This window comes from Excalfactoria chinensis, chromosome 15 (assembly GCF_039878825.1).
Source record: "Excalfactoria chinensis isolate bCotChi1 chromosome 15, bCotChi1.hap2, whole genome shotgun sequence".
Classification (NCBI taxonomy): domain Eukaryota; kingdom Metazoa; phylum Chordata; class Aves; order Galliformes; family Phasianidae; genus Excalfactoria; species Excalfactoria chinensis.
Genome location: NC_092839.1, coordinates 11,149,971 through 11,271,866, shown reverse-complemented (window position 1 = coordinate 11,271,866; position 121,896 = coordinate 11,149,971). Strand labels below are relative to the sequence as shown.

Below are 121,896 nucleotides of genomic sequence, written 5' to 3'. Positions count from 1 at the left end.
CCCACCAAAAATAACCCACAGCCACGGAGACGGAACGCGGCACTTCAGGGGCTGCCCTCCTCGCAACGCACCCGCGGGCAGTGCCCACGCGTGACCCCTTCCCGCGGGCCGGGGCCGCTCCAAGGGTGGGTGGGTGGGTGGGTGGGTAGGGGGTCCGGCCCCGCGCAGCCTCCGCGGGCGCGCAAGGAGTGGCTTAGGGCCACGCTGCCTCCTGAGTGGCTGCCGGCCGTGGCTCCCGAACCATCCCTGGGGAGGAGTTATGATAATCCTATTGCCATTAAGGGCGTCTGGGCAGAGAAAAAAACCCGAGTGACCATTAGCGCGGGGGTTTAGTCCGCCAGCAGCCTTCATGCCTGCCAACTGAGCTCCGTCCGGGGGGCAGCTCCTCTTCCCCAGCGCCGACGTGGATTTACCGCCCGTGGGGGGGGGCTGAGCTCTCGTCTGCCTTCGGTACCGCACACCTGGGTTGGACGCTGGACGCCATGTTGTGGAAACTGGCAGATAACGTCAAGTACGAGGAGGACTGTGAGGTGAGAGGAGCGGGGAGGGGACGCCGGGGGTCGGGTTGGCGGTGCGGGGCAGCGCCGCGTTGTGCGGCTGCGGGGCTCTCCCCGCTCGGTGGCGGCTGTACGCGTCCCTCCGCCAGACGGAGTCCCTCCGCTCCCCGAGCCTTTTCCTTTTGCTTTTTGCTTCGTTTAGGATTTCTGTTTTATTATTATTATTATTTTCTCCACTAAAATTTCTGGACGTTAAAATAAAAGGGGCATCCCCAATTGTGAGGAGCCGGAGGCAGCGCTTTGCGGCACGGGGGTTTGCCCCCATACAGTGAGTCGGAGCGGTAGAAGTGGAGACGACGGAGCAGCCCCGAGCGCCGCAGCTGTCGGAGCGCTCCGGGAGAACGAGCGCAGGGAAAACCACATTGCAGCCTTCCCGCAGCTCCGCGGGGTGATCCTGGGCTGGAATCTCAGTCTGCCCGGTTCTGCCGGTCGTCTTCTGCCTGCTCGGCTGCAGCAGATTAGCTTGAGTCCCCGCTTCACGCTCCATTGGGACCCTATTCACCTCCTATTAACCAGCGCTGTTACTTTAACGACCGTGAAGCCTGAAACTGCTAAATCTCAGGATTTCATGTAGCCGTTTAGGCTTTGACTGCTGAGGATTGAAGCGGGGGTTGGGGGAGAGAAACGCGTCCCGTTTCGACCGCGCTCAGAAGCCGTCGGGGAGCGCCGTGCCGTGCTGTGAATGGAGCCCTTCCTCGGGGCGCGGAGCCGCCTCTGCTGCGGGCAATGCGGGTCTGGGTGGAAGCTTGACGGTGCCTTTAATTGTTATTATTTTCGTTAATGGTTGTTCCGAGTTGTTGATAGGTTCTTGGAAGTGTAGGGGTTACTGCAGAGTGTGATGAAACTGGTGGGAGTTGGTTCTTAAGCTCTTTCCTGGAAGCTGGGCTGATTTCCTACGAAATACCCGCAAATAGAGAAAGGGCAGCTCCCCCTCTCCTCATCCCCCCTCCCTCCCACATTGTCCCCCGGCGCCTGCTGCCAGCGACCCCGCAGCCCCTGACCGCCACCTCTTCTTCCTCCCCCTTCCGTGTGATTTCCAGGACCGCCACGATGGGAGCAGCAACGGAAACCCGCGGCTCCCGCACCTCTCGGCGGTCAGCCAGCACCTGTACAGCCCGGCCCCGCCGCTCTCCCACTCCGGAGCCTCCGACTTCCAGCCTCCTTACTTCCCCCCCCCTTACCAGCCGCTGCCTTACTCCCAGTCCAGCGACCCCTACTCGCACCTCGGGGACCCGTTCTCCATCAACCCGCTGCACCAGCCGCCGCCGCCGCCCCCCAGCCAGCAGCAGAGCGCTTGGCCCAACCGCCAGAGCCAGGAGCCCGCCGGCCTCCCCCCGCACGGCCGCCCCGGCCTCGTCCCGCACCTCTCGGCGCTGGAAAGCGGCTCGGCCGGCGGCCGGCGGGAAACGTTCCGGCGCTCCGACCTCTTGTTGCCCCACGGGCACGGCCTGGATGCCTCGGCGCTGGCCGACAACCTGGGGCTCCACGACATGGCCCATCAGATAGAGGATGTACAGGTAACCGCCCCTCACCCCCGGGCCCCGCAGCCTGCGGATGCTCGAGCGCTCAGCCCAGCTTCGCAGCCCCATCCTCGGAGTGAAAGTCGCTTTTTCTCTCCTCCCGGCCCTCAATGGGTCGGGGGGGGCTTCGCGACACCCCCCAGCTCGTTCCTCCTCACGTCTCGAGATGGAAAACTTTTTCTCGTTTCTCTTTGCAGAACGTGGAAGACCAACATTTATTAATGCACGACCAGACGGTGATTAGAAAAGGTGAGTTCGGCGGCACGCCGCTCGCTTTCCCTTCTCAATAATCAGAGCTGGGTGGCGCACGGACGCCCCGTGATCTCCCGGAGCGGAGCTGGGGGTGGTTCTGCGCTCTCTGCATTCGGCGCTGCCCCCGGACCGGAGGTGGCGTTGGGAACAGCCCCGGGGCCACCCGTCCCCACCTGTCGGTGGTCGTTCCTTGGCTGTGTCACCCCGGGTATACGGCGGGGCTGTGTGCGGTGCTGCCCCGTGCGTGGGTCAGGCGGTGCGGGGTGGCCGCAGTCCTGCAACTGCTACCGGCGAGCTCAGCTCGGTGGTGCCCCCTTTTTCTTTGTTTTTTTTTTTTCCCTTTAATCCCCTCGTTTCCCTCATTCGTCGTCAGCCCGGTGCCACCAGCCTGCTCAGCTTTACCTTAATCGAAGTGCTTTTGCAGCCGGGGAGTGAGAGCAGCAGTGACTCAGTGCAGGAGTTTAGTGTGAGGCTTTGGGTAGTTTGGTTGGGTTTGTTTTGTTTTTTTTTTTTTCTTTTGTTTTTAAACAAATTCGTGCTCACAAAAAAAAAAAAAAAAAAAAAAAAAAAAGCCGGTGGAGGTTTTGCTTTGAAGACTTCAAACGAGCACCGAGCTGAGGAAAAGCAGAAGTGCCGGGCAGGGCACTGATTGCTGCCTTCAGCTCATGGGAGAGCGATTTCGCTGTCAGATGGAGCGCGGCCGATTCCTTCCCATCAGGGACCGCGGCCCTTTAACCCCTTAGGGGTGGTGGGTCAGCGCAGGGGGCGAGTTCCGATCTATGTTGTATTGGCCCTGTTCACCTGAGCGTTTCAGCTACGCACGGCCATGTTTTGCTTTCAGTTCTCCTTTGGGTTTAATCCCCCCACTACTCCCTGCTATGAATCTGGGGGGGTTCAATTCCAGAGGCATTTCCTTGTGTGTGTGTGGGGGGTGGAGAATGAGCCCGGTGGAGCCCTTCCCTTGCCCTGGCTGAAGGATGCTGGCACAGCCTGCAGCTGGATCGGCTTCTTAGAAGAAAGGATTTGCGAACTCACACACTGCTTTGTAGCTTTTTGGGATAGGACTTTATGTGTCTTTTAGTTATTTCTTTTAAGACGAGTTCCCTCAGCAGCTCCTTGCACTGGAACATGGCAAACCACAGCCCCATTCAGCAGTTCAGTGCAGAACGAAATCACTCTCCCGCTCTCCCCCCGCACAAAGCAGACCTGCTTGCTGCTTCTTTCTCCGGTTTTAAAACACCCACTGCTGTCTTCCTCCTGCAGGTCCCATTTCCTTAACAAAGAACAGCGCTCTGAGCCTCCCCTGCCAGAAGGATGGACTGATCGGGGTGGTCATAAACCCCAATGAAGTGTTCTGCTCCGTGCCGGGCCGGCTGTCCCTCCTCAGCTCCACGTCGAAGTACAAGGTGACGGTGGCGGAGGTGCAGAGGCGGCTGTCGCCCCCGGAGTGTCTCAATGCTTCTCTGCTGGGAGGTGTGCTCCGAAGGTACCAGCCAATATTTGTTCACTTTCATAAAGTAGTATTATTTTCTCCTATGTGCGCGTTGTGAGATTGCAGCCAGATGAGAACAATGAGGAGCTCAAAGCCCTTTATCAGACTTCAGTTTTTTAAGAAGCCCAGCAGTGCTGAATCCTAATGGGCTTTGGAAATCTGCTTTGCTCTTGTGCCTTGTGTGGGGAGCAGTGCCACTCACAGCCCTGACAGCAGCGCTCCTCCTCTGCGTAACAGCAGATTTCGTGTCTAAAGCTGCTGGTGGAGCTTTCCTGTTCCTGTCCCAAACCATCTCCCATGGAACCGTTTTTGGATTAAATCTCACGATCTTGTTTTGTCTTTACAAAGATGCTCCATCTGTCTGGGATGTTGTTTTGTTCTGTTATATTTTTAACACAATTTGGCTTCTGACCGTCCTGTTTCAGCAGCGCTTTTTGACACGTTTTCATTTTGACCTCTGCTGTGTTTCATCCTGGCTGGTTTGTAGCAAAGCGTTTAAAAGCAGGTCGTTGGGAAAGAGCCTGCTTTGATCTTACCCCCAGTAGAGCCCTATTGAATGTCAGTAACTGGAATTTCTCATCTTTATTTAAAAAAAAGCCTCTTGAAGATAAATAAGACTTTTTTTTTTTCCTAATTACAGAGCCAAATCTAAAAATGGTGGCAGATCATTAAGGGAAAAGCTGGATAAAATTGGTTTGAACCTCCCAGCTGGTAGAAGGAAAGCTGCAAATGTGACACTATTGACATCTTTGGTGGAAGGTCAGTCCTGAAAATGTCTTACAAATAAACATTCTTTCCCTCACGCACAGCTTTTATCCTCCTAGACAAAAGCACGGGAATGCCAGCAACTCTGTGGACTTCTTGGGGGGGGGGGTGTTTATTTATGAGTGAGTGCAATGGGGGCAATGCAACAACTGCTGTGCTGCCTTGGGCTGTGCTCCCCTCTGCCCCCAGTCCACCCACTGGTGCAGGGCTGTACGCCCCCACCACAGGGCAGGGTGCTGCAGGGAGATGCCATAACTCCCGTGTACGTGCCAGGCTCTGCAGAACGCCCCGTCTGTCCAGTCTGTGCTCCCTGTTTGGGGTTTTGTCTGAGGGTGTGTGCAGGGAAGGCAAAAGGGATGAAACTGGGTTTGGGTTCCCCTCTGGGAAACTGGAGAGATGTGGGGAAGCAACTCCCGTGCCTGGCCCTCCCTCAGCAGTGTCCTCAGAAGCTTTGCTAATAAACGCAGGCATATAAAGTGAGATTTATAGCTTCTGGCTTCCTGGTGGGAAACTGGAGCCCCTTTAATCTGCAGCATGTTATGTGGACCCTCTTGGTTAAGCTGAGTTGAAGGGTGTGTATATATGGATGTGTGTGGCTGTGGGTTGTGTTTGTTGAAAGCAGCTCCCGGTGGTGGTACAACTTAAAGGGGAGTGGAAGCAGTAACTGAAACATGAAGAATGGTCCAGCAGTGCCTCGCTGCTATTTCGCTGCTGCACAAGCTTGAGTAATACAGCAGCTTCCATTGAAAACACTTGGAATTTGGATTTGAGAGCTTCTGTCTGTATGCGCGCACACACACAGGCATTGCATGGAGCACCACTCTGTGCCAATCCATTCTTTTTCTAAGCCTGATAAAATAACCGGAATGGAAAAGAAAAAGCTGAGTTATCTCCCCCTTTGGAAGGTAGTTATTACAAAGCAGAGCTAGAAGTGCACTAAAGGGAAAAATCTCTGAGGCTGGTGGAGCCGAGTTTTGTGTTTTCTTACATATCAGTGGGAAATCTGTTGTAGAACAAATTCCAGTCTTTGCTCTGCAGAGAATCTGCATAGAGACAAAAGCAAAGCTTTTCTTTCCAGTAAGAAGGCGAGGGAGTTCTATTTTGTAGCTGTCATCACGTCGGTTTTTCTTTCTTGATGGAAATTTACAAAGAAACGCTGATAATTGCTGATCTGAGGATGGTAATGAATGGTATGGTGAAAAAAATAGAAGTGTTCCTTTCTAAACAGGAATAACACTTCAAGAGTTCGCCCTGCTTTAATTTTCCTGATCTCCCACCAATAAATAGACAGTACAACATCTGTAATGATCTCTCCCTGCTGCAGGTGAAGCTGTGCACCTTGCTCGTGACTTTGGGTACGTGTGTGAGACGGAGTTCCCCTCCAAGGCTGTGGCTGAGTACCTGACCCGGCCGCACATGGGCCGCAACGAGATGGCCAACAGGAAGAACATGCTGCTGGCTGCCAAGTGAGTGCAGGGCTGGGGGGTGACTCAGGAAAATACATCCTGAGGTGTGACAGGGCTGAGTGCCTGGGGGCAGGTGTGGCTGGGGAGGCTGGGAGTGGAGGGCTGACCTGCCTCCATGGAGCTGCTGGTGGGCATGGGATGAGGGCAGGGGTAGCTCAGCCACGGGTCCTGGCTGCTGTCAGCAGATCATGGGACTCCAGGAACCAGAAGCTGTGAATGGTCCCATTTCACTGTTGGAGCTGAAGATGTTCAGTGACGGGCAGCATTCAGCAGATGGGAAAAGTTCTTTACTTAAATTCTTAAAAAATCTTGGGGAACAGTGGAGGGAAGGGTGAAGGGAAACGCTCTGTTAGAGCTCCTCTGCAAGACACCTGTATCTGCATGACCCACCTGCTGAGCAGGGCCCTGGCAGGCAGCACCTGTTACTCTTGTTTTAAACCAGGGTCTGGAGCACTCTCTGTCTGCTGCCCATGCTCGGGTTTAACCAAGCCTTCTCTTCTGGTTTGAGATGTTCTGTGTGGGGTTGGTGCAGTTCCTTGCTTTTGAAAGCAGAGGTTCCGTGCAGAGCATCTGAGAAAAGTCTGTTTAACTGATGAGAAGAATTGCCCTAGTTGTGTGCTCAGGTTAAGCAAGCAAAATCCTGTGCAGAGGTTCCACACTCCACCTGTTGTTGATTTAATCTGGCCTTCCCTGAAAAAGAGACTGCTTTTACAAGATTGTGTTTCTTAGAAATAGATTATCTCTTTCCTATAGCTTGAACTTTATGCTTTCTACTGAGCACTAATCCTTTGGCTCCTCAGTATTATTATTGGCATTGCTATTAACACCAGTAACAGTCCTCTTTTGGAAGATGTTTGCGATTGAGAAATTCTGATAAAGTGATGATATTGTGAAGATTGCTCATCTCATGTGAAATCACAGCAAGGGGACAGATTTACAAGCAGCAAACAACATATGTTGGAGCGTTATTAACCATTCGTGTTTTGCCAGGCATATGTGTTTGTGTTTGCAGGATCAGGGCCCGGGTCCCTATTAAACAGAGCATATACGCATAATATGCACAACTAGATTGAATCTCCTGTTCAGCTGCTTCAGTCTTCTTAAATCACTGGGCTGCAGCTGCACAAGTTCTCACAGCATCTGGCCCTAAATCCATGCTCTGCCTTAAATCCAGAGCGAAGGCTGCAGAGCTCAGCTAGCAGCGGTGGGGTGGTGTTCAGCAGAGTGGATACGTGTTGGTGTGACACAGATCAAGCAGCAGGCCTGTCACGAACCGTGAACTTAAGGAATAAGCTTAAATTTAGGTTGTGAAGAACACCGTTATCTTGCTGTAATGGATTTCTGAAACTCAGTTCCTCCGTAGCTGCCAAATAGTTTACTTAGACTTGGTTGTTTCATTTGCTGTAGCATAAATTCGCACCATGGTGTAAAGCGTGCTCGCTTTGTGTCTTGCAGGCAGATCTGTAAGGAATTCACAGACCTCCTCACTCAGGACAGAACTCCGCTGGGAAACACGAGACCCAGTCCCATCCTGGACCCTGGCATCCAGGGCTGTTTGACTCATTTTAGCCTGATCACACATGGCTTTGGGAGCGCTGCCATCTGTGCTGCCATGACATCCGTCCAGAACTACCTAAATGAAGCATTAAAAATAGCAGACAAAACATACATGAACACTGGCGACCAGAGCCCTGCAGAATCCAACAAAACCATGGATAAAATGGACAAGCACAGGAAGTAAAGGAGAAAAAAAACACGACAGACTTTAGACTCTTCCTCCTTAACGCAGACTGGGAGCCTCTTGCCGGGGGGAACGTAGCAATTTGGGTACTTTTTTTTTTCTTCTTTATTAAGAAAGGAGGGAAAAGGAAACGAGAACAACAAAATCATTTGGGATCTTCACTCCTCCTGGATCCGGGAGACAAGTCTTTCCAAAAGCTGCAGTGTCCCTTCTGTGTGGAAGCAGTGACCTGAAGATAAGTACTTGGTACCCGCGTGTTGCCATCCTTTGCTGTACAAGTGGTGCTAGAAGGGTTTCTGATGGAAATATACGAAGGGATGAAATATGTAGATTGCTTTCCCACATCTCGGTATCTGGTGGCGACTGGCTTCGTGTGTAGTTCTTAAGAGACAGATTTGACATGGGGTGGTTATTTGTTATCAGATAAATTTTCAGGGTTTTATTCTCTCTTAATACAACAGCAACAGTAAAGCAGTATTAAACAATGCTACACAGATTTATGTACATTAAAATTTTTTATGAACACCTGGAAATAGATTATTCTTTGTTCTTTTTTTTTTTTCCCTTTATCCCTTTATTTTCAGATTGCCATAAGAGAGTGCTAAAATCCTGGTGGATAAAGTTATCTGATGGCATCGAACATACTTGTTTGTATGGAAACATTCAGGCTTTTAAACAGTGCAGTAACGTTGGCTGCAGTTGAAATTATCTCGGTATTTTTTTAATGGGGAACAGGACAAAATGAAAACGCTTTTAGAAAGTTCATGTTCTGTGTCTGAGGGTATTGCAGCTTTATCCACATATTTATATTGTCTTTTTTTTGTAACTGGGGGGGGGGGAACTTGGGGAAAAATAAGCACATAACTTCTTGGGTTTTTTTTTTGCCTCGTAAGGCCGAAAACTAATTTCCAGGGAGGCTTTATGTGTATTAAGGGAAGCTTCGTGTTGAATGTAAATAGTAATTTATGTGTAATTTAATCGGATTTGTAAATAATGGTGAACTTTTTAATACTTTTTTTTTTTTTTTTTATAAATGGGTTTTCAGATTTTAATTTTTGGTAAGTATTCCGAAGGTAATGGGTAAGCTAAACATATCTTTAGGTTTATGCACAGGTATGTTATACAGGGTATTTAAGACTTGGGTTTTTTTTTTTTAATATCGCGATTCTTGCCACTGAAAATGGAATCTAATCTGAGGTGTGTGTTCACAAAGCAGCACCTTTGTGCATCATCCACCCGACAGCTGACTAGACATGCAAAACGAGTGTGTGAGTTCGTGTGTATGTGAATAATGGAGGTTCTGAACTATCTTTGCATATTTGTAAATGTTCCCGCTATAATTCTGATGTATATGATAACCATATAATAAAAACTATTCTGGATAGAGGCATGGAACGTTTTGTTAACTGAAAACAGTTTGGTCTTCTTTCTATACTTGGGGAACGCGGGGCGAGTAGTACTAGAGGACATTGTGTATTGAGTCATAATTGCAGCACTTTGTTCAGATTAACAGAACAGAAATACGGAGCTGTTTGCCAGTAAAACTAATGGTTTCAATTAAACATGCTATGCATCTCCAAGAATCTTTTTTTTTTCACCCCCCCCCTCTTCCTAAGATGTCATGATCATGCTTGCTGCCTATTTAAATAGAGCACAAACTGCAATCTAAACTGCAAGGCTTCCTCTAAATAAAAAGCAATCCCCGCAGCTTTGCCTTCCAGTGAATCTGCCTTTATTGGAATAATTTGTCTCTCTAATGATAAATATTTGCAAAATCCTGGCATGTGAAACGCGATAGATGTGCCATCTGGTTCCAGTGCTGTAAGGAATTTTGCAGAAAGTCCTCAAAGTGGTGAGGCTGCATCTGAGGCACTCGCTGTCACAGATGCAATGCAGCCAAATAAAGCTTCCTGAAGGGGAACTTGTATGGCAGAGCTTCCTGAAACAGGAGCAATGCCAGCTTTGCCTTTATGCTGCCCCTGGAATTTCAGCACCTGATGGATGCAGCTGTTGTGGGGATGGAGCAAACGTTACAAATGATGGCACTGGACAAAACAGCAAGAGAATGCGGTTCAGATAGCAGCAGTGTGGTGTGTTTTTCACAGATGTGGAGAATAAGCAACAGATAGAACCAGAAGTTTCAGAAGTTGTAAGTTTTTCCTTATTCTTGCTATTTTAGCTCTGAAATGTAAAGGCAGAATGTATACAGGGTGAAGGAAGGAGGGGAAGCTCAAAGAAAGAAACCAATGTGCTGTGAGCTGGGGTAAAGCCTGCATTGTGGTTTGAGTTGCAACTCAGCTTTCCTGCTTGAGAGCTGTGAAACTCCTATCCATGTTGCTTGGGCCTGTTGTAACACTGGAAGAATGAGCATTTTGGTCATCTGTAAACAAATGTACACTAACATCTATCTGTATTTCACCAGTTCTCTGTGTTGTGTATTTACACACAAATATGCTAGGTATGGTGAGAGCTGAAGGACAATTCCTCGTCAGAGAATGTGACGCCAGCTTGATTTTCCCCCATTTTTGTACTGTTTGACTGCTTATCCAGTGCATACAGTAAGATTTGAGCTGCCAGACAATGGAATCTCTTGCTTTTTATTAGTGCACAAAACCAGGCTCTGAAAATAATTGCCCCTTGGGACAGGAAATAAGGATCTTTCCATTTATTCCTGCATGCATTCAAACAAAGCCAGTCAATTGTCTAATGTACTGACTCGGGTTCTATTTATATGTTTGGAACACCAGAAATGTTGAGTTTCCATTACCTTAATGCTTTTCCTCTACTGTATGTTTTAGATGGTACATTACTGTGAGGCTCAGCTACCTCATCTGCTCTGCAGGCACATGAAAGAAGTGTCTTCTGCTCCGTTCGCTGAGGAGAACAGTTAAACTGACCTGAACTTGTCTGGCAGCTGAAATGATTTAAGGAACATGTGATAGGTTGGTAACTTCTGGGGGAGGCTGAAAAGTCGTTACCTGAACGCAGGGGTTGGTTTGTTTCTTTATCCCTCTTCAAACTTTCTCATAGTACTGCTTTTATGCCGTAGTGCTCTTCTGAGATAGCAAGTCAAAATGCACCGTTTTAAGCATTAACACTGCCAATGTAGGTGCTAATATCAGCCTCAGCTCCTGAAATCGTTTGACCTGATGGCTGCCTCACTTTCATTTGAAGATTTTTTTTCATGGCCTCGGACAGGAATGATAATGCAAAGCTATTAATATGTAAGAAGACAAGGGAAGCGTGGGTCTGACTTGCTGCAATATCCTGCTGTGTAGATTAGTTGCCATTTTTTTCCCCCTGCATGTGATGTTAGCACGTGTTGCAGATGGAACCATGCAGATGAGAATTTACTCCTAGTCCTGGGCTGCAGCCAGCTGCATTGTGCCTTTGCAAACTGCAATATCTAAACCAGTTGTGGTCTCATGACATTTCTGTGATACACAGCTGACGCTGCTTTTCCCTAATGTCACGTTATCCACAGAGCTGCATGGATGACCATCTCTGTGCTGGAACTATGCTGGAACCATTTGCTGCATTCTCTTTCATTTTCACTTTCACAGAGTTATATAAATAAGATTTCTCCTGGTTTCTCATGCCATTTTTATTGGATGTTGTTGCTCATCTTAATGTGGGTCTTCCTGCTTTTTTCCATGGGCCATTATTGTGTAAGGTCTGCCCACAATAGCCTGTTTTTCTTCTGTGCTGGCTGAACAACTGTTTAACCCACTGCTGAAGCCCAGGCTCCCAGGCTGTGATTGGTGTGTGGCACATTCTCTGAATATTCCCCTTGACTTCTATTTTTCCCCATGATTTTTAATTCAAACTATGTACCAACACTCATTTTCTATGTCGTGAAACTAAAAGTTCCTGCTTGCTAATAGGGCAGAAAGTTCAGAGATCTACAGTGAACAAAACAATAGAATGAAGCTTTTAGCTGGACTTCAGAGTTTATATTTCCAGGTCAAACCACCACCAGCTAAGGAAAAATAGCAGTGTAAGGTGTCTTCACACAGCGTGTCTGTCAGTGAACAGTGGAGTTCTTCAGCTGGTCAATGTAATCCAAAAGTGATTCCTAATTAATTGAAAGAGCTTATCAGTAGAAACAGAAAGTAGTTTAAAATGATGCTGCATCCCTTTTACAGACAGGGTTGTTAAACAGAGAAGGGATAGGTTCCTACCAACCCCAAGGAGGAAGAAACGGAAGAAAACCACAAGCCATGCAAGGCTTTGAGGCATACTGAGTGAAATGCATTACTTTGCCTCTTGTAAGATACTAAGATGCTCTTTCTTTAGTGCCAGGCTGTTGCACCTCTGCTTGTGGAGACCTGAAACAGCTGAAAGGGTTGAAGGAAAAGGCCTGCACCTATCAGCCTTGCTGCCAGGGCTGCAGCTGTGGTCTAGCCTTCAGCCTCTGCTCCCTTCTCTACTGGGGGACAGTGGGGCAAAGGCTGAGCAAAGCCTTGGTGCATCCTGGGTGCTGCTGGAACTGAGCTGTGTGCTGCATGGGGAGCACAAGCAGCTGGGATGGAGGTGTGCATGGTTTTGGCTATGCAAGAGAAACGATAATTAACCTCCAGCACAGGGGCAGGGCAGGTAGCTGGGGCCAGTAATTTTCTCCAGCCTGTGCTGCAAAATTTACCTGAGCTCATTTGTCAGGCTTTGAATCCTTAAATCCATAACTCCAATTAATTAGGAATCTCTAATTACCCCAAAATGGCACTCTGTATTTAAGGCTGAGGTGTGGGGAAATCCAGAGAAAGAAAACATGAGAGAAGCTGGAGGATATTTAGAGCTGGAGATGCCAGAAAATGTGCATTTTCAGAGCTCAAGGTACACATAGGTGCAAAGGAAGCCCTGTGGCTCTACGTGTCAGTGGGACTGGAAGCAGGTACTGAGCTGCTAGAAGCCACTGTCTGATATTTGGATATCCATCCTTGGGTGTCTTACAAGTTCCCTTTTTTCAGCAATGACACCAAACCTCTCAGCAGGAGGTTCCTGCATCAGAGAGGTGTAACGAAGCAACCTTTAGGACTTAAGTCCAACTGTATTATCTGTTCCAGAAGCAGACTGGATGGGGCTCTAGCTCTTTACACCTTTAAACCAGAAACCCCAGGGGGGATATTATTGAAAACAATGGTGCAGACTGGTCCTGGCCCTGCCCTTGTAAGAGGAAAAAGCCCTTTCACAGGTGAGGTCTTATTATATTAAGTTAAAAATGTATAGCTTTTAACTAGGTTGTAACGTGGTAGAAGCTTTACCTCTTTGCCTTCCTGCAGAGGTTACTGTTTTTCCAGACCTCACATGTGAGACCAGTTAAAGCAGGTTTAGCAATTAGGCTGAGAGGTCACCTGATTAAGTGAGGGGCATCAGCAGGGTTTGGGGCTGATTGACTTCAGTTGGGCCGCAGCTAACAGCCTGAAATGTTTCTTTACCAGTTCTGCTCCTTCTCTTGGACAAACCAGCACCAGCATTTCAGCAAAGGTAATGCTTCTCCTCAGTATGTGCTGTGTGTTTGGTGATGGGGTGTTGTACATCTGTATGTGTATGGGATTGCTGTGGTGATGTTAAGGGAGGAGAAAAATTATGCATGTTTCTATACAAATGGGAGGGTCTCCTCTTCAGGGCCTCCAGTCTTATTTTCTAGCTCCAATAGCATGAAGTCTTTGTGTTGCCCTGGCAAATAAAAGCTGTAGTTAGTGGCTTTGGTGGAAGATAGAAGAGAATAAGATCCAGATAAGGCTGTTTTGAGGTGTTCCCCTGTAGAGAGTTTCCAGGGGTTCATTGCAGAAAAACTGCTGGTCCAGAGGAGAAAACTACTATAGACATTAACAAAGATGACTGTAAAACTGATCCTTACTTAAGACTTCTGAGGACTTGAATGCTTGATGTTGGCATTAGGGAGCAATAGCACTGCAGCTAAAATGCTGTTTGCTGGAAAGGTATGGGGTAATCGATTGCATCTGGAAGGCAGAGATGAGAACGAGTTGCCAGGTGCTCGTTAACAGGAGGGTTTGAGGGTGGCAGAATTTCTCTCATGTAACTCAAGCTGTGAAGGGAGAAGAGAAAAAAAAAAGGCAACCATAATCAGCTGTGTGGATTGCTTCTAACAGTACTGGCTGGGCTATTGAGGGTATGGCCGATATTCTCCTTCACCATTTTCCTGTGAGTCTGAATCTTTTCACCTGGGAAGTGCCTTGTGATGTGCGGGGATGCTCTGAACCTGCGGTGGGGACCTCAGCTTTACCCTGTGCTCATGACCAGGCCATCCTGAGGCACCCATGGGTGCTGACTCACGGCGGCGGGGCCACCTACCGGAGCAGCACCGGGCCTGCGGCAGCACCTGGCTCACTATGGAGGTCTCGCAGCCAGTGCTGAGCAGGCCCTGGCCTGTTTGGGCTGGGAGATCTAACGAGATCACAGCCGGGGCCGGGGGTGATATGGCCGCGAGCCATCATCTTACATAAAACCAGACATTTGCATAATGTGTTTTACAAGATTAAAACTGAGGAAACTTTTTTTTTTTTTTTCTTTTTGCATAAAAGGGAAGAAAATAGGTGAAAGAGCTCTACAGAATGGGGTATCGGAAGCCTGGGGCTCCCAGAATGACAGTGTCAGTATCTGGGTTTGAAGTGATTTGAGGGGTGACAGTCTAAAGGAGGAATCTGCTGTGGTACGTGTGCTTGGAAGAAAGAAAACCCCAGAGATGGAGGGGTGCTCACAAAGTGGGTACCAGGCTGATGACCTGGAAACGCATCCCTCAGAATGAGTGCTTTCTCCAGCTTGCTGGCATGCTAGAGGAAACCCTCCTTCTGCAGCAGCTTGTCGAGTCATAAACCCAAGACATTCTTGCTTTACCTAATTACTGTGAGTGACTCGGATGCTAATGAAAAGGTCAATAAATGGTGCATGTTCCCCAGAAACACATCTTACTTACAGGCTTGGCCAGTGCTGGCTTGCTGTGAGTGAGTGGATTTCAGGCAAAGGCTGCCCTATGCAGAAGGCTGCTGAGGACTTGTTGCAGGGCTGAACTCACCTCCTGCACATAAGGGCTAATCCTGCAAGGGTTCTTTAGTGGAAAAATAGATGGAGGTGAAGGGAGAATTACTGGGGAACTATAAATCTTGATGCATTAGGAAGCGTTAACTCGTGCTTGTGAAAGTCTGATAAATGTCCCAGAGTGTAGCTGTAGCCATGCACACTGTTAGCCATAGCTGCAGCATCCAAAGGGAGCACAGCAGGCAAATTTGTGCTTCAAAATGCCCCTCTTGGATGGCAGCATACCTGCTTCCCCACAGACATGAAGTATGGGTGGGTAAGCCCCTGGGCAATGCTTGGGCAGGTGTCCAGCTCCCTCATTGGGAATGAGGATGGCTTGTCACAATGAGTTACGTCCCAGGGTACCTATGGTCAGCTCAGGCATATACTTAGGCCACTACAAGCCACCTAAATAAATAGCAGTAAATTATTTTTGTGCTCTGCAGATCAAGAGGGTGTACTTATTTCTGTCTTAAGCGCTTATATCTAAACAGATAAATGGCTTCTCACCACAGGAAAGCTGTGAGGGGTGTGAATGATCTTGGGGTGCAAAGTGCCATGGGTAGGGGATCTACACTTTGAGCGTAGCATGCCCAATATAAAGTGATTGTATTGGTCTGGTGAGAAAATATAATAAAAATGCAGAATGTTTTATCTCCTCCCCTTCTTCCTCTCCATTCCTTCACATCTCTTACAAAATAAACCCCACAGTTGTGGATGTGGGGCAAACATGCTGCTTTAGTACTAGTGTGTGAACTTAAAAATGGGGGGGGCGAATACACAAGCATACTGAAAGAGAGGAGTGCGTGCTCCATATCTGTGCTAAATATGGGTTATTTAAGTATATGCCTTCTGCTCCTTTTCCCCAGGGTTTATATCCCTATCTTTTACAATGTATGCCTGCGCAGGTCCAGAAGGAGTTGTAGGATCACGCTGCCATTTTCAGGACACAAGAAAAGCTGAATCCTCTTGTGGTTCCTACAGTTCCCTCAGCCCGACATACAGCCTGGATCAGTGTGTGCTTAGGGGGTATCAACAAGCCTTCTATTCTGGGGGAAACATGGAAATGCTTGTGTGATGTGCTGGTGCCAGGATGTTGTGGAATAGTCTCTCTCAGGACTTTAATAAGCCACATTACAATAACGAGTCAAGCAAACCAGTCTGTGCTGCTGCTGGGTGTGAGAGCTGAGTCCTGCAGCTGGTGACTTGATGTCTGGCTGCTGAAAATCTCTCAGGTGACTCTTGTCTTCTGCAATTATTTTTGAGACTTGAAAGACCGTCGTATGCATGCAGCTTTGGGTCAGTGTTTCGAATGATTTGTATACAGCAACAGTTCTGATTTCCAGTGTGTCCAAAAGAGCAGTTTAAAGAAAAGAAGGTAATTGTGTTACCCCAGACTCCTTCCATCAGGGTTAAAATCTGCAGTTATTGGGGCAGGTAGGAAATTGCATCCGTGGGGAGGGAAGAAGCTGATGGTAAAATGCACAACTGCTCTTGGCCACACCAACCTGCGGTGTGACCCCAGCAGGGCTGTTGAAAGAGGGGAGGGAAGGCTTCCGTGGTGTTTCCAGCATGCAAGGAGCATGTGAGCAGTTACGGTGAGTCACTGCTGAGCTAAAACAGTGCCTAGCGATGCCGCTGGGTTGAACCATTTTGTAAGCCTGTATAGTACAGACGTTATTCTTCCTGTTACTTCTCTTGGCAGCACTAACATGTTGTGACAGTGATGTTGCTGGCTCCTGCTATTAATCCAGCCTTCTCGGAGATGTAAAAATCACACTGTATCTGGGGCGAGATGGGCAGCCAGATTAATCCTCGTGTTATAGTTAGCTTTTCTGAGTCATGTCATAATACGATAGCTTTTGTGTGCAAGGGTTATAAATTGGGTGTGATATGACTGGGAGCTCCTTTTCCATTGCAACCCAGTGCTGGACCACATCACCTTCTTATACAAGAGGGTCATTTGTCTCAGAACACCTCTGATTTTTCCATGCAGTCATGAATTTTTGATCCATGCTTCAACTTCCTTCATCATCAGTGCAGCCCTTATCCTACCCTTAGCATTTCTGCAGTTACTAAAGCAGAGCTGCTCCTCCTGAGAGAAGTAAACTGGGTGAAATGCTGGCTGTGTGTGCTAAGGGGTGGAAGCTGCCTCATTTTTCCTCCCCAGCACTGATGGAGCCAGGATACCATGCTCTCTCAACCACACCGTCCTGAGCTCAGTTTAATTCCCCACCTTTGTTGGGAGGAAGTGGCCATATGTGAAGCAGGCAGGTGTCTTGCTTCCTCTCCTTGAAGCACCAATGAAGTTTCTCATGTGCCACAACAGTGAGCTCGTTAACGAAGACCCCCCATGAGATCTACAGATGTGGGCTATGGGCTGCCTTGCACAGATTGCTCCGCATATGATTATTTCCCACCCCTCCATCAGAACAGCCACACTATCTGTGTGAGCTCCTCTTCCAGGGTTGAGATCAGAGGCACTGAGCGGGCTTTGCCGTAGTCCTGTGTGTGTGTGCAGCCTGACCCTCGCAGAGAAAAGAGGTGTTTTTAATAGTTTTCAGCTGCTCATATACTACTGTTTCCCTTTCAGTTTGAGAGACTTCTTCATTGGAGAGACCCTAGCTTTGTTTGTGGCTTCTCAAAATCTGCCTTTTGCTCACGTTATTGGCAGGCCGCAGCTCACCTCAGGGCACAGCAGGCCTGTCAGCAGCGCTGGGGGTGCCTCGCAGGGACAGTGTGTCCAAATGTGATGTAAAAGGCCAACAGAAACAGCCCCACAGGTGCTGAGGTCGGGGAGGAGGTGCTGTGGATGCTGCAGCAGGTATTGATTGCCCTGCGGGCACTATGCTAGAGTATATGGGCATGAGAGGAGGCTGCACCCTCCTGTGCCCCTTGGGTGGTGGTTTGAGGCTGAGGATGAAGCAGTGGAGTCTACCCTGGCAAGCAGGTGGGAGTGAGATGAGTGTTGGTTTGGTGGTTTTGCTTTGCTTTTTCACCATCTGAATCTGTTTTAATTGATTTTGGGAAAATTAATATATTGCCGAGTCCGTTTGCCTGTGGTGGTAATGGATGTGGGCTCTCCCTGTGCTTATCCTGACCCCTGGGCCATAAATGAGAGGCCCAAGCGTGGCTGTGGGACTGCGGCCTGGGTCAGCCCGCACACCTCTCCTGGTGCTGCTCTGGCCCATCCCTCACGCCATGTCATTCTTTCTTTTCATCACAGTCTTCTGTTCCATCACAAACCTGGTTCAGCAGAACCTCACCAGCTCTGTTCTAGTCAGTCAGGTGGGCCTGATCTGGTGCTCTGGCCTCTCTGGGGTTACAAGGCCTACAAAGGCTGTGTAACTTCAGATTTTTATTTGTACCGTAAGCAGCCAAATTAAATATTTTTCAGTAGTGAAAACGTTATGCTTAAAAATACTAATGCTACGTAGGAGCCTTGTGTGAGCTTATGATGGCTTCATATGGCTAAATCTGCGTAGGGCTGATGCATGCTGCACCCCCAGCTCTGTGAGCGCAGGTCTGAATACTTGGGTACGTGGTTAAGATGTGCATAAAACTCCTTCCCCAGTGCTTGGTTTTACTGTAACTGCCAAAGCCACTTGACTCAAGCAGTTGTGAGAGGCATTCCAGAAATCTAATGCTTAATATTTCACTGTGGATTTTTGGCTTCAAAGTGATTTTGTTATGTCCCTAGAGCCTGGTTAAATCCTTAGTTATAATGATTGCACACTGAAGGGTGCTGTTACATAGAAATGCTGTCCCATAATGGCTTCGTTGCTGTGGAAAATCCGATGTTATTTGGTCATTCGCTATGAGTTCCCTAAGCCATCAAGACATTTGCCTCAAGGCTATAAACACAAAGCTACAGGCAAAACCCTCTGGACATAATGAGTGGGCATTTATGCAGAACTAAAAACTGGAACAGCTGAGCAGTAGATCTATGAATAGCAAGCATGCCTCGAAGCACAAAAGACATCATTCTGGAATAAAGGGGTTTATAATGGTTCTGACATCTTGTATGTCAAGATCATGCTACGTTGTTGTAACTTTTTTTTTTCATGTTTGTTTGTTTGAACCATGTTCCTTAAGTAAGGCTTGAGTAATTAAAGGGTGTGAAGGAAACCCTGTAGCTTTACTAAGAATAAAAATTGGGCAACTGACACTTCTGGCAAGATCCATCATTTTGATCATGCTTGCTAGGGAACAAGCTTATTGCTCCTGTGCTGTTTGCATCCCTGGTTCCACCCTTCACGACTTCTTAAGAGTATCTCCTTGTATAAGTAGCTCTAAGAGACTTTATTCTAATATTAGCTGAGAAATGTCTTCGGATGGAAACGGAAGGGTTGGGCAAACCTTAAACTGCATACAGGGTCAGGGAGTCAGGCAATACAGAGGAGGGTAATAAAATTCAGTGATTGGGATCAACAGGGTGCTGGAGGAGCTTAATGTTGGGAAATGTGCTGCAGTGAGGTTGCAAGCACTTGCAATCGTTTATATGCACTTCTAACTACATGGCAAGAACAAGATGGAAAGGGACGTATGACAGTTACACCAGAAGCATATAGAGAACTCACAATAGAAATTAGTACAGGAGCTGGGACGTGAAATTAGCTTAGAGGGAAAAAGACAGGGGAAAAGGAATGTAAGAATACACAAAGATGATGAATTCAGGTTCTGTGTGTCTGTATCCATACGTGTCTGGTCAGTTTATGAGAAATTATTGACTTCCAGGACAGTTTTAATATTTATTTTTGCTATGTTTTCAGCCCTCTTGCCATCATGTTGGGCTGGGGAAAGGATGGGGAGAATGTACAAGTTCAAACAAGTTTTGCAATCCTTGCAAAGTAGCTTGGACCTTGCAAAACCATAGGTTGTAGAGATGAGCAAAGCCCAGATACTGTGAAGTTCCTACAGGGAAACATGGCCAAGGGATTAGGTGCTAATCTCTGACCTGAGAAGATGTGATGAATGTCTACAGTGCAGACAGTACTGCAGCACAGAGATACCTGAGCTGGTTGTGACTGGTTTATTTGGCAGGATAACCTAGCTCTGTGTTTTGTGGTATGGGAAGCAAGTGTCTTTTCCACCAGTGGAAGTTAACCCATGCAGAGATCGATGCTAGAGAGTCCAAAAAGCAGAATGTACTTTAGCAAAAAATGATAGGCTATGATGTAACTGTATGCTGCATTTCCTTGTGTCCAAGCTTCTTGGCCACAAGCAAATTGTCCTTTTGACGTGTACGCTTAGCAGTTGAAAACATGGTATCGTGCACACTTTGCATGCTTACCCAAAGAGAGGCACTACAAGATGTTCAGATATGGAAGGACATTGCTAAGGTGGCTTATAAAGGCAAGGGGATTAATTTAGTTATCTCTCCATCTTCTTCCTCACAGCTCTGAGTGGCAGCTCTTATTGCCTGGGAACTGACTCATGTGGCCCAGTCAGGAGGATGACAGCTCTGCACTACCGGTAAGTGACAGCTCTGTAGTCACTCTTGAGAGACTAATTGATAGAGCAGCATGGAAGAGCAGGGATGGAACTGTTTGTAACAAGCTGAACTGAAGGCAAGGATTTATTCTGGTCAAAGTGCTATCTGCTGCTGTTGTACGTGGTATCAGAAATGTGTCCCAGTAACCCACTGCACTGAATATTCCTGCTGCAACAAGTATGTCACTGTAGTCATGGAGTTGAATTTTGTTCTGCTGTATGTGTACCAGCTGTATTTCAAGTCAAGTTTTGTTGTTTTGTTCCCCTCTCCTCTTCCCCCAAGCATCTTTTACTACTGCATATTTTACCAGTATTTCTCATTCTCTTTTCCTCCCCCTGCCCCCACTACCAGTTCTGCTTACGTTTCTCTCTCCACTGCTAGAACAGCACCTGTGATGGTGCATGGCTCTCTCTGCTGCCTTTCACTCCTCTTTGGGAAGGAGTCTGGCTTGGACTGAGTCCAGAAGCTTTGTGTGTGTGGTGGTTCTTTTTATTTTATTGAGTGAAGAATTTATGACTGAGGGTTTGGTGGAGAAGATGCGATCTGGCAAAGGAGGGCCTTGGCTGATGGGGGACTGAAGTCTGTTCTAGTTACTTGTGTCTTCCATCTTTTTGTTTGACTGGAGATGTAGATTTAACAGCCAAAAATATATGTTTGGCTTCAAAGGGGGGGGGGAAAAGAGCATTAAAATACCTGTATTTTTGTGTACAGGGAAGTAAATGCTAAAACAGGATACATACAGCACTAGCAGAACTAGAAAGACTGAGGTTCACATGTGCCAGGGGCTCTTCCTCTTTCCCTGTTGATATCCTAGCACAAAGAAGAGAGCAAGACTGGTAGGCATCTCATGCTCCATCACTAGGGGCCTTTAAGAGCAACTGAGGAAAATGGCAGAATACAAGGAAATCCCTTCATGTTTGTGTATGGAGAAGGGAGACTGATGTCTGGTCTCCAGTCCCACATTTACTCCTGGTTTATCTTGACTTCCTGACACCTGACTCTACTTTTGCTCCTTCACGTGAGTTTGACTGTAAGTGCCCCCTACAAGTTGCTGTCTTAATTTCTTGGAAAGGCAGGATTGCTGCTTTCTAGCGAAAGGAAACTCTTCCAAGTAGTCAGAGATTACTCCTGCTCACAAAACAATTCCCTTATCAACTCTCTCGTGTACAAACTGCATAATAACAACACAGCCTGCACAGCGCTGCGAGCTTATTTGCTTTGTGATTTGTGGTCGGATCATTGCATTTCAGCATTTACTGATGAAAGGAAATTACTAACAAGACGCTGGTATTTACATTAATTGTGGCTTTGGGGAGATAGTCCAAAGAAAATTATGTTAAAGCCAGTTATTATGTGTCTCCTTAACAATTAGAACGGAAGTTGAAGTTTATAAAGCGAAAGTCGATTTCAATTGAATTTTAGCTGCTGCTTGATATTTTCCCTTTCTAAGGGTTAGGAGGGGGAAAGGGCTTTCAGCAGCAACCTGGTGTTGTGTTTGGTTGGGTTTTATTTTTGCATCCATCTTTGAAAACAACATGAAGCACTTAGCTTGAAGCAGCATGTGTGCTAGTGCAAGAAAAACTTATTTACTTCCACTGAGCAGGATCAGTCTTTGCTTCCATGGAGGCCTTGTGGTGTGGGTCAGCTTTCACAAGACATGTACTAAATGGCAGGGTTTCCTCCGTTGAAGACAACAGTTTTCATTGTTCTTGTTTCACCTCGGTGCAATCTTGCGCAGCTCTGTAGGTTAAACAAATTTGGCACCTATTACTCAGAAGTATACCAAGCACTTTTCATGCATGTTCTGCTGGATCGTCTTGTGAGAGTCCTGAGAGCAAACTTCCACTTCAGTTTGAACTATTTCTGGACGCAGATTTAATGCCTTTTATAATGTTTGATGCATGATGAAAAGTAATTTAAGGTTTCTTGAGATGATTCATTTGCCAGCATAGTAGATCCAAGAAGCAAACACAGATGTGAGATTTAAATTCTCCTTTGGCATGAAATGCTGCCAGGACTCTTCATGCTATAAACCACAAACTGTACCCAGTGGAGATGAGTAACACACTTTTTATTTCTTTAAGTGTCGTCTGATTGGGTACCTTCAGACCTCCCAGATGATTGGGGGTATAAATATAAACACACCTTGTTCTTTCACTAGGTGTTGGTGTTGCTTGTATGTCCCCTCTAATGCTGGAATTTGTCTCATCAAAACTCTCTGCGTCCACCCAGGCTTCTTGTAGAGGTTTCCTTCATAGGGGAGAAATACAGGCACTTCTGAAGTATGATTCATCTGACCTTCTGTCAGCATCTATTTTAGGAATCTGTCTGAAGCCAGGCAGAATTAAATCCTTCCCCCAAAATTCTTTGGTAAGAAGGGGGATTTTGGATGCTGTGGGCTGGAGTTCTCAACTCTCTTTCCTTGAATGACCCCATTACCAGACATTACCTTTACGTCACTGCACAAGTCATGAGCAGATCCAGGCACAGGAATGTGTGTTCTGGCACGAGGCAGGCATGTGGATGTGCTCATGTTGGTCTTGCTTTGGGGTTATTCTGCTCATCCTCTACTTGCCCAAGTCAGAGTGGACAGCGCTGTTTGATATGTGTCTGACCATCAAAAGGCTGCAAGACTAAAAGTGTAACTGGTTTTAATTATTTAGGTGTAATTTAAATCTTCATGTTTATAGGATAATTGTTTCTTTTTTAATATAATTTAAATTTTGCAATACAAGAAACAGGCCTGAACCTGTGAATGGAGTGTTGGAAACTGTCTAAGAAGATTAAGGTCTCTTAATTGATTTCACGTAAACAGGTGTGACTGAATTCATCAGAAGAAAGTTAAGACTAAACATATTCTTCTAATTATGCAAAAATTGCTAGAGTGGGCGCTCAGTTGAGCAATTGCCTTCCCTTTCCAAGTGGGATCAGTTCTCAACTGTACATCAAATGGGAAGATTGTCATTTCCGAAGCAAGTGAACCAGCGTGTCACGTGCTTTTATTATGACAGCCTGCTTTGCTCGTAGATACATTTGCAGTCGTGGATTTGGCAAGGGGACATGGGAATGTCCCTTGTGAGCTGTGCTGTGTCTAATGGTGTGGGAGGACAGGTGTCAAGGCAGGGCTGTGTCCTTTTCTCAACTTCAGGAATCGGCATTTATGAAAATCTCATTTAGGGAGCTGAAGGACTAACTCTGAAATGTCATTTGCTCTTAATGTTTTCTTGAATGACCTAAGTTGTTATTTTCTTGTTTAAACTTAACTGTAGGTTTGGAGATGCATAACATGGTTACAGGACATCCTTTGTGTTGTGTTTCAAAATAGCAAGTGGAGTATATAACTCTTTATGCAGCCAACAAACATGCTTATTTGTTCTGCTTACGCTGCACTCTTTGCCTCTTGTCTTTCCTAATCTTCTATCTCGAGAGAATGAGAAAGAATTGATGTGTTGACCATAGCTGTAGACAGGCTAAAAGCTCTGTTTTCGAGATGTTCATCTCAAAGACCACCTGGGTGTGACAGTAAATTGCGTGACAAGACACAAGTATCACAGCGCAGCATCATGAAGGCCCTGCAATTACTCAGTGGTGCTCCTAACAAAACCATTTGCTGATGAAACAGTTCTTTGAGTCTCTAAATTGAAGGATGACTAGTACTTAAGGTGTGTTTTCAGAGACAAATTTGCACACAGATGGTGATCTAAAATTAGTTTAGTTACTTAAACCACTGTTTTGTAATAGCGAAGATACAGTCTGCAACACTGCAAATTAATTTAGAAAATCGTACCCCACTTGTATTAGGTTTTCTTTAAGTCTGAGAACTAAATGCAGACGTCTATCAACCTGCAGCAATTGGTGGTGACTTGGCACCCTGATCGTGTGTTTTACTCAAGTTAAAGTGAACAGCTACAGAGTAGTAAGGAACATGGTGTTAATAGCTGTGCTGTATTAAAAACAAAACGAAAGTTGAACTGAATCTCTACAGAATGTTTGGAAATAATCTTCAGAGGGCAGATATGCAGTTTTATATTTATTAGTCAAAATATCCACCGTCCATCCAGGCTTTTAGCTCAGTTTTTGAAGACAAACATTCTCCAAAATCTGAGTCTTATTCTCAAAGGATCGTAGCAAGAAAATCGGTGTCAGAGTTCTGAAAAGATGTGATGGCTGCACTGGCTCACCTGTTGAAGGTGAACTGATGTTATGCTGTTGCCAAAAGAAAAAGCTGAAGTTGATAAACACCAGTCTGCAATAAGAAAGGAGTGGTTTTTTTTTTTTTCTTAATACCTGCTGCAAGCACTTAAATGCTGTGAGTTGGAATAAGTAATCCTAAATGTAAAGGATTGTTACTTCAGCTATTGAAAAATGATTCATGACTCCAAGCGCTCCTGCCAGCTTAGTTCTCCTGTCCTGAATCCCAGGCTTTCCTTTAAACGAAACCTTCCTTAAAATGAAATGTTGTCCCAAATTTCATCAGCACCCTGTCAGCTTCTCATAAAAACTGCCTGTTGCTGAAGTAAAATCACGGGACAGAACGTACTGCTGAGGAGGAAAGGAGGGCTGAAATAATAATAATAATCTCAAACTATACTGATATAGAAAGGAATGATTCCCTCCTCAAAAACAAACAAACAAACCAAAAAACCCCAAAACCAATAAACCAAAGCCAACAACAAAGAAACCCACAAAAACAAACAACCTGTTCCTGGCCATCTCTGTTTCAAACATCTCCTTCAGGCTGATTTCTGGCTGTTCTTCAGAGAAACTGCTGTCTCCATCCATCCATCCAGGCTTCATTTCATCTCTGGAGGATACAAACGCCCCGATTCCTTTGCTGCTTTGAAAACCCAAGCTATGCATTAATCAAGACAGTCAAAAGCTGCCTGAAAAGGCTTTGGAACTGATAGGATTTAAGCATGTGCTTTCAAATATTTAGATAGCATATAGTTAGATAAATTAAATACTTCATATTTATCTGCTGCCTAGCATGAAACTCATTTGATTTGATCAAAACAAGTTCACTTAGGTTCCCAACTCCCTGGTTTTATGCTGACAATTAACAAAACACTAAAATTAGAAGCTGCTATGCGATAGTTTTAAGCAGGAAAGCAGTTGTATGGAGCTTTAACTGGTAGGCATCTTTTGTCAAATTCAAGCATGCCGCTGCATGGCCTGTGTATGCAAAAGGAATACGTCCTTACTCATTTGAATGCAAACCAGTTGTAGGGAAAACATCTTCAGGGCATGGCTAAAAAGGGGGGAAGTGATTGATTGAAATTGGATTAGATAAATCACTTGGAAACTGAAGTTATTTTCCACATCCTCTTCAACTGATTAAAAAGCAACATAATAAAAACTGAAATCATTTTGTTCTCAAAGTGTGTGAGGTTATACAGGAATTACTGGTACTTTTCAGTGCTTGGAAGTGCTCCTGCCCCCCTGCCCCCTGCCCCATGCATGATACAGCCCAGGCTGGTCGGTACAAGCAGTTTTGCAGAAGGTATAATTTTGCTTCACTTGTTTTAATGATTAGGATTCCTATAGTTTTAAAGTGATCTGTGCTGTACAATTATGTGTGTTTTGGTGAAAATACTACTTTTTAAATTAATATCATTCTCATAATGGCGCTAGCTAGGCTGGTGTGTTTGTAAGCAAGAGCATTGCATTCTTTCATCAGGCTGCTTAGCTTTCCAAATCCAACTTTGTTTCTCTTAAGAAACTGAATCAGAATTCATACAAAAACAAAATTCCTCAACTTTGGAGGCATGAGATCCATAATCAAGCCTCGCTGGATAAATGTATTCAAATGTTCTTTTAAACCAAAATAATGGATGTCTGAATCTGGACTCTGTGTCTCCCTGTTTGCGTTGTGGCAGTGGCAAATCAGCTCTCATCTCTGATCCATATGTGTGCAGAAATAATAGCTTAAAATTTGAGGTGAGATTGGATATTCAAGTTACCTTAAAAAGGACAAGCAACAAAAACCACAGAAACAGGCAACAAAACCACACACAGAAAACTCCACCTTGATCAATTTCAAGGAACCCAGGAGAGTCAAATAAACCAGGCTGTGTTTTGAAACTTTAGGATCGTAAATACCACTCCAGACTCTTTTTGTTGGAAGGAATAGGAAATCTATTGAGGTGGTGGTGGTTTTTTTCGAGGGGGGGTTGGAGGGGATCTTGTAAAATAGCAGGAATTCCAGGGATGGGTACATGTTAGTTGTTCCGTGGGAATGTTGCTGGCTGTCTCTGGAACTGCAGATTGAGATATTATTGTGTAAATGAAACATCAGGTATTCATTTTCCACACAGGAGATTCAGTAATTACTGCGCTCACACAGTAGATGACAGCTGTTATCATTCTGATGAAAAGAGCCCTAAATTAAAACCCTGTCCCTTTTGCATAGATTCCTGCCAGGAACAAATGTTAATTTCCTTGGTTGGTCAGCCTCATTCCTTAGGTCCTCTGACAGGTACAAATAAGGACCGTGCCTTTGTTTCTGTGTTTATTAGCGTTCCCTGGCACGGCAAGAGTTTTGTAGTAGAGAGGAACAGACGTGCAGCAAATTCCTACTGGCTGTGTGAATGCCCCTGGTGTTGGGCGTTCTGTGTGTGCGGGTGTTTGGAGGAGCCCTACTGCTGGCCAACACCGACCTAGATTTCGTTTGTTTGTATAATGTGGTGCACTTGGAAGAGGAAAAAAAAGATGAAGAGGATCCACTTGTAGCACAGATGTCTGCTCTCCAGCTGATCTACCCAGACAACTTTGCCCTCCTTTCTGGCTGGAGAATGGAGTGGCTCCCATGGATTAACGTGGTGACATCTGTTTGGGTAACACACGGACAAGATGGGGAGATGCAATTCAGACACCTCTGTTTTCTTTGGAAACCTTTCCCAATTATAGGAGATTAAAACCTTTAATGTGTCATTATTTTGGGCTGGATGTCAACTGCCAAGTGCAACCATGCTCTTCAAATTACGAATCGAGAAACTAATGAGTTTGTTTAAATGGCACACTTGCCATGCAGAGTAACTGCTGCCTGTTAGCCTTATGCAGGAAGGGTTTTGGATTTATTGCAAAGCCATGAGTTGGTCTGTGTAAAGGGGGATGCAGGGCTGGAAGGAAGCCCTGGCAGATGTCTGTGCTGCAAGGAGTCAAGCAGCGAAACTCAGTGCTTCTCTGCTGCTCTGTCTAGGGACTGATGTACCTCCTACCCATGTCTGAGACCCCAGAGTGCCTGTAACTCACTCAGTGCTTCTTAACTTTGCTCCTAATATCCTAGCAGTCACTGTTGATTTCTGTTACAATTAATATCCCAGTGGTCTGACTTAGAGCAGAAGCTGCCTCTTTCTGTTACTTTTACTTGGAATAATCTGTATCTGTACAACCAAAATCTATGTCCAAGAGCACTATTCTGCAGACTGCTATTAAACAATATATTGTAGTCACTGCTGAGTGCTGAGTCCCATCAAAAGATATAGGATAAAAAGGACTCAAGGGAAAAAAAATATAGATGGAGCCCTGGGATCTGAGGGCTCTTATTCTATGCAAACTGAACAGAACACAGCTTGAAGGTCAGAAGAAAGGGCTGAGGGGCTTCCTGGAGAAAATTTGGATCTACTTTGGGTTCAAAGCTTCATTCTTATACTGGAAATTGTCCCTAAAGCAAGCGGAAAAAAAAAAAAAATCACTGAATTATCCCCAGAAACAAAGCAATCAAATCAATTTAAGAACAACGTTGAAGGCAATGATAAATCATTTATTTACTAAAGCACAACACATGTCCTAAAGCAGAACAGCAACAATAAAAGCTCTCTTGAGCAAATATTGCAAAAGAAAGTTTGAATGTAGCCAAGCCCTCTATCTGTGTAAGATGCTCTGCTGCAAATGTTAACTTTCCTGCAGCCTTCCAGCAGCCCTCTAGTAAGTGACCCAGAGCTCTGGTTTTCTGAGGCATGGAAGGCCTATTTGGATTCTACAGATGAGAATGCTTAACAGCATTCTGATTTATTTTTTTCACCTGATTAAAACTGCAGGGGTGGTGTTGATACTGGCTGTGGACGTCGTTATTATGAGCTATGGGAATCTCACGCATCTCCCCAGAGAGGGAGACGTGATGGCGTGCTGTTGTGCCGATGCCTTTCAACTCAGGTCTGAAGCTAACTTAGGTTTCTGAGACTGAAAGTTGCCAGAAGCCCATTCTGGGGGGCAGGTGGGGGTTGTTCTCCTTTGGGTGTATGAAACATATTAGGGCTCTCTGCAGATAGACATGCCTGTCTTGCTTTTATTTAGTCTCTCTTAATGGCTGAGCGGCTTGCATGCTTCTCCAGGGGGGGTGCTGGGAGCAGGAGGGGGGAGGCCTGTGCTGGCCCAGGGCAGCGCGCTCCTGGTCTGGCTGCGGTGGGAGCTGGTGCAGGGAGGCAGGATGCGCTGCTGCAGCTCCCTGTGCTCCGGTGTGCCTCAGGCTCTGGTGCAAGCAGCTGCAATTTTGGGTTTGGGGAATATTCTAACTTCACAATTTCCTGACTGTTCCTACCGTTTATTTATTCCTGCCTTTTATTGACGTTAGTGGAGGAGCGGGCAGATGCAGAATTGAGGCTTAAAAAAAAAAAAAAAGTTCAAGCCAATACTTGCAGTTTTTTTTTTCCTGAGTTATTTTCACAGCTTTAATATTCAAACGCTGCTTTTGCTAATTAAGTTTTCTTAATTATATGATTTGCAAGATTAAAAGGCCACTGCCAATATAAACCGCATATTGCCCCTAAACTGTTAGATTATTAAATTGAATTTTTTAAATTAATTTTTACTTGCCATGATTTGTATTCTGTTTGTTCTGTGCTATTTTAGGCTTGGATAATAAATATCATGTCAGTCTCATATTCGTTTGTGGACAATTCCAAGTTTTCAGTGCTACAGGGTAAGGGTTTGAAAGGCAACAGCACCGTTTTTTGTTTTGTTTGACGGAATTGTTTTCTTAATTCTATTCATTTTATGCTTTGCAGAAGACTTTTATTTTTAAACAAAATAGAAAAACTGCGCTAAATATAATTTGACAGCATCTCTTGAAATGATATTCTTGTTTGTGACAGTGCAGAGCAGAGGCACAAAAAGTCAGAGGTCACTTTTTATATGCAGTAGATTCTCATATATTCAAGAATGTCTGGACATGTAAAGTGTCTGTACAAGACTGAGTCGTCTCTTCTACGATGGGATTTCTCAGGGCTGTTGCTGTAAGAACTGCTTGTGATAAGAACCTCTCTGGCAATGTGTTCTGTCACTCCACGCATCCCAGCTGAACCACCTAGCTACCTGGCAGTGGCCGTGCCCATCACAGCTGGGTGAGTGAACACAGCAAATGAGCAAAAGCAAGAGCCAAGCTACCAGTGAGGGTTACCATGGGAGCTCATTAGGCTGAGCCTAATTGTACCGGTATGGGAACTGCACCCCATGTCTCATACTGCTGCTGGGGGATGACCCCTGTGCTGGGTAGGGACTGGGGTGCTTGGTGAAGCGCCCATTTGGAAGGAATGAGTGGAAGCAATGAGATTATAACCACAGGTGTCTGACAGTACAGAAGGCAGTTTGGTAATCCTGGTTCAAAGGGCTGGCTCTCAGGTCGTGCCCATTCCTTCAGAAGATTATGCCCCTTCTTCCAGTGTGAGAGTTTCAGAATCCAGCTGTGCTCGAAGATCCATTCTTGGGGGGTGGTCAACTCCATAGGTAGCTTGCTGGTGTGCTTTGTGATGGCCTGGAGTGCTGATGTCCCAGGGGTCCCAGGAGTTGTGAAGGGCTGGGATGGCTGCAGAGCCTGCGGGGGATGGTGTGGCTCAGGTCTGCCATCCCTGCTCAGAGTGGCAGCACCCTGTTGGTATAACAGGGAAAGGAGAGCCTCAGTGGGCTACAAAAACAGGGGAAAAGCCAAGTGTGCTCCTCATATCCAGCCGTTTCCCAGATAATAATAAATCCTTGTCAAAAGCGTTGGTAACCAGTACTGGGAGCTCAGCCTTTAGGTCAGGAGCACAAGGAATTAACAGCATTTCAGTTTTGGCTCCTTTGTGCTTGCTGGCTTAGGCAAACGCTAAGCAGCACAAGGTGCTTCATGGTGAGCAGGGGCTTGCATAACTGCTCATTGTCGGCTTGTTGTGTAATGGAGGAAGGCTGAAACTGTGTAGCAAAGTTCCTTATTATATTTTTTGTTTAAAATGAAGCTGCGTTTTTAGGACAGAGGAGAACCAGAGAGCGTTTAAACAGTTTTCCTGTGGGGGGAAAAAAGAGAGTAATTCCTTGCAGCACTTAATTTGGGGGGTGAGATGGAGTGAGGGCATGGCCACATATCTATTTGAATGCAGTGTTGATTCTTTTTCTGTATCGAGTAAAACCAAATGTTTCAAACAGAACGTGTTGAGCATGTGAATGTAGCCTTAAATACTGGGAAGGAAGATTTTTCCTTGAAAGAAAATAGTCAATTGTTTTGGCATCTGACAGAAACATGATGTATTTAACAAAGCATGAGATAGTGGGTTTGGGGGGCATGGAGGGAAGCTTTGTGTCAGTTCATGACTTCCTGCAAAATCACATTGAAAACACACACCATGTGTGAGCACATGCAGAGGGATGATGGTGCAGACATGCCATTGGCTTTAGACACTGTCTTGATAAGGACTTTTCTCAGAGCCAAGACTGAGCCCCTTTCAGAAGACTGCTTTCGTTATGCTGCTGTCCCAGTTTATGAGGGTTTTTTTTTTCCACTGCAAAAGATCTTGGATTGAGGGATTGTCCTGATGATCTGTTCAGTGTTCCAAAGGGGCTGATTAATCTGAAAAACCCAACAAGACAGCTGAAACCACTGCCAAGAACTGTCATCCGTTCTGCTTCCTCAACTGCCAGCTTTCTGTGCTTTCGCTGCAGAGACAGGTCAGCTCTTAAAGATGCAGTCTGACATCTAATGCAGAAACAACAGGGTAACCGATGGCGGAGTGATTAAGGGGTCTCTTTTTTTTTAACCCTCTTTTCTGTCAGTTCTGAGTAGTGGTTTGTATCTCCTAAGATGGCACAAAGCTTAGAACTACTGCAAATCCTTGAATGTTGAATGCAATTAATCTAGTGACAGAGAGGATGGAAACCTTGAGGAGGGGATGATGGCCCTCAAAGGTCAACATGATGGAGTTTTGCATGGCTTGTTGTCTGTGCATCACTGGTTCCTGGCAATAACAAAGGTGAATTACTCCTGAACTGGGTTTTCCATATGCACGTTCCCTTAAGGCAGTGAACAATTTATTTCTTTATTACTGAGAGTACATGGGAGTGAGAATGCTGATGCTGAACAAGAGATGAAGAGGCTCCTTGGCCTTTTAAGGGAGAGATTTTGAAGCTCTGGAAAGAACAGTGAGACCTTACCAGACCAAGAGCATCTTTCTATAGGGCAGGGTAAGCCTCTGTCCCCTTCTTGTGGCTGGTGCATAGGGTTCAAGGGGTGGGGGGTGGCTGCCACCCCTACAGTGGAGGTGGGCGCCTTGGCACATAGTGCCTGGACTTGGGGCTTTTCTGGGGGCTGACCTGAGAGCCTAGCTGTCACTCCCTAAGGATACTCTTCAGCTATTAGGGCATGTGGGGGGAGAGGGGAGGGGAGTATAGAGGGGAGGAAACTGCAATTGAAAGCTTGGGGGAGTGTTAAATGGGGCCATTAATAAACTCTGGCAGCCAATGGGGCATAGCCTTTGGTCTCATGCCTTGCAATATTCCAGAGGCACACTGTAATGAACCCATAAAACCTGCCCCATCAAGTCTTAGCACTTTAGCAGAAAACACTCCTGAATTTAATGCATGGTGGATGGCCAAGTGGTGCCTAGGTAAACACCTCGGATGGACGGTGCTGAGTAAACCTTATTAATTTTTTTAATAGGGAAACCTTCAACTATTTTTAGAATTTTAAAGAATACCACAATATTCAGAGTAAAGAAAAAGGAACAACCTTCTGAACTTCAATTTGCTGGGAAACCTCTGTGTTAACCCCAAACACACATGCAAATGGTGAAAGGTGTAAGTGTCTCCAAGAGCGTTTTGCTGCGTTAGCAATACATTTTGATCCTGAAAACAGCTAGGAAAAACAGCACATTAGAATAGTAATCTTCACTGTTCTAGATCCTCAGATAGTATAGTGTAGGGTGCTAAAGAAGACCCTAAATAAAGATAAAGCTTGATTAAATTCACTCCCAGCAAACTGGCTCAATTGTGCCAACTAACTTGGAAATGCAGCAGTGTTTTATTGCTTTAGGAATGAATGGTACTTATTGGCTTCTTATATAACAGTTTGACTTCCTCATCCAGTCAGAAAATTGAGCATCTGTCAGACCATCAACCCATAAATGTCTTCATTAGATCTGATAAACAGACCATGGCAAGCCTGAAAGTTGGAAGGTACCACCCTTCTGCCTGGGGAGCTGGACTCACTTAACAAGCTGAAAACGAGGGAGCGATGTAAAACAGGGAGAGTGCTCAGGGTGAGCGATACAGAAGGGCTGCTCTGAGACGTGCCAAGGTGCAGCACTGAAATAACTGCTCTTAGGGCCGGAAGGGATTCTGCCCTGTCCCTGTTACAAACAAAACCTTGGCAAGTGACAGATTCGGGAAGCTGTCCCCAGACAAGAATTGTTGGATGTAATCCCAGTGTGGTTGGGCTCGAGTCTGACGACAACTGAGAACTCAGGTTGTCTTGGATCTGAAGGAGCTTTTTGACCCAAGGAATGATTTTTGTCTCTGCCTGAGTGGTGTTTGCTGGAGATCTCTTTCTGAGCTCTCCTGTTGCCTTCCCTCAGCGTGCTGCTCCTGCCTTTGGGACAGCACAAAGAATTTGTAAGACAGGCCAAAAGCGTTGTCTACAGAATGCTGCTTCTCCTGGCTGCGTTCTGAGACTGTATCAGAGCGGCCCTTACCTGGAGTGGTGCTGTAGTTCTTTCACCTGACCTCAGTGCAATTAAGTCCGCTGGCAGCAGGCATGATGACAGTACTACAGTAGAAGATGGAAGCCCTTATTCCCACAGGAATGTATGGATGTTTTATTATTTCCACTGATGAGCTTTTACGTGCTGTACCACTGAGTCTTCCTTCAAAGTGAGAAATTCTTTTTCATCTTCCAAAAATTCCTACCTGGCTCTGGTCTCTGATAAATCTTTCCCCTTAAATGAAGTTACTGCTGTTGCTCAACCTTTGGTCTTGCAAAACGCAAAGCCATCTGTTACAACCTCAATTACAGGTTAGAGGAGACAGAAACTTATTTGATGGTCTGTAACAGCAGGCTTTGCCTTAGCTGTATGTCTGAGTGAAAAGAGCCAGCCTTTATGACAGAGGCCAGATCAAGAATGAAGGATTTTATCTATTAATGAAAATAGAAGAGTAGGAAAATCCTAAGAGACATAAAAACAGACATATATGTATAAGTTTGTTTGGTTTTAACTCCCAATGTCTGCAAATAGATAAGAGCTGCTCTGCATCTTAGGAATCCATACTGTTGTGGAGTAAAACTTCAGAGCAGTTACAGCCTCTCTAGTGGCTGCATGTGTTGTCATTGAGACAAAATCATTTAGAGTCTGCTGAGTCTATTTTTTGCAAACACAACCTAAGCAAAAGAATCTCTGTGTTGTTTGAGGTGGAATCGCGATCAACTTCTTTGACTTGTACTGGGAGATCGATACTTGGTAGACTTTCACCTTTACTGCTGGAATTATGTGATTAAGTTTTAATTCCTAAATGCATGAATAAATGAACCAAGTAGACAGAAAAAGACTCTTAAGTAACCCCTAAATGTAGCTTAAAACATGTTGGTTTTTTTTTTTTTTGTTTTGCTCTGGACAGTCCATGGGATCTTCAGAATGCACAACCAAGATTAGTTTTGACACTAAGGGCTGGCATCAGTGAGGCAGTTATGCTGCCAGTTAAGCCAGAATAGGTTGATTAGCTGTCTATATATATATGTTTAAATACTTTTGTTTTAGATTTCTTTACTAGCAGTTCCTTGGGGAGATGGAACCCAGGTATCCGTGCTGGCTGTTGTGCAGGTGAGCACTTGGCTCTGGGGCCTCTTGCTTGCAGGGAACTTGTTGGCTGGGCTCTGGTTCTCCTAGGAAACCTCTGGGTACTCGTGTTAGCAGGAGCAGTGCAGCCGCAGCTGGGATTCTCCCCCTATCAAAGTGAGGTGAATAGCCCAGGCCAGACCACTAGTAGCATATATATCCCTTTCCCCATCCTGTCCAGCGGACTCATACAGGTTTGTTTTCTTGCTGCCCAAGTCTTTAAGAACAGAGCAAAGTTATTGCTCTGTATGCAGAAAAAAAAATCTCTGGCAAACATGAATGTGCTCAGGTTGTTTTTCTTCATCTATTTTAATATATAAAGCATGAAGTGAGAGCAGTAAATATGGTAACTACACCAATCTTGCCTAGTCCACCCTTCTGTTACATTCTTGTTATACAATAGTGAGAGGCACTGCAGCGAGCGCTGTTGAAAGATGGGGGATTTAAGAGAGAGCTGTGATGGTTGGGTTGGATTGCTGCCTATATTTGGACTGTATTTATTATTCTACTTCTATTAAGGTGCTTAAGTTATTCAGAGTTGGGTTTAGACAAGAAATAAATATCTAGTCAGTTGTGAGTACATGTCTGTTAGTGATTAGTCATCACTACAACTCTAAAGAGTTGGATTTAGCAGCAAATTGTTAAAATTCCCACAAATGAAGGATGGCATAGGGGAAAAGTTGGGTCTTATTTTGTTGCTTTTGGCTGGCAGTATAACCTGAAGCTATTCAATAGGACAAGAGTAGAGAGATGCTTGTGTGACATATGGGAACGAGCTATTTAGGACTTTCCTTTCTCGCAGGTGCTATTTCCTGTAGCTCACCTGTCGGGATCCAGGGAAAAATGCACAGATAAAAATGCAGAAAAGATGTATCAGTGGTACTTGTTAGCAAGAGGAAACAGAGTTGGTAAAGTCTTAGGAGAGGGTTGGGGAAGGGAGAAAACACTGTAGCAAGCTGTGGTTCTTTATGTGCCTGCCTGCTGGTGGGGCAAAGAAAGCCGCCTCCTGGAGCACTTCAGCCAGGGGAGGCCCATCTGGTGAGCGGATGCTAATTGTGAGTGTGGGGAAATCGGGGTTCCCTGCCCTGCCACACACACTCCAGGTAACCTGGGGGCATTCTGCTTGCAGGTGGGGCTCCTGGTGGCCTGTCCCTCTGATATCTAGGCTGGGGGCCATCAATCGTGTTCCTCTGGACTGCCTGTTGCTCCAGTGTCCCTGAAGATAGATGCCTGGAGGTCTTGATGGAGCTTTCCCTCCACGTTTCTCCTCCTCAGGCTCTCTTATGTTGTGTTTTCAGCAGTGTTTACATACATCACGTATACAAAACCACCAGGGACTTTACAAGTCTCTAAAATTGATGTGGGTAACATCCAGGCGTTTGTGTGACTGGTACTTACTGCACAATGAGAAGTTGTTCTGCTTTGGGAGAATCTGTCCTCGTTAGAGATGCAGGACCTGTTAGCCTGGAGGACTAGTGATTGGGAGACATGTTTGTAAGGTACTTTTCTTGCACCAGTTATTGTGCTGTTTTAATGATGCTGTGTGAAGGTTAGGAAACAAACTACCTGGAAGCCCCATGGCCTCTAATTTTGGCAGGTTTGAATTGATAGGGTGAATTTCCTGTTACTGCCCTTTTGGATTAACCCATAAGTGCATTTCCAGCCTTCTGACTGCCTCACTTGAGGCTCTTGGCTTCTCATTTGGGAGCTGTTGTGTAGCCACAGCTCTAAGTGCAGCCTGGAGAACTGCTCACTGGGTATACTATGGGGCATATAATTCCTGAATGTGCTTCTAAGTAAACTAACTAGGTTTTAGGTATTTCAAGTAGGGCAACCAAAAGTTGCTTATCCTTGAGAATCTAAGTGTTTCTCTGTACTCCACCTATTTATACAAACAACCCCTCTACTTATCTATTCCATATGAACGCACAAACAAAAAACTCCCATCTGATCAAGGTCTTGTAAAGATAAAATCACTGAGGTCTAGGAGGTGGTCTGGTGGAACAATATTAAGGGCCAATTTAAAGGCTTAGAGAGAAACAACTCCTTTTTGCCAATTTTCTAAATATGACAGGCATTAAATTAGTCTTGGGGCATGCCAGGCATGGAGAGGATTCCTGTTCCACCTGCACTGTCTGTTCCCTGCACTGAGCGGCGAGGGCCTATGGGGATAAAATAACAGTAATTAAGTGGACGTGGATGAATTTCATCACTCAAGCTTCTTAAAATTAAAAAGCATGATAATTCAGGCATCTCCAAGCTTCTGGAGTCCTGATTATGCAACTGCAGAACATCATTTTCTTCCTCTTTTGGTGAGTAACTAAATATTTGCACTGTGGTAGTACTGAGGAGGCACAGGCGTTCCAAACACAAAGCAAGGAGCAATTCCTGCCCTGACTTGTAGGAGTTTTTCTGATGAAATCCTTTGCTAACGATAAGACTTGTTGTATTTGCTTGGTTATTTTTGTTCTTATGATCCTTCTTAATATAACTCCTGCAATTAATAAAAGTAAATGTATATCTGAACCTTTGTGATGGAGACACCAGACCAGGACAAGCCCCTGGGTTTGCTTGTGTCCTTCCCCCAGTGCTGAGCAGGGTGCAGATGAATTCACTGCCCCCCACAGCAGTCCAGCCCAGCCTTTCCGCAGGGAAAAATGCAGCCAGACTGTATTTACACTCACCTGAGCTGCTATGTCACTGTAGCACTGAATGGATGTGGCTCGTGACCAACCTCTCCAAAGGCAGAAAATGCTGCTTAAGTTGGAAGTACCAGCTCTAAAGACCTCTTCTTCCTGTAGGAGTTGCTTCACTGGTTGAAATGCACTTTCTCCAGTCTACACAATGGGATGTCCCATGTTTGTTTGTTTTCCTTTGCTGACAGGCTTGGAGCTAACTGGGTGCAGCATGAGCAGCTGTAGGTAAACTGCAGCCCCGTGATATTGCTTGGGGTGCAGCACACACTGGCAAAGCAGTGACCGTGTGCAGCCTGCCCTGCACCTTGATGAGTTCTTCTAAACTAAGCAATGCCGTACCTTGAAAACTTGTGCAATCCTGCTCCTAATCCATGCATGAAGACATCCTTGGTGTTTACATAACATTTACTGTGCAGCACAGAAAAGACATGGTTCAGTTCCTGCTGTCATACAGATGAGTCACCTTTGAGTGACAGCCTTGCTAGATGTGCAGTTTGATTCCAGCTGAGAAAACTCAACACAGGAGATCTCCATTGTTGATTGCATCCCCAGGTCTCTGTTTATCCCCTTCTATTATATCCAGAGGACTGTCTATAGTGGTCCTCTGGATAATGTAAGCATTCCAATCTGTTACACTGAAAATTAAGGGAAAAAAGAGAACCTCCCTCTAACAAGGATTTTGTGGAGTGATGTAAATCTTCCTGCTTCAAGACAGACATAATGCTCTCCTTAAATGATGAATGAGAGAGATTTGTATTTTTCCTTCCATTGTGGAGAAGTCATTATATGGTGGAATACTGCATGGTGTCTTTCTGCATGTGGCCAGTTGGGCTTTGTAGGAGTCAGGATGCAGGACTGTTGTTAGTTGACCTTGTCCAACAGTTTCTGTGTTGGTCAAGCTTTGTGAGGAAATCACTAAACACCGAGAAGGGAAAATTTTGCCTGTTTTTGTTATTAATTATTATATTATTTTCTTATATATTATTAATTATAATATTTATTATTATTACAGAGTTTGGTAGCACATGAGCGCTTATGCTCAAATTAAGACTCAGATCTTGCAAGCAAAAATATTTTTCCAGCATCCTCTAGAAAGCAAATGAATGACTGCATGACTTCAGGCTATGCAGAAGGTATACGTACAGCCCTGAGAATGGAATCTGTGAACGTTGTGGCAAATGGATGTAAAATCTGATAGACATTGGGCATCACATAGGATTGTGGCAAAGCAATGGCAGAGTGGTTGGGGTTGACAACTAACAATATTACAAAGCTTTGACAGAACAAGAACTTACATGACTTGTCAATCATCCTTCCTATGCCACTTCCAATTTGTCTTGCTGTTGGAGGACATCCGTCCCCGCTGGCATCAGCAATGCAGCTTTCAATGTCACTGAGCCAAGGACAGACAGCACCAAAGGAGCAGAACGTGGTGGTGCATGCAGTTGCTCTGATGGTGCCTATGGAAGGCACAAGGATGAAATGGGGGAGAAGTGCTCCAAGATGTCCTGTGCTCTGAAGGAAAACCTTCAGAGAAGTGGACTGAGGTGCAGAGCAGTAAGTGGAGACGTGACTGGAGCTGTGGCTTTCTTGGATTGTATATGCCAAGCCTTTTGGCTGGCATATCTTCCTGACAACTTCTAAGATGAAAATCCAAGGGCACTTCTAAAGTATTGCAGTCCCTGATTTCTTGGTCATGCTAAACTAATTAACAAATTATGGGCAATTTGATTTCTTGGATTACAAGTGCAGGGTTTGTGAGGGAGACCTGACGCCCTATTTAGGAGGGAGGAAAATGACGTTGCCAAACCTGCTTGAGATATCAGCAAAACTCAAGAGCTCAGCTCCCCAGTCTGAGGCTGCTGTGACCGTGTCCCCTCCAGCTGCAGTGTCTCCATGGCCTCATTTGTTTGCACAATTGTCTTTGGCGTATGCAAAGCCCTACCTTGCAAAGCTAACCACATATGGCTTCAGTAATAGCAGTGGTGAGTTGAGTGCTTGTGCTGTCTGTACATAAGTGCTCTCAGCAACATCATGCTGAAAAGGCTGCAGATGGAAGAGAAGGAGGGGATGCTATTTTTTGCAAGTCTGCTTAGGTTATATTTAATTTCATCAATTTTAGTTCTCTTGAGAAGCAAATATGCCAATATCTGACTACTGCTGCAGTCCAGACTAATTCTCTGCCCTCTTTCTTTGCTTCACAATCCACTCCTGTGGGTGTTGTTCACCACATTTGTACCAGGGGAACAGAAGTTGTTCTGCATCTGTCAGAGGTAAGATAGCAACACTATCTGTGCCCTGGAGCAGTGACAATTGGCAGTGGAAAAAGGGGCTGTTCCTGTGCACATGGGGCTGGCATGTCATGATGCAGGAGTCTGAGCTCCTGCATGACTCTCACAAGTGTAACAAGTGGTCAGAGAAGTGAGGGAGGAGTGCACAGGCCAGATTTGTAAGTAAATTCAGTATAGTTTTGTAACACTGTGAGCGACAGACCTTGACGTGCACACATGCTAATCCATCCCCTTCATAAAAAAAAGATGTCTGTTATAAATTCACTGCTTATTTATGATCCTGTTCTGCTGAGAGGAATTAATTAGATGAGGATATCTAGGGTGCCAGTGCATACAAAGCTGTAGCTTTATTTTACATGCTCTTCATTACTTGAGAGGCAACTTGGTGGGCACAAACTGTGTGAGACAATCAAATGTGTGTCCCAGTGAATCCCCTTAGTTGGCTGCTTGTTGCTGTACCCTCAGTTATGCTCTTCAAACAGCAATAGTAAGAATGTGTGCAAGCTGTGTCATCCTCAAGTGTGAATGTGCACAACTGCAGATACACACCTGTGATGGTTTGATATTTTGATTCCTTTGACTTTGTTTTGAATACTTAGTGATGCAGCCAAAGCTCTCTTGTTGCACAGGCAAAGCTCCAAAGAGTGATAGTCTTGCCTGCTGTTTTTATTTGGAGTTTTACAAACTATAATAAAAGAGCTCCCAGACAATGCTCTGGGCACTGTGGATGATCTTACTTAAAAAAATATACCAGTAAACAAATGTCTTCATCAACTACCTCAGATCAGATCAAGCTATATTTATGCTGTTGCTAAGTTAAGAGCCATCTGTTGCTACCTATTAACAGACTATTTACATATATACAGATCCTAAGTACTTTGGTATCAAGAATTGTCTTCTCTATCAGAATCCCTCGTTGTTCAAGAGCTTTTCCCATTCCCAGATCCACACAGTGCAATGTGGGTAGAAGCCCTGTGGTGAGCTAGGAGTGCTAAACCCCTGAGTTGTGTTGAGTTGGTGGGCAGATATGCCAGAGGTTGAAGCTCGAAGGGAGTTTGGTTATGAAAGTATGGTTTCCAGGGATAGAGCCGTGTGCTGGGCCAGAGTAGACTGTGTTAGATCTGTGAAAATAACAAATTGCTTTTTTGTTTTGCTTATGGAACAGTAGAGTGAAAAGCTGCATGAAGAACAGGCACAAGAGCTGTAATTGTTCTAAGATTTCCTAGGAAATTAGGGCTGCCTGAGAAACAGCATTCAGCTGTAGTGTTTAACCTGGTCACCCAGAGATGCACCAAAGGGCGTGTGTGTGACTCCAGCTTTCCCTCTTGTTGCTCTCTGTCAGTAGGTGTGCTGTCATGTCTGGCATCTCTTCAGCAGGGAATTTAATTGAAACTCAACTTTTCAGCTTGGAAAGTGCTAAGATAAAATGAAGGAAAAGAAATCACAAGTGAGATGCAGTCCATCTCCATTGCAGCACTGACAAATGTCAGACGCCAGGATGTCACTGCAGCCTTTTGCTCACACTGGTTAAGCACAGCCTAGAAATACAGCTAGTGCTGCTTCCAGTCCCAGAAGTGGGATTGCCTTGCAGGCTCCCGGCCTCCAAGCAGGTGTGTGAGTGCAGAGCTGCACCCTGACTGGTTACAGTAGCTGCCGTTGCTTTTATTCTTTTTTTTCTAAAGTGTTTGCAAAATGTGGAAAAATGCAGTAGGTCCAGAAAAACAGGAACAGTGCAGTGCAGTTGTTCAGAGCACCCGCTTAGCACAGCAAAACCTGCTGGAGTAAGTCTCTGCCTAGGAAGTGCTGCAAATTGAGCAACAGAATCGTAAGAGACATTGAGCATTTTCATCACTGTCATCCACTTTTAAGAGAAACCGGAGCTCAAATGTAGGGCCTATTTAAAATAAATGTGATACACAGTCTGCAAAAGCTGGAGACCTGTAGAGAACATCGTTCTGTGGAATGCAGAGAGAACAGGAGGTGATCTAAGCAAGGTGCTCCCTCTGATTCACCTGTGTTGTCTGGAAGAATTGTAGTCATGCCCTATAAAGCAGAGTTAGATGTTTGTGCTCCTATAGTTCATCTCAGGGCATTGCAGCAAAGTTCTGTGCAACAGACCAAGTGCACGATGCTCCATTCGGATACTTTCTTTCTAACATCTTGACTAGTGCAGTTTCCACTTTTTGGTTACTTTTGGTTTGGTGACTTGTGTGTGCCTTCCATGTCCAACACACCAGGCTGGTATTGAAAGAACTGGTCGGGCAATAGCGTGTGCAACAGAAAAAAACACAGATACTGTTGCTGTTGTGGAAGAGCACTGATACCGCATGAAAATCTGCTATTTGCATGTGTAGGTGATCAGACAGAAGCACAAGTGCCTCTTGCACTTGGAAGCCACTTTGTTTGACTTTCTGCACATTCAGAATTTCCTGTCTCCTCCTGAGCTGGACAGTGGATCCTCCTCACATCAATCCCACGTGCAGTATTGGGGGGACCAGCTATAATCCATCAGTTTATCGTAGAAAATTGTGTGCATGTGTGTGCGCACTTTATTAACAATCATCATCATGTCTTTCAAGGTTCTTCTTAGCAAGGGCAACTGCCTCTGGCGTTTTGGCTCTCCTTCAAACCAGTCTTGTCAGCAAGAAAAACCATATGAACTTGGAGATTGAAATCAGTTGCCCCAGGGTACTGGGTCTGGTTTCGTTTTAACAATAAAAGAATCTGATGCCTTTTAGCAGGCAGGTAGTTATTGCCTAGATGAAGGAAGAGTTGTAATAGTAAATCTAGAATTGCATTCATATGTGACATCAGCTGATACACAAATACTTTGTGTCTTGCCATATCCACCTACTCTTTCTATATGCAGGGAAATCTGAACCAAGGGAAAAGCCAAATGCTGGGCTGGCTCCCCCAACTCCACAATTACGTGCTGGTAATCCTGAATTTCCTCTACATTTGCAGGTAGCCAGAGGGGCCTGAATCCTAATGCTGTGCTCAATTTCATGCACTGTTTACATTAATCTACAAAAGCTCGTGTGTGTCTGTGTTTCCAGACTCAGAAGACTTGAGGACAGAATAACTATTTGAAAGTTCCTGGGAAGTTGCTGTCATAGCAGAGCTGTCCTTTGTAGACTGCGTCGCATTTATGCCATGATCTCCCATGGTCAAAGTGTTCATTCAGCCAGCAGGTTCCTGCTGAAGCTGAGATGGGAGGAGGAACTCAGTATTGATGAATGGGTGTGCGTTACCTCCTGCTCCTATGTGTACTGCATAAGCTAACTTTGTCCCCAGCCCATGAATGAATCGTGGATTATTTAGTATGGGAACATCTTATTACCTGTCAGTTATACCACCACCAGTGTAATGACTGCATGGCTTTTATCCAGACAGTTCCTTAATGTTGTCACCACTGATAGATATAAGTGAACCATCATGGGGGACGCATGAAAGTAATTCTTTGTGAAATACGCTTGTTTGGGCTTGCTGCAAGTTATCTTAGTGGCTGTGAAAACGAACCCGTCCACTGCTGTTTTCTGAGCATGCTCATAGTGCATCAATCTGGAAGAGAGCTGTTAGAGGTGTGTTAATTGCCATCCCCAAGCCGTGTTTCAGAGCCCCGGCAGGATGGAAGCTTCTCAATGGTATGGGAGCAGCTGTTGATGGTGACTCTAATTGCTGCCCTGTGCTCTTTATTAGAGTTAGGGGTGTGGGGAGGGGGAAGCCCTGCTGGGCTACAGCTTAACAGCTCCCCATACAAATAATCTTCCCAAAGGTGCCGCTCATTCTTCTGGTTGAGCACAGTGGAATTATTCTCACCCATGCAGGTTAATCAGCAAGAAGTCCATCCGGCATACTGTCTGGGAGAAAACTGCTCCCTGACACCGAGTGCTGGCTGAGGTGTAGCTGCCAAGATAAATAAGCTGTTAGGTTTGTAGGCTTAGACAGCTCATTGGATTGCTGTTTGTGTCCAGAATTTAGTGCCCAAAAGCACTGGAGTTCTTTCTTACATGGTCCTCACCACCTCCAAAACATGAAGTCCCATTTTTCAACCAAGCAGGCTGGCTGACAACTCTGGGCACCAGCTCGTCATGCTGTGGCTGAGATGTTGCACCCAGACCAATGGGAAGGGCTTCTGATTTCCTAGTAGCTTTTTTTAGAGGTGCACATGGCTCTCCTCTGTGGGCACAGAGGTAAGATGGTGATGCTTGTGCCTGCCTGCACTGTCTGTGTGTTAGTGCATGCTGTGGAGGAGAACTAAAGTAGGTTGTGGGGGGGTTTGTGTTTGTTTTCAATTGGAGGAAAAATGGGCAGTCATTCTGATAGAACTGAAAATGTTTCAATTTAAACTGCTGCAAACTCAATTTAAGAAACTTCAGACAGAAAATCTGTTACAAAACAAAAAGATGTAAAAGTTTGGGTCTGGGAACTGCAAATGGTGCACTTTAATATGGAAATGTTTTTACCGGGATGAAAAGTTGCCCAAATAAACTCTGAAATGTCATTATGTAGGCAATTTACCTCTTTGGTGGAATAGTACTATCAATACATCTTGAAACAGTTTCGCCATTGATCTCTTATCTACGTGAGTTAATTTTTCTTGATGAAACGGCTTTGTCTGTCTTGTGTCTTCAAATTGATAGCGAGTTTCTCCTTTATTCAGCCTACTCCCTTTTGATCTGATGTTCCATTTGTCTCAGTCATAGAAAATGTTGCTCAACAGGATGTCAGTCCCTTTGACCTTTTCCTGGGATCCGCGGTCCCATGCGATGCGATACCACACGTGCCTTAAAGTAGGGGTTTGCAGTTGTGTGGATTGAGCAAGGTAGAACTGTGCTGCTTTAATCTTTGTACAGCTTTAAGCAATCTGGAGATGACATTACTTCAGCACCGTTGTTGCGTGTTCTTGCTTCATTGTGGTTGGTAGGATCGATTCAAAAATGGCAAGTATTTGTTTAGTGGAAAATCTTCACATGGAAAAAACAGCCTTAAAAAAAGGGTTTTCTCCATGACATGAGAACCTTCGTTTTGTGTCCAAATGAGAAAAAATAAATCCTCTAGCATTTCCTGATAGAAGAACAGGTGAAAGGAAGAGTGAGGACAGAACCGAAACAATTCTATTTATTTTTTACTCTTCTGTTTTGACATGCATTATTTTGACTGCTTGCTCAGCTAGTTTTCATTTCCTTTGGGAACTTTCTTTTGAAAAGGGTATGAAAATTTTGTTCAGTTTGCTTGAGGGATCAGGAAAATGCCCGGCTGGAAGTTTGCTGAGGATTGGAGCCACCAGATCTTGCTGGTGTTTGTAACAGGCTCCTGGAATGAAACAGCCCCAAAGCTGGTAGGGAAGGAACAGTCTGTCCACTTCTCAGTGTGGAATGAATTGCATGTGGTCAAGACTTTTAATTTCTGTGATAACTGAGCATTCAGCAATGGATATTCATAATGTTTTCAACTTTTGTCACATGGTTTAAGTGAAACTGTTGCTTCTTCAGCTGATGTTAAGCTGCATTGACAGGCAGGATCTTCCAGTCTGACCAATGGTGTGCTTAAGTCTGGACTCAAAACGTATTAAATTCAGTGGGTGACACTGCCTTTGTAGGCTTTGAGGGCATTTTTTTTAGAGGCACTTCAAATTTTCCCCTCGGTACAGTTTCAGCTGTAGGAAGTAATTTAGTGCTGGATAGTAGAAGTCCAGGCTGAGAACCCAACTGAATATACCTGACAGTTTTTTTTTCCTTAACTCGTTTATCAACCTAAAAGCTAAAGCAAATACGGATGCAACCTGTAAAGTTGTTGAATAATTTTAGTGAGCTTAACCACATGTTTAGCCTGAGGAAGAAAAAGTAGTTAATTTTATATCTATTTTTTTCTTGCATCCAAATCAAAGGACCCTCCTTTTTCCTGAAGGCAATTTTCAAGCTGTTATCCAAGAATGAAAATTGATAATTGTTATAGCTGTACTCAGTTGATCTTAATTTTAGTGAAGCTTCAGGCTAGCAAATATGAAAATATCATCTTCCTGGCTGATAAACTGGTTAAATGCATTGGTGCAGGATTTTGATGAAGTAGCAATAGTTAATGTTTGTTGCCTAGTAAAGAGTGGTTATAATCCTAGCTTTGGAACTAACCCAAATAGGGAGGGGGAGAAGAGTCATTCAGCAGCAGCACGAAGTGTTTTTATATACACAGACATTCACAAACGTTGTTAGACAACATAAAATGTTCCCTTTCCAAACTGTTTGCTCTTCCTGCTGATTAGATGAACACAAGGAGATTTCAGCACCCGTGCCCTGTTTAAACACTGGGTGATAGACTTTCCCACTCAGTAGACTTTTTAGTACATGTCACTATAATGCTTGCAGAAATTTGTGTTGAAAATACTACCAAGAGTACGTAGCTCTATGGAAATACTCTTAATATGGATGAGTTGTCCTATTCTTGAAACAAATACATTGCTGGGAAGTTGGAGGTTGCTGTAGGAGGCTTAGTTCAGGTGAAGATGGAGATCTGGGCTACATCTTCATATTTCTGATTGTACAGTTCTGGTGCAGTTCTATATTTTCCTGTGGTGTTGGGTTTTGCTGTATGTAAAATTAGAGCAATTAGTGATATGCAGATCCAACCAAATAGATGCTGTCTTGTTGGACAGGAAAGACATCATGGATCATTGTGTTCAATCCTTCTGATCTTGGACATGATATGACATGTGGGTCTTCCCTGCAAAATGTCACTTTAAAATGAATGAGGACGTTTTTTTTCCCCTTCCAGACGACTCACTGCTACTCCCATCAGAAATGTTGAAAAGATATTAACAGTTCTGCCTGATCGCAGGATTGGCCAAATGGAGGCAGAAGTTTACAATTAATATCCTGCAAGTTAATCAAGCAGAGTAAAGGTTCCTTTGCCAGGAGCATTTAACCTTAAAAGTTATTTCTCCAGTATTTCTGCTTCTGATATATCCTAGATGTATAGATATATCAACTAGAATGCTGCTATGATGGAAGAAACCAGTTCAATGGATTCATTTTAGGGCATGAAAATATTTGTGAAGTAATTCATGTTCCAGAACATCTGTTGTGCAGGCTATACATGCAAGTTTTATTTGAATGTATTATAACACTACTATAGCTAACAAGGATTGCAATCGAAAGTGAACCTTAAAATTCAGCACAAAGTTCTCTGGAATATTCAGATAGTAAGGAGAGAGATCCATTTATAACACATACAGTCCACGCTCCCAGCTCAGCCTCCAGGAAGCAAAAGAAGAAAATTAAGGACATGTTGAGATAAAATGGTGATGACTGGATAGAGAGGAAAAGGTGCCAGTTCAGCAGAGTCACACTTTGATTGCAGTAATGCATAATTATCCAAGCTCATGGGACTAGAAGACATACTTATAGAAGAGGAGCAGGTGAGAAGATAAAATAAGGCCCTTAGAGGCAAAGCAATACAGGTTTCTTCTGATGACATTGTGATACAGGAACAAAATCAAATGCTAGAAGCAAGATCTGATCCTTCATTCATTTAATGTCAATCCAAACTTTATCATTCCATTCCTCAGTCTCCTTTCTTCTAAACTGTAAACCAGAGATGCTTTTACTATGCTTAGTGCTGGTCCCTATTTAACTTCTAAAAGTGTCTTCTCATTATATCTCTTTCCTTAATGTTTTTAAGTACTCAGAGAGACAGGAAAGATAAGGAACTTGCCAAAGGCCAAACAGAGCACCTGTGGTGGAGTCAGGCACAGCACCCTGCTCTCTAGTCTCCTTTGTTTAACTGGTTTTCCTATTTTCCTCCTCTTTTCTGTTCCCTGTCAATCCCTCTAGTCTTGTTTGAAGTGCAGGGGTCTTTATAACCCTGTATTTCTTGCAACTGTTTGAAAGCTCTACAAGAGCGCAGAGCTCCGGATTGTTTTTGTTCAAAGATGGGGGCGTTTCAAGACGTGTCATATCTGAGAAGTGAGTGACTTTTGGCATGTAGTCCTTAGTTTTCAGACACAGGGGACACATGCAAGGAATATCAAACATTGCTGAAGCCAGACTGTGCGTCTCTAAGCACACAATGTTTTATTCTATGCTGAAGGCCTAAAATGGGATTTTTCTTTGCCTATGTAGACAAGGGAGCCTCCTTTTAGGTATTATCTGCTATACAAATATTGGCCTACTCCTTAAACCTAGTTTCATAGAAAGTTGAAGACAGTCTAAGAAGGAGAACATATCCTTTTATATGCGTTGGATAAGGTAAATGATATCAAATAAAATGAAGGATTAAGGCATGCTTGAGCTTGAGTTAATAGATATAAAAAGGACAGGAATTACTGTTTACTTACATTTTTCAGCTGGGTGTGTGCAATCATTTTTGCTGGGGATTTATGTATCACACTGGTTAATTTACAGACTGTGCCAACTCCCATAACATGCTCTGCACTGACAGCCTCCATCGTGAGCCGCCCTGCAGCCGTGTGCCCATCCTGCCCATCTTATACCACCTTCCCTCTGTACACATTTCTTCTTACACTCTTCCCATCCCCTTATGCCCCCTCCCTCCTTCTCACCATTTCCCCCAATTACCCTCCTTAATCCCACATTCAGTAAGGAACAACCCTTGGAGAGGGTCAGCTTTCTGCTAGACAAAGTCCTATGGAGTGTACCCCCCAATCCTGCAGTTCTATGCATGGATCAGCCCTGCTTTGTGGCTAACATCCACCTGGATATATTTTGTGTATGTATTTAAAAAAAGGAATAAAAGCAACAAAAAAAAACCCCAACCCTAACACTTAAAGCTTACCCAAAACATCAGAGGAGCAGTGGAAGTGATAACAACGCAGTTGGAAATGCTCATGTATTTACAACAGTTTAACCACAAGTATTTGAAACTATGTAAGAATTTCTATAAAGAGTTTAAACAAACAGGAAAGATTTCAATTTATACATACCCTCTGCTATGAAGTAAGCTGATTGAACAATAGAGTTGTTCACCTGCAATAAATCAAACCCTCGCCAAGTAATTTGTGTACAACAGTTTATTTCGAGTGGCCTATAGACAGGAATAACTACCAGGTCAGATTTTTCCCTTTTATCAATGAAGTCAGTAGTCACGTTTGGCTCTTTGTGTTTTGTGCGTGATGGTTGGAAACTTTAGGTTAGTTGCTGACATAACGGGGATGACATTCAGGTTTCCATAGAGAAATCAGACCTCGGTGCTTTGTTTTTCAGACTCCTTTTCAATTCTGACGGCAGCTGCTGAGCAGAGGTTGGGCTGGGGTAGGATTAAGGGTACGGCTGGGGTGCAGGCAAGGGTCCAGATCAACCAGGCCAGAGAATGGAGATCTCTGGGAACGCTTGCCTAGTCTCAGTATGGATTTGCTTGCCATTAGCTAATAGTAGTAGTATGGCAGCCTGAGCATGCAGAGGCTAATGAGCAATTATTAACACTAGAATTGAGGCTTTCTGAGACATCACAATACAAGTTTTTGCTTTTGAAATCGTTTCTGGTGTTCCCCAGAGTATCAACTGGCCTTACAAAAAATAAGCATCCTCGTTTTACGTTGACGTTCCCAGAAAAGCAAGCCCAGCTCATGACAGCCAGCAAGTACCTGTAGATGAGTTCATGGCACCTTTGCAAATGCAAGCAGCTGGCATGCTCCTCCTGCCCCATGCTGGGGCAGTGCCTGGTGGCTGCAGCACTTGGTGGTGGGGCCTGGGCCAGCTAGAAGAGCCACAACGTAACGTCCCAAAGTAAAGGCACGCTCCAAGCATTCATTTTGCTTTGTTTCACAAACACCGTTCTGCCTCTGAATGAGATCAAACTTTAACAAGCGTTGTGCAGAGGGCTGATGCACAGAAAAATTCTTTCAGAGTGATAAATCTATTTGCTGGTAGGAAGAGGGTAACATAGCAACTCTTGTGTACTTTGGTTAAGGGGAAAAAAAGCGATGTATGAAAAAGTTGACTCTCTTTCTGTTTCTCTGGGTGATTCAGGCTGGCTGGGTGTGGCAGCTAGGGAAATTTGATCCACCAACTATTTACATAAACCAAAAAGTGTTTGTCTAAGCGCTGGGAAACAAGGGCCTTGCTGGATAAAGTGCTGCAAAGAATTCATTGCGCAGAACAATCCCTCTTTGCCATTGGGAAGGCAGCTGCATGGTTATATAGCAGGATATGCATTTGTGAGGGCTGGTTAAAGCCCTTTACCTTTAGCGTGGTCTTTCCATCTTCCTATGCTCCCTGGTTGCTGTGTGATGGCTGGGTAGAAGGAGGAGGCACAATGCCTACCATCCATGGCCTTGTTAGGTGCTCCAGAAATAGAGGATAACAAATATACGAGAAGGTAAAAAAGGAAATGACCTGTAAACGTGGCTTCCATTTCTGCAGAATGTTTACAAGGGCAGCTGCAGAAATTTCGTAATTGCATAATTAACTATTCTGCCTGTCAAGTGGGCCCAGTCTCAGCTAATACTAGCCATGGAAAGCTCTAATATGTAAATGAACTGACAGCCATTCAGAATTTAACATTAGGTGCTGATTTCAGTACTGATAAATTGCTTTGATCCATTGAGTCATGCCTTGTTGTCTTTCCAAATGAATCTGAGTACCTCGTGGATGTGAGTCACCCCAGGAGATGGGGCCAGCCTGGCCTCACTCTTGTCCGTGTATAAGATGAACAGACACAAATGTAACTGCCATGCTGGACTGGTCTACCACTTATGAGTTACTGTGTCCCATGATGCTGCCACCTGGTACAGTAACACTCTTGGTTGCACTTTATAGCAACAGAGTTGAGGCTTACACAGCTTCAGCCTGACGTTTTGAAATGTGAAACAGCAAAGTCTTGAACTTAATGGGAGCTGGGATGCCGATCCTATACTGATTTCATTGAGAGTTTGATGCCCAAGATCATAAAGAAAGACTCGGGTGGAGAGCAGTGTTAATCCCAGATATGTAACACTTCTTGCTTTATATGGAATTGAGTTTTCAGTTGTCATTTGTTATTTTAAAAGTTTTATGTTTTACTGGATGTGTACTTATATTATTGAGTTTATGCTTGCTGCAGATGAATTTAGTGCATTTGCAAGGAGTTCAGTGTAGAAGCTTATTTCTGAAGTTCCTGGTACAGGAAAGAAAACCTGGCAGCAAGTGTAAAATCTTTTCATATTCACCTTGCACATGGAAATCAGGTTCTCCTCGGCACTCACCTGCTCTTTGACTTGTACTTTTGGGTGAGTGGGAACAAGACTAAGGATGATTATTCACAGCGAAAACAGGTTATTTTTAGCAAGGGAGGATCCACCTCTGCAAGTCAGAGTAGTGATGTAGGTGCTTCAGGTCTTCTGCTGCGACTGCAATGGCAGATCTTAGGCTGCAGTGTCTCACAGAATGGCTCATGTCTTAGTTTGTGCTTGCCCTCCAGAACAGGCACAGGGCAAAGGCAAAGCTAACCATACAGCTTTGCTGTGAGGGGCTTCTCATTCATGGCTTATTATGTTGAAATGTCTAAAAGAAATACTTAAGAAGTGATGATGGGGCAAAGGCCCACATGTGAGGGTCCTGGTATGAAAGGTCAGTGTGCTCAGTACAGCCGTACCTGGCTTCCCACAGGTGAGTCTGGGAAAGGATAGAGCACATTTTCCCTAGGACAGCTCCATGCATTTTCTATTCCTGATCAAGATCTATTCATTGGGCAAGTGCTGTTTAATCAAGCAGCAGGAAAAGGGTGTGTGCTGTCTTCAGAAGTACAAAGAAATCTCATTCAAAGACCGTCCCGTTCTTAAAAGGCTGGTGTTTAAATTAGACCTGCCCAGACAGGTCTGGCATGTTTCGTGTGACCCCCTTTTACTGTGGATGTTCCGGTTATAACTATCTTACTGCTTCCATTTAAAATCAAAACACAACTGCCATAGAAAACAGATCAAACCAAGCTCCAAACAGTTGTCAGCCCCTGCTGTGAGCAATGTTACGCGATAAACCACTTATGCTGAAATGTACCTACAACCAGAAATGTTGGGAAAGTGCATGCAAGATCAAAATGCAGCAGAGAAATCAAATTTAAGAGATGATGTACTTAATTACCAATGGCAGCATGGGAAGGAAATGACAGTTTTCTCTCTGTATTTTTCCAGTATTTGGGCTTGGTTATTTTTGATGCAGTTCACACCTAAATGTGCAAAGACATCGTGACTGTCTCTGGCCCTACAAACCCATTGGAGTGTGTCTTTTTCAGCTGTAGTGAAACAGTTTTAACAGGAGAAGCGGTGCACCATCCTTGATGGTCAGAGGAGTTGTGCCCTTGGCTTCTCAAGATGTGCAGCCTTTCATTTTAGTGTAAGGGCAGACCGCCCTGATAGCTGGTAGCACTGTTGGTGGGTTACAGTCTGCCTGTTTTCTTCAATCAGCAGGCAGAGGTAGCTGATGCTTAGCACGGGTCCTGCCGTGAGTCATGTGTGGAGAATGAGCAATCCATCTGCACACAGATGGATGCATGCTGGGAGAGGTGTGCTCACGTTGAGGCTCCCTAGAAGCCACTCCTAGGCTGTGTAAGGTCCAATTCTTGAGGATTTGCCAGTCCAGCACTCCCAAATTTTACCTGGGATTCACTGTTCCACTTCCGTGCTGCAATGAAAAGGTGTGCATGGCGTGGTGATACTGCTGGGGTTCCCTTCTGGAGGGAGCCTTGCAAAGCTTAAGACTTATCATTTGGTTGAGGAAGTCAAGGAAGATTTAATATACACAAAAGCCCCTTACTTGTACTATGGCAGAAAAGGGGAATTTTCTTTTGATTTCATGTGTGAGGTGGTATAGGGTAGAAATAATGTGCATCATGCTTCCCAGTGAAGCACTGTGGGCCAACATCGTCAAATAGGAAGCATTACTTTCAGAGCAGCCCTCATAGATTTTTTCAGGAGAAATTAGGGATTGCTCCAAAATTCAATCTCTCGCAGGCAGGAAATGGTTGATCCTGTTTTGTTGTTCAAGAAAGAAGGGAGCTTTTCTTCAACCATTGAGGGGAATGAAACCTGATGGGATGAACAGTGAGTGAAATGATAGAGCTTTAGTGTGCACACTTCCCTATGGTCTTTAAAACCTAATCAACAAAAAACCCCACTGTGCTGTATGTGGGATACTGCACAGTGCATGTAAAATTCTGTGTTTATAAAAGGTAGTCTGGGTTTACATCTAGAGACATCAGTTCAGATCCATGGTGGAGGAGGTCATAGATTTATCTTTCCTTACTTACGTGAACTTGATGTTGAAATCCTTTGTCAAGTGTAGGAATCGTTGCCTTGTGGTTAGTTCCTTCGAGATTGATGCATTGCGTCTGCATTATGGGCCATGTAAGTGTGTGTAAGGACACCTGATTGCTGGGGAACGTCTGTGTAATAGTTTTTATTTTGTGCCTGTCCCTGCCAGCTTTGAGAGCAAGGAAGGAGATGGGAGGTCTGCAGGACAGGTGAAGCTTTCCAGAGTGGTGTTGGTTCCAGCAGTAACACCCAAAGAAGCCATTTAGGAGGAATTGCTTAGTCTACAGCAATTTGAAGTTTTGCCACTGCAGCTCCTTCCATTGAATCCTCTTCAAAAGCTGGATTTGAAGTAGATTGGGCCAATTGGTACAATTCCTTGATTGCTGCAGTTGGTGTGTGTGTGAATGTAGATCTTTGTTTGGACATCTTTTATGATAAGTAAAAGATGGAAAAGGATTGCAGCGTTGCACAGCTTGGGGTGGGGAAGGAAGGGGTTTGTTCGCTATGTGGGAGTCCCAGCTGTAAAGTGCAGCAGTACCTCCTCCTTACTCAGACATTTGAGGCCATTTGTGTCTTTCCACCATGATACTGCTGTTAGCAGCAGAGGTTGTGGATCTTCCAGTGCAAAGTTGTGAAAAGAGCTGATTACAGCTGTGTGGGGAATCTAAGACATTGCATAAATATTATATCAGAGTGCAAGCCTTTGCAAAGCATGAATGACTTCCTTGATAGAGTGGAATGGCTAGTAGTTGTTTTTGTATCGCCTAAAAATGTGTTAAGAATGTTTCTTGATGCTAAGACTTGTTCATTTCTGAGGGAGCTGTAAAGCAGATACATTTACAAGTATGAGTAATGGAAAACAGCAAATTTCCGCACAATGCAGACAATCCTTTCATGTTACATCATTCAAAGCAGTGTATTCACATGGGGATGTACTCACGCAAAACTCTGCGGCCAGAAGACCAGGCTCCTCCACTTGGCTCTGCTTTTAAAGTTGGAAACTTTTGGTTAAGATCTGTGGGTATCTTTCACACAATGCATCAAAGAGCTGAAAAGTTGAGGATAATCATTCCCACGCTTGAATCTACGTGGGCTAAACTACAGGCCCTTCTGTGACTGCAGTTTAAGCATTATCCCGTGCGTTTGCTCTTGAACCAGTGTAGACAGTTCAACAGAGACTGTTCTGAGATTACAGAGCTATCAAGCCAAGGGAGAACTCTGACATCCTACAGTTTGTAGAATTACATGTAGTAGAGAAGCGTGTTAAGCACTAAGTGTATTCCCACCAGGTAAATCTCTGAACCACAGAAGTGGAAACATTCCTTTGTTACGGATATCCAGTAGCCACTGATGCGGCTATCTGGCTTTGCTGTTTGCATGTGGAAGTGAAACCCAGTGACTGGTCACTGAACTACATGTCACGAAGAGAAGGAAGTCAGACTTTGTCTTGGTACATCTTTTCTTGGAGATGGAAGGAAGAAAAATAGAAATTTCAAGACTTCTTACTCCATTGGTTTTTGTTTTTATTTGGCAGTTGTTGTGTGGTTTCCAGTCATGTGTCTTGTTCTGAAATGTTACTGACTTGATGAGTGAAGTCCCAACTCCAGGGATTACAGCTTTTAGATACCACACAGCACCATGTGAATGTACAAAAATCTGGCACCATGAAGGAATGCATAAATAGACATAAGGCTTAGTTCTTCATGCAAACACCTAGGTGTAGACCCAGCTTGTGCACGATGTGTAGGCAGAGGTGAACGTGACTGAAAACTCAGCCCTGTACCTATCTCTGCCCTGTTTGCTTGCATTGTGTCTCCATCCTGACATGCAACAATCTCTGCATTCCTGTCCAACCTGAAGCGGGAGAGAATTTAATTAGGAAAACTTTATGCTAATGCTACACTGTCCCGCCTCAATACTTGTGTGCTGAGAGTGAGCTTCAGCTTTACTGGATTCTAGGCAGAGCACAGCAAGATTGCACAAAATATGCTTGGTGAAAAGCTGATCTCTTTCCTATCCCCTTGAGAATGAAAGGGTTAGTGACAAGCAGAGGCTTTTGGTGCTGAGCAGGGACAGACTGACCCACCAGACCTGAAGCAGCTCAGCAGTGCTGGCCAGAACAAGCCACAGACCCCACTGAGTGCCAAGCGAGGAGCCAGCAATGCAACCAGATGCCACTGCTGGCAAGGGCGAGGATAAAAAGCATCCAGACTTTTGGCACTTGGGCCTTGCATCTGCCAGGCTTTTCCCCCATAGATGGTCCTGCACATCACCCCAGATAAGGGAATGTGTAGAGGAAGCAGCCAAGGGGAAGGAGCCCTGCATGGCCAGGAAAGGGGGGCTGCATGGGGCACCTGAAACAGCCCTCACTTGTTGGGTTTCCTTCCCAACCCTGCCAGAGTTCAGGGGTTCCTGGTTTTACACTCCTTTAGTTTAATTTTTGAAAGCATAACTGTTTGGGGAAATTAAGCATTTCAGTGATATGATTTTGAATTGTTCACTGCTTCCCTGACATCTGGGTCCCATCTTGCTTAAATGTTCCCAGCCATCTGGGGCAGTCAGTCCCTACTTGCCAATGCCGACTGATAGGGCTGCCCATCCCCTAACAGGAACTGCATGTTGTGCCAATCCAGTTGGCAATCCATTTCCTAGCAAACAGTTAATGTTTATGTATTTTTTCAGAGGTGCTGATGGTTTCCAGGGACTGAGAGTGTGGCCGAAATTCCTTTCCTCAGTGAGCTTAATGTGAGCTTCATCTAAATGCACCTAATCCCTATGACTGAAAGTGGATTGCCAGCATTCGGTTTCATGCATGTAGCTGTGAGCAAATGCTCCTTTACGACAATACAAAGGAGCAGATCACCTGAATTTTGAGCAACTACTGAAGGCTAACAGCAGGCCATGTATTTTAATGTGAATTTGCAGTGTTGGCCCAACAGAAAGCAGAATCACAATATTGTGAAAAGTGATTTCTCCTCTCTGGACCGAAGCCCATATCAACCATTTGAAATAATAGATGCTTGCCCAGAGCTTTAAGAACAAGTACTGGTGCATGGGAGATACATACCCTACACTTCTCTTGTATTTCAATCTTTCTTTACCATATTTACTTTAGTGTGCTTCAGATTTGGAGAACTGCTGCTATAGACATCAGGTGGTTGACTTGCAGGGGAGCTTTGCAGTAGCGTGTCTTCCATCCTATGCAGAAATGGTGGGGCATTAGCACTTCCTTCCTTTCTTCTTTGCAGAAGCTTTATGAGTAAAAACATCAAGAACATTATATCTGTGCTGAAAATTTATTGGAAGAATGTAATGGAAGAAATGGGATGCCAGAAATCTAACAAAGGCTTCCTCCCCCCATCTGTTTAATCAGGTGTTTGAGTGTAGAAGGTGTTTTAACAAAAGGTTGTGCAGATGGTGGGGAAAATGCTCAGCTATTTGACTGAAAATCACTTCCTCTCTCAAAGAGGGAACACTTTCACAGGTCTCATTAGTTCAACTGTCGTAGCTTCCAGGAGGTGCATCGGGTGCAGAGTGCCTCAGTTCACAGTGGCAAAAACTCAGATGCAAGATGAAAGAAGTGAATGCCTAAATAGCTTTAGTTTTGGTGTGTATCTCCAAAGGAATTGCATGCTCCCCCATTTTCCTCCATAGAAATTATGTATTCCCATATTTGCTCCACCATATTAACTTCAATATTGTTTTCTACCTCTGTTGAACAAATGGGATGTTATCTGTGAATGTTGTGGCAATGGAGGGAGTCCCAGAGGTCTGACCTGCTGCTGGCTATGGGCAGCCTTGTCACCATGTTATCTTCCTGCAGTGGGATCAGCTCTGTGCAAGATAGCCTCAGCCTGCAGCCTCTGCCTCTGTCTCCCACCAAGCTGTAATGTCTGTCTGATTTTGCTGAGTGAGTCGCAAGGTTTTGTTTTGCCGTACCCAGATGACACCTCCTGCTCTTAGTGAAAACATGCTGGAATCGCCTGGCAGCGTAACCAAACAACAAAGGAGTGCTGCTGACAGCTGACAGATCTGACAGGTGCTTTTTAAACTGGATTCAGTTTTGTTGTCCTGCATATAAAGGAGCACTGACAGTGGGAAAAATGAGTAGATTTTTTTAAAGGTGATTTTGTAACGTTGCCAAACATGGCTTGGTTAAGAACTCCAAACATTGCGATCTTCCAGAATGATTCAAATACAGATCTGTTTGCTTTGCAATGGCACTTAAATATTTAATTCTCTAGCAGAGTTTGCCCAGAACATATCACGGCTGGTGGGCAAAGACTGACTGTTATGGTTTGAGGAGAGCTGTGTGGCTCTGCTCTTCTTCAGCGCTTTGGGCACTTCTGTTCCATCCCAGAAGTTTTTGGCACTAACGTGATTGTGTTAGCTTGACAATTACTCGATAGATTGACCTTTATTCCTCCTGCAGTCACATACACAAGTCCAGGATCAATAAGGTAGCTGGGTCCTAAATTTTCTGGTGTTGATATCTTTGTCTTAAGAGCAGTAGCATCAATGTGAGGCTTTGATTATCATTTTAGGGTGATCTTTTGAAGGGTGCTTCTTTCCACCTTGAAGTTACAGCCCTCCATGTTCTGGGTGTGGAATAGTGATTTTATATTGATACAAAAATAAATAATACATATGTGATATTCCCCCATTCTTTTTTTTTTTCTCCCCTAAGTGTGAGTATCTTCTGAGCATGCAAACTAGTTAGTTAGATTTTTGAGGCAGGGGCCATATTTTTGTTTAGAAAATTACCTCTAGTCCTTTATAATATTGGCTTTATGTTTAAAGAAGTCTCTTTGTATATTTTTACATGCACAATTCACATCTGCAGACAGGCCTAACTAGCGTTTGGACTTGACTTTCTTCTTGAAAAAAATCTGACTCTCAAATGCATTCTTTTCTTGTGAGGCTTAGCAATATTGATTTTATGAAATGACTTGCGTGTCAGACCACCCTTCACTTCTCGTACTGAAATGATGTGACAGTCCATGGATGGCTGTGGAATAAGTGATGTTTTGGTCACGGCCCAACACAGATTTCAGGCGCAGCACTTCTGCCTCCCTTGCCAACCTCTGAGGCTAAAAGTCTGCCTCCGTCCCAGCGTCTCATCTGCTTTCTCACTTGGACTTCAATAAAGGTCAAGTCTTGACTTTACAGGTCAGTGCAATGAGTGGCAACAAACTAAAGACTGATGGTGAAAGTGTCAGCAGAAGAAAGCCTTGATATTTGTGTCTTCTGGTCAATACTCAGATGAGAGTTTCAGGTTTGTCCTTGGTGCTGTCAGCACGGGGTCTCTTTTCCTCTCTGCTTTTGGCCTTAGGAGGTGCCAGGCACCTTTTGCACCCATGGACGACTCTGGAGCTGACCTCCAGTGGCTTGCCCAGTCTTCCCTTGCCAAAAGATTGCCAACAAAGATACAGGGGATCAAACCCAACGTTTAAAGTGTGTTATGCAGAGGCACTTTATGAAGTCATGTATAAGAAAGCATAGTGTGTTTCTGGTATCTGTCTGGAGAGTAATTCTGAAGCTTTCGTGCTTCTTTCAGGCTTGGCATGTTTGGAAGCATGGCAGTGTCAAGTAGGTAGAGAGGAAAAAGATCAAATGTGGCATGAGATGTAAGCAAAAATGGCAGAGTCTTGCCATATTCTTCTGTCCTGAAGATTATATCACCCAAAAATAAGAGGAAGAGGGAAGCAGGTGTTGTAAAGCACCATCTGATGGTTGTTGTAGTTGGTCAAGAAACTAATGGAGGCTTGTGAGCGTATCTGGGTCCTCCATTTGTTTCTTTTTATCTGCTGGTTGTGCGCCTGAGCCCTCAGCACATTATATGGAAAATGGGAATGACGAGAGGAGTTTCCCCTATGACATGTGAAGAACTTTAAGAGAAGATCAGGTGGCAAGCAGAAGGGAAGGACACCAAGAGTTATTCAGTCATGTCATGGCCTGATACCAGAAACCAGTGGTGTCCTAATTTCCCAGGAGTTAATTCATATTTTGGTGGAGTTGAGGGAGGACTTGTAGGACTAGCAAAGCAGCTCTGTTAAGCTTATGAAAAGTAAGACTTATGCTGTGTTTTGAGTCACAACATCTATACACTGGATCCAAATTTCAGATATTCCATTAATTACTCATAAATTCTAGCAGCAGACTGCGATGACCTCCTAGAGACCAGCACAGGGGCAAGACGTTTCAGAAACTGTTTATCTGCACTCGTGGTTCTGGTAATGGAAGTGGATGCGTAATGAGACTGGAGTTGGTTTGGTTGGCTCTCTAAGTGAGCTGTGCATGTGGAAGAAAAGCATCTCAGGCAGACATACAGGTGTTCCTCCAGCTCTGTTTTTGGGAGTGAGCTCTTGTTGCTCCAAATATCTCCCAAATGAGTAAGCTGGAGGATTTTTTCTTTCCCTTTTGTGTAAATTACCTGTGAGTACGTAATTACCTCTTACAGCAACTGCCTGGTTTCTGCACAGAGGTAGCAACTATATGCAAACGAAGCACTGAAATACCTGAATATTTTGGTATTTGTTTCATGTGCATGAAAATGTGTCACAATTTCTATGTAAAGGTAACTGATGATCATCTCATTTCTAGTGAAATGCAAACAGGTTCTGAATGGCGTATCTCAAGATCTAAATTCAATTAGACTCGTGTAATGATCTGTCAAGATGGTATTAGAAGCAAGGTTTTCTTGATATCAAGTCCTTTGTATCTCGTATCAAATGCTTGAACAAAATATTTGTGAATTAGGAGTATTAAATTAAATAAAGCCTGTCTCAGAGCTGTGGGATTTCCTCTCAAGGGTGCTCCCACAGTTATTACAAAAGAATATTTATCATCCTAACAGTGATTCCTTCCCTGCCTAAGGATTAAACAAGGACAGGCTTCAAATTCACCCCGGGCGAGCGTCCGTGCTTGAATTGTGTTCTCACTGATCTGGGTTACTTCAGTCCTTAGTTCTGAATAGTCAGGTCAGCCTCCTGCTGCATTTCTTGAACAGTTTCCCTAAACCTTCTCACCTCTCACATCCCAGACACTGCAGAATGCCATAACAATTCGGAAGCTCTGCAAGTCTTGGAATACTTTATGCCATTTGGTCCAGGATTTATAGGACAACGAGGCCTCAGCCCTAACTTGTGTCACTGGAAGTGGTTAGCTGCTTGGGACTATTCCTTTTGTCATGAAAGTGATGAAATCTTCCCAGATTGAAGACATGGCATCAGTATTGGAGAGATTACGCACGTCTGATTCACTCGAGATTGTTTATCTTTTAAACACCATTAACCACAAATTAGCTAGCTCTTCTACAGCCAGAAATTAATAGATTCCATTAGCGAGCAGTCAATTACAGGATGATTATTTCCCCCCTGTTTGTGTTTGTGGTGCTTGTCTCATGTCCGCAGTGCTGAGGTGTGGGCAGTCGGGCAGTGTGCCTGTGCTGATCCCAGCTGGGGCAGCTCCCTGCACCTCTGTCCTTGTGTGAGGCATTTGATGAAATCAGCCAGGTCCCCATCCTTGCATTTATTGGTTTCTGTGGCTTCACCTCTTGCAGTTATTCTGTTGTTTCCCCTGTGTGTGTTCCCTTTGTAAATGCATCTCTTGCATCTGCTTAAAATACCAAGCCCCACAAGCCTCTGTACTGGTAAGAGTACCTCTCTTTAGATCTCTGGAGAACAGACTGTGGCAAAATCGCCCAGTCCTTCCTGCAGGACAGTTCTATCATGGAGCTTTTCCTACCAACCTCTGTCTTGTCCAGGCTCAGAGCTCACTGTATTGCAAAGCCCTTAGGCAATAAGCTGTGGCTGTTAGGAAGTCTGGGGAGGACGCTTTTGCCAAGTGCATTGCTCTGACCACAGCAGTTCTTTTTAGCTGCTCTCCTGTGCCGTATCCCTTACTGATCTCTTGCCTTACATTGTCTTCATTTATTGCTTCTTATGATGTATACTTTTTAGAGGAAAGAGTACGTTTTTTTACCTCTGCAATTATATAGCATCCAATCCAGTGAGGTGTAGATCATTAAATGGGATTCCTAAATGATCTCTGGCAGTACCAATAGTAATAGTGAGAATTCAATTCATTCTGGATTTGCAAATTAAAGTTTCCCTTTCCCTGCATAGCATATGAGATACATCGGCACCAAATTGCTGTGTAATTAGATAAAGAGAATATTTTGTCTATTATGAAGTGTCCTAGACAGGAACAGGAAGTATTAGTCTGTTCCCCCAAACCAAAGTTATTGCAGTCCTTTAATCCTTCCTTAATGATTTCCTATATGAAATTCATAAAAGCTGTGGGAGGGAAAAAATAAAAATAAATAAGGTGGCATTGATTTTATTCCTTCCTTTCTTTTTGGTTTTTTTTTCCCTCTCATTCTTTGAAAGGTCTGCTATAGAGCACGTAAATGAAAAGACAGTAGAAAGTCCTTTCAGAGAGATGAAAAGCTAGGTAGCAGATAGGTTGTTACATGTAGGAAGCTGTGCTTTGGGTCTTCGCTGCAGTAGCTTGGCATTGCTCGGTAGCTGAATTGTGCTGCATTGGCCCAAAGGTGCCCTGGGAACCTTTATGGGAACGATGCAAAACTGGGGGCATTGCAGGTGAGGGATGAGTTTCTTGCAGGCTCCCAGCCTCTCTCCCCTTTGCAAACTGGTCCAACGGGAGAAATGGATGCTTCAAAACACCCCATTTCTGGGAGGACTCGTCCCCTAGAGCACCTGCTCTTAGCAGTGCCTTTGAAGAACGCTTTGCAAGCTTTGAGCACAATTTCTGTTCAAACTGCAGATTAGACTGAGAACCAGATTGGTTGTTTGGTGGCAGACTTTGAAAGAAATGATTTATAAACACAAACTGTAACTAAATTTTGAAGGAAACTGGATCTGCAGACATCAATGGCATGATTAGAAACACCGTGGGGAGTGCATGCATAAAGCTTCTTTTAATTCTCTGCTTTTCAAGCACTTAATAGCTTGACAGCAACATTTTAATAACAGCCGACTAGGCCCAGTTTTGGCATGCACCGCTTGCGGAAGCAGCTCCTGGAAGCTGTCCATGGAGCAGTGAATTCCGTTTCCGCAGGCTAGAGCTCATGTGGAGATAGAGCTGTGAGATACAGCCCTTTGGATTTGGGACGCCCTTCCAGTGCTCAGTGCTTGGGAACGCTGCGTGTGCTTCGTACAGTGCTGGCCCTCAGCAGGGGGTTGTGCTGAATTCATTTTTCAATGCACACTTTCTTACAAAGCTGACTTCACTGAGCAGTGCTGAGAAGGCTCTTTTAGCAATGAAGTTTCAGTTCTGGAATTTCACGTGGTGTTCCCTGGGCCTCCATCAGTGACAAGGAGGAATGGGGACCGTGGATGGAGAGCCTTTGAATAGAGCTCCTGAACACTGGAGCTCCTGTCAGTACTTACTGCCTCTATTCTATTCTATTCTATTCTATTCTATTCTATTCTATTCTATTCTATTCTATTCTATTCTATTCTATTCTATTCTATTCTATTCTATTCTATTCTATTCTATTCTATTCTATTCTATTCTATTCTATTCTATTCTATTCTATTCTATTCTATTCTATTCTATTCTATTCTATTCTATTCTATTCAATATATATATATATGTATATATATATATATAGCTATATTGAAAAGGGCTCAAAAGATCATAACTCCTGCTTATAACACATCTGTCATTCTCAGTTGTGTTGTCTTGTACCGTTGCTTCCACCTCTGATAGAGAAGTCTGAGTATGCTTATGGTTAAACTGATTGCTGCTGAAACAGTGTGTGCCACGAAACAGTTTATTCAAGGAAGTGGAAAATAAGGGTTGCTTAGACTGTTATAATTGTGCTGCTGCTTAGGACTTTGCTTACCATTAGAATCGATCTTTCATCTGGATTGAGATGTGGGTTGAGATCAAACTGAGTGTCCTCCCAACATTTTGCTCCTTCCTTTGGTGGTTGTTTATCTTTGCCATTTCTATGTAAGACATTGCTTTTTCTGGAGTAGAAAATAGTGGGAACTGACTCAAATATATTTTTCTACTGTGAAATATAAAAGAAATAAGCTACTCTCATTCATTACGTTTATATCTTAATGGAAATTACAAGCGACTTTCTCACATTCATCTGCTGACCTTGATAAATACATGTGGGCTCTTGTAGGGAAGTGCCCTAAATATAGAAGTGAACTGCAAATATTGTTTGACCAAATGGTCTTACATTGGCTGGGAAATTGTACTCTTGCAGGATGCACACACATGCTGGAAAACAAATTAATTTACCTGTCACTGGAGCATTTTAGCTCCTAATGTACAGCAATACATGCAAGCAGAAGTATCCAGAGATATTTCTTAATTAATTCAAGTTTAGTCCAACCTATTCCATGGCAGCAGTTGTGTACTTGAATTTTGGCGTGTATGGTTTTCTCCTTTTGGCTCCTTTCCTGCTGCCTGAGCCCTGGCTGCAGCTCATCTGCTTCGCAGGGCTGCTCTGGCTCAGGGCAGCAGCAGCTGCTGCAGGCAATGTCGCACCCTGGCAGTGATTGGGCTCCAGCTCCAGGGACTCACATGGCATTCCCTCAGCAAGCTCAGTCACCAGGTCAGGGATCTAAAAAAAATAAAAATAATACAAATCAGAGCAGCTACAGACAGGGAACGACACCAGCCCCGTGACCTCACGGTGCTTCTCAAAGCAGGTAAAGCAAACTGGTAAACTTTAAAATGATGGGCATCATGGATGGCATGGCAATAAACTGGCAGGGGGAAGTAAGAGGCTCCTTCGTTGAGGTTAGATGTTTTCTGAGCTGAATTTTAGGCAGGGTATTTCCCCTTTGGCTCCTATATTTCTGAATAATAGAGGGTACAGATCCTCTGTGCAAGTAAGCCAACAAATTTGAAAGGTGCAGTCACCTCTGTTGGGTGACAACACTGAATGGGAGTTGCCCAAGAGTACTCAGAAGGTGCTAAGTATTTATCTTCTCTAAGTAGTACGTTTGGAAGGACTTCTTTAATTGATATCAGGTAAAGGGATGTTAACATCTTTGCAATGAAGCCTTGCATTGCAACAACAATAACATATTTAAATATACAGCCAGGTTTAAAGAAAACAAATTCATATTCTTCTATTTTGATTTCTCCTGTGAGTAAATGCATTAAATTGCTACTCTGATGATTGCAAAATTTAGATTAGAGATCTTGGTCGCTAACTTTGAGACAAAAACACATAGGAAGCAGCTTTTAGCTTTGTGCTCCATTCCTTTTAAGGTAGTGAGAATCCTCATTTCAGTGTAGTGGTGTTTCCTGCAAAAAAAAACCCCAACACGCCAACAAAACAAAACCAACACACGTGATTTGAACAAAACTGATCACTCATCAGCATCTGTATGACCCATAGTCTTTAATCTCTGTTACCAGCAAATCTTCTCTGAGTTCAGTGGCATTCTGTTTGTTTTACTTCCCTAAAATATGCACATGATGGCAAGAGGTATGTTGATAATAATGTGCTGTGAATAGCATGAAGGCATTCGGTGCACAGCGTATCATATCATCTATCATTAAGTTTTTCTTCTTTTGCTTTTGCTAATGGCAGTGAATCAAATATTTAAATGTGTTTGCTGGTCCTACGTGCAGCTATAGGAGTGTGTTGAACAGGAAAGAGACAGAGTGGGTAGTACAAAATTAGGTTATAAAGTGCATTTTAAGCTGGAGATTGAGTAATGGACACAGAGCAAATGAACTCCTGAAATTAACATTAGAATTTGCACTTAAAATGCTCCCTAATTGGCACCTCTTGGGATCCGTTTTGAACTCACCCAACGTGATTTTTTCATTTTACTGAAAACAGTCAGTTTGGGCTGACAGCACCTGGGTCACAGCGAATGAGAGATGATGATGTATTTGGCAGCTCTTCTAGCTGAGCACTGACAAGTCTTGTTCTCTAAAGAAAAAAATCAAAACGTATCAATCCACATGCTCACTGTACTGAGGAGCTTCGTTGTCATATCTTTCAAATTGTTTTAATGTTTCAGCCCTGCAGAATTGAATGCATAACGGAAGAGACAACTATATGCAGTTTCACTTTGTTGGAAAAACTACATACGGAAAGCAAAACATAACTAGCAGAGTCCTGATAAGGTCATGGCAGACAAATTAATGTGAGGTAGAAAAGAAAAGCTTAAAAATCATTCTTTTATGGTACTTGTCCTGTTGGGATGGAGAGCTTGTTGGGCCAGTCATTCCAGTCCTTCACTGACTTACAGCCTTCCATGTCCCCAGGATCCTGAGTTCCTTTGCTAATCCCTTTCTGGGGTGTTTTTGTGTGTGCTGACCCGATCTGCCATCCAGATCTCATTAGAGCTGTTTACTGACCAATCCAAAAAGCCACCTCCTGCCCCTTCCTCCAGATGGGAGAAAGACAAGACAAGAAAAATGTTGTATTGGCTTACAATCATGTTTCAATGCAGAATGTCCAGGCTTCCAGCGTGAGCTCTGGGTGTGCACCATTTCCAGCGGCTTTTATAGGCTTTAACAGCTGGAAACCTGCCTCCTCTCTGGCTGGATGTGCTGAGACATCAGATGACCTCAGGCTGATTTCTAGTGGTGGTTTTTGCATCACAGTGCTGTGATACTGCTTAGCTGTTCATCACCAGAGCCTCACATGGGTTTTGTATGATGCTGTCACAGGGTGACTCAAACCTATGAGTAAAAGACCAAGCACACACAGCAGGGAATCTTGTCCTCCCACCTACTTGAGGGACACATGCTGATGGCATGTCATGATTTTGTTTTATTTTCTTTACTGTTCTCAGGGAACTGCAAGGCCACTCATGCTCTCACTGCTGGTCTGTCTGCACTGACAGCCTGGAGCACCTGCTGGAAGCCCCCTCCCCCAAAATGTGGGGTGATCTGAGCAGTTTTGCTTTTCATTCTGGTTTCTAGATTGGATCACCCAGTAACTATACAGGAGTTTTGTACTTTTTGTACAGCAGAACTTACAATTATAGTTGTGAATACTTTAAATCTCTTAGAGAGAAGGAAAATAGTTTTGAACACAAATATGTGGTTTTGTTCTCACTGTTTCAAATAACAGGGCTCCAAATCTTCTACTGCAGAAGGCACTCGTTAATACAGTTGAGCTTTATAGAAAGACTTCGTTAAATAACGAAAAAGGTAGAAGTTTTGGCTGATTTTTATCACTGGTGTTTCAAGAATCAAGAGGAAAAAGAGGATGCATGAGTAAATGAGAGTCTGTCCTGATGTAAGGACTTATGATCTCAAGTCCTTCCATTTGATGAACTCACCCAAGGATTGCTCAGAAGTGTATGAGCATTTTTAGAACATTTCTTTTCTGCATTGAAAATCAACCAGTCAATAGGTTCGTGTTTAAATACAGCCTTGTTTGCTCCCTGTAACCTGTTGCTTAGTTGTACAAAATGCCCCGAGGCAAAGTCTTCTCATCCTTTTGTAAGTGGAGTCTACTTAATTATTCACCTTAGAGCAAAGATGTTACAATTATAGCCTTCCCTTTGTGTAAGTAACCATGCATCTCTTTGCCTGTTATTTAACTGTTTAAGAATTAAAATATCTGCATATAAATCTGACACCTTTAATTCATCTGAATTCATGGGCTTGCATTGCTTAGCTGAGAAGCGGTGATTTTATCTGATAACTGCTGTTTTAAAGATCACATAGGGTGAATCTAAAATTCTGATTAAAGGAGTGTGGGAAAGCATCTCTGCATTTGTTTTTTTTTCAAAGGATTTCTGTGGGCTTGAGATCTGGCGCTCTCATTTTCTTCCATAATGATTTGCAATGATCTCCCTTCTATTCTTAACCATATGTGTGAACAGAGGTGCCGCTTCTAACAGTTCCTGGCCCTGAAAGTATCCTGCAGGTTTCTCTATGTTTCCTAGGCTTTTCCCTTCTAGCAGAGAAGGAACTGGAGCGTGTTTCCCATTGGTTGTGGCATATGTTTGTTCATGCATGGAGATGACACTGCAGAGATCCTGCTTAGAGCTGTAAGCAGCCCACACTGAGTAAATGAGTGATCGTTTGTCAGTCTGAGCTTTTGGCAGTCAGTGATTCTGTGTGTGGGAATGAATGAATGAAAGCAAAGTTTTGAGGTGCTTCTATAAATCAATTGTGATAGAGCATTTGAAGTTGGAAACTCTCTAGTAAGCGTTCTTTACGTGGCAGAGGATTGTGAACGCCTCACTTTCTGATTTCAATTGGGACAGCAGCTTTCAGGCTCTACAAGCCTGGCTTCACTGAAATCATTCTCTGTGCTCATGACATCACACCATGCTTTTCAATCTCAAGGTTGTGTTTTCTACTTAGTATAAAGATCACGTTAGGATTAAAAACGTTCAGCAGCTCACAGTGTATCTGGTGAGCCTGCAAGAGCAATGGTGGCGTATCTCACAGCAAAATAGACTTGTGCTAAGCAAAGTGCTGTGTCCAAGAAGTGGAATTTTCTAATTACGTCGTCATTTTGAGAAGGAATGTGCCTGTTAGAAGCAGACCAGGTGTGCGCTTGTGATTGGAGTTAGAAATGCTGTGTAATTACACACCTTGCAGAATACAGAGTTTACAATAGCCATACAATTGATGCAGCAAGACGTAAATACAACAAGGTGGTTTCTGAAAGGACACCTGTAATCTAGCCTGTAGCCATTGCAATTATCTTGGAAACACTGTCTTGTGTTAAGATTTATTACTGTGTTAAAGTTGCCACTGTTCTGAAACAGAAGAACACTAGAAATGCTTTGGACAGTGATCTCACACATGTATTATCAGTGACAAATGAAAGTTACTTGAGGAGTCTTGCGTAGTTCCCTGAGGGGAGAAGTCACAATAAAATCACCCTTAACTATCATTCAGTTCGGTAATTATGGACAAGCTTTCAGTAAACTGGCTTTATACTTTCACGTCTGAAAGATTTTGCACAGTGTGAGTCTGTCCGAAAGATCCCCAAAGCCCACAGAAACAAAAACCTTCAGCGTAGCTGTAAAAAGAGGAGGAGGAAGAGACGATTTCTGCCAGATCCCCTGCGTTAAGTGCACGCTGTTTTCACAGCACGCTGCTCTCAGGGTGTGGAGACCTGCTGACAGATGACCAAGAAAAGCTTCTCCGGTTTCTTAGAGCGGTGCTGTTCTCACCTTGCTGCTCACAGCCATTCCTGTCACAAGAGGACTGTGCTGAGCTGTGCTATAATGCAGAAGGATACAGGACCTCTTCTTGGTCCTGCCGTCACCCCTTGCCCGATTCCCCTAGGCTGTGCATCATCTGTTATGTCACTGGGCGCTCAGCAAAGGTACGTGGCCTCCCTGCAGCTGAGCGTCGCTCCACAAAGCCACCCCCAGGGCAGACACAGCCCCGGGGAGGCAGGGAGCTCCAGGGTGCCTGCAGCAGGGACCTGAAGGGCACAGCGAGCCGTGACTCAGAGCCGGGCGGTGTGCTGGGATGTGCCGGGGCGTGTGTGGGCACTGCCTGCTGGGTGCCCCACTGAGGGGCTGTGCTGGGCAAGTGCTGGCAGAGGGGCTGGGAGGGTCTGGCTGCAGCCTGCTCTGCCTCAGCCTTGCCCGGGCAGGTCAGCTGCTGCTCTGGGCTGCTCCGCACCTACAAGTTGAGTGTAAATGTGTACAGGTGTGTGCGCAGCAACAAGGGCTCTCTGCAAGGGCAAGTGCTGTCCTGGGACAGGCTCCTCGGGCAGCCTTACTCTGCAGCCCATGTGCTGCTAAAAGCCTTGTGCAGGTCCCGGTTGTGCATTAAGCTGTCTTTCTGTCCGTTCTCTGTTGGTTCTTTTCCCTCGCTGTGCTGTGTTCCCTGTGAGCTCTCTTCATTTTGGTTCTCTTATTGCTTAAGGCTGTTACAGAATCACAGAACTGCAGGGTTTGGAAGGGACTGCTGGAGATGGAGTCCAACCCCCCTTGCTAAAGCAGTTCCCTATGGTAGATTGCATGGGAAAGCATGCAGCAGGTGTGTTGTGAGCATCTCCAGAGAAGGAAACTCCATGATCTCTGGGCAGCTGTTCTGGTGCTCTGTCACTCTCAGAGTACAAAAGCTTTCTCTTGTGTTGCTGTGTTTCAGTATGTGCCCATTGCACCTTGCCCACCAGTGCACACTGCAGAAGGAGCCCGGTGCCATCCACTTGACACCTGTCCTTTGTATACTGATAAGCATTGATAAGATCCATCTCAGCCTTCTCTTCTCCAGGCTGTAAAGCTCCAGAGCTCTTCTCCAGCAGGCCAGCCCCTAACCTGTACTGATGTGCGTGGTTACTCAATCCAAACCTGTCCCCTTCAGTCATAAATTAGGATATGCTAACTATACTAAAAGGGAAGACAAATCTATTTGTCAGACTGAGGTGGGAGGTTATTGTTTAGTTTTCCTGATTTATTTGCTGTTGCTCTGTGAATAATAGAACAAGCCTTCAGGACAGGAACTTAGATCAAGCACCGCTCACAGCATTATTTCCTTCCCTGGCTCTTTAAACCACCCACCACCTTTCCATGCCTTGAGGTAGGAAAAAGGAGTATACTGCTGGTGACCGACGCGTTCCTCATGCTGCCATTGCAAACATGCAATTGCTGGTGATGATATAAAGTACTCATGAAGAAGGCACATGCCAGAGGGGTGAAGTAATACAAATAAAGGCTCTGTATGTTAAAGGCAGTGCTGACAGGTAACAGGTGTTGTGTGGAAGAAGAAAAGGCACATATCCTTGCATAGCCCTCTCTCTGAAATACAATGTAGAATTACAGTAGCCAGTACCAGGTGTCTTCTGTTCTCAGAGACACAGTCAGGCTCAACGAGTGATCAGCATTTATTGCTGAACCTCAGGCACTGCTGGGTGTTTAGCAGCAGTTGCAGGCAGTGTGGTGAGCAGCACGGAGCTGGGCAGACTGCGATACCCAGCAGGCTGGGAAATCCAGGTGCCATGAGCTTTTGATTGGGGGTGTTTCTGTACCTCCAGGAGCTGATGTTGCTCAGAGCAGGAGATGGAAACTCCACGGTGTTGTCTGGTGGTGATTCATATCCATCAAAGGGGGAAAATGGCAAACAAAGAGTTCTTTTTTATTTATGATTTTGAAGGAAGACTGAAATCTGGTGTGACAGGTTTAGTAAAATAAAAGCACTCAATAATGTTTGCATGCATCCCATAAAAAGGAACGGCTCTTCTCGACCCTTACCACTTGCCTTGTAAATTTAGAAGGAAAAAACCCCACAATCCATTCTTTGAATCTTCTTTTGTCCAGTTTTTGATGTAATCGTTTTACTCGTGTTTTTCCTTTCTTTGTATTTGAGAACAATTTTTGAACTGAATGTGACTTAACTGGGCAAACAGCCTTTGAAATAGGGCAAAAAGAATTGCTGGGAAAGGTGTGAGATGCAAGATAGAACTGACGACTTTACACTGGAAATGCAGAAACTAGTATGAGAAACGGGTGGGTAGGAAAGTGGCATGGTGGTAACTCTGCTCTTTTGATCTGCACTACACACTGCTTCTCAACAGCCATCATCATTGTGGCTCTGTTTTACAACTCTGTGATTGAAAATGGAAGCCGAGGGGCGAGCACCATGTGACAATTGCTTTACTAGGACTGGGAGATGGTGCCCTGCCACAAACAGAACCTGTGCTGAAAATTGTGGCTGCTTTTATCTGAACTTCTTTGCCTGCAGGGGAAGCATCTTAGTGGTGTTTTGGTGTGGATGTAAGATAAGCGGAATCTTTTTGGAGAAGAGCAAAAAGCTCCCAATATTGCTGTTTCTTTGTGGAGAACGTTCCTCACTGTGAAAGCTGTGGAGCTCAATCTGTTTGCATGTTCAAAAACAGAGGTGACCTGATTGCAATGTGCAAGTGCCTCTAAGGATGAGGTATTGAATGTATGTTTCTAATCTAACCAAGAAAAGCCGGAAGAACCAAAGACTGGAAATGAAGTCAGACAAGTTCACCCCAGAAGTAAAGCATTAAGTAAAAGGACATTTAGCCTCAAAGAAAAAGAATTACTAAGTGAAATGATCGCTTCTCATCTTGGTCAAGAGATTGTCATTCTAAAAGGAACATTTTACTCAAACACAAGTGATTGGATTTAAAACAGATTTCAACAGATAAGAGGAATATCTTAAAACCCAAGGGTGGCCCAATGGTTCAGTGTAGTTATCTGTGACTTTCCTAAATTGTCTGTGGTCTTAAATAAATTATACAGACATGCCAAATTGGAATTGCAGACCTCAGACCCTCTGCCTTTGTCTGCTCTGACTCTTACATGCTCTGAAAAGACATCTACAGTTTGGAGATGGGAAATGAGTCCTATGCCTTTAGTTTACCAAACATGTCTCTCCAGATGTTACACTTCCCTGTATACTGTAAGGATTCTAACTCTAGCATTTGTGGCCAGATTCCAGTCCCTTTACATCATTTAGGAGATAATTTGTTCCGCTATATGTTTTTCTTCTCAGCTGCACTTTCTCTTTGAAGCCTTTAGCTACTGGATCAGGAAGGTGAATTACAGCCTTTATCAGCTCTGAATTGTTTTGATTTTGGAAATCACATAATTGATTAATTGCAGGATAGCCTGCATTCACCTGGTGGGATGGCTGGAACCCCTTTGCACAGAAGCTGCTGCTTGAAAAATGTTACTGTACTTGAGCACGATCTCTTGGTACTTCTTTTCTTGGGACTGCAGGAGGAGCAATGTTTTCTCTGGGACAAGAAATGCAAAAATGGAAATTGCTCAGTTTGCAGCTCCTGCAGTCACTGTTTTGGTTCTGCTTCTTTGGTGCATATTGAATTTTAAGGCTTATTGTTTCTTTATATAGGTACAGATACATGTGCAGGGCTGTGCCCAGGCAGAATTTGGCCCTCAGTGCTTGGTTTGGAGTAATAGCAATCTGCCTGCATCAGGGAAATAACCTCGTTAAATCCAAACTGGTGGTGTGCAACTTTTTTTAGGCTGGACTTTCTGCCTGTTGTGTTTGTTTCATAATGTACGTGGTCAGATCTCACTTACTTTTGAATCATCTGGAATCTTGGAAAGGTGAGGGGTTGGACACAAAAGGGGGGATATGATGGGGGTTCCATTCCTGTGAACTGTATGGTTTAAGTACAAAGTTAACCCTTATTCATCGCCACTGGCCAGTCATAGTTTTGGATGATGGCTTGGCAAGGTTTTCATCCATCGATACCTCTGAGGTACCCATAAAGATGCAGGGATGAGAGCTGATCTTTCTGATATTTTAAGAGGGGAAAAACAGAAAAATCTTCCTCCTTTTGGTAGTGAACTGGAGGGATAAAACCCTCTCAGGCTTTCCTGTAAAAGAAAGTGTCCTATTCAGGTCACCCTCATATGAACACTGGGAGCTGCAAACTTTTTCTCATCTGCCCAGTGTGAAAGTCTTTTTCCTTCTAATTAATCCCTAGTTGTGATAGAGACTTGCAAACCAAAGTCTGGATTTTGTGTTCTGCAGTATTCTGCTATCCATGCACATTTCTAATGAGCTGCTATGGGCAGATTTATGCCATTCCTGCATTTTGTATCGTGCACTTATTTAGATTCTTCTGTCCTAAACATAAACATATTTAGAAGAAATAAACATGCAAATGAATTACTGGTTTGTGTTTGGTTAGCAAACAGAGCAGGAAGTGTGGATGTGCAAATGCCCAGCAGGCTCTGGGGTTAAACCTCCTCCCTATAATTTTTACAATGGGTTCTCAACATCTAGTGTAAACAAAACTCAGCAAATTACTCCTTGTGCTGTGCTCGGTTGTCCAATCAGCCCTCCTTGTTACATACATATTGTTTGAACAGTAATTTAGGCAACTGGGAAAGTGCCATGTGAGATGCAGAGGAAGTCTTAACCACCAGGAATTAACTTAAAATGTAAAGCTGTATGGTATACGAGTCACATAACCAGCAGGTTATTATTTTAATTATTTTTAATCAATTCAATAAACTGGCCAAGACCTGTAAAGGATGGTTAATTGAAGAGGTGTAAGAGAAGCTTCTCAAAACGATTAACTGGGAGAGAAATGAAAGTAATAATGAACTAAGAATTTAATCTGCAGTAGGATTTGGTTTGTTCAAATTGCTGGTGAAGTCCCAAGTATTGATCGTGTCCTGGCAGCTCCTGCACATCTGCAGGGAGATGAATGCCCTGCTAAGCAAGCTACCCATGCAAGACTGTGTCTGCTGGGGAGAGTTTGCTGGCAAAATGCTATGCTGAGTTTTCAGAAGAGACTAAAGTGCTGATGTTACTCAGTGGAGATACTCTTTCCTTTTCATTCATACCCAGATCTCCAAGCATAACTCATGTTCCCAAACATGAGTTTCTGGAACTATCCATGATAGGATTTAGGGCACAGCAGGAATTTATTTTAATAAGAGGCTTTGAAGAGAAAAAAACACACCAAGCACCTGAGATACCTTCTCCACTATTTTGATGCACCATCCTCATGTTTCTCAAGTTGATATTACCATTTTAAGTTCAGATGTTGTTATCCATGTCTGAGGTCAGACACATCTCACGAAGCCTTGAGGGAAGCGTGATGGGCATCAAAATAGGTCTTGGAGGACCTCGTGCAACCCTTGGGTGACTCACTGTGCATCCATGCTTTAAAAGGAAGCTTTCTTTGTTCTAAAATTTACATTTTGTTTTCCACATCAGGATTTATTTCTGCTTGAAGAATTCTTCTCCTCATGGTTAAGAAGTCTCTTCCTGCTTGCTGCTGGCTGTGCAATGCCCACTCAATGAGTTTTGATAATTTCTGTTAGGATTAATTAATTAATTGCAAATGTCTTTAGGCTAAATTGTGTGTTTGCATGTCAGGATGCTGTTCATAATCAACAAAATCACTTAAGGGCTTGACATTATGGATGTTATGGAGATTGTGAGAGGAGTCCATTCAATCTGTATTAGTCAAAACTTTCTTTTCATTATTTATAAACCAGTTCCTATTTTATGAATTCTCCATCCTAAACAAAGGGTCAGATGGAATGTTAGGAGATAAGAACAGAAGCAGGAAGGTAATTCCACTAATCAAGCCTTACTGATGAAATTATGTAGTATTTTAATAAAATGACTCCGAAATGTAATTGGGAAATAAGAATAGTGATGTTTTATATTGGGTGCAACACTGCTATCCCAAGTGAATAAGCACTAGGGAGGTGTTGTATGAACTTCCAGAGGCTGGCGACCAGCTAAGTGAGTGATGCACAAACCTTTAGTAAAGGCAGGGAAAAATCTTTAATCTGGATGTTACCGTCACCGACTGATTCATGAGAATAAACTGTGAGGTAGATAAAAAACGAAGGCTTTCATTTGTAAACCTGAAAGTTGGCTTCCGTCCTGATTCTAGATTATTGTTGTCTCTTGTTTTTTTAAACTGACATGTTCCATCTCATAAAAAGTCTGCTCAGAAGCCTCATGCTCCAGCAGAGGTGACGCAAATTCTGCTGCACGGAAACATTCTGGTCTATAAGACAACAAGAGACAGATTTTCTGAATGTCTTACATTTACCTTTTGAATCATGTTTCAGTTCCCTTTGCAGTGAAACTGCTGCTGATTCTGCTGAAATCACTCTCTAAAGAACTCTCATCTTGTTGCTTCAAACAAATGCTTTTGATTTTGATCTGTAATACCTTGCCATCTCCATTTGTGAATGCCACACACTAGGGCTTTTATTTGCACATCAGACATAGACCCAGTGAGTCTCTAGTCAGCCACCCATCCTTTCTTGGTAGCTCTTGGGAGGAATACCCACCAGGCTGGCTGCCTCTCCTAAGGAACAAAACCATGTTTATATTGTTTTTAATTCCCAAGAAAATAATCTGAATCAAAAGCAAAAGAAACGAAATTTGCAAGAGAGATCCTTGTGCTTGTTGCTGTCTCTGTAATTTGCCACTAAAGCCTGTAAATTGCAAAATGGACTCATATAGACTGCACAGATTCCCCCTTACCTTCCACAGCAGATCACAAGAACTCTTCATGGCACAATAAATGATTTATTTAAGAGTTCATCAAAACAGATTAATGACTTACACTTTTCATGCTCAACAACGTGGTTTAAATGAGATTCAGGCTTGGTGTTCTTCAGTTTCTGGATGGATATTTTGGTTGCACAACCTGGTGTACGTGGAAATCTGAAATGCAGCAAAAAGGTATCAGCATGTGTGAAAATACAGCATATGGCTATTGAGATTGAATAGGTTATCTTTAAGACTTTTGATAATGTTGTCACAATATCAGCAAAACCAAAGCTTTGTGTGATTGATTCAGTACCTGTGGCCCAGTAAATAGCCTTATCTTGGTTTTTGGTAATGGTGTTTTGTTACAAAGGATGTCAATTAGCAATGAGGTAGTGGGTTTTTGTTCAGTCTGTGAATGCTCTCTCGTTCCAGGCACTTGATACAGGCTTTCATGAGCATTATGGAGAGAAACTAGGTGGAAAAAATGCAGCTGTCATAGAAACTGCATGTATGTCACTGACTAGAATTGAGTGGTTGTGCCTCCAGTTATTTGATTTATATGCATATTTTTCTTTTATATATGTGGAATTATGGAATGTTGGAGCATATACTTCACTAAATGAAACGTATGTAAATAGATGCCATAGTAAAGTCTGCTATTAAAATTCAGGGTTGTGACGGTATTCCTAGATGTTCTCCAGAGATAGGAGAGCTCTGGAATGCAGCATCAGGGCTTGACCTCCCTCCCGGCTCTCTAAAACTTGTTTTCCAACTGTCAGGGCTCAGACAGGCAGTAATTGGAGGAACGACCTGCTTCTTTACTTACGTGGCATTAAAGGGCTGGGGTGGCATGAAGGACTCAGCAAGAGGAGGATGCTTGCAGCACAAGAGTGGCAGAAGATAGGCAATAAACCTGCATCAGGTTGGCTTGTGTTACACACCTGCACATGTTAAATAGGGACACAGGCACAAGGCTGATGCGACAGGGACAGCCTGGTCTCACCAGAGGTGATGTGCAGCTGGTGGCTGTGCTGATGCTGGAGCTGATGGGCTTGGCCAGTGCAAAGAGGTGTGAAAGCTGTGCTGGTACTAAAGCTGTCCAGAATGGAAATGCTAGCCAGGACAGCCCTTGCCCATCTGTTTTACTGTGAGCTCTATTCTCTGTAGGTAGGGTACAAAATCTTCTGAACGGGGCTTGTTTGGTAAGGATGTTGTTGGTTTGGGAGGGGTTTGAGGTGCTCCTTTGAGCAGCCCTTGAACAGCTTTTGCAATCAGTCATCCTGAGAAACACTGATTTCCCATTAGAATTTTGGGAGCAGCGTGTTTTGCTCTTCTGGATTCTTTTACTCTTTTACTGTTGCCCACAATGACTTGGGCTCCTCCTCCATGCTGGGGGAGTGGAAAGGTGAGCTTGAATCTGATTCACAGTCTGGCTTTCACTCTTCTATTTGCAAAATCCCATCTTTCCAAGGGTTTCTTGGTTATTTTTTGGCCTTTTTAAAATCTTTTATTCTTCCTCTTTTTTTTAATTGTTGGACATCATCTGGTACAGAGGTTTAAACTACAGAAGTAATTTAAAATATTGTGGCATTTCCTTTCTTAATTAATCCCAACTGTTTTCCTTGGTAGTACAGAAAGTATCAGTATTTGATGAGGACATTATGCCTTCATCACTGGGGTAGTGGATTCTTCCTGCCGAGTCTGTAAACAGCAGACAAGCCGCAGAGTTCAGCCTTCATGTTCTGGTTTTCATTAAGCCCAGACTAGAGGAGCACCCAGCTGTGTCTTCCTGTAAGGTCTGTCAGTCTTCCAAAGCTTGTTAACATGCTAATATAAAAGGAAATAGGGCTGACTTCAAGGAATTTACAACTAGTCTTAAACTTCAAAGACTGGAGCTACGTCTCTTCAATGCAACAGCAACAACAAAAAATCCCATAATAAAAGTTCCCTTAGCCTACAAGAAGTGTTCGATGCATACAGATCTGTGCAGCCGTAATGCATGATGCCACATTTTTTTGTTGCTGCAAGTTGCAACACAAAGCCTCCTGCAGTTGTGAAACTTGGTTCATAGCTGGTAGGTTTGATCAGAGACAAGATAAATTGTCATCTGGCCCACAAACAGAATATCAGGAATGATGCTGTCAATCTCTCCTTCCCTAAACCTGTTTTCCATGCAGATGTTTGCAGCGGGTAGGTGAATCGGGTTCGAACAGTAGGCAGCATTCTCAGGTGGTGGAAATTGGATGAACTCTGATGACTTCAAGGGAATTACTCCTGTTTGTAACATCTGAGGATGTGGGCCATCTGCAGCTTGCTTACCTTGTCATCTGTAGGTATTCAAACAAGGCTGGACACATTCGGTTGCTCTGGGTGAGATCTCTTTTCCATCTGAAGCGTGACTCACCGTTCTCCTTCAGTATGGACAAATGGAAGTACAGGAAGGTTTACATAAATATATACTGGTACTACCCCAGTGATTTGAGGGTTGAGGACTTCCTAAATCAGAACTGTTTATATAATAGAAGTAGATATCAATGACTTTTTCTCTCCATCTCCATACTAGAGCTGTTCTGTAGCTAAAAGGCTGGAGTAGAGTGTAATTGCAAACGCTTCTTTTGCTCCTTGTGAATGCTCTCTGCTCCTGTTGGAGCCTAAAGGAGCCTGCAGACCTTGCAGGAGCACAGCAGGATGAGGTCACAGCCCCAGATGTGTCAAAGAACTGAGATTGCTGTTCGGTTGACCTCAAATTCGGCCCCTTTGGTCACCCAAAAATATTCAGAGCAACTCAATGCAAATAATGAAAAAATGAGACAAAGTAGCGTATTAAACTCAGCTGCTATTCACACTGTTCCTTCTCTGACAGCTTGTTAAAAATGTTGGTAGAATAGGTGCTACTGTTAGACTTTTGTTATTCGGTGCTAATTAGAACAAACTTAGGCAGAATCAGAAGCGGTTTCTAAAGGGAGCTGATTGTTTTAATAGGAATTAATTGAAAATGCAGAGCGCAGCAGTGAGGAAGGCCACAGGGAGCAGTGGCACTCCTTTAGATTCACTTACCAGTGTGTGGTACGCGCTGCTACAGGAGCTGCATGGGCACAGGGTGAGCAGAAGGCAGCACAGAGATGGCTGGGCTGGTGCCAGCAGCGAGCGGGCAGCTGTGGCAGGGCTGCATTTCCCACTGCGGTTGTCCTTGGGAGAGATAAAACAGGCCTGAAAGTTAACCGGTTATGTGTCTACGCTGCTGCTGTTTGAGGAATATTGTGTTTGCAAAGTGGCAGCAACTGGCCGGATATCCGACATCATGCCCTTTGCTGCCTGTTTCCTCTGTGCTACACGAGGCTGCAGTTTGTTCGTCCGTTTAATTGACTGAGTCCTCCCACGCGTAGGAATTTCTGTTCTTTCTACTGGCTTGTGTTGGCCTAATGTAGGGCACTGGAAAACTGAAAACCCCAAAAAGCAAACGGAAAGGTTCTTAACTACATAAATGGCCTCATATATATATATATGAGAGTAAAGCAAGGCTTTCATGGCTGTGTTCTCAACAGCAATGCTATAGGCAGTGATGTGCCATTTTTTCCAGTGTTCTTGAAATTCTCGTTTTGAGAGGAAAAATGACAGGAAAGGCTGCATCAGTCTTGTTAAATTTCTAGGAATAGAGCTAAATATGATATGGTGTGTATCTATTGCCTTCTGCCAAAAGCACCTCAATTTTGTCAGAGAAAAATGGTAGGAGACACTGTGCTATGAGCTGATAAGGTCATATTAAATCAGCTGTCTATTGAGTCTCACATATTTTATATATAGTCATCCCCTGAGGGGCTGTGTGTATTCAGACCCTTGGACATCTAATAGCACGTAGGTGATGGCTGACAAGCACAGCAAATCAGCTCAAAGAGAACTACATTTTCATTAAAAGAAAAAAAAAAGTGCCAAATTTGAAAAAAGCAGGAAGGCCTTTGAAGGACCTTTTAATTACTGCACTTATTTTCTATGTTAAGATTAGCTTTTAATATTTTATCAGTGGTAAGAGTTAATGCCCCGTCTTAACCCGTGTTAGAGTGCATTTGAGAAGCTCAGTCTATGCACCTCAAAAGCATCATCATTTCTAAAGATCACTAGTGAGTTCTGCTCAAGCAATGGCCAGTGTAGCACGTGGAGTGCACTGTCCTTCTGATTGTGGGCTTTGGAGTCAGAGGACACAGACCAAGTGTGGGATCTCTGCACTGCAGTGCATGTGCTGTGTCGATTACCTGCAAAACTCCCATGTATTTAAGTTATCCCAGCTGTCCCGCACTTAGTGAACACGCACAGCACAGGTGTGATGGACTATATGTATTCTTAAGATATCAGATCATCTCACTCAGTGCATGTTTTATACAGGCTGCTCTTGAGCTGCTGTTCAGGAAGGACTGAGATTGACACCCAAAAATCCCAGGAAAAAAACTCCCCTAATAAGGTGTCCAAGCAGGTGAAGAAAGCATCAGCAAAGAAATCCAACCCCATGACTGATGATCTTGAGTAAAAGAAAACAGTTGGACACCATTCAGAAGAAAACAGGATGAATATCGGTTTTGATTATGAATATTTATAAGTGGAGAACTTTGGACCAAAGCCTTTGAGGTTAGGAGTCCATATCCAGTACTGAAGAAGTGACACTACTTTAGGCACAGCCCCTCTCCCTGCAGGAGTAGTGATGAGGAACGGCAGGAAAATAGGAAATGAGCGTTCAAAGGGAAATGGAGTTCCATGGTAAACTTATTCAAATTATCGTAGAATTTGCTTTAGAAAAAAAAAAGTTGCTTAATATAGCCTTAAGAATCTGGCACATTCTTGATGATGTTAATCCATCTGCTGACATTTCATCTTACTCTTATTGGTTTCGCTTCCAGTTTTTTGATACCTCAAGCATTTTAGATGTTATGTTATTGAAGTCATGGGTCTTGTAGAAAACAAATTACTCCATAGAGTTAATTGCACCCATCTCACGCATTATCTTGTTGAGGTGAACTTCTTATCTGTGTTTCATTGTGAAAGAAAAAAAAATCTTTTATAAGAAAGAAACAAACATACAAAACAGGAGCAGAAGTTGATCACCTCTTGCTGTTTTCCCAAGAGCAAAATTAACAAGATAAGCCATTATTACTTGCCAAGTATTATTAGAACCCCAAACAAACTGTGACCTGGAGAGACCTGCGGAAATCTTGTACTTCTGTGGAAAAGTTTACAAAACTTTCCTTAGCTGTCTCAGTGATGGTAGGTGCTGCTTGAGAGCCTCTTAGCCGCATATTGGATGATATTGGAACAGTCACGGCCCATTTATCGCGCTGAACTGCGGAGCTAGTGAAGGAAAGCACCTCACCTGATCACCTGAGGTTCTGGATTCACTTGGAAAGTTTTCACTCTCAGTTTTCCAGGATTTTCTTTTCTTTTTTGTCTCTGTGGTCTCTGTGCTGGAAGTTGTGTAGGATTTCCTGATTTATTGCTCTGTCACAATACTTTACACGTTTGGAGTTCTGTTGTTGTTTGTTTGTTTGTTTGTTTGCTTGTTTCCCTCTTTTCTTTATTATTACTTTTTTATTTTAATGTAATTGCTGCATTGTTGTGGACAGAGTAATTCCAGGAACCAGAAGATTAACGGAGTGTGCTGCATGCATTTCTCAAGGTGGATCAGATCCCCTCCTTAAAACAAGCATACGCTTGTGTGCAGTTACACTCATGTAGCTTTGTGGTTAATGTCTTTATGTTATTTCACTTGATCGTGAACATATGGATTCACTGTTGGAATTAGTGGAGTGTGTGGATTGGGGAAGTCAAGGCAGTAGGGGAATGTGTGGGGAAAACCCAATTGACTGGCTTACATGAGACTTCTGAAGACTTTTTCCTCAATTTCTTTGTGTTTTCTCTTTTGCTTCAAGGTTTTTCTTTGTTTGTACGTGTTTAATTAATATCTCAAAAACATATGCAAACTAGCTGTCTGGCTAAAGATTTTGTAGCACACGGGAGTGGATGAAAGTGGTTGAAGAATACAAAGGAGCACCTACAGGGAAAATGTGCTTTTGCCTCCTGTCCTTCAGTTGCCAACAAGACAAACCAGTAGTCTGGGTCTGTTGAAGCCAAGTGCAAAACTTCTCTCACTCTCACTGTGGCCAGGATTTCACCTCAGGTGAAAGTACATATATACAAAGGCCTGACTTCTCTGGTGGCTGTAGGGGTGCATGGTGGGACGCAGCCATAACCTTGGTTATGATGTGCATTGGTTTTCAGCAGTAGGGTGACCAGGAGACATTGCTAAATCTGGGCCAAAGAAAGACCGACCCTTTGCATGTTTCACATAGGTTTTCCTTCTCCCTTGCTGTCAGAAAACACTGAATTAGAATGCTGTTCGGAGATCCAGCTTTGTTAGAGAAGCGTATTCAGATCAGGAGGAATTCAGTGATTTATTCACCGGATGATAGTGAATGAATGGTGTCTGTTTTCTGTGTATGAATCATAGTTGACTTTATTATGATGTTCTCAATGTATTCGTTATTTGAACTGATTTCCTGATTCATTCTTTGTCAGTAAATGGGCTGCCGGCAGTTCTCTGTGGGTTTCCAGTGTTTAAAGTTTAAGCTCTTTGTAATAGATATGCAGGTCTCGTGATGTGCTGCGTTTTCATGACTGGTAAAAGTGGATGGGGGGAAGGGTTGGTGCAAGTAAAGGTTTGTGTAAATATGCATCTGGAGTTAAAATTCACTCCTTTCATACTTTGAGACACTGTTTTCAAACACATTCTTTCTGAGCAAAATTCACCCTTGTGCAGCTATCTCAAACCTGTGCCCTTCCCATGTCCTGATCAAGCAACATACCAGAGTCTTACGTGACAGAGGTTTTTGCTCCGGTATTTGCAGAGATTGATGTGTAGGAACTCACTTGAAGAATCAGGTTGGAAAACAACTTGAATGCAATGAAACAGAATATTCAGAGACTTATTTACAGCTTTCTCTCGGTTCTAATAATAAGTGTAAGTGTGGATCACTTGAGCTGTTTCACTCTGTTTTCAGCTCTCTGCAAATTCTTTAGGGTTTTATTTCTTTTTCTGTAAGGCTGTGTATTGGAAAACAGGACACTATCAGGCTAAATTCACCTTGCACATGTACAGTGTTGATCTTCTACCGTGTAATTAAGTTGTGACTCAAGAGACTTGCTGCAACCTACACACCAGTTATTTGACCCTCTGCTATTTTCCCTTCCTCTGAGCACAGTTATGTGGGCTGACAACATGCTAGGTGTTTCTAGGATATTCTCTTTGGCTCAGGTTTCTGTTCTGTTTACCAGGTAGATGGATGCATAGGTAGGATTTTTAGAGCATGGGATATTTCATATGTCTGTGATACATAATTTAATTCTTTTTTGAGATCAGCATCCTGAGCCTCAGCTTTGCTTTTCTGTGATGCACCGTGTATATGCTTTAGGCTTTACGTATTCACATTAATTCTGGGATCTCGAATACCCACTGGTAATTAGTGGAAAGTCAGCATGTCCTATGAGGCACGGATTAACGTTATGCTTAGGTTTAGTAATGACTAAATATAGCCAAGTTGTTGTGCATGCATTTTGTGAGGGGTTAGCCGCTGAGCGTTGTCATTAACAGTCAAAACTTTTATTAACAGTGTTAAGCAAGTTTTGATTAGAAAAATTGTTATGGGATAAAAAAGAATGAGTTAAAAAAGCAATTAAGAACAAATGTTCAAGAGGGTGTTCCCTTGACAAGTTGGAACAGCCATTGCTATTTTTGTCTTGGGATCCAAGAAGCGGCAAAGGAAAGGAAGAGGTGGGGAGGATGTAGTCACTAACAGGGGCTCCCAGCAGTGTGGAGTGACAGAGTGTACCCCATTCTTAGGCATGCTGCCTCAGTGGTAATTCTGGAGGGATCTGGGATGCTGTTAGACAGAACCAGTCTCCAGTAACCATCCTTGAGTATCCTGATAATAAGATTCCACTACAACTAGTATAATTGGATTGATTTATTCCATATACAGATGACCGTGATCCACGCCTCACTCAGAATATCCCAGGTACAGGATCTCCACTATTGAGTATTTTCTTCTCTTCCTTTTGTAACTGATCCTTTTTGTCTTTGCTTACACATTAAACCGAACTTTTAATATAAATGAAGGAAAGAAATCCATGACAAAGCTCTCAGCGCTCTTTTTAATAACAGCATGGTTAGCTATCTTTAAAATCTGCTGAACACTTAAAGACGTTCACAGAAGCAGTGAAGGCATTCATCCAGCCCTCTATGTTAGCTGCAGCATGCAGTGCTTTATGTGCTAACTCTGCTCCCCAGGGTGGGTTCCACCTGGGTCAATAGGACAAAATCCTACAGGTAACCAGGTCCTGCTGTAAAAGGCTTTGTAAGCAATTTCAGAGAGCAGACCGCTTGTTAGAACAGCTTGTGAATGGGCTTTCAAATAGGAGGCAATCTCTCCATTTGTTAGGTAAAGCAAGGACTTATTCTCTGCAGATGGAGAAGCTGAGGCACAAGAGAGGTACCTACACCAGGCTGAGCTGCTGGCAGTGCAGGAGCCAAGTGTGCCATCATCATTTGCAGCAGTGCTTCAGCCGGGAAGAGTCAGTCCTTCCACTGTATATAGAGAAAAGGTGTATATTTATGTGTATAACTTTAAAGGCAGGTGGATTTTTTATTTTCATGTTAAATTTACAGGTAATTTACATAACTAATTTGTAAGCCAAAGTGTAAATGACGTTCAGCTGAAGTGACCATTTTGACAAGCAAGTGCAAACATTGTCAGAACATTGGCAGATCTGCTTTGGACAAGACTGAGTTTGACAGCTTTTTCTGTGTGCATCTGGGTTTTGTTGGGGGGAGCAGCAAGGGGAAGCGTTTTTCTTTTTTTACGAGCTACTTAAGAAAATTGCATTATAATAATCTGATTTTTAAATTATCTATTTGGCTCCATAGTTGAAGATGCTAAAAGCCGAGCATGCTAACCAGAACGCCATCTTTTTTGTTTCCGTTCTGCCTGATGCCATTCAAACAATTGCAAAGCTATTATGAAATATGCAGTGCTCTCAGTGACCTGACACCACAGTTCAGCTCGAGTTAAAGGTGATGACTTAAGGGAAGGTTGCAAGATGTCTCCCACCAGCGTTAGGATTGGGAGTGAACAGGTTAAGATTAAAGGAGTATGCAAGGTAAATTTTATTTCACCTTTGAATGCTAAAGTCAAGGATTCACATGGGAAATATTACTTTATTACTTTATGTTTCTAAAGACAGAGAATTTTTAAATTGAATGCAACTTGGGATGGGACATTTAATGGTAAGTTGGAGTAAGGTCAGAAAAAGACATTTTCCCCATTCTGGTAGTGCGTGGTCTGTGTGATGTCCCTGGATCTGGAGGCTTTAAGACCAAAATGGTCAAAATGGGTGCAGGAACAGATTTTCTACAGACTTCTGTAGTAATTTTGCCTGTGGACCATTATTTATCATTACTCGTCTTGATGATCTGCATCTGCTTTAATGAGGAGAATACTGAAGAAACTGTAAGGAAAGCTAACCCAATTCTCTTTTAATGCATTATGTAATTAAATCTCATTGAGATTTGAGAGCTGTGCAACCACAGAAGAATTAAAAACAAAAACAAGAATGATCATATCTTTGTATCTTGAAGCATATTTGGGATAAATCTGCATGCAGGAAGAAATGAGTTCAGGTAAAGAAAGTGTGACTATCCCCAAGGCCTGTCCTGCAAATATTAACAGGTGGATAGGATTACAGAAGTGAATAGTGCCCTTACATACAATAACATTTCTTTGCTGCCGAGTTTAGACATACACACCTGCAACATTAAAGCCCGAACATTCCAACTTTCCTTTAGCCTCAGTAAGAATGAGAACAGAAAAAGAACGGAGCTAAATTTTGTTTGGATAACCTGGTACCTTTTCAGGGCATGAAATAAAGAGTGGATGTGACCTGACTCTGATTGGACGAGCTTTTCCGAGCTTATTTCTTAATGACGTATTTTGGGGGTAGCAGTGCTGTGGTTCAGGAGTTCACGAGGCAGGAGAGCGTGAGCAGCCCCATCCCACAGGCACCACTGGGACTCTGCAGCTCCATCTGCCTCTGCCCCAGTGCTGCAGCTTCTGCCCCACAGACATCTCAGAGATGGGTCAGGCTCAGAATGAGTGGCTTTCATATCCTGATGCTGGGTTTTACTGGCACACAGATATGAATGTGCCCTGCTGGCTGGTAGGCACTTAGACACAGGTGGTATCTCACCACCAGCACTGTTGTTTTGCACCGGACCGTCCTTCCTCTTCACTTAAAATAAGGTATCTGGAACTGAAAAAGACTGACTGGTCAGTTGTCTCACAGATCTGGCTCCTAATAGATGCTCTATGTAATACATCTATGTTTCAGTACATGGAGACAGTGATTGAATTTTCAGTAATAATTTTTTCTGTGTGTGCAATATGTAGAAGAACAGTTTTCCTCTTCCTGAGAATTCATTGAGAATTGAGGGGAACCCCCACTATCCTGAACACAAGTTATCTTGTATTTTTGCTAACGCATATAATTACTGCTGTGGGTGTTCCCACATCTTAGAATGGAAAAAGTGCTTGCCAAGATTGAAAAAACATAGTAAGCAATATAAATGATTTCTCTCACACACCAGCATTTCTTGCTGAGACAAGTGAACTGGAACTACGTTTAAAACCATATAATTATACTCCTATATATCATTTATGAAATCAGATTCCCCCACCCTCTCTTCTTTCAAGTTGCTTCTGAAAATGCATTTCTTCCAAGAAACCTTCTCTCGTGGGCTCCTCTCCTTTTAAGAAATCTTTCCAAACGGTGAAAACAAACCAAAATCAGCACATCCAGACTCATGTGACGTGTCCCTGCACCATTACTGAGCTTTGCTTTACTTTATCCCAGATCCACTTCCCGTGGCATCTCCCTGGTCCAGCCCAGAGCTGTCACCTGCCCGGCTCTGCCCCGGGCACCCAAGGGCTGTGCAGAGTGTTGTGCTCCTCCAGCCTGGCCTTCTCCATCACCCAGGCCAAATAATTTCAACTTGCTGTTCCTCATTCAGGGCCAGAACTGCCTGTTCATATAGTCTGCGTGCTATAGAAAGATGATTGTGGATTTCCTTATTTCACACTCATTTCTATACTGTTTAAAATATAAAGAAGCTGACCTAGGGTTTTCACACCCATGAAATAGAAGGACTAATGAACAATTTTCCAAAGCACACAGACTGTATATGCAAAGGTCCAGTATGCAAATCCTGACTTGTTTATGCCTTGGGTTGTGCATACAAAAAGCTGTTTAACTGTGAGCCAATCTATCTTTCTTTCCAGCACCCACACCTCACTCAACCCACCTCCTCCAAAAAAGCCTGGGGAAAAGGCTTCGTGCTGTGCTCCAAAGGGCTGGGGAGGACAGCAGTGTTGGACAGAGGGACTGTCTGAATATGAAATGGTGCCTGCAATGAAATCCCCTTGCAGTTATAATCAAAGCAGAGGTTCTGGCTGTTGGCTTATTGGGTGAATCCTGTTCACCGTGCAACTTGTTGTTGGTGCAAGCGTGTGAAGACTGTTCAATTTGTGGTGGAGGTGGGATTGCTCATGTTCTTAACCAGCTTTCCCCAGTTCATCTTAAGCTGAGGTGGCATCTGTCGGGAATTCCACTGTGTAGTTTGAAAGTCTAAGGACTTCTGAGGCTTGTTCTTACCTTGCCAAACACAGGGCTGTGTTCTGAGACCCCTGCACAGCTGGCCATGGAGTGCAGACTGTGTTTTTTTCAGGTTTAAATACTAATTCACATGAGCAAGCTTTGCTGTGTGGCACTGCGTCTTTCTATTAGACTCGTTTTTATTTCGGCCATTGTTACTAACTGTCACTGAGAACAGAAAACTGCATATTGAAGGCTCAATATATAAAGAGAAAAAATTCCTTTACAGCTCACCAATATCGACATGATAAATATGCTTTAGATTTCAGTCCAATTTTCCCATATCTTTTGTCATTGCTATTGCTTTATCTGCTCTTCAATCTATTTTGCTTCTACCTGAGTTTCTGACACCCTTTCCTTTCACTCCTTTTCTGTTCAGTATTCCCAGTCTTGTCCAGCAATGTTCTCATTCTAGTTGAACTCTCTGATCCTGTACTACAGTAGAGACCCATCAGTTCTCATGTGCTGCTGCTGCATCCAAGATGCCTAACTTCTAACTCAAGTGTTTCAGAAGATGTATTTTATAATGGTTTCCTTGGGATTTAATTAAATTTCTTAATGATTCTTTTTTCTACTAGCCAAGTTACCATGTGTTTTAACAGCACACAATATGAAATAGAACAAAAACCCATTATTTGAAAGATGCTGAGAAGTATGGGAGTTATTTATGCTGATTGTTAGCGGATACTTGAACACTGTCACGTTCAGGTCCATCCTTTGTAAGAAGCCATTCATTCTCAGGGAAAGGTACAAGCCATGAAAAACAGAAAGAAAACAAACCCAGCTATAAGGAAAACAAACACACAGCGTGCCTATTAGAATCAAAAATCTACTGAATTTACAGCGGTGTCTATCGTAGGAGAAGTTATAACATATTGTTCTTTTATTGTGTTTTATGCCTTTTATTAGCTCGCAAATCTAATTAGGAAACCAATTGGCACACAGTATGCAGTGACGGAAGCAGTACCACCTATTCTTGTGGCAGCTTTGGTTTTGCTTTATGGGTGGTCTTTGTTCTTCAAGACTCATATGAATACCACATATTAGCTGGGTTGGTTCTCCCTTGATGTCTGTGTTGTATTGTACACATGTTGTCACTGTTTGACACTTAAACAATCCAGATTCTTACCCAGCCCATATTTAGTGCCATAATAAACTTCTGAGCATATGTTTTTGAGAGCAACAGTAACATTCATCACTGCAGTGTGACATATAAATAAGCACTACTGGAGAGCCGGCGTGCCTTCAGAGGGCAGAGCTGGACTGGAAGGTGAAGGGATGCGGTCATCATCTGTGCTGCTCTTACTGGGCTCTTTTCTTCTTCGCCTTGTCTCAGTAAATCAAAGCAGTTGTTGAAGTGACCTACAAAATTCACCCCGTACATGTGAAAAACACACGCTGTTACAAAACTTTTTTAGTGAAACATTTCCTGTTTGGGGCTTTGGCTTGACAAACCAGAGATGCATAAACCATTGCTCCTCTCTTCATCTCTCTCATTCTCTCTTTCAGCAGGGAGTTCCTCTGGGGCCCAGTCCGAAGCACCGGCCTGGCAGCTGCGACGTACCAATGCTTCCAATGCTTCCTGCTCCCGTGAGTCTCCTTCTGTTGTTTTTATGCAGAATTCCTGTGCTCGAATGGTTTTGTTTTGGCAGAGGATTTTTTCTGTTTTCTTTCTTTCTTTTTTTGGCCCTCTCTTTTTTGTTTTGCTTTGTTTTGAGGTGGCTTTGGGAGAAATGAAGAGGGAATTGCAGATGAAGGGCTTCAGGATTTGACTTGTCCCTTGTTCTCTCTGAGCAAGACCAGAGGCTTACAGAGACTAAGGGTAGTGCAACAGATCTGAAGTGTAGTCATATCCTGTCTTAGTTGGGTAAACACATTCTGATTCAGCGAGAGCTTTGTCTGAACAAGGACAGAAAAGTTGGGCCCTGAACAAGGAAATAATTTATATAAGTCTTAACGAATATTTAATATGGAGCATTAATTAAAAAAAAAAGAGGAGTATGTATTTTGATGTCCTGCCTTGGAGTGACAGATCACCAGGTGTCTTCTTGGCCTGAGGAGGACCACCACCTGGATGACTGCTCATGTGTGTCGGTCCAATGAGAGCATCCTGTGGTAGCAGCTATAGATGAAAAGGAGATGTGTTTAAAGTGAACTATTGCTTTGATTAATACTTGGATTGTCTATTTATCAACATTGCTGAACTATAGGAAAAGACAGGCACTAAGTAAACAGAGCAGTAAGTAGAGGTTTCCAAGTGTTTGTTACATAAACACAGCTATTAAGATAATATAGCTACGTGTAAATGCAAAAATCCTTAACATTTCTAGCACTGGAGTGACATTTATTTGAGGGAAGGTGGTTTTGCTGAGGTGCTGCTCTAAGTCCTTCCACTGTCTTGCGCCGTTCCCATCTCCCATACAGGGCCAATGGGGCAGCTGTGCAGTGCAGGGGCTGCACATGCAGTGTGTTCCAGCCCTGAAAACATCTCATCCTATGAACTGACACAGAAACAGAGGTGAAGTTCCTGAGTGCCGTCATAATGCCGGCAATGAATATGTTGTAAACTGACTTTTCTTGTAGCAAAATACACGTGTGCTTCAGCACTGGGTAGTACAAGATTCATTCATATCTGACCTTGCTTTGAGTTTTACCCACTGTCCACACTAGGAAAATGAAGTTTGGTACCATCCACCTTTTTGTCATCCCCAAAGCATGCACGTTTTGAAACTCCATCTACACCTGGACTTCCTGCCCTGAGTTTGTGCTCTGCATGTGTGTACAGTGTGTGAGAGAGCAGTGAAAGCATTTGAGAATAAACCCCATTTGCTTTCAAGGAGAGTTTTTAGAGTTTTAACGTTATGGTTGTCTAGTTTGATCTATTATCTGGTCATTGAATTGTATCATTGCAAGAAACATGAGAACAGCAGCATGACCATGAGGTATATTACATTACAGAATGAGGTTACATAGCACCAAAGCCCCACCATATTTCAGTAACAAATGCAGCTTCTGGGGAGTTTTGTTATCATTGCATAAGCTTCACTGCTCCCTAGAAGATGACACTGATTCAGACAGAAAACACTAATTCAGTTCTTGCCAGCAGAGCCAATTGTCTCTTTGATTACATTAGACTGACAACTGGTTTTCAATGTCATTGTCAGCCGCAACTTCTCGTACGTGGTGCACTGGAGCATGAACTGGCCTCCCTTTATTTCATTATTTCTGCCTGTTTCTGTAGTTGTAAATAAGACAAATGTGAATCTCCCGTCCAGCAGATGAAAAAATGTCAGGTGTTTAGATTAAAAAGCTCAGGCTTCAGCAGAGGCATCTGGCATCCTCTTCTAAGGCAGATCCCGAACGTGGGCATCACCCCAGAGAACTTGACACTGTCTTTTGTTTTGTCAGTCAGCTGGGAGTAGCAATGACATGGGGCTTCCTTAATGCAATGTCTGTTACACCGAGTTATTCGCTGATTTTCTCTGTTTTTTTTGTTTGAAATAAGCTGCCCGCTGCAGGCACCTGGTGGGACGGCATTGCACAGCGCGGGGTGCGGGTGCTGTTGCAGGGAGGCAGGTACGGGGCTGGTCTTGTTCTACAGTTTTCTTCCCTGTGTGGGTTATAAATGTAGGTGTCTTTGTAAATTACACCTGGATTTTTTTTCACCAAATATTGTTCCTCAAGGAGTTGTGGGCAATAAAATGAGGAGAGATACCAGCAGTGGAGGTTGTTCTGTCAAGTAATGTGGCGTCAAATTGTATTTTGGCATAAGTTTTATGGTCCATGGATTAAAAATACCTCATAAGATTTAGAAAAGAAGAGGTGGTGGTGAAGGAAGGAGCTCCAGAAGCTCACAGCAGCTTTCTGAAATGTAGCCCCATGAAAAGGGTTTCTGCCAAATCTGTGTGATTCTTCCATGCCTGCACAACAAGAGATTTATGTTCTTCATAAGCATGTATCCTTCTGATCCTCTTCTACTGCTCCCATTGCCCAAAAGCCAAACAAAGCTCACCTCCTCCAGGTCCCAGAGTGAAAAAATGCAAACACACTGCATTTAAAAGTAGATTTAGCAACTCCAAAGTGGGCGATTTGGTTCCACCCATCAAACCTGAGTTCTCTGATCTAAAGTCAGATGGGTGCTACTCCTAGCGAGATGTGTGCCAAATCTAATTAAGCTTTGCATAATGTGCATCTTGGGTGATTTGATTTATTAGCTTTGTTTGAAGAAAGTAATAATAATAAAAAAAAAGAGAGAAAATGGGTTTGGTAATAAGCTGTTTGAATTCCCTGTGCAAGTAGGCACAGTCCCTCCTGGATCTCCTTGCGGTGTTGTTGTGTTACCCATCAGCAGGCTGACAAAGGCTGGGGTCCTGCCTCCTTTGCTCTCCTGGCTTTTGCCTTGCTGTGTAGGTATTTAGACAGTCCTCTCTGCATCCAACGGCTTCCATTCTTGCAGCCACTGTGCAGAGCAGGAAAAGATCATGTATGTCTGTGTGTACCAGTGGAACTTGTGCAGAGAGGAATTAGAGATGGCTGCAGCATGGTGCAGCACAGATACCTGCATCAGCATGAAATGCAGGGATCTGCAGCTGGCGAAGTAGTACCACAGTATGCTAGTGCAGAAAGGCTGCTTTGGATCCCTAACCTAGCTCTTAGGTATCTCTTCATTAGGTTGAGGTGCACTGTGCAGGCATGTCCTGTGGCTTAGATTCTCAACACCTCCAGTCCTATTGATTCTGATGTGCCAAGTTACAGCGGTTGGCTGTGGCACCCTCTCATATCCTGTAGCATTTCTGAAGCTGGCTTTCATTTGCTGTCCTAACACTGGCCTGCCTTTCTTGTCTTTGATGTCTTGTGCTCTGTGGGTTGCAGAGGAGGATTTCCTCCAGGGCTCCTGATAGGGCTGGCAAAGAGAGGCTCAAGGAGACCTTCTGGTCCCTTTGCTTCCTTCATCCACAAAGCATCAACTTGTGCATCTATTGCAGCATGACCTGTCGTGAGTCCACGTTTGTACACACCAACACTGCAGTGTTGATGTTCATTATGTGGCATGGAAAGATTGACTGGAAAGGAGCATGCACTGCAAATATAAGATCCTATTTGACTAGCTGCACTAACTGTCCTGGAATCAGATGGAGAAGCATTTGCTCTGGGGTTAGATCGACAGGGATATTTCAGCATAGAACTTTCAGTAATGTAGATGTGAACAAGGGACTGGGAGGTCTGAATAGTAGAACTGGGGAGTGGGAATTAGATGTAAGGCCAGGTTTGTTCTTAGCTGGTCACAGAATCATCTGCTACTTGATGTAGACACTGGGGGTTGCTGGGATATTCAACATATGCTTTAAGTGCCAGTGCATCTTTCAGCACTATTTCATGCTATTGAAGTGAGGCAGATGACAAAAACACAGTTGTGTGATTTGATGAAATAGCACTTTTTTTTGGTCATTTGTTATACGCTGTTCTATAAAATCAACGTGGCTCAAATTTTACATACGTGTTCAAAAGATGCTTTAAGACCTTTATTACCACCAGCATGAATTTTGGCCATGAATGGCAATTCATTTTCAAACGTCGCACCTGGTGAAGGGGCAGAGAGGAATCAGCAAAGGGTTACGAATATGTTTTGCCAGTAATTTTCTGACAGCAGCAGATGCAGGATGGATCCAAGCGATGTTTCATTGTGAGAAGTTCCCATTTCTGTGCGGTTAGACCTGAAGTGGAAATATGACAAATGGAAATGATTCCTGCTCTGTCACTGCAATGGCTTTGGCATATGGGATTGGTCACAGCAGGCTCTAAGGGAGTGAGAAAGTTTTCTGAGGTGGTGATGAGCAGAAGGATGTCCCATTACCTGCCTTTGCAGGTACAAGTTCTGCTGTGTCCTTAGAAAGCACAGCAACAAGATGAGATCTGTCCTCAGCTCCTCGATTTAACCTGAAGACACGGGCTGGGACTTCCAGAGGCATCTGAGAGCGAGAGTGCTTCACTCCCATTGAATGTTAATGGGTTTTGAATGCTCACCTCCTTCAGGCTTCTCCAAAAACCTCAGCTTTGGTTCATCTGCCTGCTTAGGGGCTGGACTAACACGGTTTTAACACGAGGGGCAAAAGCTCTTCCATGCAGTTCAGGTGCTCTCTCCCAAAACTGTGTGTGCGCTGTGCAGTGCTCGTGCGTGTGCACAGGGGCCAATGGATGGGCTGAGGAAAGAGGAGTTTATTTTTAACCTGATTTTACTGAATTACAGGCACAGTGCAGCACGCTGCCTCTGCTGACTCTGCAGACTTTGTGTGCTGGGCTCTGTCTGACAGTGACTCAGAGACAGCAAGAGAGCGATTACGGCTCCTGGCTCTAACACTGAGTCTGCTGGGAGGAGGAGAATTCATTAATTTATTTGGGACACTGGATGGTTTCCTCACTGTCTGCAACAACTGGGTGTAAGCAACCCCAGCTCCAGCTGCTGGCAGACAGGTTTAGCAGAAGCCAGCACTCCCTCCCAGCACCATCAGCAGTCAGCATCCGCGGAGCCAGCGCGGCAGCCCAGGAGAGCTTAGGGTTCATGGTGGTTGTGTCTGCAGGGAGATGGCTCTCAGAGCCTGCTGGGGGAGTTGTTGCTTCTTGGCAGTGTCATTAGGTAGGGCAGGGGCTGGTTTGGGAGCGTGGAGGCAACCAGGTGCTTGATGTTGTGCCTGGACTTTCCCAGCCTTATAGCAAGTTGATTCCATTGAAGTCAATGTGTATGTGCCTGAGACTTATGGTTTAAGCGATGAGTCAAATGCTCTCTGCAAATTGTAGGCCTGCATTTCTTCTGCTAGTGCAAATCAGGAGCAGCTCTGTTGAAGAACATGCTGTGGGATTATTGCAGAGTGGGACTTACTGATGTTTTCCCAATTAATAAGGTTTCCCTGAGCGCCAAGCGCAACCAATTACAAAAATTATTTAAAAGAATCAATTTCTGGTAATTGCATCTCAAAAAGCTGAGCCTCCACCCTGCCCATGGTTCAATCTTTGCACGCTGTGAGGGGGCTGCACGGCTGTGAATGCAATGCCACAGGGGAAGGGCTGCCCTGCAGTTCTGTGTCTGCAGCTGCAGAAGCAGCATTACATTTCCTGCTCCGTGAGCTGCAATTACCATTAATTGAAATCTACCTATGCATTATTTAATGGTGAATATCACAGGGTCACTGTCCTGACAGGGGATTTTGCGTGCTGCCATAAAATAAGTATTGAGTAGTAACAACAGTAGTAACAGATGGGATGTGGTAAAGGTTGTTTTTGGTAGTTTAATGCTTCTAAAAAACGTTTCTGCAAAGCCTATCACAAACAGACAAGTTCTTCAGGTGTTTCATTTACCATCCTTTCAAACATGGCCAGTGTCTCTTACCATACAGACATCCCAAAGCACTCTGCAGCCCCAGCTCAGAGCAGAAGTTTGGGTCACGCGTTGATGTTTGGAGTGTGATTGTAACACAGCAGCACTGTGTGAGTGCAGGAAAACCAGCCACCAGAAACTGCAGATCCAGAGATATTTATTGGCTCCAAAATCCGTTTCTTAAACTGGATTTCAAGTGCTGAATGGAAAAACTCTTCAGGGCTGTGTCCTTTCAATGCTTGGCTACCAAGTAGGAATTTTTAAAAGCCTCCAAGTCACTTCTGAGTATAATCCCCCCCCTTGCATTTAGATGGATTCGGTCCTGAGAATTTTGGGGAAACGCACTTCAAACAACTTCTGCTGATTAATTGAACTTTTTCATATCTTAAGGAGTAAGATATTAGATGTTGACAAGTTGGCATGATGGTAATTACTCCCATTAAGTGGAAGATTTCAGCATCCAAGCAAAGAAGTGGATTCTGTTAGCCCATCACTGAGTGGGATTTACTTGTGGAACGAGCTTCTAATGAAGCTGGGTACAAGAACTGACTATTCTTTGTGAGTCCCCTTGAATGGAGCTTGGGAAAGGCATTTTGGCTAAGGCAGGAGGCTGCAGCCCTGAGTCCATCTCTCATCCACAACTACATCCTTGAAGTTTCACCAGCTTGTACCACATACTGATTTTTGGGTTTGAAATGTGAAAACAAGAAGGCAGCCCAGCGCCTTATCATTATTTGTCTCGGGCAGAAATGATATAATTGCACTATTTGCTTGGAGGGACTATTTTGAAGTGATAATGGTTTTCTTGAAGAGACACTGTGAAGATACGCATCAAATATTTATTTCCTTAAAAAACAATCCGTCCTCAGCCATGAGATGAGCACCACCTTCGTTTATTAATACTGAAAGTGTCTCGGTAATGTGATTGACTAATGAGTTGTATGACCCTGCAAAGGAAATATGGCAGCTACTCCCCAACTACTCTGTAATTACAGTCTGGGATGAGGGATTTGTACTCATGCAAAGGGAATCTTATTGTGTGTCATCAAGGTGGAGCTAAAGCTAGGATGATTTCTGTCAGCTGTAAGATGACATTTTGTCTCTTTCATTTAAGCTATGAACTGGCAATTAACGTATCTAACCGTAGATACCAAACCTGTGAATGGATTTAGATTCTGGTTCGTGTCTGTGGGTTTCCAACAATTTTCCAGTGATTTTTCAGCAAGGAGAGGCCTTTTGTTACAGATTGGTTTACATCATTCACACATTAATCGTGACACTTGTTCTTATCTCAGAAAACCAGCGTATTTCACAAGTGTGAAGGACCATTGTGTCCCTCCACCCTGCACTGCCAGTGGCTGTGCCTCCTCCATCCTCTAACAGCTTGTTACTTTATTCTGCTTTAGCTGAAATCTGATTTTGTGACACAGTCTGTCCTCAGAGGGTGCCAGTCTTACAAGTGAGTTATCCATGTATCTAACAATTAATCACAAGTCCCACTGCCTCAAGTGAAGTTTTGACTACAGGCATACCTCAATAATTTGTGCATTATAGGCTTCAGATAGATGTGATGCTATTCACGGCTGTTAAGGAGGAGTTCTGAGCTCACACGTCCTCAGCACTAGGGGTTGGTCTGTCTCTGTCACTTTTCTGTTCCATGGCAAAGAGCTGCTTTCATTTCCAAAGATCTCTATCAGGGAAATTGTCTTCTGAGGAGCGCTGCTCATTACTGCAGCCACTTGGAAGATGTGCCCCATTTAAGGCAAAGCCACAGCTCAGCAAAAGCTAAAGAAAACACAACAAGTATTTCTCAAGTTGAATTTATAATGATATTCAAATCATTGTTTTTTTGTTTTTAATCCATTGCGTAGTCTGGGACCATCAGCTGCCTTGTAGCAATCGCTGCTTTCATTACTGCTGGACAACTTTATGTTCAGGAAAACAAGAAGGCCTGGTGAATTCAGAACATTTCTGAAACGTTTTTATCAGCTGAAAAGGTGTGCTGAGGTTGAAGGAGCCATTTGGTTTGAACCAAAGTAAAACAGTTTGTTTCTGAACATTTAGGATGTGCATATATGAAACTGTGGGAAATGTGAGCAAGAGCTGCTGCTCAGAAACAGGAATCAATTATTTCAGCAGAAGCTGAAATGAGAAGTTGTAGTTTTCAGGGGAGCGTTTCTGTTTGCTTTGGTCTCTGAAGGGAAGGCTTGGCTGAAACTGGCACAGAGACACGGAGGGATGGAGGATTGCTGAGATGGCAGTTTGGGGCTGAGTGCTGCGGAGGATCTCAGTTGCTATTGCAGAGCCATGGAAAGCTCAGGAGAACTTTCATGTATGTTCATGCAAACACTTTATCACTTTATTTTTGCTTGTCCCCTCAGAAGGAATACTTTCACTCCTTTACCAAACCGACATCATTTACACATCAAAACAATAATTCATTTTCTGCTTCAGCCCTTCGTTAAAAAGATAAGTAGCGCTTAATTGGTATCTAGTGCCTGAGTAGCTACTCTGTACTAGAGAGGAGTTAAGTGGGGTTTCTCAGACAAGGGCCTTGGGCAAGCCCTCTGTCTGGGATGAATTTCTCCCCAATTAAGCTCATTTGTTTTCACATTCACATAATGGCACCTGAGATACGGAACGTCTCAACCACTTCCTTCAGCTTTTCTGAGGGTGGGGAATTGTTTAAATCTGAGCTGCAAACTCATTACTGCTGAATATATCGTGCAAATAAATGTCCAATGTGCTGGAGGATTATCTGATTAAAGAGGTTAAATTATCCTCTTATTACTTTAATAGTTTATCTTTTCTGAGGTTCAGGTAGAATGATGTTTTATTGAAGATGTGCCAAGAGGTGGAGTTCTGCCCTGGATTACGTTTGGGATAGAAGCTGAGTTTGAAGCTGAATCAGAGGTGCCAAATCTTATGACCTGTTCATGCCAGAGTAGGATTTAGGGCGGTGGGAACTGGGAAGGGTTTGCCATCTCAGACAGCTGTGAGGAATATTCCCTTTGCTTACAGCTCAGCTGCATCTGAGCTGCGGATGGTCTGACCCCAAGAATGATGCCCATACAGCACTGAGCAAAATTCAGAGGGGTTTTGCTGAGGTGCTGCAACAGAACTACAAAGCAATCTCACTGTATTGCCCAGAAACAAGCAAAAAGCATTTCTGCTGTCTTATGTGGAATGTTAGCTGTCATCTTTTCTGTATTTTGGATTCCTGTAGTTAAAAATGAAAGGAGGAGAAACTGAGATATCTACATCATAACAGTTATGAGTTCTCTGTTTTCATCAGTGGACACTTGGGGCCATATTTTTGCAGTTCCTGGTGTTGCAAGCAGATGCCCACAGGTGTCTGCACTGAAGGTGGAGGATAGCAATTCCCAGCCTCCCTCTGTTACCCAGTGAGATCCACCTGCAGCAGTTGCCTGCTCCTGCAGACGGGTGCAGACAGAGGCAAGTCTGGAGCATGCCAAGGGGAGAGGAGACCCGTCCCCTGCTTCTCACTTCTTGTAAGGCATCAGGGTGCCAGGACAGCACCCAGGTCCTGCTCATGTCAGCTTGGTTTTCCTGAGTCATGTTTGTGCTGTCTTTTTGAGGCTGGAAAAGGATTTATATTATTGATCTCATAAATAAATACGTTCCTGGGACTAAGGATCTTTTTTCCCTCTTCTGTTGAAAGCCTGCACATCAGGAATCTTTATGCGAAGCCTCTGTGCCATTGGGACACAGCTGTCCAGATGGCACCAGAGGAACAACTAGATGTACTTCAGTACTGTCAAGAATTTCATCTTTCTTCCAGCTTGGCATTCCTCTGCATGTTAATAACCACAAGAATCAGAGATGGAAAGATCTAATGTTGCAAGAGCAGAAACATGGGTAGCTGTGGAAAATTGTCTCTGTCTGGCATTGGTGAGAAGCAAAGAGGGCACAGCACAGCAGAAACTGAGCCTGCAGCTTTGGCGACCAGAGCTGATAACCAGTGGTATTTTCTGTGTACCTCTGAAATGCTCTGGTTGTGCAGAGAACAAGGTGTCTTCAAAACCATGCTGCTGGATTCCTATGGTCTAAATCTGTGTTCCAGCAAACTGAATTGGGAGAGGTGTCTTTTCTGCAGCGTTGCATCTCCAATGGCTGCAACTTAATGTCTTATAACAAACTGCACCTTAAAAAAAATATACGAAAAAGAGCAACCATGCAGGCAAGAAGCAGCATCTGCATTTGCTTTGCTGGATCTTTTTGTCAGGCATTGTGATCAGGCTGACAGTTAGCCCTGAGGAAAGTTATAAATTCTGCGCTGAATTGCGGTACAATCTTTCACCATGGCATTTCTGCCCTCTGGCCACGCTCTGGTTATCCATAATTGTGGCAGATAATGGTTTTTTATGGCTGGAAACATTCTTTGCAGGCACAGGGACAATAACCAGGGCTGAAAATGTAATTAAAGTGAATGGATGAACTTTCTTAAAGAAACAGTGTAGATTATTACTGGAGCTTAACACCCAAAAAGCCTGGGGCAAAATGGCAGCATCTGAAAAAACTTGTATAAATTTTAAATGTAGGCCAAGCTTGATGGTGGATATTAGATTACAGAAGGAAAACGGAGACATTTGATGTAACAGATAACTAAAGGCTTAGATCATCTCCAGAAATATAAACTAATGTAAGACATCTTTCTCTGTCAGTTGGAATGCGTTGTTTGCGTTCAGCGCTTGGTTCTCTCACATCTATGGAGCTTTGCTGCAGATTTTGTCTTGTGCAACTGTGGGAGAATCTTCCCTAAAGAAAAAAGTGTAGGATAAAGATGTGGTATCGCTTCTAGTCGTAATTCCTATCTCATATGATAGAGTGCACCAGGTTTGTTTTGCATAGCACCATTAAGGATCGGGAAGTCTATTTTTTATTGAATGGTTCCAAAAAGCCACAAATGAATAGGCAATAGCACACCTCTGTTTATTACAACACTTCTGCAACTCCAAAAGCCAAATAAATCTTAGCAGCACATTATCTGTTTCTCTTTTAGCCTCCTCTTGGGGCTATGTCGGTTACCTGCAGGTAATCTCTTTACCCGTTGTGGATGGAGGCATTTCCTCATGAGGTTGAAAGCTTCCCAGCTTCTTCAAAGCGTCGTTGTCCTATATGTGCTGATGGACAAAAAGAGATATGTGTTAACTCGTATTAACAAGGCGTTAATATTTCTGACAGTACTAATTTAACCACTCATGAGCTGATTCTTAATGCACAACCCAAGTACATTTGAGAGACTGCTCCTATCTGTGCCTGCTCTGCCCGCAGCAGGGACTTGCTGCTTCGCCTCTCTTCAGGCACAGAAAGTAGCTGCAAAAGTGAGGAGCACTTTGGTTTTTGTGTCCTTTTCTAGTCATAGTGCACAGCTTTATTCCCATGGAAGTGTTCCCCCAGACGCAGCAGGGCTGAGGAGCACAAGCAGAGCATGGCCGCTCGTGGCACAGGTCGAGCAGCTGACTTCCTCACAGCTGCAAATGAGGGCAGCTTGCTGTGTGGGATAAAGTGAGAACTGGCAGAGCTGCTTTGTGTGTTTTAAGTAAGCTTCACAGTTAAGGATACGTTATGTTAATCTAGAACCACAAGCAGTGCAGGCATCTGGGCCCTGCATGCTTTATACTTGGTGAGTGAGCTTCCTCTTAGGGTTCATGGGACATAGCTGGATTTTGGGGCCACGTGCGTGGATTAGGCTTCTCTCAGTACATTATTTTCTGCTTGTCTGAGTTCACTCTGAAAGTCTCATCTTGTGAAAAGCATCATGGACCAAAGGGGATGCTGGGGATGGTCATCAGAGCAAGTGAAAAGTGCAGCGTGGTGGAAGTGGCATAGGAAGGAGACCTTGTTTGTTTGAAGCTCTGCTAGAACGTGAAAGGGAACATCAGTCAGAAAAACAGCTGAGCCCTAAGAAAATAGTAGGAAAGCTCACTTTCAGTTTCATCTAATGGCTTTCCTGTTATTGGTGCTCTGATCCGCCCACACAAAACACAGGATCAGGAATTTGGGCTTGGTTGAAGATTCTCAGGGATTTAGCTGCTTCTTGTACCTCACAATACCTTCCTCTTTAAAAGAATGTGAGAAAAGGGGAAGGTCAGCTTATGGTACTGCCAAAAAAAATTTGTCTCCTTTTTCTGTATGAATGTCCCCAATTTATGTACGGCTGACTCATGTTATGGCATAAATCACTGACATGATCCCACCTGACAAGACCATGTGATGCACCGTATGAAACTTAACAAAATAAATCTTTGCGATCAGATGTCCTCCATCAGTAGCGATTTCGGAGCAATACAGCTTGAGGAACGTATCATACAGAAGACATTCTGTTGTCTGCCAAGAGTGGATAGATAGCTCCATGTGTGATGGTTGTTGCTCTGGGTGGGGATCAGAAAAGTCATGACAAATGTTGTAACTTTTCAGCAGGGAATTCCTGTAAGCGTGGTGTTTTTTGTTTCCTTTTTTCATACTAACTGCACACCAATGCAGCAGGCACACCAGAACAAGCAAAGCGCTGAGCAGGACGTTTCTCTCAATTAACCACCCTGTTTATCTACACGGATAGCATGTTGCTGCATGTTTTTGATTAACACAAACATACAGTGCTTAGTATGAATTTCTGTGCTGAAGGTACCGCATGAATCCTCTTAGCGCGTGAGAAAAAAGAAAAGGGCTTCAAAATTAAGAAGATGAGAAAATTATATAATGCTCATCTAACCATGCTGGGAATACGCGTGCTTATGGTTTTGTCTTGCAGAGTATGCAGAAAGAAGATGGGAACAGTCAGCTGTATGTGATAGTGTATAACAAGCAGCGGTGTTCTTCCCTTGTGTGTTATCAGAAATTAGAGGGAAAACTGGGAGCAGTCTGATGGTCCTCAGGAGATGGGAAAACTTTGGCTCAGAGCAGTGGGTACATATGGAAACCACTAATACTTCCCTGGCTAGAGAGATGTGATGTATTTCTGGGGGTGCTCGCTGGATTCTTTTCCTTGTGTGTGTCCCTGATTAGTTACACCAGGCTTTGAATATAAAGAAATGATTCCTACTGAGGATGAGAAGCAAGGAATCCTAACTACTAACTTAGAGGAAATGCATTGTTTAGTATTCCTTTAACATCTCTTCATATACACTAAGGGTAACTTTGCCTTTTATTTAAAAGTTTGTTTGCTTTTTGGCTGCTGTTCCTAAGGACAGCCTGCAGATGCCTGGTCATGCCCTGCCCTGGTGGCTCTGCAGGTTATACCCATCTCTGGGAGTGGGTTTCATGGTGAGAGTGGAACTTTGGACTCCAAAGTTCTTTCTGAGTGCAGAATTTTCTCTTTAAAAATGGTGGCTCTGAGCGCTGATGAACCCGCTTCTGCAGGAAACAGTTAAAGACAAAAATCTTGCCAGTTTTCCTTTTGTTTGTGCCTACAGCACAAATGCTGAGGTGTGAAAAACCCCAGCATGGCAAGGAAGAGCCCACACCAGAATGGTGAAACCACTGAAATGAAGTATTGCCTGCCACTCCTGTCTGCTTTTCCACCTTTCCCAAAGCTGCTGTTTCAACTAGAAGAATCTGATGGGTGAGGGAAGGGAGCAAAGAGTGATTTGGTTGGAGTTCAGGGCAGCACTGGTGGCAAGTGCTGCTGCAGGAGTGCTGTGTAGGTTGGTGGAGGGGACCTGCCACCTGCAGCCTTGCTGTGACTCGGTGCCATGTGTGGGGCTGGGGCCCCATTGCTGCAGAGGCTGCTGCTCTGCTTTTTCAGCCCGAGGAAATGCACTGCACAGCTGCTGAAATTGAGAGTGACAGACAAAAGGGGGAAAAGGGGATAACAGTGGAATTAATGGGAAGGAAAAGAATCCCAGCCGGTATGGTGTAAGCACCTCTGAGAACCAAGTTATCGATAGGTTATGGGCCGGGCTGCTGCAAAGGCAGCGATCCGTGATATGGTAGAGATACATGATTATCAGCATTGGCATTAACCACAAGCGAAATATAAACCCTTCATTTAGCTTAGGGGTAAAGAAAGAAACAAAACTGTTTCTTGATGTCATGTCACAAGCGATCACGTCCGAGTCTGATGTGCTACAAAAGAAATTTTGCATGTGATAGAGCCCACAGTTCCTCCATGTCCTTCATGCCTTTTAGGCACAGAGAGGGCCAGACAGCTGAATTTAGTATATTGCCATGATGATGCTAGACATGTAGGGAGAGAGGGGAAAGTTCTTTTGCTCTGGGCAGCTAGAAAGAAAACTCAACTTTGTACAGATTGGGCTCACATTTGTGCTGTGGTTGGCAGCTGGATGATTGTTCAGACGAGCATTATTTGCACAAAAAGCCCAGGAGTTTGGTTCAGGGCTCTTGGCAGGCTGTGGATGAAACCACACTTTTCAAGAAAAAGAAAACAGCACGTATAGGAATTCAGAAAACAAAATGTGTAAGCCTGTATATTTGTAGATGGAATGGGACTGGAAGTTGGACTTGCTACTCAGAAGTAGCAATGAGAGTACCTTCCACCGATGCCTTTTGCACTAGCTGTTTCTGACACAACCACCAAACCAGGTTTTGCTCACTCACTCTTCAGGTGTAGTGTCTGTGGCTTCACTTCCCTCTCAGTGGTATAGAGGACAGTAACAACTTACTGCCTCAGAGAGATGCTGTGAAATGGACCTTGGGAAACGCAGGGGTTTGTGTTTTGAGGGTGCTGAATAGGTCATAAAAACTTGGTGTGCGTTTATCTGACCGTGTTTCTGTCTCCTCTGGCATTTCCTATAGAGAGTGAAAGCTCACAACCAGAAGAGTTAAATGTTACAAGTACCGCGTGCTTCAGCTTTGCTTGCCTTAATTTCACCACTGAAAGATTCTTTGATCTTTTAGTTCAGTTCAACGTTAGTAGTAGAAATTTGTGCCTAACGACAGCGTTGAAGCACAGCCAAGTCTTCAGGTAATTTGTTCAGAGTAGGAAAGCGATGAGCAAATGTGTACAAATAACCAATAGGATCTGATCCAAAGCACATGGACTTCATGGAAAAGTTTCTATTTGTTTGAATTGATTTGGGGTTGGAGAAATATCAACTTCAACAGAGCCCTTCCAGAAACGTGCAGTCTGTGGCTACTTCAGCTGTAGCAAGTGCCGAATTTATGGATAAAGTATATCTGATTTCATACCAGAGATGAGTGAATGATTTTAATAGCAGCAGTCATAAATGAACGGTCATGAGAAAAGTTATTTTGAACCAGGCTTGTTTCAATCAGCCATCCATTAGAAGAATGTTTGCATTTATCTTTTCAGCTAGCTATGCAATCCTTACAGTAATTTCTGGGGGGAAAAAAAAAACCTCTTTAATATTTGTTTTTAATGATATTTAATAGCCCGTATTTCGATTGACTTAATTGTTGCATTTGATAGATGAAGGAGTGAGTCAAGCAGTGTTAGTGGTGCAAAACCACTTCTTTCCAATACGAATTCAAGACGTTCCCAAGGAAGAGAGAACTGTGCATGTCAGTACTTCAGCTCATCGTTGTTTTGATTTGTCGATTTTGGGGGAGAGTTATAGGGCAAAAGAGAGGAGAAAATAAGTGAAAGGAAGATGTCAGAAGCATTCCTACAAGTTTTGTATATCATTAGAAAAATTAACTGTCGCTTTCCTACATTTGGAGTCGGGCATCCAGATGCCGGCACTCAGCGCTGGGAGAGCCAAAGTAACAAGGCTGATGCATGCTGACATCCAGCAGATCTCATTCCCTCACTTCCACAAAATGAAAGGAAAAAGCTGCAGAAGTCCACAGGGGATTATCACCAAGCATGATGCCTTGAAGTAAGGCAAGAAATATCCTGCATGGGATACTGTAATTTTGGATACTTAGGTTGTATTTATATCTCAGGTAATACAGAAATATTTGTCACCTGTGTGCAAGCTTTATGAGCACTGGGCACCTGCAAAACAGCCCGCTCTCCTCTTCTGAACAGCATGGGCCAGAAAGGGAAAGATGTGCTACAGTATTAGTAAAAATAAGAATTAAAAGAGGCCTCCAAAACAAAAGCAGAACATTTGGATGCAGATCAGTCCTCCTGGAGTTATAGCAGTAAATGCTTATGGAACTGAGGAGAATTAAAAGATTTGTAAACCTCTATGCCATCCTTTATATACTGGATATTGGACATCCTTTGTCTGTTGAGTACTGGGAGATTTCTTGGTCCAGTCCTCTCACGTGTCCAAGTACAAAGCAGAGTTGAAGTCCGGGTGCTAGATAAGGTAGGCTGATGATTCATTCACTCCTGAATTGCAATTCCTGCTTGTCTGTGGCAAAGAAGCATCTGAAACCAAACATAACCTTCAAACTGGAGTCTCTTTGTGCTCCACAGTCCATTCAAGAACTTCCAGTATTGTTATAATCTCAACTTTTACTCTGTATAGTGTATAAGTACACTTTAGTACAAAGTACACTTTACACACTATAGTGTATAAGTACACTATAAGTAGCAGCACAATTAAACAGAATCCAATAAAGACTGATAATGTCATATAAAAGTATCTATAACCAAAACCAAAATAGTAATGTTCCCTTTTGTAATTGAACGTTGCTCCTCAAGTATTGAAGTAAACCAGCAATGGTACTGCCGTACCTTCCAAATGGTGTGTGAAATTCAGCTATTGGTCCATGCAAATTGCATACAATTGTGATTTGACTAATTAGTCAAACTGTGCAATTTCCCATTTTTAATAGAAAGAGTCCACAAAGCAATCGTGAAAAACAGCACAAGCAGAAAGAAGGCAAAAAGCAGCAGCCCAAAGAAAAGTCTTTAAGTTCTGTGTGATTTTAAAAGTCCTTAATTGCATCTTATTAAGGGAGAAGCCTCGAGATTGAAATACTTCATTATTATAATGGTAACAGCAAGAAGTGAAAGCAGTGAATGAGAACCCTGTGTCTCAGTCCCATTCCTTGTAAGATTTGCTTTTTTACACATTTGGCAGCATGAGATGCGGTAGGATTACATCTGTGTGATTTGGTCGCTTTGTTACTCTGACTTTCTGTGTGCTACAGAAGAGAAGGTTTTGTTGACTAGGATTGTACCGACATAGCTGCAGTATTTTGGTGAAACCTTCAGGTATTCGTAGCTGTAGGTGGAATAGAAAGGATTTCTGCACTCGAGAAGGATGAGGGAGAAAACGGGTTGTTCTGAAATGGTTCTTCTTTTTTTCCTTGCATTTCCTTCTCATTTGCTTTACTTTGCGGTGCTTTTCCTATTGAATCAAAATGAAAAAGCCCAGAAGATAAAACAGGAAAAAGAAAAAACAAAAAGAAAAACCAGTAGGAACAGTATGTTGCAATGAACGAACAACCTTGTTTAACCCAAATGAAAGGCTTTGCCGCATGAATCTTAATTAAATTTTTTTAATTTGGCTTAATTTCAAGATGAAACATCGTTGGGAAAAGTCAAAACACTTCAAAACTCAAAGCAAAATATTTCTCTTGATAGAAACTGTTGTATTTTTCCCTTGACAACGAGTAGCTGTTTTTTTTTTTTCAAGGAATAAATTGTCTGCCAGGAAATGTAGGGTTTGTCTAAAAGCAAATCCTAAACTCCACCATGACGGTATTGGTGGGAATAGAATGAGTAAAATCAGATTAATGGTGAAAAACTATTGAGATACTTTGTTAGAGGTGCTTTGTGGCAAGTGGGGATTAAATCTGCCGTACATTTGATTGAATGCACTGCACCAATAAAACAGTTGTAGGAATCTACCAAATAGTTTGTTGAAAAGTACCAGTTAAATTACTTAGTAACTGAATTGCAGACGGTCTGACCCAAATGTTCAGGTACTGCAGAGAAGATGAAATTCCTCACACAGATCGTTATGAGAAGTGCAGCGCTGCCTCTGGCAGGACAGGGCAGTGGAGCTGCTCTTCCTAGAGAGCCCTGGAGATGGATTTTGACAGCATCTGCCCAGGGTGGTGGCCCTGAGCAATGCCCGCAGCCCCTCAGAGCCCAGCCCACAGAACGGACCTTGCACTTCTTACATTACTTTTCAAGCAGGTTCCTGTTGTTCCCACCTAAAATTGCTGATAGAAAAGCAGAGCAGCTTCCCATGGCAGCTGCGGTTCTGCCCTTGCCATTTCCACAGGCAGTGCCCACGAGGGCCAAGACTTCTGTGGACAGACAGGCGTGCCAAGTTCTTTGCTTTACAGGTCTGTGTTCCTTGTCAGTACTCAGCTTACACAAAGCACGTGTCCTGCAAGGTGCTGGTGCCCTCCACTGTCGCTGATTTCTCTGATAAGCAGAGGAGTCCAGTCATGGTAAAATGGTCACTGAATATCAAAGGCCCCACAGCACTGCTCAGTCAATTAGGGATTGTGTCTACAAGCCTGGCAGGTAAAAAAGATGTCTGGATTAAATCTTAATTCTCTCTAACCAGACTCAGCAGGAGCTGGAGTTTCCTGGTGGAGACAAATGAAGAGGATTACACTGAAGCAGCGCTGTGAGCTCAAAGTGTTCCCTCCCCCAGCAAAATTCAAAGTCTCTAGAAAGGTCTCTAGGCACTGTACAGAAAACTGTTAGTATTTCCAAGCAAATAAGCCTTCACCTGTAGTACCCAAATACTGCACAGCTGCTGTCTGAGAACTGGAAAGAATTAGCAAGGACTCTGGTAAAGCAAAGAGCTGCTTTTCTTGTTAGACTGGAAGAGACCTAAAAGTGCGGGGGGGAAAAATTAAAAGGAGGTTACTTTTGCTTATGATTACCTAAAGTGTTCTTTTTCTCAGGGAATTCAACATCTCGTTAACAACGTTTCCCTAATGATGGCAATGGCCAACTCTTCCCCCTGGGCAGGCGGTGGGCACAGGCAGGGAGCGGGCAGCTCCGGTATTTGGGAGCTGCTGCCTTTCACTCCCTGCCAGTTTAATGGAAAACAGTGGTTATACTTATTGTCTAAGGTGTGGCTTCGAGGATTTCTGCTTTCATACTCGTTATAGAAATCCACTGAACCGTGCTGTCTTGTCTTTCACTTATGGTTTTTATTATGCTTGCATACGAGGTCTTGTCATAAAGTGTAGTTGCCAGGAGGCAAGTTGTATATGAAAAATGCTCTGGTTATTTTATTTGGATAGCAGAGTGTGTGTAGGATTCTAGAATTTAATAGGCTACTTAGCCATATTTAAGTAAGTTTTGAGTGTTTAAGTGATCTGGGGAGGGAGCTGTGCTGCTGAATGCACAGCAGAGCTTGTGCAGCAGGGTCCTGTGCTGTGACTGGAGCCTTGGAAGAGTGCTGAGATGCAAAACCCGGCTGGCTGCATGGGATTTAAGGTCCAGAAAGCATGAACAGGTTTGGTGGATCAACGTCCAGCTCATCTGATTTTATGCAAGGGGTAATTCAGGCACAAATTTTGCCTGTGCAAAACCTGTGTGTACAACCTGTGAGTACAACCTGTGCGTAGGGACTGTCCCAGACTCCCAGCTCCTTCCTTGCCTGGGCACATCTCTTAGAGTCTTCCTGTTATTTACCCTATCTGCTAAAAGTGGGTTCATTCGCAGAAAGGAAACAGTGAATTGATTTGATGCCCATCTCCTGCCCTAGAGGAAGGCTGTGAGGCTGTGGAAAAGATGGCATGCCCTCCTCTCCTCTGTTGAAAATCTGCTACTACTCAAGGTGTATCCAACACTCGGTATTATTGTCTCAGTGCTGCTCCTGATCCTGCCTCTGGTCTCTCACCCAGTTACATGTAAACCTCTTGGTGATGTCAGCTGTATTTACTCACAGAACTGGGGCAGTGGGTGCTTTCAGACTAAGAGTTGGGTGGATAGCCAAAGTTTATTATAGGCAGGCATTAATTCTTACCTGCGTTCTGAGTATGTAAACACCAGCATGTAACAGTCTGATTCAAGCTTCTGGCCCAGCTCTATCTTTGTTAGAACTTCTGATTATAAAGACCTTTGTGATATCCACGCAGCTCAGAGCTGTTGGAAGCCACGGCTCCACTACCAGCTTCAAGAAAACCCATTCCTTTAAGAGCCAGTTTTTTGGAAATATATTTGAGGGAATGGGGAAGAGAATAATACAATTCTCTCTGAATGAAGTGAGGAACTCTGTAGTACATAAAGAAACTGGCAAGGTTCCATGAAAATTAACATGAGAGATAAAAGGAATCTAACCATTGCTATGCTGGGAGAGTACAGTGAAACCCTGATGTTAGGCTTTTGGCAGGTCTAGGCATAAGACAAATGCTTATTGATGCGTAGTACAGGCAGGCCTGGCATCATCTCCACCGGAGCTGCCCTGCCAACTGCCTCAGCCATAAATGGGATCCCACAGACATGTACAGTCAAGGATGAACAATGAAAAAGATGAAATATGTTAGCGGGGTTATGGAAGAAGAGTAAGATTGGGAAGCCTTACTTTTAATCTCGTTTTTGTACTGACCCTTCTGTGTTAGGTCTGCAGTGCTGTGGAGATGAGTAAGAGAGATATCTTGGCTGTGTGGGAAATGAGGGATGCTACATATTGGCCATGCTATCGGCAGATAGCCAGATAACCTCTGCTCAAACTATGCTCCCTGCCTAGCAGAGCTGATTTCAGACTATCTGTCAGCAACTTAGGAGATCCAGCCCACAGCAGGCAGCAGATGAGAACACATAAAGGTAGTGACTCTGCACAACAGCTCTGGGGGACACGGCCTTTGGGCTCCTGGGGCTGTGCAGTATGTGGCGTGCATGGCTTATTCTTGAGGACATATCTGGATTTGCTCCTGTAGTGCATGTGCTGACGTAGATAGACTGATGTGTGACAATGGGCAAGTATGCAATAATTAATCTGTAATACCTCCAGGAACACTTCAGACATGAAAAGTGTCACCTCAAGTTTATTGTAAAATAAGGTGACAAATCACTTGAGCAAATGTTGGGTACCTGTCATAAGGCATCCTCTCATAAGAGCAAAAGTCTTCTAATAATCATTAGCAGCTTATTTGCATGAATTTTTCCTGCATTTGATGTGAAATCTTGTTTGGCTAGATGCAAGGAAGGCTAAGTATGTGCTGAAAGCCAGTAATTTGATTATCTACACTCTCTCTGTCTAGTTATATGATCCTTGCAAAGTTCTTTAGTAAAACCCATTTAGAAAGAGTTGCTAAACCTTGGTGGAATGCCAACCATGCTAATACAGTCTGGCCAGTGAAGAAGGGTAGATGCTTATTGAAAAGAAAACTTTAATCTTGTTAGGACTGGATACAAGGGGAAATGGTAATAAGTGGGTTGTGCTGAAACTGCCGCTCAGACAATGAAGGTGGCACCTCCATTGTGGTGTGGACACACCTGTCCCTTTTCATACTGGAAAGTTCTTCTTTCATGTAGGCTAATCCTAAGGTATAGGATTCCAAAAGAGCTTCTCGCAGGTCATAATTATCCTCCATGCCAGCAGTTCTGAATGGGCTTCTTGGTCACTTCATTTGCGTGCTCTGTGACAACCACTTGTACTTCCAAGGGGAGGGATTTCTTCAAGGTACTTTTGGTGTAGCAGTTTCTGTGTATTGGAAACTCACTTCTAGAACATTGGTAGATACTGTAGAAACTCACTGACAGTGATAACTAAATTAGGATGTGCTGCTGGCATTTTGTCTCTATGTGTTAGAGTACAGTTGATGAGACCGTGTAGTTAGAAGATGTTTGAAGAAGCGGCGCGGTTATATGGCATAGCACATTGGAAAGGGTGCCCTGTAGGGAACTCTCAATCCCAGAAGTAAAAGTTCTGTGGGGAGACGTGTATCTCCAGAACTGGACCACATTCCTTTCAGGGCTGTATTTACAGAAACACTCAAAAGCCACACAAAAATAGCCGGAAAGAGATTTGCTGAAAACTAGAGTTGGTTCAGGAAGAGGTTTAGTTTGGGTGATGAATCCGGGCCAAGTAGTAGCATGACAATGCTGAGAAATTGCTGTTCTTCCTTGAGATTTATTTAAGGACTGAGTCAGGGCAAATACCACAGCCTGAAGTGGTACACGCAGGAGGGAGGTCCTTGCAGGAAAAGCAAGCACTGCACCTGCATGAATCCCACTAGAAGAGCACGCTGAGTTTGCACAGTTATGCTTTCTGTTATTTCCCTAAGGCAGCCCTGAGAGATGTTTACCCCTGCTGTTTGCAGTATCACTGTGTGAACTGACTGGGGAGCTGGACGGACTCGTTTCCCAGTGGTAAATCTCAGCGTGACGTGGGATCACACTCCTGTTGTGGGGTTGGAGGTGTCTTACTCCCCATTATCACTGCAGCTTCCATCAGTCTTAACATTCATGTACTTCGTTCTGTCTTAGATAAGGCCATGATTAAATTAATGTCCTGACTGTGCTTTCTGGGGCCATGTGCACTGCCAGTCTCCCCACTGCAGGTCCTAGTGACCACGTGAGTTGCTATGGCTCCGTATTTGCTCTTCCAAGAATGAGTATCTAAAATCTATGGTTAGGTCCTGTTTCAATATAGGCTGTTACATTAGACATGAATAAAGCTACAGTAGCAAAGATGAGCTTTTTCTGTGCGATGAGGAAATGCTCATAGTTGTCTATAAATACCTGGAAGTAGAAGATTGCATAGAAACCTAATTGTTGAGGAATTAATCTCCTCCAGTGCATTTTCTGGCCTAGTTTTACAATTATGTGCATTGACATCTGTTATTGCTAATTACTCCTTCAAACTTCGTCCATGATCTCTTGCGCTTCCTGTAAGAAACGCTGAAAGCTTTTAACAGACAAATTAATTATGTAGAGTTTTTGATGCAAATTAGCCCAATTAGTTGTAGCATTGATACCTCCTTCATGTAAAAAAGAAGTAGAGAAAGAAATATCATATACATATTTATAAGTACCTTTTTGACAGATGATGGTAGGTCATGGTGAGGAATTCATTTAGGTTTATAGAATGGCTTTGATAATGACAAACAGAAGTAAAGTTTTTGTGAAATGCTGTTTAATTAATCACCAAATCACTGAATATTTAAAGGCTGCTGTTGGGGAGAACTGCTACTCTCAGTACCTGATATTTTTATTTTAGAACTTCCAAATCTGGGGAACGTATTGCTGTCAACTGAATGATTCATAGCCTGAACAGTTCAGGAATCCTCTACCTGCAAGCTCAGCTGCTCTTTCCTACAATCTAATGAACAGTAAATTATCCCCTATGATCTGATCTTCAGGAGCAGAAAAACTCATGCATTGAGGGTGGACATACATTGTTTGGAGGTTAGAATGGATGGCAGTGCAGTCACTTCGTAGGGATAAGCTCCTCTGTATGGCAGCCTTTGTACTGTACTGAATCCTTCAAATCCTATCTCAGACCTTATCTTTCCTCTCTTAGAAGTTCTCCTAATAAAACAATTAAAACGTCCTCTGAGGCTCAAGGTTCCCATGCTCAATCATTTCCCCGAAACTTTGCATTTCAACATCCTTCAGTGCAGCACATCTGCATGCACTATCTCAGCAATCTCCTTCAAACAACATACCTGACTTGTGGTGTCACGTATAGGAGAATCAGTGTAAAGTGACTGTTATTCTTCAGCCTAAATGGCACACAGAACAAAATAGTAGTGAGTTGTGGCGTGATAACCTGCAAGGAGTGTTATGGAACGAGTGTTCTTTTTTTCAGAATTTCATCCAAAATGGGTGGTTTTCATTCTGCAGTTGACTTAAGTTGTTGGCTAACAAAAGCTAGGACTGTATAAGTAGAGGAGGTTTGGTTAATCCCTGAAAACATTGAAGTTTATAATCTTAACGTTCTTAAAGAGACACTGTTCTTGTAGTTCTCCAAGTGCAGTTTGGTTTGGATGGTGCTTTTCAGTGGACAAACTAATTGCAGCGTTGAGTTTACAGACAAATCCAAAATGCATCACTTGTGCTTTTCTATGAAGGAATTTAATGGAGATGTTTCATACTCCACTTCTTTGCAATGGGATGAAAACTGCTTGCAGGACTGTGTAGTCAGTCTGTGGGATTTTATCAAACCTGATACCCAGCTGTGATTCTTAAGCCGAGCTCAAAGCCTGATTTCAAATAATAAGCACAGCTGCTCTGAGCTGTCATTAACCAAAATGCACTGATGGACACCAAGAGAAACAGGACGAAATGCAAAAAAAAACCCTACAGGTTTTGTGGATCACTTGCATTACTGCCCTGCTCCTGGCTGTCCAGCATCCATCCCACACCGTTTCACACTGAAGCTCTCATGAGTGAGGTACCTTGGCTCCATTTGCAGACAGTCTGTGGCACTTCAGACACCGAGCAGCCTGGCTTCTCAGCAAATTCACTTTGTGTCCATGGACTGTTCAGCTTTATCTTCTGCTAGGAAGGATATTTGTTGTGCAATTGATACAAGTTGGAGTGGGATTGCTCCATTACAGCCTTCCCCTCTGAACACACGGAACTTACTGACTGGCGCCTATTCCTTTTTTTTTTTTAATTTGGTCTTGTTTTGATTGTTTTCTTTGTTGTTGTTTTGTTGTTGTTGATGTTGCATGAGAGGAAATGGGAATGGCAGATTTTCTGTGGTTGTCATTTGAGAGCTAGCAATTGTCAAGAAGGGTGTGGTGGTAGACCCTGCTGGTATGTGTTGGGTGCTTAATTCCTCTTCTGACTACCATACCCAGGTATTTCATTAATTCCTACTAGTGCTGATTGTGGAGAGTTACAAAACTGGGACTGCGACTTTTGGGCAATGTTAATTCCAGGAAATAGCTGCATTTTTTCCAGTCGGCAACTTCCAAAATGACAGCGCTGACTGAGTGCTGCTGTATGAGAGCGGTCAGCTTTTGGGATATTTCATTTCAGAGATGAGGTTAGGGAGTGACTGATTACTTGTCTGCTATTGAGCTGCTTGAAGACTGCCACATCTTTTGTTTGAATATGTCAGAAGACAAAAATGCTATTCCTTATGAAGTGAGGCCATTGCGAATTTTCCACTCTTTAGAAATAACAACTACTCATCATGATGAATATCAGGATTCGCTTTTTCACAGCCCTGAGACTTTATGAAATGCTGTAAATTTCAGTTTTGTAGCCAACAAAGCTTGGTCGTATTAAACTGAATCTGCTGTCAGGTATGAAAGGAAGTACTAATTTTAAAAAGAGTTTATGAAGAGAGTGATATGAGTTTAGGCCCTGCATGCTGGGTCTGTGTGAAGTATCTTTGTCACAGTGTGTGGGTTTTTGTGCAGCTAAATGGGCCAGGCAGAACCAGCTGGAGGGAACAGGGCACACACCAGCAGGCAAGTGGGGAGGCAGTGGAGCTTCAGGCTCAAGAAGGCTTGACCACAGCTGCTTCAGGTAACAAAAGAGAGCCCAAAGTCCTCAAGTCCAAACTGCAGAACCTGTGGCTTTTTCTCCCCAGTTAGATTGTTTTTTTTTCTTGGAATTATGCTTGATGTTTTCCTAATTGTTCCACTCAACCCAGTAGTTATGTGAGGAAGCCAATCACAGTGATTTAAACATTTCTGCAAGAGACAGATGAGCAGATCAGTAGTTCTTCTGGAAAATGTGCTGTTGTGTTTGGAAATAAATCCTGCTCTTAATGTAGGGACAAATGCAAAACCAAGCAGGTCTGTTATTAGTATTTCCTATTTAAAATAGACTTCAGTTTCTGATATTAAAATTGCAAATGCTATAAAAATATGGTGAATTATGTGTTCTAAAGAAACCTCTTGAGGTTTCCTGTAACTAATTATTTACAGTATGAAGATCTGGCATAACAGGTATAGGCATCCTGGCGATTATGTATGAACATAATCATGGCCTGTCAGATGTTTTTAATTAAGCTTTCTCTAGTCTGAGTGCTCGAGTGGTGATGAACATTAACATCCTTCAGTGGAGCAGTGCAAAACCTATGTGCAGGCTGCGGTCATGTGCAATGTTCAGTTTTAGGCTTCAGAGTACACATTTAGCTTGAACCTGGGTGAGGGGTGATCTTATGCTTGTGCCTTGGTGATTTCTTCTCCCTACTGTTCTGTTTGCAGCTGAAGAGATCTTTGAGTCTCCTTAAGTGTAAACTAAGCTAGACTCTAAGGAGCTTTTCTGCAGCTCACAACTCATGATCCCATGGAGGGATCTCAAAGGCAGCCTGGATACTTTCCCAAAGTATGCTACAATATCAGGTTCTGCAAGGTCAACTATACTTCTAGTCCTTGTTCTCAGGACAGCTGCTCAAGTATGACTAACACATTACCTGATGTCCATGTAATTGGACAGTAATACTGGAAAGCTGGGAATTTGGCCTGATGCGTATTCCAGGTTGAGGAAAGTGATTTTTCTCCTCTATCCATCTGTGGTATGGATATCTCGAGTTCTGTGTCCCATGTAGAGCTCCCCAGGGCAAGGAAGATGTAAACCTCAGAGCAGTGTGACCTGCTGGCCTCAGGGTGGTTGGGCTCACAGCATCCAGGGAGCCCCTCTGCCTACTGCGGCTGTGCAGCCCCAAGCAGAGAAGAATAAAGGCAGGGAAGAGGACAGAATTGGTGTCTTCAGGTTCTCAGTGGATGGTCAGAGAGAAAGCAGAGCCTAATCGCTTCCCAGAAGGGCAGAGAAAGTAAGGGAGGAAACGGGGACACTGCAGTTGATCACAGCATTTCGGTGCAGGGAGAAACGCTAAGCAGAAGTGCTCACTGTAGCTAACAGGGTAAGACAAGGGACTGGTTTTCCCCAGTAGAATTTCCCATTGCTGCCAGAGGCTCCACTGATCACAACTGTAGCAGGGTTATATATACAGGGGGACCTATTCTGCACTGAGTTGCACCCAGCTGATTTGCAATATGGAGCTTTTAACTTCTTTGAATCTTCCTATGGGATCTAAATAGATCCAGATTCACTTAGCTGTACAAATCAGCACTCAGAGCTGGAGCTGCACAAGCTCTCCTGCACCCAGTCCAGTGTGTGCTCTTTGTTTTCATTTTCTCTCTTTTTCTGGGGGGGAGGAGGAGAGAAGGGGTGTTGGAGGAGATGGTGGCAGTCCTGCTTTTTAAAGAGGGAAACTGCTGGCATGTAAAACAGGTTGTTGCTTGCATGAATATCTATGCGTGGTCATTTAGGAGTGCTCAGGCATTCCCCAGTGTTGTGTACAAAACTGTGTGAACTGCATACAATTTAGGGAAACAAGTGTGATCATAAAGAATTGCTATGCAAAGTGTAGTGGCTCAGCTTTTGTCAAAAAGTAAGCTATGTAAATAAAGCTAATGCTGGTGAAGATGATGGAATTAAGATTAGCAAGTAATGAGTAAAATGATTTACTTGACTAGAAAGAGAAAGTGTATGAGAATCTTATCTGGAAAACAAATGTGAATCCTCAGATTCCATTGAAGATACCGCGGCTGGTGGCAGCTCCAGATCGGGTCCATTAAATATCCACACGAGCCCTGAAAGGGCCGCTTTTAGCAGGGTGAGCTGTGCAGGCTGCATGTAGCACGGTTACAATAAGAATCCTCCTATTGCTCAACCACTTCCTGCAATCATCGTCCGTGACTGTAACAGCTGGAAATTAGTTGAACAGGATCCTCTTTCTGTTCATTTGCTTATGATTATAATTGAGGTAAAACCGTCCTTTTTAGAAATTAGTTAGCTTTTAAGTTCAGACCCAAAGCTTTCCATTACTCAAATGAAAGAGGAGAGAGAAAGTGGTTTGTGTTTTATTCATTATCAGCTTCTTAAGTGTCATCTTTTTGTTTTTTTTTTTCTTTTTAACAAATGTTTGAAAACACAAGTCATGCAAATCTGTGATTATGTGCACAGTGATTTGTAACATCAGTTTTTTGGTTATTTGCATTCTTGATAAAGTAAATGCCGTCTGTTATTACATATAGCTGCTCTATGGAAATCACAGCGCCTAAACAAACTGCGTTATGAAAAACATGTGCTTTAAGAACCTGTTCTCTGAGGACATTTAATTTCCATTTAGAATACCAGTTTTAAAATTAATGACTCTGCTTCAAAACGAAAATTCCCCTTCTCTGACCTCCATTGACTCCTCAAATATCGCTACTTTGTCCCAAGAAAGCTCCGGCTTTTTAAATCTCGGCTCTAATTCCTCTTTGATTTTGCATCAACACCTTAATGGGGAAAAAATTTGCCACAAATCAGCATCTGATTAGCCCAAATCATCCCTCCTAATCCCCCTCCAAAAAAAACCAACACACAACGTGCAAAATGCTGCTGTGCGCCCATGTAACATCTCTGTAAGTTTAAAAACCCAGGTGTATCGATGAAAATAAATAGAACATTTTAATGAAAACTCATAAAATTGTTGGACATCTGCTCCAAATTGTTCAACATTTTAGTGGTTAACAGATTTTGTGCACCTAGATAATGAATTACTCGTTATTATTGGCATAAATAGTAGCTGAGGGGCTTTTTATAGCAAGATCAGAAGCCTCTTTGTGAAAGCTCTGGCTTACTTTATAGTCTTTTGGCAGATGCCTATTAGAACCAATAAGTTTAGCTAAAAAAAGGGAGGCAGAGTTAAACACAGGAAACAAGAGTTGAATGTCCGCCAATAAAAATGATCACAAATCAGGGCTGCTGATGTCATAACCCTTGGGGTCAGAGGTTGGGCACGGAATAAATGGCTCTGAAAGGGGCAGCCTGTCTGCAGGGCTGAGCTGTTGTTGGCAGGCAGGCCCGGCCATGAGTAAATGGGAGGCACAATGCCGCCAGTAGGCCTCATTAGCGGCCGGCCGGGCGAGGAGAAGTGTTTGATGAGTCCTACACGTCCCACTGTGGCACTGTGTGATGTAAATGGAATAATTACTATGATCTAATGGGCGTCTCTTTTGCATGCGGGCCCCCGGTGAATGGAGCCCCTCTTTTATGGCATTCAGCCTGGGTTGTGTAAACTGTGGGGTGCCGCTGGGGATGGGAGCCCGCGAGGCCGGCGGCAGGTCCTTGCCGACCCGTTCGCATTCACCGCGAACAGAAAGAGGAGGCCAAGTAATTTGCTTCCCTGCCTTTCACCACGAGAGTGGCAGATTGAAGGTCACACTCCACTTGGCAGGACTTGAGTTGCGCTCGGTGCTGACGCCGGCTTGGACAGATGCGGCGTCCATTTGCGGGACTGCCGAGGCCGGGCCGTGTAATGGCCCCGTGTGAGCTGCCAGCCCCGGCGGGCGCCGGCTGTCTGCCCTTCTATTCCGGACTTCTTCGTCGGAGCTCCGTGTGTCTGCATGCACCAGCTCTGCACGGGGAGCAGCTCATGCTGTGCTGGATCGAACCCCGATCCAGACATAACAAACAGCCCATTGTGGTCTTTATATGGAGCGTTAAAAGTCTGAATTAAAATAATTGCGTTTGTGCAGACGCACTACTTCTTCAGGCTGAAAAGATGCGATTTGGTCTCTATACAAAGATTGTTAGGAATGTCCCGTTAATAACATTATATTGATTGTGTAATACTATATTCCTCCTTTGGATCCAGGCTAATGCAATCCTGACATAACGAGATTTCGTTGTGGCTGATTTCAGATGCCCGTATTAACAATCAGCATTATTTCCTTATTAATTACATGCTTTGTGCATCCATATGGCTTAAATTAAACTTCTCAGACTTTTTTTTTTTTTTTTTCAAGTGGTATAATATTCTTCACCAACTTGCTCCAAAATGTTTTGTGCATTTTTTTCCCTCAGTATTCCCCGTGGGCACGCTTTTTAGGGAATTCTAGAATGACTTTTATTTCTGATGTTTGTTTTTATGATACGCTCGGTGCGTGGCTAATTAGGGCCAAACCATGGACATGTAGAAGTCAATGGAAAAACTCTCTGTGAGTTCAGTAGGACCAGGATTAAAGTGTGTGGTCTACACGAAGTTTGATGGAATCCAGTCTGCTGGAAAATATTTTTCCATGGGATATTTTATAAGGTCATTTTAATTATGACCTGTACGGTGTTTTGTTGTTTGTGGTCACACGGAATCCGCGCTCATCTTTTGTGAAGACAACACAATCTTTCCTTTAGGGAACATTTTATTTTATTTTATTTTTAAAGAAGGAATAGATTGTGGATACTTGGGAAGGTCAAATCTAGGTCAGCATCAGCGCTCTAAGCAGTACTAAACACATGTTTACATCATTTGGAACCCATTATTCATGGTTTTATATTCCTTATTGTGAAATAATGCATCAACAGTTTTGTTTTGTTTTGTATTTAACTGGTAATATTTGAGCGTTAAACTTCACATTGGCGGGGTGTGGGAGAAACAAACACGTAAAATTACTAGACAAAATAGATTGGAAGTTGACGATCTTCTGTTGCCTGTGGATTCATGGATGTAGTGATGTGGTTTTCTTGGCTACTTCAAAGGAATCCACAAAAAAGCACCTAATAAAAGCAAAACCTATTGTCCAAGTGTAAATTCTTTTTACTAGGGTCAATCTGTTATGCCTTTCTAACAATTTAGAAAATTGTTGGAAGTCCACAGCTTGAAAAAGGCTTGAAACCCCCGATGATCTGTCTTTCATTGTGTTATTAGTTACTTGCCATGATTCTTTGGTCCCTTCCCTTTGCTTCTGACTGCTATGGACAACAAACATGGCTAAAATCAGATAAACCTGGCAGAAAACATCCAAATCTGCCCAGGGCTTGGTCACTGAACCAACAGACAGCAGCTATGTGCTTTTCTTTGCCAAGTGTCTTAAATTGTTTGGTTTCACAAGCACATTTTCCAGATGCAAACGAAGCCAGCTGAGATGAGCTTAGTGCACAGGGAAGCGAAGCAGGCTCAGCATTTCACGCTGCCCCAGTTGAAAGTTCAGAGTACTCAAGCGGCCGAATCTCCCTGATTTCACTTGTTTCACAGAACAGAGACTCTCTGGTCCCTGTTGACAACCCTGCAGTCAACCTGTGTTTTTTTCCTTGGCAGACAGACCCCCAAGAGGGTCAAATAGGATTTTCTGGCTCCTGCTAAATACGAAGGAGTGGGACGCTCAGTGTAACGTGCTGGTGAGTGCACGTTTACAAGACCCTTCCTACTGTCACTTGAGCTGTCTCGATCCAGCTTTGCTTTCTGTTGCTCTGTGAATCAGAGCACCCATAAGTGGGCATGCAGCACGCTGAGCCCTTCCCAAACCTCCCCTGCTTCTACTGCCCCATGTGTACAGCTGCTGCTTGTGGGCAGCACCACGCAAGGCAGCAGGAGTTGGTGTGAGGCAGCCCTTGGTGTGGCTGGAGCTGGCAGCTCTCAGTGCCCTGGGCACGGCAAGCAGGACTTGTGCCAGTGAGTTCAAAGAGCACCAGAAATGAAAGACACTCGCAAAGTAGATTTCCCAGATTGCTCCACACTCAGCAGTTCCCTTGCTGAGTCTGCACCTGAATAAGTGACTCGATTTCTCAGAGGTGTTCACCAGCCTGTAACTCTTGCTGTTCCTTATGATAAATAAGGTTTCAGTGGGAGCTGCTGCCCATTAAATACCTGGGAAACCTTCCCCAGTATGGATACTATTATTAACATTATTATTCCTTTATTTGTTAGAGCTGTTACTTGTTCCTGTAAATATTCTGTGGTGAACTAATCCCTCATCAGGCGGTGCAGTGGGTTGACTGTCATTTACTGCACTTGAAGGTAAACATTACTGATAGAAATCTGTCAGAGGCTGTAAACCACGAAAGCCAGTTTGGAGTTTCAAGCACATTTCTGTCCGTACTTCTTCTCCTCAATCTGTTTCTCGAGACAAAATGGAATAACTGTGAGTCCTGTCCCCTGCCAACCGCTCTGGAAAAGGGTTAAATTTAAATAATAATTTAGTGAGCTGTTCCTGTTGTAGGTGGGGTTTGGAATGCAGAGCACAACAGACCCTCACATTTTTCACTGATTATCTTTAATTACTTGTGAGGGCTGAGCAGCTCGCGTTACCCCCAGGCACCGCAGACTGACAAGGAATCTTCTTTCAAACCATTTATAGTGCATCGCATTATCGAGTAACGAACAGAGCAAAACCGGCACGAAAAAAAAAAAGTTAATTATTACTTTCATTATTGTCAAGAGTTTTATTTACTTCTGAAGCGCTACTTTTAAACACCCATTCTGTTCTGCAAGTGTTGCCAGCACGGAGCTTCTCTGTGGCCCCTCTCAGACCGAGTGCTCTTAGGGACTGACTGCACCTGTGGGTTGAATGCTGGAGGTTTTTATTTTGCCAGACCTTGACGTGGGGTAGAGAAAATGGAGAATCGTCTGTGCTAGAAGGCTTTGCCCACCCGTCCTTTTCTTCTTGCTTTTTCCTTCCCAAAGCTGACGCAGCTGAGTGACTCAAAGCTGAGTGGTGAGAGCTCTGCTGCTGCTGTCACAGTACCTTGTGGGGAGGCTGCAGGACTGGGGGCATCCCAAGATGACAGATCTCTGCCAAAGTGTCAGATTTGGATAGTTGGCATTTCAGGATCACTGTTATGAACCTCGTTTGGTGAGGATAAGGCAGCGCGGAATACAAACTTATTGCAGGGCAGCGGGAAGGCACAGAGGTTTAATATGCAAAGAAGTATGACATAGTGCCTCACTTCTAGGAACCTCCAGCTGTGATTTAAACACAGAACATCCCCTTGTAGCACACAGGGGCAGTGAGGATCTGGGGCAGCACACAGGATTACTGGGGTGTGCCACCATCAGGAAAAATCTAGCCTCAGTGTGTTCTCCTTGATGATGGAAGTTTGAACCCGTGTTTCTCACTTTGCTTTCTTTACTGAGATTTAAGTTGTAAAAATACATCTGCAGTTCATAGCGTCTAATTCATGCAATTGAATTTGCCTGAGAAGATGTGGCTTGAGTAACATTTGATAACCAGGCACTGGGATACCCCCATCATTCTGAATGTTAACCCCTCCATGTGTTACAGATGTAATTTAAATTACTAACAAAATATCTAGTGGCCAGAAGTGCAGACATTGCCGCTGTACAAGTAATTGCTTATTAATCTGGGCATGTGCTTGTCTTGTTTTAGCAGTGCCAGATTCCATATGTAATTTGTTTGACCTGTTTGCTTTTAAAACTGGATTTTTTTACTACATCTGCGGGAATGCTAATCGAGCCTTAATAGGCAGATGGAAGTATTTGCAAACCATGTTATTTGTCTTATTTTCAGTACTGTGGTTTATCAAGTAGCTCATGAGCAAATTGAAAGCCAGTGTGTGTGTATACAGATACTTTAAATTGCAACACTGCTGAGCACATCAGGCAGTGGGATTGGATCATGTTTTAGATCAGCGCCTTGGATCATCTGCTAATCTGTCACAATATTTCTACCAGTTCTTACCTCCATGATTATGGCCATCTGAAAGTCAAAGGCTGCTCTCCTGTTTGAGAGCAGTTTGTTCCACAAAGTTGTTCTTGAGCTCTTGTGAATTTTGTTATTGATTTGATGCTAGAAAGCTAAAATCCTGCGAGTCCCTCTGACCAGGGTAGGCTGAAGGAGCACAGTTAGGGGTCTAAATGAACAAGCTGCATCACGGAGCTACTCTGGGGGAAGGCAGGATACATTATGCAGGTTGAAGGTGCATCTTATATTACAATGATCTTGAAATGCCAATATAAATAAATTAAGTGGCTCTGCCAAAAGACAATTTTCTCCTTTATTATTCTACCTTTTCAATTCTAATTAACTTTTTTTTTTAAACAAGGCTGATGGCCTATAGCTATGGGAGGGGAAGATAGAGCAGAGATAATGGGAACATCATCACAAAAACGCTGTGTAAAAGAGTAAGATAGCAAAGGTGAAGCCCATTTAGCACAGGTACTTTACAGTACCCACTAGCTTCGAGCTAATGAGATGGGTCTTGACTGGTCCTCCCAGAAGCTTTGGCAACTTTCTTCTTCTCTGTTTGGAGAGAAACAAGAGCCTGTACTGAGTGAGCTGGGCTGGGCTGGGTTGCAAGCAGCAGTTTGCCACAACCACACTGCAATGAGGGCTGGATGTCAGGACACAGTGGCCCTGGTGACATCTCAGGCAGTGCAGGAATTTCTCTACAGGTCAGGTCAAACTGCATTTGCAGTGGGAGCCCAGGAACCCCCGGGCTGTGCTGCTGAGCTCTGATGATTGCTGGCTGCTGAGAGTTGCTCCAAAGGGAGCAGGTTTCATCCCAGCACAGCTGGGCAGCTTGGGAATATCCCCACGAGCTGTAAACAAGCTGAACTGCTCCAAATGCTCATCACATGGCATCACAGCACCCCGAGCAGGTTCATTCACCTTCTGC

General features: G+C 43.7%; 1 protein-coding gene and 1 long non-coding RNA gene across 2 annotated transcripts; both read left to right on the top strand.

The window, feature by feature from the left end:
- Window positions 1-312: 312 nt before the first annotated feature.
- Window positions 313-8,883, top strand: TFAP2C (transcription factor AP-2 gamma). Its single transcript, XM_072350232.1, has 7 exons — window positions 313-530; window positions 1,598-2,074; window positions 2,275-2,326; window positions 3,593-3,815; window positions 4,462-4,580; window positions 5,911-6,052; window positions 7,508-8,883. Exons 1-7 carry the CDS (start codon window positions 483-485, stop codon window positions 7,791-7,793), a joined length of 1,347 nt encoding a protein of 448 aa, XP_072206333.1. The 5' UTR covers window positions 313-482; the 3' UTR covers window positions 7,794-8,883.
- A 4,315-nt stretch (window positions 8,884-13,198) lies between these two features.
- Window positions 13,199-87,925, top strand: LOC140258984 (uncharacterized). The gene is made up of 3 exons (XR_011905331.1): window positions 13,199-13,277; window positions 20,231-20,306; window positions 87,845-87,925. It is a non-coding gene; the product is annotated as an uncharacterized lncRNA (long non-coding RNA).
- The last annotated feature ends 33,971 nt before the right edge of the window (window positions 87,926-121,896 follow it).

Coding starts and splice junctions, on each gene's coding strand:
- TFAP2C (XM_072350232.1), top strand. CDS start 483: ATGTTGTGGAAACTGGCAGATAACGTCAAGTACGAGGAGGACTGTGAG. Junction 4,581..5,910: donor ATTGACATCTTTGGTGGAAG/GTCAGTCCTGAA, acceptor TCCCTGCTGCAG/GTGAAGCTGTGCACCTTGCT. Junction 6,053..7,507: donor AACATGCTGCTGGCTGCCAA/GTGAGTGCAGGG, acceptor TGTGTCTTGCAG/GCAGATCTGTAAGGAATTCA.